At 31.1% G+C, this 144,179-nt stretch overlaps 14 protein-coding genes across 17 annotated transcripts in view; 7 read left to right on the forward strand and 7 right to left on the reverse strand.

The window, feature by feature from the left end:
• Window positions 1-252: 252 nt before the first annotated feature.
• LOC116769705 (transcription factor collier) lies at window positions 253-33,236 on the reverse strand. The gene is made up of 15 exons (XM_061522642.1): window positions 32,669-33,236; window positions 30,866-30,992; window positions 27,542-27,698; window positions 26,701-26,764; window positions 25,476-25,531; window positions 21,311-21,384; window positions 20,228-20,296; window positions 6,074-6,155; window positions 4,318-4,462; window positions 2,983-3,140; window positions 2,657-2,783; window positions 2,268-2,359; window positions 1,934-2,105; window positions 1,610-1,741; window positions 253-522 (listed from the first exon to the last, which is right to left on the reverse strand). Exons 2-15 carry the CDS (start codon window positions 30,982-30,984, stop codon window positions 278-280), a joined length of 1,692 nt encoding a protein of 563 aa, XP_061378626.1. The 5' UTR covers window positions 30,985-30,992; window positions 32,669-33,236; the 3' UTR covers window positions 253-277.
• A 9,649-nt stretch (window positions 33,237-42,885) lies between these two features.
• Window positions 42,886-45,445, reverse strand: LOC116769809 (trypsin-7-like). Its single transcript, XM_061522621.1, has 7 exons — window positions 45,263-45,445; window positions 45,093-45,194; window positions 44,675-44,784; window positions 44,146-44,317; window positions 43,646-43,768; window positions 43,367-43,501; window positions 42,886-43,116 (listed from the first exon to the last, which is right to left on the reverse strand). Exons 1-7 carry the CDS (start codon window positions 45,377-45,379, stop codon window positions 42,904-42,906), a joined length of 972 nt encoding a protein of 323 aa, XP_061378605.1. The 5' UTR covers window positions 45,380-45,445; the 3' UTR covers window positions 42,886-42,903.
• A 432-nt stretch (window positions 45,446-45,877) lies between these two features.
• Window positions 45,878-48,076, forward strand: LOC116769868 (transmembrane protease serine 9-like). Its single transcript, XM_061522617.1, has 6 exons — window positions 45,878-46,041; window positions 46,246-46,391; window positions 46,554-46,716; window positions 46,812-46,928; window positions 47,557-47,682; window positions 47,825-48,076. Exons 1-6 carry the CDS (start codon window positions 45,895-45,897, stop codon window positions 48,047-48,049), a joined length of 924 nt encoding a protein of 307 aa, XP_061378601.1. The 5' UTR covers window positions 45,878-45,894; the 3' UTR covers window positions 48,050-48,076.
• A 1,949-nt stretch (window positions 48,077-50,025) lies between these two features.
• LOC133319185 (trypsin-3-like) lies at window positions 50,026-51,769 on the forward strand. Its single transcript, XM_061522646.1, has 6 exons — window positions 50,026-50,172; window positions 50,480-50,625; window positions 50,754-50,916; window positions 50,986-51,102; window positions 51,258-51,383; window positions 51,542-51,769. Exons 1-6 carry the CDS (start codon window positions 50,026-50,028, stop codon window positions 51,767-51,769), a joined length of 927 nt encoding a protein of 308 aa, XP_061378630.1.
• Window positions 51,770-53,608: 1,839 nt separating this feature from the next.
• On the forward strand, window positions 53,609-55,453 carry LOC133319153 (trypsin I-P1-like). The gene is made up of 6 exons (XM_061522541.1): window positions 53,609-53,763; window positions 54,056-54,201; window positions 54,355-54,517; window positions 54,606-54,722; window positions 54,838-54,963; window positions 55,139-55,453. The coding sequence occupies exons 1-6, from the start codon at window positions 53,617-53,619 to the stop codon at window positions 55,361-55,363; spliced, it is 924 nt and encodes a 307-aa protein (XP_061378525.1). The 5' UTR covers window positions 53,609-53,616; the 3' UTR covers window positions 55,364-55,453.
• LOC116769867 (coagulation factor IX-like) lies at window positions 55,364-56,955 on the reverse strand. The gene is made up of 8 exons (XM_032661072.2): window positions 56,921-56,955; window positions 56,757-56,850; window positions 56,564-56,626; window positions 56,362-56,483; window positions 56,141-56,297; window positions 55,958-56,068; window positions 55,746-55,880; window positions 55,364-55,603 (listed from the first exon to the last, which is right to left on the reverse strand). The coding sequence occupies exons 1-8, from the start codon at window positions 56,953-56,955 to the stop codon at window positions 55,388-55,390; spliced, it is 933 nt and encodes a 310-aa protein (XP_032516963.2). The 3' UTR covers window positions 55,364-55,387.
• Window positions 56,956-57,068: 113 nt separating this feature from the next.
• Window positions 57,069-62,718, forward strand: LOC116769716 (mucin-2-like). 2 transcript variants are annotated; one of them, XM_032660901.2, is made up of 3 exons: window positions 57,069-57,209; window positions 61,142-62,047; window positions 62,299-62,718. In XM_032660901.2, the coding sequence occupies exons 1-3, from the start codon at window positions 57,176-57,178 to the stop codon at window positions 62,460-62,462; spliced, it is 1,104 nt and encodes a 367-aa protein (XP_032516792.2). In that variant the 5' UTR covers window positions 57,069-57,175; the 3' UTR covers window positions 62,463-62,718. The 2 variants fall into 2 exon arrangements, with proteins under 2 accessions (XP_032516792.2, XP_032516793.2); XM_032660902.2 differs by having other exon boundaries at window positions 62,302-62,718.
• A 734-nt stretch (window positions 62,719-63,452) lies between these two features.
• LOC116769681 (cyclin-dependent kinase 8) lies at window positions 63,453-68,629 on the reverse strand. Its single transcript, XM_032660842.2, has 8 exons — window positions 68,261-68,629; window positions 67,873-68,124; window positions 67,033-67,222; window positions 66,693-66,906; window positions 66,112-66,280; window positions 64,089-64,205; window positions 63,892-63,964; window positions 63,453-63,602 (listed from the first exon to the last, which is right to left on the reverse strand). Exons 1-8 carry the CDS (start codon window positions 68,507-68,509, stop codon window positions 63,481-63,483), a joined length of 1,386 nt encoding a protein of 461 aa, XP_032516733.1. The 5' UTR covers window positions 68,510-68,629; the 3' UTR covers window positions 63,453-63,480.
• Window positions 68,630-72,903: 4,274 nt separating this feature from the next.
• On the forward strand, window positions 72,904-84,018 carry LOC116769805 (uncharacterized). 2 transcript variants are annotated; one of them, XM_032660995.2, is made up of 8 exons: window positions 72,904-73,137; window positions 74,025-76,935; window positions 77,004-77,262; window positions 77,340-77,456; window positions 77,530-77,639; window positions 77,709-77,841; window positions 80,136-80,377; window positions 80,825-84,018. In XM_032660995.2, the coding sequence occupies exons 1-8, from the start codon at window positions 73,017-73,019 to the stop codon at window positions 80,898-80,900; spliced, it is 3,969 nt and encodes a 1,322-aa protein (XP_032516886.2). In that variant the 5' UTR covers window positions 72,904-73,016; the 3' UTR covers window positions 80,901-84,018. The 2 variants fall into 2 exon arrangements, with proteins under 2 accessions (XP_032516886.2, XP_061378451.1); XM_061522467.1 differs by lacking the exon at window positions 72,904-73,137 and adding an exon at window positions 73,384-73,555.
• A 4,894-nt stretch (window positions 84,019-88,912) lies between these two features.
• LOC133319195 (larval/pupal cuticle protein H1C-like) lies at window positions 88,913-90,390 on the forward strand. The gene is made up of 2 exons (XM_061522666.1): window positions 88,913-89,258; window positions 89,355-90,390. The coding sequence occupies exons 1-2, from the start codon at window positions 89,199-89,201 to the stop codon at window positions 90,315-90,317; spliced, it is 1,023 nt and encodes a 340-aa protein (XP_061378650.1). The 5' UTR covers window positions 88,913-89,198; the 3' UTR covers window positions 90,318-90,390.
• A 4,418-nt stretch (window positions 90,391-94,808) lies between these two features.
• On the forward strand, window positions 94,809-108,295 carry LOC116769802 (paternally-expressed gene 3 protein-like). Its single transcript, XM_061522647.1, has 7 exons — window positions 94,809-94,820; window positions 94,928-95,850; window positions 97,527-97,602; window positions 102,323-102,379; window positions 102,485-103,407; window positions 107,232-107,340; window positions 107,486-108,295. Exons 1-7 carry the CDS (start codon window positions 94,809-94,811, stop codon window positions 108,182-108,184), a joined length of 2,799 nt encoding a protein of 932 aa, XP_061378631.1. The 3' UTR covers window positions 108,185-108,295.
• Window positions 108,296-114,113: 5,818 nt separating this feature from the next.
• Window positions 114,114-118,668, reverse strand: LOC116769739 (cuticle protein 16.5-like). The gene is made up of 3 exons (XM_032660927.2): window positions 118,599-118,668; window positions 117,953-118,471; window positions 114,114-114,552 (listed from the first exon to the last, which is right to left on the reverse strand). Exons 1-3 carry the CDS (start codon window positions 118,608-118,610, stop codon window positions 114,208-114,210), a joined length of 876 nt encoding a protein of 291 aa, XP_032516818.2. The 5' UTR covers window positions 118,611-118,668; the 3' UTR covers window positions 114,114-114,207.
• Window positions 118,669-121,105: 2,437 nt separating this feature from the next.
• On the reverse strand, window positions 121,106-121,920 carry LOC116769738 (uncharacterized). The gene is made up of 2 exons (XM_032660926.2): window positions 121,629-121,920; window positions 121,106-121,550 (listed from the first exon to the last, which is right to left on the reverse strand). The coding sequence occupies exons 1-2, from the start codon at window positions 121,638-121,640 to the stop codon at window positions 121,230-121,232; spliced, it is 333 nt and encodes a 110-aa protein (XP_032516817.1). The 5' UTR covers window positions 121,641-121,920; the 3' UTR covers window positions 121,106-121,229.
• Window positions 121,921-135,675: 13,755 nt separating this feature from the next.
• The window catches only part of LOC116769657 (prominin-1-A), a 19,408-nt gene continuing 10,904 nt past the window's right edge, over window positions 135,676-144,179 (reverse strand). For both annotated transcript variants that reach the window (XM_032660807.2, XM_061522495.1), the window contains 13 exons: window positions 143,395-143,597; window positions 143,185-143,320; window positions 142,691-142,861; window positions 141,287-141,386; window positions 141,071-141,152; window positions 140,575-140,738; window positions 140,132-140,353; window positions 139,881-139,996; window positions 139,552-139,742; window positions 138,733-138,891; window positions 138,094-138,227; window positions 137,289-137,348; window positions 135,676-136,311 (listed from right to left, as the gene is read on the reverse strand). In XM_032660807.2, coding sequence (XP_032516698.2) covers window positions 136,278-136,311; window positions 137,289-137,348; window positions 138,094-138,227; window positions 138,733-138,891; window positions 139,552-139,742; window positions 139,881-139,996; window positions 140,132-140,353; window positions 140,575-140,738; window positions 141,071-141,152; window positions 141,287-141,386; window positions 142,691-142,861; window positions 143,185-143,320; window positions 143,395-143,597 — 1,772 coding nt within the window. In that variant the 3' untranslated portion in view covers window positions 135,676-136,277. The remainder of the gene's footprint in view (window positions 136,312-137,288; window positions 137,349-138,093; window positions 138,228-138,732; window positions 138,892-139,551; window positions 139,743-139,880; window positions 139,997-140,131; window positions 140,354-140,574; window positions 140,739-141,070; window positions 141,153-141,286; window positions 141,387-142,690; window positions 142,862-143,184; window positions 143,321-143,394; window positions 143,598-144,179) is intronic.

The raw sequence follows: 144,179 nt of genomic DNA on the forward strand, positions 1-144,179 counted from the left end.
CACTAAAAGGCGATGACACCAGACCGCCCATTCCTGCTGACAAACAAATGAATTTACTATTGAAAGTTATATAAAACGTACGTGAAGACATAATCATGATGAGCTCATCGTCAATACTCCCCATGACCTAGAGTATACAGTCGATATTACATTTGCGTTTTCACATTCTGGTATCAAATTGTATTACTGAATTTCATTACCATTCAAGTAGACGAGCAAAAAGCGCTAGCAATAAATAAAAGCGAACTGGAGCAAAACAAAAACAAATGAAAAACTACTAACACTGTACAGCGAGATGTTGCCAATTTTGCTGTTGGAAATTACGCGGTGGACTTTGTCTGACAACTGCGAACGCACTTCGGGACTTGTCTTTATGCGTTTTCGTGTCGATACATTTCGTATGAGTGTTTTGATAGATGGTTTTATTATCGTCATTTCTTTCCGTATAATGCTCGGTTTCTTTGTAAGCATTGTATTCTGTATGTCCGTTTACGTTGGCCGGGTGGTAGGGACCTAGAGACACTGCACGTATAAAGAACAGGGTTAACACAAAGCGACATAAACACATAGCGTGCGGAAGCTCAGCAAATGTGAAATTAAAATTAATTGTGTTCTCACAGTTGGGATAAGTTTGTGTTGTAGTTTATAAATTGCACTTATAAAATTTTATATAGTTGGTGTAATTTTACTTTGGTTATTAAATTAAACATTTTAACACAGGACACAAGGTCTGTTTAACGTTCAGCTTTTGTTGATTTTGATACTTTTATAACATTATATTGAATCATAAATATTTTTTTTATCATATAGCTGATTAAAGTGTATATCGTATTATCATCGTAACAGTTATGTTATTTTATGAGTTTTATTCACCACTAAAAAAACAAATATTTAAAGTAACTATAGAATAAATAAATACGTATTAACATTAAACGAACTATCCAGTCTTCCAAGAATAAACTGATTGACTTGGTGCTATAAATCCTTGCTTTATTGCAATTGATCAATGACGACTTAATATGAAACTTACTCACTAATAGTTTAGGTATTATAGAGATAGTTACAAGAAATTTTAATATGTCTGCAAAAATATAAAATGTTTGTGTTGTTTATATGTCCATACTTATATAAGATGACTGCATACCTACATCCAGAAAAAGCGGGGTAGGGTACTACAAATATGACACCGCTCTATAGATACTTACGAAAAACGGTGTTGAGAAGTGAGGTGGAGTGTGTAAGGTAGTGTATTTTACCACAAATATGATACCGCTTTATAGGTACTTACGCGAGGAGGTATTGAAGAGTGAGGTAGAAGCCGTGAGCGAGTATATATGGCCACCGTTATGACACCGCCATATACATAGATACTAACGCAAAATGGTATTGAGCAGTAAGGTGGGGTGTGTAAGGTAGTGTATTTTCCAAAAATATGATACCGATTCTTAGATACTTACGCGAGGAGGAATCGAAGACTGAGGTGAAGGAAGTGAGCAAGTATTTATTGCCACGATAATGACACTTACGCAAAATGGTATTGAGGAGTAAGGTGGGGTGTGTAAGGTAGTGTATTTTACCACAAATATGATACCGCTTTATAGATACTTACGCGAGGAGGTATTGAAGAGTGAGGTAGGTGGTGCAGGGTAGTGTTGCGGTGGGTAGGCGGCGGGCGCGTGCGGCGTAGACGCGGCAGAACAATACCGCGGCGATACCGAACCGCCGCTGCGTGCGTACTCTTCTAAAAGACAAAAAACATTTCAAAACACTCTTCGTTGTTACGGGTATATAGCAAATTGTGTTAAAACAATTTGGCATATCTATAATTTTTTTCCAAAATATTGACAAGTGAGAATTTTTTTTTCTAAACAAACTGTTATGAATAGAGTTATTATGGCTTTAGTTAGAGTCTAAATCTAAGTGTAAGTCTAACCTTCAGTCCACTGTGAGGCGGCAGTATCTTGGACGCTGACCGCCAACTGTCCGGTGTATGAGTTGAAGGGCATACTGGAGGGCGAGCGAGGAGCGGATAGACCCAGTTGGTTATTACGAGGCATTGAATACAAGGCCTCGGCGAGGTCTGCTGCTCGCTTTAGAATTATCTCCTGGGGATATAATTTTACTTGTATTTTATGAAACATTTTGTTAACTTAATATATTATTTTTTCTATAATCTAATTATACATGAATTTATTTGACGTTTATATACTACAATATAATCATTATTAATGAATGGGATGACATATTTAAATGTTATGTAATATCACCTTTGGTAGTTTCTCTGGATCACCAGGATGCCGCGGTATAAGTTTCTGTAGTCTCTGAAAGCCGTAATCTATTGTAGGCTCGTTGAGAGCTGCTATGCGGAAGAAAAACAGAATCAATCATTAGCCGCTCCACTAACGAATGAAAGCCTAATTGATGGATCGCTATCCAAAGAAATTGTGTAACGGGGATTACTTTTTGGGATGTTTTGTGTCCTAAATACGTTTGTTTATTAGAAAATGGATGGATCCTGGGTTTATGTAATGAATGTTTTGACTTTGTTTAATTGACTTACGCTAATTAAGATTATTTATTAGATTCACATTGTTATTCACAGATTCATGAAACTTTAGCAATTCTGATCGTACATATTAATATTTTCTTTACTCACAAACATATACGAATCTTCCAGGCGCTCCTTTGCAGAATTGCTTGCTCTTGTATGAAAGTGTGACTTCAACTACACCAGGTATGTGCCGCGGTGGAGTTTGAACTCTTATCGCATGTGATGTTATCAGCTGTTAACAAAATCGAGCAAAATATATTATACTGAAAATTATAGACAGTACTTATGACAATAATTTAATTCATTGCTTATAACATTATTAACGTTTTAGACGTTTAATATCTATTTAAAATTATCGATTATAAATTGACTAAAACAAAAGTTTTTAGTTCATTTTCTCATGAAATATCAACTGAAAGAAATAATCATACCTCGCTCCACACCAACATAGTTCCAAATACAACTTGAAGTCCATCGAAAAAGTTGTCCCCCACTATTATTACGGTAGAGCCCCCTGACGTCCAGCCTTCGCTGGGAGATATTGCTTTGATGCATGGCGTTGCTACGGGCAACGGTGGGTATAGCCCCGCTGTTGACAAAACAAACCACTCTAATCTTTATTACACACACTGTAAGGTTGGAATCAATTCGCAGCTACTAAAGCCTAGTTATATGATAGTGAAATAACTCTAAAACTCTGAAATCATATAGCACTGAAGCCATAAAAGTAAAAATGAAAATTTTATGTACAACTTAAAATGTTGAACATAAGCCAAACAACTAAAACTATACTAACTAAATGAAATTTATCTACGAAATACAGAAAAAGGACAAACTTCAAGTCAATAGATATACGATTATTTTTGATAATTGAAAATGAATTTTAATTGCTCGCAATAGAGGTGGAGATCGCGTTTAATTGAATGGATGTTATAACATTATCGCGGCGTTAGAAGGCTGTGAGGGGGACACGCGTCGTGAGACAACAGGGAGAAACTGAAATCTTACGAACAAAACGACTCGGTAATAAAGACTAGAAGAGAAAGTGAATTTAAGGGGACGAAAGCAGATTACAACGGAGGTACTTTTTAATTTGAGTAATAAATATTTTTTTCCCTACCCCTGAGGGTGACTAGTAATTAATATTTCATATACTTTTACTCAGATTTTAATAGCAGGAGAGGAGGGAAAGAGTATTATAATATAATGCCAATTATATATGTATGTTTATTCGTTTTCAGCGTAAGGAGAATCATCAGATTATATCGAACATATTTGGTATTTGTCACAAGTTTAATATAAATTCTAATAAAATATCCACGAGTTCGTTTAGTCGCCTACCCATCGCCCCCGTTTAAGTTCTTTGCGAAATGTCTACTGTGATTCCTCGCATACAAACGACGTCATCAATTCTTGTATTACGACTTCACACTCGCCTTTACAGCGAATTGCCAACTATCAAATCATTCGAACTACTTGTAGTGATATATATTGAAATTACATCCATCGAAATGTCGTATTGTAAAAATTAAGGCGGAAGAATTTTAACCTGAGAGACTGCATAAAAAAATATATATTTTAACCTGAGAGACTGCATAAAAAAATATATATAATATTTCACTAACACATAATTTTTATATTAATTATAAATGTGATGACAAAAGTATAACAAAATTTATCACGATAAAAAAAAATCTTACAACTATAAACTCAAGGATATGTAAAAAAAAGTATAAAAATAAAATGAAAAAGAAACAAAAACGTACAATTAGAGTCGGGCGCGGCGTCAATACCTTCAGATGGGTCTAATCTCTTGGCACGTCTACCGTGCTTGCTGTTGTTGTGGACAAACATGTTGTCCGATATCGCTAGCAGAGGACCATCCACCATCACTTGCGTTGAGATTACCACCTGCCAGATAAGTAGGATTAATATGACTTACATAATAAAATATTCTTTCATATTATTCTAATATAAGTCCTTTTACACTATACATCAATATACGAATATAGAAAAACTGCAGCAAACAATATTTATAAATAGAACACATATAAACAATCTTCACTGATATATATCACACTTACAAAAATAACCCTCACATGTAAGGAATTGAAAGGGAGAGTCCCAGGGGAGGGGCGTCTGGAATGGACGTAGGTATGCAAGGAAGTGCATATGCAGATATAACAATGTCTACAAAAAGAAACCTAAACATGATTCGTGATTTAAACTGTTAGACGATCTACTATGTATTATCTTTTTCATTTAAAATACTTTATGATTTTTGAGTATATTTTAAAATAGATAACTGATACCAATTACCATTATTTATCAAGATTGACATTTATTAAGGCAAATATATTTTACACCTTTAGTATATTCTTGCCCTTGAATCATTGGGGGCGACACCACTGAATTATTCAATGTCACACAGAAAGCCAAATATAGACATAACTAGAGTCGGTAATCGCTTATGCATATTGATATCAACGCTATATGTGAGTAATATTAGTTCTATATTAGCTTAAAGTACCCCGAAGGCGCAAGACAAATATCGATACCAAGTCACGAAGTAAATTTGAACACATAAGTAGGCTGTGACTGCACCTATGAAGCCTTAACAAACTTTGTATAGAATATGATACTAATTAAACAAAATTTATTTGGCACAAATTTATATTATTAACATAAGATGTTACGTAAAATAAAAAATATTATTAAAATGTGTTCGCAAAATCTATTATGAAATACATCTCAGTATTATTATAATGAAAGTTCATTCGTGTTCAATTCTAGCTTGTGGACGGAAAAAATACCAAACTGATTTACATAAGCTTATATAAACATTCGGATAAATCTAGTGAGTAAGTAAAATGAAGGTTATTAAAAATCTAAAATGTTCCGTGATAATTTTTAAAATCATTTGCGAATACATACGTAACTTACAGCCATAATATGTGTAGACGAAAAAAATTTAAGCGAGCGATAAAAGGAACTGTTTCTAAGAAATCAAAGACGAAAAGATCGAGAGGATAAATAGATAAATTCACATAAATAAATTTAATTTCATTCCCTCCCTAAATTGGAGGTGCTTCAAATATTCAGCAGCAGTGAACGCAACCCTTCCTCTAGTAAGGGCGTTACGAGTTTGGTCTAAGGTAGAAGAGAATAACAATGGCACTGCGCTCAAGATTTTTACTATCAAAAATAAGTAATACTTATACGCTTAATAGTTATTCACGCAGCTTAATATATTTATATTCGATTAAGTACGTTCTGTTATTTATAATGTTTATTTTGATTTATTTATATATAATTTTGTAAGTCAGAACGCATAATCTTAACACATAGATATATTGTAATTCTGTCAAAGACGAGTGCACCTAACCATCTAGAATACGTGTCGACTTTAACTAGTTGGTAAAATAATCAATAAATACCTATCGGTACAAAATTTATTTTTACATTTAATTATTATTATTTCTTTTGTATATTATTAAAATATTACGTATTTACTCAACTTACCTGAAATCGTCTCATATCTCGCGGGTTGCCGGCATTTTTCAAACAATTCTGGTTGCATTTTAAGAAGAACTTTAAGAAAAATCTGCAACAAAAAATAAAGTGAGCATATTCCAGTTGTGTTCTTAATTTACCATTAATTTATATTAACTACAGTTAAAACACCATCTGCTTCCACTTCAGTGCAAGCAATACCGCCCCCATTATAGTAAAATTTGTTTCTCGTGTTCCCAAATTTGTATCTTCCGCTCTAAGTTTTTTTCTTGAAGCAATTAAAACATGTTCACAACTTTTTACATTGTTTTCGAAGATTCTTTTTCGTTTTACAAATAAGCGCTTCAATCAAATATTTTCTAAACGTCCGTTTGGACGCATAACTTTACAATATTTTAAATTGAGTTGAATTCATCTGAAATGATCTTTAGGTGTATGTAATACAGGTCATATAATCTGAATAGGTAAGGTATGTGAAGGGTAACGTAAAGCGCGATCAGCCAGATCACGATGAATGCTTTAGCAGAAATATTTTACATCGCCTCGGGCGTACAGACGCCGAATATCGCCGTGCCAACAGATGGGATTTAACAGAGTTCGTACAACACATAGAGGATATTTATTATAATGCAAGCAAATATATATAAAAATCAAGTTATTTTAGTGCTCCATATCCAAGAGACATAAATATCTCTTCAATATAATAACTAAATATAATCTGAAAGTTCTATGGGATAGTAAAGCGCAACATATATAATAAACCAATAGTAATAAATAATAAGCAATTTATCGGATACTATATATATGCTTTAAATTCTTAATGATCAGAACGTAAGAATTTATTTGAATATACTCTCAAATATGAGGGTAGCAACACAGCGATCTCCAACAAGATCGTGATACGAACAGAACGTATTTGTAGAGCCCGAGGCGACACATCTGTCCGCATTATTTATGTTAAACACCTTATGTCACAATATTGAGACTTGATTTCCGCAGTCATCTATTAATATTTTTTTTAAAACAGCAAAAAGTTTTCACTGTACAATAATAGCTGTACGTAACAAATTAGACAGATACAAAACTTTTTAAAGTTCGGACGATATTTTTTCTTTTTAGTTATTTCTGCAGCTTTAAAGTGTTACAGTAAATAGCAGACGGTTGTTTAAAAAATTCAAATTGAGCATTTAAATCCTAAGAGGTGGTCATTAATATGAAAGCAAGGGTCAAGTGACACGAAATGTATCCGTCCCCATAAGTCTTGCGGTCGACCCTAAGCCACGGATGGAACAGCCTAAATAGAATCTATGAGGATATTACGATACAGTTCACGAGCTGTTCTTTGGATGGCTTTTATCACTGTTGAAAGAACCACATGCACTTTTTATACCAGCCATATATCACAATTCTAAAATAAAATATAAAAAAGCTTTATTTACTTTTAAATTTCATTCAAACATTCTTTTATCAGAAGTAGTTATAACTTCCAACGTTTCCGTTACTGAGACATACCTCTATTCACTACAGCGACAGGCGCTAATTTATACGAAGCGACCCGTTATTTACGACTCACGCCTTATGTGAATTACCTGTAATGAAACTTTGTTGCCTTGTTTATATTGCGTTGCTTTAAATGCAACATAAATACAATTTTTTTTTCATTTATATAAACAAAATAGAACTATCGAAATATATTAAATATTGATTTATATGAAATCGAAATGTAAATGAGAACTATTTTGAAAATAGAAATGCAATCGAACAGAAAACGGTTGCGTAAGAAAACAGGTTGCGACAAAATCAAACCGTCACCAATAAAAGCGGCTGCCTATATAAAAAATATTTACCTATAGCATCACGAACGCGAAGGTAAGTGTATATTTCGTCGTAAAAACTACCCCAACTTTCATCCCTCCGTATTATATACCTTATCCGTTAAAGCTTATCTTTAGATAGCAATACAGGAATACTTGAAAAATTGCGTCTCTCTAACCAAAGTATTGTTTTTTATCCGTTAAAAGATTTTTAGTTAATAAATAAAGTAGCTGTCAGAATGTTAGTAACAAACACAACATTTATATATAACATAACATTGTCCAATAAACTAATACACAAAAGAAGATCAAATAACTTTAATAAGTTCTAATAAGTAACAATACAAAGAAGTATTATTGAACATCGCGTTCAAGATTTTACAAAGAATAAAATACGTCACAGAAGTAACATCATAAAATATAATTTAAATAATGGAGACATTGTTAACGGTACAAAATATTGCTATTATAATGAAATTGGTTCATTATATCGTATGAAAAAGTCTTATAATTTTATTTTCACTAGCATATTCCACTATCTGCTGGAAAAAATCTACTACGGCATTAAGTCGCGGCGGTGGGGCGCTCCAAGGAACGCTTGAATGCCACCCGCCCCATCCTACCGACATTTGTGCGATATTTATTTGCATGGATGTTTCATTTGACGGATTTACATAGAAAAAAATTAAAACTTTAGAAATTACTCAGATTGAAACATTACTTCTATTTGAAACTTTTTTGACATTTTCACAAAAAAAAATAATCAAAATTTGAAGCCGATAATAAATTGTAAGATAATAATAAGAGAATTGATATTTGTAAAATCTATAGACTTCACTCATACGAATAGTATATCCGAAGAACTTACAGCGTACTGACAACAAGCGGTCTCTTATAACTTTTCCCTTTTAACCTTTCGCCCCCAACTCCCGCGGGAGGCGGTCCCCTGAGCCTGGCTCCCAACGCCCCTCGCCACTCAATACCGACACGCCATGCCGCAAAGAATATTTGGACAGATCGGTCACTGTGCTGTGACCTAATGTTATACTTACATACATACCATTTGATTCTTATGAATATCTGTACATCCATTCATGGGTATCAAATTTTCGCAACGACCTACAAACATTCGTAACGCAAAGCCTTTATTTTTAGCTGCAAAACCGACATTGAATCCTTTTTTAAAATACCTTCTTATTACTATTGTTATTTTAATACTCGTATACGATTTTATAAATACCTTTAATTTTAATCATGTCTCGTATAATATTAACATGACAGTAGTTAGTATATACTATTCAGAAATGCGAAATAATCTTTGGCATCGTGCGACGGGCCTATAACGGGCCCAGTTTTCGACTTTGTTTTTCCGCGTGCCTATAGCGAGCGTTAATATTTCAGTACGTACAGAATTCAAGGGTTAACTGGTCCCCATCTACGTCAATAGACAGCAATAACAACGTTCTATATAGACAGAAATAAATACATTGAATGATATAGTACTAAGAATTATAAAATATCTTCAAAGATCCGAATACGATAGTTTTTCGTTAAGGTCATGTCTTTAGTTTTATCTTAAACATTTTTGTATAGGCTGAGTACGATCAGATTTTGACCCAGATAAATTTGTATAGAGTGATCAAAATTCCAAGCTTTATTTAATAATAATATAGGTATATGTAAAAGCAACATTTGTCGAATATTAAATGAAATTATATTTAACGTACAAATAAACAAAAAAATATATCACTTTTAATAATAACAGATTTTATTAATATTTCTCCTTGTGTTTGTAAAAGAAACGTTTTAAATAACGGAACAAATTTGCTTTTTCATTTTACTGCTAATGAATGAAATCTTATTGTAATATAAATTTTTGACAAAATAACTAAAAATAATAAACTATTTATAAAATTCCATCTTTTTCATGCACTCATGAAAAAAAAAAACAAACCATTTTGAATCCTTAATATAAACATATAAAACGAAGTAGTTTTTCCGATCCGTCGAAGGGTATCGCGACACAGCATCCCGTTGCTATGACAACGAGATAAAGCCTCGCCTTTCATAGCCTCCAGTACACACAACATTATGAGATGAATTCTATTCTCAGAAAAAACTCTTTACTTCAATATAATTTCTATGAAAACTAAAAATGGAAATAATATGTATATAAAATTCAATATATTTGTATCCTAACACTAACACATTGATAAGAATTTATTGTGTTCTAAAAGTTATATTAAATTACGTAATATTTAATTCTTACCTAATATAAAAAAATATTTATAATACAATAGTATTATATTAAATTAAGTATGAAGTTTCCATATTTCTCGTAGAATTTCCAATTGACAATACCAATCCGCATCGTCCGAACGCTCCTACCTTGTAAGTATTTCCTTGCCATTCAGTTTTGATAAAACTATCTCATTTTGTACAACACCATAGGCACTTATTATAAAACTATTCAACAAAAGTATACCACTAAAGACAAGCTTTATGTATACTTTCAGATTCAGATAAGTTTTCTCTAAATTCCTTTATCCAAAACGTAACACAGTTAATAAAGCCAGTATCACTTCTAAAGCATTTAGGTTCCAGCGAACGTCGAATTCAGTTGAACCTTTCGGGCGCAATCAACATACAAAGACAATAGGCAACATTACGCGTCACTTCATTGTGGGCACCGCTCTAATTGTAACTACACTCTGGGGTACCATCATCCTCTCAACGTTCCGGATAGTAGGCGTGGACCACTAATCTTCGACCCCTACATACTAATACACAACCTAACATATTCAAACAGAATTAAACCCTACTACTATATCTCTAGGTCGCTATTCGATGGATATAGGTGACGGTATTTGTGAACGTAGTGAGGGTTAACGCACACTATCAACTCATTAAATTGCATCGCCTTTTTAATGAGTCTGAAAGTGAACAAAGGATATTGAACGCGATTACATTAAGTAGGTACTTGTAGCGAGGTAAGATAGTTTGTTTTCGTGGTGGTTTAAGATAAGCAAATTAAAATATTAATAAACTTGTTTTACTTAGCTAGTTTACATTCTGGCGTGAAATTGTTTTAACGAATAGTTAGAGTTAAATTTTGTACAGATTAATTTTATTTTATTTCATTTTATTATAACATCTTCTTTGGTGCTTATTATCTGTCTGACTGATACATGACATTTTCAGTATGAAATGTCCAATTCGTATCTGATCATTAAATTAGTGTAATTTTTTAAATGTTTCTAAGGCTATGAAGCATATATTTTTTTTAAATATTGAAAAAAAATTATTCATCAGTCAAAACTCAACCACAAAGAACTAAAGCTTAACATTTACAACAGCAATTTTTAAACGGATACCGCTTTATGTAAAGCGCATAGTATTTACGAAGCACGCTACCCTCTCATATTTACTCTGTGAATATGCTATAAAGTGATATCACGTGATCGTTTTCGGCCGGGTAATAGTTATAAATTACCCGGGTAGTTTATAAAAGCCGGTTAACCCGAGGTAAGCGGACAAGGCGTATAATTTATTATTGGTAAATTCGAACGCGTTATGTTCCCTATTTATCATATCACAATAGGTGTTCAGTATAAAGGACTTATTTTAAAGCAACGTCCGATTATTATTTTATCTTCTACCGGTGGCTTCTGTAATGTATTTCATGCTGACATTCCCCCACAAGCATATACTTCACTCATATAATATTTGAGACGAATGTAAATAAACACGAAACACAAAATTAAAATTCTTCGAACAGTTCCTCAATATGGTTGCATAGTGTATATCATTTTCGCAGAGGGTCTCGAGACATTATAAAAAGGATACAGTCACGTGCAAAAACACTTTAACTAAATAAATCATTTCTATAGCTACGTCGAGAAGAACCTTTTGAAAATGTTCTATTATTTTATTCGCAAAAAATTGTATTCTCGTTTTAATTACCAACAGAACACACATATTTAACGATCGTGTATATAAGTTTGTATAAGATTTTACAACCACGCAGAACACTCGCCTAAATTAAATTATTTTATGGACGTTGTATGTGAGTGTACAAATTTTATATTCGCTGGCCCGTGCCATATTTATCATAGGGATACTTTTAAGGTATAACCGTATTTGTAGTTCAATGCATTCTGTATTACATTTTTATTTAACAACTATATAAACTTTGATTGATACATCTATTCTAAATTATTTTCCACTTTTATATTCCTAAGACTTAAAAGATTTTTTTTCGTATATCAATGTCGAGTAAATTAGTTAAACAACGGAGAAAATTGTTTTATAAAAATATGTTTTTTAAGTAAGAAATTAAGGTACAACCGAAACCAAAACATAAACGTTATATCGGCGATCTAACAAAACAGCTCTATCAAAATATAACGACTGCGATAAAACGGTGGAAAGAAAGCAAACGCTACACTCGAATTTCCAAAGATCTTCGTTGCATCCCTCTCCCACACATGACTTATGTATTATTCTTCCTTATTCCATCTGAAATTCCATTTTATAGGCTAGCCGATAATATTTCGGCCGCTTCAGGAGATATGTGTTAAATATTATACGACTCTCTATTAAAAAAAATAGTTTTATTTGTAATCTTTAGTGTTTATATTCATTTGCATTTTCATATTACTTCGAAGGTTCAATGATCTCGTCTAGGCGTTTGACTTTAAATATTATATTTAAATATTTCGTCCATGCGATTTTTTTAAATAATATTATCAAACCTACCTTAGAATTATATTTTTAATACTATACTCTGTATACATAATTTGTCTTCTAATGTTGTATTTACTTAATTGTTACTTGGTTTTTGTCCGGATTGTCTCTTACAAACTGTCTTGACGTAATGTCATTAATCTTAGAAGGCTGGCATCGCAGCAAACGACCTCCTGTTAAGGCCCTCCATGGGTTCTGTACCCGTAATGTGCTTGTAAAATAGAAATGGTAGGTAAGTAAACCGAGGGACGCAAGCTAAAAGTAACCTTCTTCTAATTTGAATTAGATTCATTAACGCTTGTAGTAAGTTTTATCGTGGAATCTTTGTTAACGGACAAATAGAAAATAAGAAATCCAGGCGCGGAAAAAAGGTGAATTCTCAAGATGTATTTTTTTCGGTGGGGATCGTGTCGGTAGCATTGTTAAATATATCGTCCAATCAGTATCTCGGGGAAGGAGAAATTAGCGTTTGGAAGCGAATGGCAGACTGCCGTATCCTGGTCTACCCTTTTATGTAGCGCGGCGTAATAAAAAAAAGAAATCTTATTTGAATTTGGAAGACGAATTAAAAAGAAAATGAATTCTTCACTAATTTAAACAGAGAGAGTTTCTAGACGATTTTTGGGGATCGAGCTGGACCGCTTAATTAATGCATTAAAGTCAGAAGTCAGGAGCTTCGCGCTAATGTACATTCCGTTTATTAATACAGACATGCGATAGGACTAATGGATTGAATTAAATTTACTTACTAATGATGACAATTAATAAAATAATAAACTATTTCTGTATCAAAGAAGTTGTAATAATAAAATACTAATCCCATAGGAAATATATGACTATAACACAATCTTATCTTCGAGTTACCAGCATCTAAAAATCTAATCAATGATTTGTGCCGACCTCACGTCCTATCGGAGAGTCTTAAACGAATCGTATTTGTTGTAATGAAGGCTAATTCTTTCATTAAGTCTCCGTGACAATAGGAAAAAATTGTAAAGCAAACGAATACAAATGTCCACCGCTTTTGTGTAATACAAATTGACTTTGCCGAGATGCTTCTTAACGTGATTAACTGTCAGCTGTGTAGATTAAAATATTTTAATTAAAAAAGAATTATAAGATTTAAATAAGAATGATTTTTTGTAAAATTTTACTGTATTATTTTTTTTACCATTAAAAATAAAAAGAAAATATCTTTTTGTTTGAGAATGATATAATATTGTACCATAGTTTTTTCCGTTGTTCAAGGTTTGGTAACTGTAATAATGTATCAATGCATCTGAGCCCAATTCACTCCCGATGCGTTTTATCTCATTTATCAAAACATAAATCGAAATCCGATCTGACAAGGCGCTAATGGGCAGCTCAATGCAATTTAAGCGAACCCCAGCTTAATATAACTGAATTCCTTTTTATATCAGCAGGACTCTGTTACAGTGCACTTTTATTTTCAATTTGTGTTGCAGATATTTGCTATTGTTATCTGAACATTTTTTGAAACAATAATAGCGTTATATTTAAATTATATTATATTTTTGTTAGTAATAATATCAGAGTATTTTACACATATTATAATCTAACATTGATATTACTTCAAAATAAAATCTACCCAATTTAAGACTTCCTAACAAAGGGAAATGGAACATTTCTTTCATCTATAACTTACGAATTATATATCGGGGAGTCTATTACTGCATCACTCGACACTATAAAGCGAAAATTGGATTTACAGTGACAATCGAAAAGCTCCATCAAAGAACCCCGATATGTTTGCCCATACAATTTGAAGGTATCCTATTCTTAAAGCGACTACATTTTCAAAGCGGTCAAGATATTTTCAACAATTTGGTCACTTAGATATCACAAAAAAATACAGTGATATTCATTCTTAAGATTAATATATTATAAAGAACCAATAAATAGCCTTTTTTATTATAATCTTCTGTTTACATCGTAAGACACACTATTTAAATTCATGTATAGTAAACATAAATCAAAACATGAACACTAATAAAATTTACAGAGGCGGCAATTGAGAACCGCATTGTTATACAGTCGCCGTCAAAGAGCAAAGGAAGCTTACTCCTTAATAATTAATTGGTGCTTAAACGCGCTGACGTCTTGCTTGCTTCTCAAAGGGGACTAAGAGCTCACATGCATATGCTCTAAGTGCTTGCGCTTATTTTGACTCCTCACTATTCACGTCATATTGCGATTGATTTTATATAAATAAAGGCAACTTCCACTAAATTTGTGTTCAGTGTGTAAATATTTGAATATATGGAATCGATGATAAATACCGTTCATATTTTATAATGTTTGCTTTCAACATTTCTCTTCATAAATAGATTTATAATATTATATCATTGTAAGTGGAACAGAAAATACAAATCAAAATAATTATTTAATGGATATTAAAACAGTGATATAAGGAACAACAATCCTCAATTATAAGGTGGATTTGAAGAGACATTAATCAAATAAAAAGTCATGATTACATTTAAATCTTGATAACTAATTGAATGGCACTCCATTAAATTGAAATTAAATGTCCATTCTCTGCCTCTAACAGATTCGTATAGGGAACGTAAATTTAATAACAAATAATATCATGACTTACGATATAATCGAAATAATTTAATAAAATTACAATGCAGCTTTTATTGTTTTCTTTTAAATACAAAGGTATATTCAAGAGAATTTAGTAACAGTTTGATTAAATGTGTTTTTTTAATGTACAATCATGATATATTAGGAATTATTTTAAAAATAATATACTATAGGTCTCTATCATAAAACTCGATAAATACTATTACCCTATCCAAAACTCTTACTCCGGGAAGAAACAATTAGTCAGCTGACGCCAGCTCACGCGATGCCTTCATATAGGTAAAAATTAACAGTCGTTTGTTTTACTAACATGTCTTTTGTGATCCAAATATACATATTTAAAAACTATTAAATAGGAGCTCTATAGTAGGGTTGCCTTATATGTTTATCAAAATTAAACTATTTTGTGTGCGTTTTTACGAAACAAATTTTGTTTTCTTCTCTTTTTTTAATTTTTACTAACAAAATTATATTATTTTTAAACTTCATGACTTAGAATATATAAAAAAATATTGCAGCAAATTTATTCCCATAAAAACCAAAGAGAGTGGATGATAAAACCCCGACGCTAATTAAATGGACCGGACTCGTCTTCTTAATAGATTTGTCGCTAATATTTAATAATATCGAAATTGGAAGATTATTAAAAATATTATTCAGGAAACATTTTCTTTAAAAAAATTCAATTTCTTATTGCATTGCATATTAAATGTAATATTAAAAAACGTTCAAAAATTTCAATAATGAAATATAAATTCTGTTTACGGTTAAACGGAAGCAAATAAAGCAATTAGCGTGACCTAGAAAAGGTTGGAAGTGCAAAAACCACTATAGATTAGATACAACATGGTACATTCTAGTTGCAATTCATCATTATTATTCCAGACAATTTATCAAGCGGTTGGCTCGCCTCTCCCGACCGGATCGCACATTCTAACGAGATGCTGAATTTTCACCGAATAATTTCCGAACCGACGAATCACGTATTGGAATTCGAAATGAGGTCGAAATTGAGATAGAAGACTTGTACATGGTTTAGAACTAAAGAATATTTTTGGTTATAGAGCTATGCAAAAAAATTAAGTGTTACAAAACTTAAGCAGAAACTAAAGACTTATTTTACCGAGCAGAAAATTATTTACAAATTAGTTGGACATATTGAATGTCACTTGAGTGTGTATGAATCGAGGGTTGATATTATTAGGAGTTATTACATCTACTCTATCATATTTCAATTTACGATCGTCACCCGGTCTTATCGACTAGAAAAATCAGGGGTTACTGCGAATACTGATATAAATCATAAATTAGACGTCTCATTACTGTAACGCGATTTATTTTCTTGCATGATTTATATTGAGCTCATTAAATTATGATAAAAATATATAAGAGAAATATAACTTTATTTGAATAAAATTCGAAACTTTGACGGCATAATGTAGAAATTTTAAGTTGAACAGGCGTTAGATAAGTCCGAGGCAAGAAAATGCTTGGAGGAATAAGAAAGTGGTCCTAGTTGTTAAGTCTTGTACAGTTTCCACCGCTATCTCTTGGATAAGCAGCCTAATCACCAGTCGTCGGTTCTCTATCGGGCCGTCAGGCTAGCGCGGCCATCCCCAGGGTACGCTTTTGGAAGCGATTTACTTTTTGGTTTACATTACGGTGAAAGTGTGTCGGATTTTTTCGTTACGTCCCATTTTGTATGCTGATTTGACTCATTGTTAGATAACACTAGAAATTTTGTGTCAAGTTAAAGCTGAAAGATAAGTTTTAATAATTTTAAGATACGTTTCTCACTTGTAAAAGTAAGTAAAACCTATTAATAAAGACTTATGAAGCTATCGAAACTTTGGCGGCACAGCATACCTGTTCGGGTCGCGCACCAACAAACTTAGGTTTGCAAACTATTTGTAATATAAATTTATCGTTCCTGTTAACAAGTTACTGTAGAAGTTGGTGTTATAAATGCATACAATCTTATCCTTTTCTTAGTGGTAATATTAGTGCATAGGTTTTTGTCATAAGTTTATCTCCTTAATTGTATAAATGATGAACTAATATATAATAAAATGTCATATAACAACGTTTTTGAAGTTAAATCCATAGTTAAAGTTACCAGTATTAAAACGTAATAGAAGATTCAGCCGCTCAGAAACAAATTTATTTGGCGAAAAGAAAAGAGAGGCGCACGGCGCCGCGGCGTATCTAATGAGATAATATAATAGCCGTGATTCTCTCCTACCACTGTTCACAGGACCAAAAATTACCGGAAAACTGCACAGAAACCCTCGGTTTTAGAACGTTACATTTCCCTAATGTAAAATTAGAATTTTGGTTTTTCGAGTATATTTTTCTTTGCGGTCTTTTAAAAATACAGATACGGGACTTGCGATCAGTTGAATAGGAATCATTTTGATACGTCTGACGTATTTTGATTTAAAAATATTATCATTGTAAAAATTTGATTCGTTGTGGATAAAATTGTGATGGTTATTTTCGTAGTAACAAGCAAGAGGGTCATATCGAATTGGAAATCGATTTTGTCGCACCCGAAATAGGGTGTAAAGATCCCATTGTATATAGATGTCAGCCATATGTCGACTAAGCCGAAGTTTACTTTTTACTAGAAAAATCGTATACTTCATTACCGAGGAATCTTAATCTAAACAAAAACGATCCCAATGTCTGTTTGTAATCAATTAAAGGGCCCAATAACAAACATTATAATGTATCATCTAATCCGTTAATAAGTATTCCAGACACAATATGCTATCGACATAGCCGATTGCACCCCTCGGTCAGCGAACGTTTTAAATTCAAGCACGACAAAACATCTTAATCATTACGCTTCATAAAACCCTTAAGTGATTGCATAGAAGGGACAGCTTGCGTGGGTTCAAATTGATTTCGAAAGTCCATCTTTTAAAGTACCTACCTGCACCCTATCGATATTGTGATTGTAATTGTACCTTCATATATTGAATACAATTTTGAGGGTGTACTATCATAAATTGATTTAAAACTATACTCATTTTATTCCCTATGATATATAAAATAATATAAAATATATCAACATATGCAATCAATACATGCAAAAGCAACAATCATAATATTCATAATTAAAAATAAATAAATAAACTAAAAAATTTAAAATAAAAAATTTAAAGTCGTGTTCGAAAAAAGTGTTCATGTAAAAAAAAAATCATGGAATAACAGGAACGCATAAGTTAATAGTAGAATGGAGCGCGGGCAGAGATAATGAAATTGTGTACAGGAGCGCAACGAGCCGCGATCGTGTCTCGGGCAAAAATCCACTTAACAAATTGCTGCTGATTCGTAGGGTTCAGGTTTGTTGCCTGCTTTTACCGGAGCGTCAGTTATCGATACTCTAACCATCTAACGGTTTTCGCGTTTTCAACTGCCGTGTTTTAACATCAAGGCTATGTATATTAATTTAAAATGATCTAATATTACTTTGAGTTACAAAATTTCCATACTTTTTTTAAACATCTACACACTGCAGTCCGCATGTTAAACTTTTAATAAAAAATCAACGTGACTCTAAACTTATCACACTTTTCAAGATTTCTATTGCTGTGTTTCCGTAGTTATACGATAAATTAAATAGAAATTTAACTAATATTGCTTGGACATAGTTAAACTTTTGATTGTCTTTATATTTTAAAAGCCCCTTGTAAGAATTATCCTTATAATATGTTATGTGTCACAAAAGTTAATAAAAAAAATTAAGTTAATTAAAACTGTATAACATAAAAAAATAATTAAAACAAAGGGTGTCTTTAAAAACTTTGTACAAAAGCATGATAATGAATTCGGTGCCGTCGTTTCGCACGCAATTGCACAATTTCAATTATCGCATTAGTTTGCGAGTGTAGGTTTCATGGGCGAGGCTTCTGATGAATTAATATTCCATGTAACATACCTAATTTGTCATAGATTATAGACCAAAATATCCTGACAATCATATTGTAAAATGTATAAATAAATTGGTAGCGTATTGTTCTTAATTATTGATGAAGTACATAATAGGCAATGAATATTCATCTAAAGCTGTTTAAATTTTTCATGCTCCTTCATTATGAATAACTCGTATGGAGTTTAATTTAGACACATCAAACGGAGTATCGCAAGTATATTTTTGGTTGCAAAATTTCAGGATCAACTTCATGCCTCGTCGAAAAGCAAAGGAAAGTTTGCGCACAAAGGCTGTCATTGATTTTTTTTTGTTATCTAGGTACAAAAAAATTTTGAATCGAACGAATTACGAAACCGACAAACGAATTGTTAGGGCTGTCAGAGTGACATGTAAATATGGACTGATATAATTTCAATAAATGGATTATTTTTATAAATATTTATAAGACGTTTTCACTCTTTTATAATTTATTGCTCAATATTTTACCATTTTTATGATTTTTTAGTGCACAATAAATTTATTGGACTTCAAACAAGTAGGAATGTTCAAAGTGTAAAAAAAATATTGTCAACAGAAGTTCTGTAACCCAGATATCGGTGTATATTTCAAATTTCCAACCCTGTAGTGCGATATCGAACGATGTTCGGAACGGGAGACGCCTATCTCAATTGAATTCCCGAAAAAGGACACGAAATAAAAGCACCAGGCCCTACCCTCACCTTTGGATAGTGCTCAGTCCATTGAAATTTCGATATTTGTCAGCCTGATTAGCTCCACGTTCTATCGAATGAATGACTCAGCGTGAGATGTGAGGCAATTTGGGCGGTTTGAAAAAACAGTGGCTTAGCCAAACAATAACATCGTCCCATTGATTGCCGAAACGAAATGTTCATTAACGAAAATTAAAACGCTTTGTAAATATTATTATCGTACTCATTGGTATTATGACCATGATTTTTATGAGTAATGAATGAACTATTATACCGATGGAATTGATAAATCTTTGAGTATCAAAATAAAAGTTTAAGCCTTGGTCCTACGAAATATATGACTCACCGATCTATGATAACAGGATCTGACGGCGTTTCGTTTCTGTTGCCGCAACTTTTCTTATCACAGCAACGACTGCAAAACAAAATTTAATTAAATCCTCTGTAACAAATAAAATAGATTACCCTTTATCATCTCCACACAAACTTGCATGTATAATGTATACATTACAAAATAATTTTAGTTATAAAAATGTTTACAATAAAACAGAACCGTAACAGGGAAGCCTTATCTACATTAGTTGAACGATGTTCATTGCAAGCGCCCTACCGCGGCTCCTTGACGCAAAGGGCAAAGACATTGAAAGGACAGACTCCCTCGAGACTCCTCCCCTGAAGACGAAAGGTGGAAACAGGACGCACATATTAGACAACACGGGATGGAGATATTACGTCTAAGGTAGAATAAAATTTTAATTGCTCACACAGACAAGGTTTATTGTCACAACAATAACACACATGCGTGAAGCGGCGAGACGAGTCGCGACCGGAAAAATCACCCCCAACAAATGGCTAAATTAATAAAGACATTCACTTCTTGTTCGCAACGTTTGTTTCTAGACTTTTGTAATTACCGTCAGCGGGATTGAGTTTGAAATATTACGCCGCAAATGAAGCGCTTTGTTTACGGAACCTTCGTGTCACAGCCTTCGTATGTTGTGTGTTTAAAGTTAACGTTTAGTTTAATATATGGATTGTAAATTTTATTATACAGTAGTACTATTTATATTTACTTTAAATGTCGTTTCTCAGAAATGACGTAACCATTTGATATCATCAATTATTCTCGAACTGTTCTGTCAATATTCTAGGAATGACAAGCATAATTTTGCTAATATTTTTGAAAAATGATTATTTCTTAGGGCCATTGCTTTTATACTCATTCTCAGAATAATATTATGGGTGCATTCAGAATTATATTATATTTATGATATGGAATGTATCAAGATTGTGAAGCTATAATATACGTGCTATACGTGCCCGACAAAATGTATTGATTTGTTTTATTTTTGGTTCATGGTATTTGCATATATATTATAAATTAATAAACTCGATATAAATATTTGGTTATATTCGTATCTTTGCATACCTGCACATAACTTCATGCGTGAGAAGGACTCGGCACATTTCAGGATTCTTATCTTGACCTTCATATACGATGGGCTGAAAACAAAAACATTGTCAGACCAAAATCGACTTTATGATTGTAAGGAGAAATCCCACTTTTAAATTTAACTGAATAGTCCGAAGTCTGATTCATAGACACGAACAATACATGCGTTGAAAAATATATTTGCGTTCCACTTTTTTTTTGTTACAGTGACACCAACGCCATAACTCATAACACCCATAGTCTATTACGTTTATTAAATTAATTAAAAATCTGCTTGGAGATAAGATAATTTTTCGTCTTCATCAAGTTATTGCTTTTTGCTAATTTATGCACCCTTTCATACATAATCGGACTTTATTATCTACGCCAAATACATTTGCATAGATCCTAAATGAAGCTTTTATTCTGTTTTTATTTTTTACTATCAGTTTACACGCAACTGTTATAGTATATCGTAAAATATTTATGATATTAATAAATTTAAAAGGTTCATCACTTATGCATAAGAAAATGAAAGAGTAACGAGGGACTATAAAGTTGTGAAAAAAATCATCAACAATACAACAATTTCAATGCAATCAATTCCGCTTTTATAAATTACTGAGGTCGTTAATGCCAAAACTTTCTTATTATTAAGTTGTAATCAATTTCCTAACTATTCCTTGTAAATTCTGTTCCCTTGCCTAATGTACACGTGTTCGTTTATCTATTAATATCTAATTACTGATAGCCTGGGGCTGTGGATAATCCAGATATATGTTATTATATAGGGTAATTTAGAAACGGTTTTAAAATATAATTGCTACCAAGCAAATTTATGGAACAAATATATTTTAAAAACTATCTATTTCGGCACCTTGGTCCGATTCGTAACTAAAAACGCAATGTTCATATTAATTCATAGTAATTGTATTGAAATAGAAAAATATTTTTTTACTGGTAAACACTCTGTGTCTCAAAGGCAAATTCTAGTGTCTTTCAAAAAATTTGTTTCCAGAATCCCCACATCCTAAGATAGATTTTTCGTCCCTTACAAAAATATTTAATTGAATATGAAATAGCTGGGTATTATCATCTTTTGTGCAACGGATTTAGTGGGATTGTGTATGGAGGGTGTTTTGTAATAAGTATTTAAGGGTCATAGGAAAGTATTTAAGGACCAGCTAAATAGCTTGGGGATGAACAGCTTAAAGCGGAGTAGCATCAGGTGTGAGATGACACATTTAAGACCCTTAATGTATAATATCAAATATATTCATTCACATTTTGTTCGAAATCACAATGAAAAAGAAGAAAAAAAGATTATCTTTGAAACAATCAACGAAAGAATAGTCTTAAACCAATTTATTTGAAATAAAGTAAAATAGATACAGATTGCTTAGGAAATCGCATGACCAAGTATTAGTCATTAGCGATACTATCCCTGACTAGCATTTTTCAAGTTCAGGAAGCCATCCCGCGGGAATCCGTGTGGCCATCAGCGTCGCAAGGGATTCAATCTCATGGGAATTTCTTATATCAATAAAAAACTACTCTTGTATCATGACCAGATTCAATTTTTATACAAACATATTTTCCATCATATTTTCTATCATGTTCTATGAAGTAATATAAATGTATCAAAGTTTTTGAATTCATTATTTTAATTTATCTGGTGCCCAACAACCTCTTTCATACAAACTTATTTCAATAAAATAACAAAAACAACAGAAGTGCAAGAAAAATAAGGAAGCAGACACAATGAAGGCAAGAACTGTGATTTATACATTTGCGACAACGCTGGCTGTGATATTTTTGTTATTGTACTTGCCTCGCCAAATGTATGAAATATTTTATATTGCGTACTAAATTATGTCCAAAAATATATAGCGAAAGTTTTGAATTGAAGGCACTTTTTAAGTTTATATAACTATTCTTAAATTTAAATGAAAAATAATCAAGCCGAACATGAGTACAATGATTAAACCCGACTGGCGTCTAAAATGGCTTCCGAAAGTCATTTTCTCAACAAAAGTACCAAATTAATATGTTGTTTGAACATTGTTAAGTAAACACAATCATTTGGCCACGTGCGCGCGCACGCTTCTTTATTCAAACATGGTGATTTCTATGGCAGTTCTATGGGATTTGCCAGAATCTCATTTCGTATAGCACGAGTTAGTATCTTAAGAATATGTTCAAACAGAGGGTTACTTAGATTGATATTTTAGATATTGATATGATAGTGATTTAGTGTGTGAATACAAATAAAACTTTGTATAGCGGATCCAAAGTTAAATTATATGATAATTTACCATTACTATTATATTTTACTTAACATAACTGTATGCAGTATTTATATTCCAATTTAGCTAATACGTCATAAAAGTCCACCTGAAAGAGTAATCCGCCTCTGGTAGTCATTAACTTAATATTATAAAGAACTTATAACTAAAGTTACTGCGTTTTAACAGTATTCGATGATTTTTTTTGTACATTGCGTGTGTTGTTCGCATGGCATTAGTTGATTGGCAGTATGCCCTCAGCATAACGATTTAATACAATTAAATAAACCGCAACTATCAGACGCCATCTTCACTTACCGAATGACTATTTTGCGTGTACCATTTGATGATTGCGACTAAAATTAATATTAAATGAGATAAATTCATTACTATACAATAATATACTTTAAGAATTAAAAGATCATAACTTTGTTATCATAATATCAATATATTAATGTAATACGGCTCACATAACATGACAAGAAATATTGCACTAGTGTGTACAGTCATACGCACAATTCCTTTCTTAGTTAACGTTCGGCCTAAGTTAATTATGTTCACGGCATAAATCTTTCGTAATTGGCCTCCTGTTACACAACACTAAGAGCTCGGGACGTGTTGAAATTATATATGTGAGGTACACTGAAGTTTCATGATGGCTTTACGGTAAAATTGTTATTTATGTAATAAACGGGACGTGATAATTGTCTTCCGTATTCTCCTTTGTAGGCCTTTGTTACGATAGCATTGTTTATTTTGAATAATATCAATCATTTCACGTAATTATCTGTTGATTTTATAGGAATTTCCCGCGCGATTGTACTGTTTGCTTAAGGAATTTGATTATAACTCATATTTATAACATTTAAAATAATAAACCTCTGCATTTGAATCTAATTTAAGAGTATATTTATATCTCATGTTTCAACAATCAGATTTGGGGATTTGCAACCCTTCTTAATACTGTCAATCAAGTTTCAAATTTACTGTTTCAGCACCTAAAATATAATTCCTTACACCAATATAAATACACATACTATATAAATAATAAATGTTTAAAAAAAAATTATGTAACTTAAACTATATATATAAAAAATTATCTGTTGCCTTATTTATTTGATATCAATGCATCACTTTAATGCTAAAAAAATATTGTACACTGAATTGCTTTAATACCAAAAACGCGCTAAACTTCACAACTACAAATTATAAACAAGAATAATAATAACCAAAGTCTTAGCTGACACAAACATTTTCTCTTTGCATAATATATGAACGTTTTGTATGCTTAAAATGCATGAATCTTTCTCGACGGTACAACAGAATAAAATAAGCTATTCAGTGAATTAAATTTATATAACGTTAAAGTTTATATAAGTAACAATAATTTCAATATGATTGAAATATTTTATAATTTTATCAAATATTTTTTTACGAAAATTGGTGTCTAAAGCCTCTCAATGTGGAAGATGTGATTGAAAACATAGATTGTTATTTTCCCTAATATAGCAAATAGCATAGCATTACTATCCCATGAACATAAAATAGCAACAAAATGCGATATCAACTATAGTATAATTTCGTTGACCAAGGGGCGTGTGGATTAACGTAATCGGTTCGCGATGACAATCTGCCGCGTGGTCGCCGCATGCTCGCCGCGTGCCCGCCGCGTGCCCTACTGATTGAGGTGGGCTTGTGTGCGAACATGCCTTTAGAGCTCATTGCTTTTAATAAGCTTGCGTTTTGTTCCTGATGTTATGATTTGTATAAAATTTCAATAACATTATTTCTTGTGCAGATTGTTTATATAAAATATTTATGTTTTTTTCTACTAAAACCTGTTATTTAGATCTTAGAATAAGGAATAAAAATATTACCTGTTTCGTGACGGAATCTATCAATCGAACGAATATGTCTTGCTCCTGTCGAATACCTGGGGAAAAAAAATATATTATAATAATTATTTAACATAGTAAAAAGGGCGAATTTATAAAAAAATCGACAGCAAAATATTTTTAATACTTTCATAATAAAATATTATTCATAGACTGCTTCAAATAATATTTAATAAAACGAAGTAAACAAAATGAAGTATAATTTATATAAGTGTACAGATACAGCGTAAAGTTTAACAAGGAACTTCGAAAGGCATTCCCTAATTTGTTCCGTGTCGCGAATAACCTCTTCGTCCTACAAAATTAAAATAACACAGAGTGAAATAAAAAGCTAAATAATTAAATTAATTTCAGCTTATTAAATCCGTGCCGGTTAGGGATGAAAATGAAAATTTTGGGTACATTTTTGGTTAAATATCAAATGAGTCTTATGGGGGAAATTTTACGCGTGTTAAGTCTTAAGATTGATATTATATTTTCATTAAAATAAAGTTAACAAGAAATTACATAAATTTTTATAAACCACAGAAAATCTTCATAACAGATCTTTGAACATATTATCTCAGGGATTAACAACAGGAAGTTTATTTTCATTATGTTGCTTTATTAATGTATGATAAACCATTCAACAAATTTTACATAAAAAAAAACACGCTGTATTTCAAGTTCAATTTCCTATTCTTGAACTCACTAATAAACAAAGTGTTCAAAGAAAAATAGATCGAATATTCTATCTTCAAAAAAACTGTCGACTAAGTCTAGTTGACGTGGCGGGTGTACTTCATGATATTGGTCTATGTTATGTTTTATTCATCGTAAGCCTTAGAACCAGACACGGAATATTCATAGTGCAAGATGTTGTCGATTCTCAGCCAATTTTCCATTATATCTCCCTAATGGTCAAGACGGCAAATATTTACTATGCGTCCAATGTATGCATTGTCTCCTAGTTGAATACAAAATTATACAGCTCTTGTAGAGCCGTCAATGATTAAATCATAATAGTTATTATACTAAAGAGATAAATTACATAGGGAAAAAATTATCAAAACACAAAAGTGACAAATTATTTGAATAATAACAATATCTTCATTATATTTTTTAATAAACATACCAAAATTCTTTCTTGTAAGAAGTTTTATTTTGCCATATCATAGCTTCATTTATTTTGAAAGTGTAAATAATTTACCTTAATAATCCCACTTACCATTTGCGTAAAGTAACTGTAATCTGTACTGGATACCGTTGTTTGTCTTTTGGCCTTCCGCTTCCTAAAACAGAATACAATATTAAGAAAATATTTTGCAATTTCAATTAAATACTATGACATTCTAAATTTAAAGATCCAATCCACCAAACAAGATATCACTTAAAAGTATTTAAGTAACAACTTATATATATTAAGCGTTCAACATTTGGGATAAATATAGAAGGTGATAAAAACGGGGCTTCTAAAGGTTAAACAAAACGCCACGCCATAAATAATTAATAGCCACAAACAAGACCATCGCTCTACATGACGGCTAAACGCTTTCATAGTTTCACTGACAACTTTACGTAAAAAAAAGTTTACAACAAAAAAAAGGCTAAAAGTGTCACGCGATCTGTAACTCGTACATCATAATGTTGTACTGTTCTAATTAAAATTCTTTAAATGTCAGATATCAAATAAAAATATACTATATGTTACAAAAACTATATCACTTGAATATAAGACCTGTTTTTTCGTTACAATTGAATCTCAAAGCATACATCTGAGACAGAACAAACAACATTAATTTAACACACCACCGACGTGACTGAATTATGTAAATGGACACAATACAGCGTCAGACTATCCTGATTGATGGACTGATTCTGATCATATCAACATGGATTTAATGATAAATGCATCATTAAAACTCACATAGAAAGAAATCGGAATAATCTCATCGAGGATTGCCTTTGTGTTGTACTTGATTTGCATATTAAATTTGTTTATTATCTTCAATATCTTTTGCAGTATATAAGAAATTGTGTCGTTTTATTAGTGCTTAGTGTAATATTACCTGATCCTTTTCGATGAATCCTATGAAAGCTGTTCGTTCTATCTCTACGGGCTGTCCGGCTCGGTCGTATAAAGCAACTACGAAGTGGAAGAAGTTGCTCTTGCGCAGGTTGCTTGGCGGTTGTTTCTCGAAGTGAGCGCGGCCAACACCCACCGTACTGCGTCCAACGAGAAAAATATAACATCAAGTGCATAATGAAACGACAAAATCTCTTATAAAAAATATTATTTTTATAAAAATGTAGTATTACATCAATAAGGAATTATAACGCATAATATAATATAAAAAGTCTATACTAAAGTTTGATTGTGTTTTTATGAATAAATAAATAGATTTATTTATAAAGTATACATAATTAATTATTTAATAGAATTATCGATAAATGATATGGAGTACCGTGACTTTTATCATATTTAAAATCACAATTATAATAAAAAAAAATCATTTAAAATTTATATTAAATTGCGGCCAAAAAAATTTAAAGCCGTAAATAATATAGATATCATTCAAAGAAACCACAAACGTGCAAACCATCTTTCCATCTATTGAAAGATATACTTGGTCGTAAATTTAAAATTCCAACAGACTTGTCCTTATTTTCCCGCTATTTGTCAACAGACGGAGACGTTCTCAACGTTATTATTATGTCATAACGAAACAAAAGTCTGTAATCCTTTAGAAATTGAATAGACACAGTTATTGCAAGTAATTACGAATCCCTGTTCCGTTTGTACATTTACAGAAAAAATGTACCTTAAATATATTTATATTGATATTATATTATAAATATTTAAATTCATCTCATATGAACTCAGTAGAACAGATGTAGCGATATAATAAATCTTTATAGAGAAAAGTATCGACAAAGTGACGACGAGTATATGACGCCACACATATCGACATGTGGCGAGTCGATACAATCTTGATCTTAATTCCGACCTTATTGGGAAATACATAAAGGATAAATACGCATATTCGTTAAACAGGAACTACAAGTACGTGTAAATACTAGAGTTTCAAATATACGTATTTCATCAAATCTTCCTCGGAGTTACTCATTGTTGCATTGGACATTAGGGTAGTGATGTCCAGCCGCCACATTAAAGAAATTTATTTTTAATAATTGCAAATATTTTTCATTATTTTAGCATAATATTTGTGTAACAATTAAATGCAACAGGTTACTACTTAAAGACAAGACGTTTTGTGAATAAAAATTTTAAAGACTTCTTATTTTATTTTTATTTTCTATGGCCTCTTATCTGTAAAATTTTATCAATTCGTATTTTGTGATAGCATTTTATTTTAATGAAAATGATATAATATTAACAAAATAACAGTTAAATGTATATATCATTCAATTACATATAAACAAATCATCGATAGTGTACCATAGACAACACCAGCCCGTATTGCAATGGTCGCCATTCATCTCACAGCAGAATTTGCGTAAACAAATTGGTTTCGCGATTGCCATTTTATACTCCCGTACTCCATTGTTTTATTTATCACTACAGTTTCGGCAACGCGCCCGCGATTAGGTTGTAGCGCTTTTTTGCTTACAGATCGTTGTAGATTTGTCAATCTTTTTTTTTTTTATTGGATATAAAAACTTTTTGCGACAAAACTTTTAATCTATGTCACCAGTGTTTTAGTAGACAATGTCTTACAATATGTCTGTCCATTGATATACACGACCTCTTTTTAGATTTATTAGCTTTTATCTAACGACAATTATTTTTTTAATCTATTAATTTACAACATATTTCAATTAACGATGTTATAATATTTGACCATTTGCCATACAAATGACTCTGTCATCAACCCTAGACATTCATATTTTTCAAATTCACTGTTGATGACGAAGTACTATTAAGTTGATTAATTCGATTACGGCCTAAATTAATTTTATCATCCACAAAACGAAACGAATCACAGTATATAATTTAGTTAACGTTAACTACTATTGAATAGAAATGTAATGAAAAAAACCATATACATAGATTCAATTCATGTTATTTTTTTTATAAATACGTAGCCTCTATATATTATTAGATCTATAATTTAAATGTAGGGTTCTTGCTTATTAAATATTATATTATAAAGTACACACGAAACACTCAGTTAAAATAAATATAGCATCTAAAAGCCGACAGATGCGTACCCTCAGCAAACAATGCTGCTAATTCGAGTATCAATACATCATATTATGCGGAACCAAATGCTGGCACAACTTCATTACTGTAACACAAACATTGTAAACTGTTGGTGTTGTGCAAATTATTGTATATAGAGTATATATGGTTTTATTAGGAAGGAGTATTGAAACAAAAAATTGTTCTTATTGATTGAAAGTTGGAGAGGAAATTGAGTATGTTTATACTTATAAGTACACTACTGGCATAATAGTTATTTATATATACATGTATATAGTAAATAATTGATCAAAACCGTATTAACTCGCAACTATTCTGGTATAATGTTATATCTATATTGAAAATTTTAATTTATAGACCATTCATTATCGCATGCGAGTCCGCCCCGTGATGATTTATCACGCCCTTCGTTTATGAACACTTGGTTTCATTATCGCCTGTGCAAATTTCGAACCTGATTGGACCCCATATGCGGTTATTACGTTATTGTGTACCATGTTCCGTGGAAGTACTAATTTACACTGTTTAAGTTATATGAATGGCCCTACGATACCTACATATAATATACTTTACTAGTACTAAAAAGCGAAAAGAAATAAAATTATATTTTTTAATTTAATAAAATTAATATAATTACTGTCATTAAGCTAGTAAGTATAAATAAATCATAAATTTAATTTAATAAATATTCCTCTGTAAAGTATAAAAATTGTTATAAAATCGTCATAGTTAAGTCATATGATATTTAATTTTATTATTCTGTTACTAGCCGTTCTAACTGTTATCCGTTTAACTAGAACCACGATACAAAATAAATTCCACGTTAACACAAACACCCTAAGCCATTGGCATTAATAAGCCAGTTAGTGGCTGAAAAGAGCATTCTGATTATTTGAGGCAAATCGCGTTAGATCGGAAATGTAAAGCAAACAAGTGTATTGGATTAGGAGTGCATTAAGGGAACAGGCTCGCTTGTTTAAACTTGATATATCAGTATTTATTTTGAGATTTATTTCTTAATATATAATATACGTTCAATCATAATATGTAATAATATTTTATATTTATGTGAGGTCTATGTGAGGTTAAATAATACGTGAAATTTTATAAATCAATCAGATTTCTTGCATTACATTCAGAGAGTGATAATTATTAATCTTCTACGTACTTTGTATTGTCGACTAGTGAGGTTGGTGTCATCCAGGCCCTGGTGAGAGGTTCCTCCTTCAGCGAGGTGACAGGCCCTCGAGGCTGGGCGTGGACCCCCTCCTGATGGAGCCCGAACATAAGCCCCCCTGAATATTGTTTGTATTAATATAATGTCATACCTTATTAATCGTCTTTGGAATAGAAAGTTATATATATTTTGAGTGTATAGTATTTTAAGAACTTTTATAAATATTAAATAAACATTTTATTTAGGTTAAATTAATAATTTTATTTTTGAAAAGTTTTTTTTTATATGAATAAATTTATCTCACAACCCTTATAAAATTATAAAATCTGTCTATTTATTTTATATTTTTAATTTTTCAGTCTTTCTATTTTGATGTATTTGAAGATTATCTTTGTCAGTGATAAACTGTCAAACAATAATTAATTTGATCGTTTTTAATAAAAATCCGGATTTTTATGAATTGGATTTTATTGGAATAAAATTGGATTTTTATGAATAAATAGCTGTTAAAAATATGTATGTAATAAAATTCTATAATTATTCAGAATACACGAAACTTAAGTATTCATTCATTTCATATATATAGCATAGTATTATCTGATGCTAAATTAAAATTATAAGTAATAAATTAATGTTTCAATTATGTATATATATTTTTATACTTAATATTTTATTGAATTACCATACCTTAAATATTCTTGTGAACAAATGTCCCACAATAATTTCAAACATTTAAAATTGAATAAAAATAAATTTAAAGTTATATATAAGATATTTTTACCATATTAAATCACTCTACTTTTCAGAACTCTACATAAAAGCAAGTCAACAAATTATGTTATTGTATTTTGATAAAATTTCAAATATTTTTATTATTATTTGTTCACAAAAAATCATCGAATTAATTGTATATTACATTCCAAATATATTATTTGAATTTATTAAATATGAAATTAATAAATTCAAATAATATATTTGGAATTTAATTTTATGAAAAAAATAAGTTCAAACTGAATTATATGGTGTGAAATAAACTGATTGCATTATTTTAGAGAATTTACAATTTAAATTTATATTTAAATTTATTCGATTTTTTATACGTACATTGGTTTTTCAAGTTAGATTTATTATTAATATAAGAATAATTATTTTCGAGTAATTCAGCATTAAATAAATGAAAGTCTCTATTTAACCTTTTTTTTTTAAACTTAAAAATTATTTCAATAGAATGTCACACAAAATAAAAATAGTGAGAGACTTAAAAGATGTATTGATAACAAACGACAATAAATCATCTACATAGCTTAAGCTAAATTGCTTTTTATAATGTGAGTTGCATTATTATTATTGTTTTATAGAGCGTACAAATGAAATGGAAATATTTTCAATTATTTCAACACGTATTCATTTATAGCATAATAAATTTTATTTTATTCTCATATAAAAGTAAAGAAATTAAACAATTAGATTTTTTTTTCGAGACGCATACATTATTTTCAGATCCAGTAAGTCTGAAATTTATGTTCTATTTATTCACAGCTCAACATTAACTGGACTATTCACTGCGCTCTTCACTCGTAGCTCAACATAAATTGGTCGACAGATAGTTGTATTCATTTGTAGCTCAACATAAATTGGACGATACAAAGTTGTGTTCTTTCGTGGTTCAAGATAAATTGGACGAAATAATGTACTGTTTATACATAGTTCAAGATAAAATGGTCGAGACACTTATGTTTAGTATAGGTTAAGGTAAATTGGTGGGTTCTATGTTTGATATATGGTTATCAATACCTGATGACCTGGGGGCTCCAGTGGGGTAGAGTTTCCTTCCCCATCCGACCGGGTCGAGCTCCAGCGGCGGCCACGGCGAGCCGGTGTACCCGCCCGCCGCCGCGTTCAACTCGTCAGACCGAATCGCGACCGAACACGCGCGAGCCCCACAGGCTCGGCGACAATCACTAATACGATACTCCTATATATATACAGTCGAACTGTTTATATTATTATCCGCGCACTATGTTCATGTTAGTAATGTTACACAAAAAATCACACTGGTATTATATAAAAAAAATAATAAGAAAATAAAACACTTATATTAATAAAAATTTATAGAAATAAAATCGAAATAATATTGAAGTATTATATTAGGAGAATGTGTTTCGTGTTATCGTGATCGTCGTGGGGTGTCCCGGTAGTGCGGGCGATCCCGCTGTGGATTTGCGGAGCACTAACAAGCGTCGCGGGAACAGGCCGCGGAGTGCTCGAGCTTCGCGTGCCCCCGTCCCCGCGGACTGGGGGAGGCGCCCTGGGAACACGCCCTCGCCACTAAAGCGAGACAACGTCATTCACTCTCCATGGTGGCGCCACATACACGCGGAATAATTATTACATTATCACTATAAACATAAATAACAAACATCTGAAAAATGAAGGGTAATTTTTTTTTCAAAGGCAAAGATTTTACACATTCATCCAAGAAGGTTTTATATGTTAATGTAACATATTAAAGTCGTCCTCGGAGACACTTGTATGGTTGGTAAGGGATGGCGGGAGATGAGACGCAGAGCATCTCTCTGGACCAGCCAGCCTCCGCGGGACGTCCTACACGAGGTTACTTATTAAAGTTAGATTGACGATGATGAAATTAAACTGGGAATTGACTGACTGTTTCAGATGAGGTTACGTTACCGAATTAATAATGACGTTTGTTAACTTGTCAAAGCGTTAGCGGTTAACTGGCGACTTTAACTGTGATCACAATATTATATTAACTGAAGTTTATCTGCGGTAATATTGTTGTGTATATTATACAGTACATAGACAAACATCAAATTGTTTTTGCCAACATATTATGTATGTACCTACTGAATACTTTGATTTAAATGTTTCTTACAAATATTGCAACTGCGTAAATTTTTGTATAGTTAAATAGAAGTATGGAAATATTTATTTTGATATTTTTATCAAATTTTTTATAGAGTTGATATTTTTATATGGAGACTAAAAAACATCTACTAGATTTAATTTGTAGGAAAAATAATTTTAAGTATCTATATACACTATCGTAAAACTTACCTTTTTTATGGGCTTATAACTTATATATACCTCAAAAATCACATTTTAAATGAAGGAGTCATTTTTTTATAAATCAAAACGAAACGTGTATGTTTGTATATATGTATGTATGTATGAAACTATTGTAAAATACATATTTCTTACTATCTATTGTAACTTAAAACTTACTAATTACTTATTTACGACAGCGTTTTTTCTTCTTTGTTTATTTCTTTTAAGCAATTTAAACATCGTAGAGTCGCTATTAGTTACTTGTAGTTACTTCGTGTGTATGTAAAATACTACTTTTAATGTATTCGAATTATTAATTATGTATTTTTTTTATATTTTTATACAACCTAGCAACAGGTATATTATATAGCGTGTTCCGAATATAGAATTGTTTATATAGCGTGTTCCGAAAAAAAAAAAACATCGAACCTTCATCAAGGCTTCAACAAGTTGAACCTCTGGGCAGCTGGGAGGTCTCTGGGGCCGCCCTGGCCACGCCCACAGACACGCCCACCAGAGAATACTTGATATATTGAATGATCGATATTATTCCGGCAAGTCGGTAAAGACATCTTACACAAAGACTCTTTATATAAAGATAAGATATATACCTACTGACTCTATATAAGTAGCAGTATGAGTATTCTACTAATGATAATATATGAATTAAACCCAGCTGAGGCTGTTAGGTTAAAGGTTAAAAGTTCATTGGCACAAGTACGGAGAAACTGTTATTTGAAGGTCATATACATATGTAAAATTTTCTTCGTATTATCTGTTGAACAAATAAAAGTTTTAAATAGAAGAGCTTGTAATATAATAAGTACTTAGAATAACAAGTATTATAATTATATTAACAAGAAAAATAACAAAATAATTATTTAATGACAAGTGCTTAAGAAATTTAATATTTTTTTTTATTTCTAAACGTGATCGTTGTAAATGTATGTACTTGTTTTAATTTCTAAACGCAAAAAGACAAACGTCATAATGACATCTGATATAGAAAAAAAAATCACACATCCCGTTTGTTATTTCCTAGCTGTTGTTAATTTGCATACATAATGCGCTTCCTCCGTACCTTAGACAGAACAATGGATCTAGATGGAGGCATCACAATTAGGACACCATTGTGTTACTAAACTAGAATAATCTGTAGGGAAATGTGATTTAGAAAGCTGAATTGTAATTATATAGAACGTATACGATATATATTATATATATATAACAAGCAACGTTTTTTTAAACAACAAATTCACGGGTCATTGATACCAAAAAGATCCCAAGGTAAAGTTAATGCCTCTCCGATGCTACTTCATTTTAATTCGAAGCCTTAAGTCAGCTTTAAATTACGCTTTTTGCTTATAACACCCTCGACGGCTCTCCCGGTTTAGGGCACGGGATACTTTTTCTAGTGCGAAGTAACATTGTACCTTTAGGCGACCCCAGGGGGTGCTTCTGGACCCTTAACGTTTACGACTACCCGATTGCTTTTCTATGAAGGGCCTGGAAATGATCGCGACAAAAACAGCTGGTGATTCTGATAGTTCGGATCAGCTTCCCGAGTTATTGGTTTTATTACTTCCTGACCACTTGACTTCACATCTGACATCTAGTTTGATAGGTAATTTATTGGTCCACTTCAAAAGTGTGAAATTAATATATCCTTGTATTGAGTGTTGCCAGAAATTTGTTATTTTTTTTTTTTTGTTATTTTCTATGCACATATGTCAGCCAGGAAATAACCGATTTATTAGTTTTTAATCATTTGCCATATCATTTATACATAAGATAAAAAAATATTTACAAATATGTTTTTTTAATATACACAAGTATGCCGAATTATAACTAACTTAAAATTATAACTACATTTAATTTAACAAAAGTCAACTTTACGAGCGCATTTAAATATAAAATACTGTAATAAGCAAACAGCTAAATGTCGACTTAAAAAGAAAATCATAAAACCACAGATTAGTATATTAAATAAAACGAGTAGTAAATGAAAAAAAAGGCTCATGCTGTGACAATAAATTTGCCAAACATTTTGACATAAAAGAACATTTGTAGACAAGAAAAGGTCTTCAGTAGGCCTTTGGAGCTAACCGCAGTATGACAATGACACCGCCTCAAACACAGTAAGCACTTACCGTATTGTGATCATGTTTCTTGGATTTCATGACAAATAACTGTACTCGTATAAGGAAGCATGAGTTTGCGAAATGCGTATTGTTTTTGTAGGTACTGACTCTAAGAATTCAACACATTGAATATAAATTTCTAAAAGAAAGAACGTAATTTCTGTCCTTAGTGGTTTCATTGAAAGTTCATTACAAGTGATGTTAATATTAAACAGTATTATTTTTAGTTTAGTTTAGTTTTAAAATAATAAAATCCGCGTAGTATATCCGAAAATATATTAGTTTCATTTAAATTAATAAAACTCGCGAAAGTCTTAGATCTCAGTATTATTTTTAGTTGTTACAAAAAATTACGCTAACCTCTAAGAAAGTCGTTTGAAATAAGCTGTCTATTCTAACGTTACTTATTATCTAGAAAAAATACACGATACAGATTCAAACAGTTACTTTTTATATTAAGACAGAATTAATTAGACGGTATGTACACAATTGTAAAAATAGGTATGTACTTAAATTAATATATATATTTTTTTGTATTTTAAACAAAATATAACAAAGACAAAAATAATGTGAAAATAAACTTGAATTATATTATTTTAATTACTGATTTGTTATCCGACGTTTAAATTCGTTGCAGCACATGGAGACGAGATAAAATAATTGCATCCGAAACTTAGAGATAAATTAAAAAATATATATACATATTTATTAAAAATCCTTATTTACTTCACAATAATTTCGTTTAAGCAGTAAGCGTTATAACTTTTAGAAAATATAAAATTATATAAGTTTCGGTTGACAGCAGAAATGACACGTATTAAGAAAAACCAAATTCAGTGGCGTACTAAATAAATAATAAGCTTCAAAATCCATTTGCCGGAGTTTCAACATTTTTTCCGTTCCATTACAGCGGTGCGATGGCAATTTGAAAATATTGAATAAGTAATATAATGCTTCCCGAAATATGAACATAGATTATGAAAATAAATGCAGAATTTTCGTTATGAATTATACCTATTAAGACAGAATGTGGCACAAATTACGATCAAATGTAAACTGTCATTTCATATCTTATTGTTTTTATTTGGTATCATTAATTCGAAAATTATAATCTTTATTGTATTTAAATATTTTTTTGAATCATTGCTTAGTATTACAAAATCACAATTCGAAATCTATTGTTAATAAAGTATCTTATTATAAATTATAATATCTTTTATTGCCCTTTAATTTCTCCCTTCTACAAAGCCAGCTGTAATGCGACATGCGACACGTGGACGATAGAAATTTACGGTTATAATAGTTTCATTTCAAAGTGCTTTAAAATGTGCTTGAATGTGTCAGACTTATTTGATTAGTTTAAATGTCATATCTGCTTCAATTATTCTATGATCTCTACTGATATGGCAAGAGCTAAACGCATTATGAGGAGTTTTCTCTCGTTTATTATTGTACAGCTGTCAAAATTACTTTTCAAAGTGCGGTGAGTTTGATTTAAAATATGCATACTGTCGTTACGAATTTTGTCTTTCTATTCTCACTTTGCTAAGTGGTTAATGAGAATTTTAACCTTTTTTGTTATCTTCGCTACAAAATATTATACTTTAAAGGAATAAAACATTAAGATATTAGAAATAAAAAAACGAGTTATGCCACTAAATTTTCGTCTCAATAAAATCAAAACAATTATAAATAACTAAAATACAAAAATATTATAATTTTCATAATATTTTTTTTTTTTTTAAATAAACATCATTCGGTATTCCTTATTCTTTTTAAAAGAAATTAATCGATAGTTTCTTTTTTAAGTACTAACTATAGTCGAGTTATAGAAACTTTGTATATGTCTATAACATATCATTCACATCAGGGAGATGTTTAATTAAATAGGGATATATTTCGTTTTTATAACTATAGATCTTTATAATAAAGTCCTTAACTAAATACATAACTCAATTAGAAGCATAAATAAATACAACTTTATTCTTCGTTAACAATATTGAAGGTGTGTGACCCATCTGAACAACTGACAGACAACTATCAAACAACTGACAGAAATTACCAGTTTAAAATATGCTCAGCAAATATATATTAAGAAAGTTAATATCAGTGATAATTGTTAATTTATTATATATTTTTATTTTCCGCGCTATTTATTTATTTTTTCCTTTCATAACCTTCATATCATGTGACAATACAAAGAGAACGCATAACAAAATAATGAAATCTTTACATATATATATATATATATATATATATATATAAATAATGCTCGCTACTTCGTCCGTCCGGGCGAACTCTGTTCCGCCTTAGAAACCGTAACTGCCATTGGACATACTACTGTTACTAAAGATACAAACCGGTCAAGAACTTTGATTTGATAAGTTGCCTTTTTTTTTCAATTCGATCGTAGGACATTTGTATCGTGCGTTAAGAACAACTCGATTCAGTCATTAATTTAGACAAAATCAGTTGAATTGTTCCAAGTATCTGGATTAAACACGAACAATGAGCACATTCATTTAGTTTTCATTCGAATAAAAAGTTTACTCGTCTAACAATTATTTTTTTTTTTAAAAACATTGAAGATTATTTTTTCTATGCCACTTAATAAGTTTAAAGAATGTGTAAGAAAATAAAACTACCTAAATCTGTGTTTTCATTGATTTTCGCATATAGGACCATTTATTTTTCATGTATGCAGGTGTTTACATATGTAGGTATTAATTAATATAATTTGATTGTAAATGAGAAAATGTTCGATGCCTTTTTATGTGGGTTTTTTTTACGTTAAATCGAAGAAATCGATTCAAATTTATCTCTTGGGATCTATGAGAATTCTTATCACTTATGTTGCAAAATAAATAAATTAATTAATGCAATTAACTATTTCATCACGATGTTATGTTTTAAATTATAAATGTTTACGTTGGGTACATTGTATGGTCATTTACCTTATAAAAATATATTTTTTTTGCAATATTAAACTCCAAACTCATTTCTGACTTCATTAGCAAAATTCTTATTCGACCTCCTAACCGAGTCTTTAAAATTCGGCTTCATATTAAATTTTAGAGGGTTAAATTCATTTATTATAAAAGGTTATATTCTCATTTTCTATACTTTATAACTTCAAAAAAAAATTAAAAATCTATTAAGGGATAACTCAGAGACGACATGAATACGAGAAATGCAAACTAACAAGTTCCTAACAATAAACAAATCAAAATTTAAATGAGACTAGTAAGAATTCTTTGATCAATGATACAAGCTTTATTCTCGTGAAACATCTTGACAATCATATATATAGGTTTTCGTAAATTAAAATAATAAGAGACAATCGGTTATAAGTGAAAATATGTAACGACCTGTACCGTTATTAATATTACAATAGCGCAATTTAGAGCCATATAAAATCGTAGTAATATATCACAACGCCCCCTCAAACGGCAAAATAACAAACCTTGGGCGACAAGTGGCTCAAAATCGCCATATGACTACGGTGTCAGTGCGACCATTTATCATCTGAGATGTGACAACTGAATTTATTTATATAAAAAAACAAACAAAGCCACCCTGTCCCGTGGATAACAATTTTGTTCTACTAGTACTTTTATCACAGAGCAGTCAGATAAATTTTCAAGACGTTAAATATAGATTTTTCTTGAGTGTAATATTTACAACATACGGTATATAGTTTTATATTAATATACTTAGATAATAAAGGACAATTTATTTGAACATTGAGCACATAAAATGGGTAATAATTAAAGAACAAAAAAATATTTATTTTAAATAAATAATGTTGAAAACAAATAAAAATAAAACATCTTATTTGGCTCTATTATACCCTACTCTGTGCTCTATAGTCAAAATCTGAGGGGCAGCGCCATTATGGAGGGTGAGATACAATGAAAAGATAGCAATTTGATATTCAGGCCACATTTTTAATAAGCACCAGGTCCAGTAATGGCTGAGTTGCCCACTCTTTATCTTTGTTATTTTTATTAATAAATAAACATTACTGCCCTTTTATTAATTAGAGATCGATCTGCCTAAAATTATATAAACAAGATCAACTTTTCAATACATTCGCCTTTAAGCTAGAATCACGTCTTAAAACATGATTCTGTTACGTATCACTTGTCTCAATGAATGTATTACCAACATTTTAATCAGAACCAGTACTGAACAGTCTATGATAGAATGAACGTGAAACAGAATTATGTTTTCGTCTTTCCCTGCCGTATATGGCATTATGCATTGAAACTCGATTGTTACTTAACGAGGTATTGTAACACATCTGTTAGCAGTACACTGTAGTGGCTTTTTGTGTTTTTTGACGTTGACGGCCAACCCATCCCGTTTATAGACTAAGCAAGTGTTGCAAATGTTCCGGTTTCGTACATTAAGCACTTTTAATAAACTGCATTTTTTTTTTCTTATCTCTAACTTTATTTTAACCTACTGCTTCCTCCGGTGATTGATTGCTTGTTCTTCCTATCTAATAAGCAAACTTAAACAATACAACTTAGCTGAACTTAGACTAAGTAACTAGTATCGCTTAATTAGTATTTGGCTTCCACCCTGTTCAACTTGCTAGACCTAATTAGCAGTCTTGTACTGTTTCAAATAGTGGTCACGTGTGTAATGTATACATAATAATACATAACCATTTGCTTTAAACAAAGAAAAAAGTTTATATATGCTATCAATGAACCCACATTTTTTTCTTTGCCAATACTATATATATAATTAATTGCATTAAATTCAAGCATGACCTTAGAATTAGAGTATATATTTTTATTATATCTATGTCTAGAATTTTATATAATAGTTAAAGAAATAACCTTAAAACATAGAAAGTCTTTACTATCTATTTGATCCTGATGAAATCCGCTGTAAAAAGTTCTAAATATTGTCTTATTTTTTTCTTTCTTATCTTTCTTATATACCTATCTAAAAACTACTTGTCTTATTTTAAATCTTGAAAATATGCATAAAAAGTGGGCATTAATTGATCCTTGTAAAATTTACCAATATCTTTAGCAATGACCGATGATTCTACAGAGTATCCAAACAGCTTTTCTAGGTAAACTATTTTCTTTCTACTTAAGCTAGATGTAATTTAAAAAACGACGTCTTTAGATAGTTTTTTAATTTTGTTCCTCTTTACAGTAATGCTTGTTTAATAATATTTATCGTATATTATAGTTAGTTATTATCAATGCGTGTGTTAATATCCGGGTAGCCGCCAGTTAGAGGTCGTGCTAATTAAATACGAATCTCAAGACAATACGCTGAGATTTCAAAAGTGTTGCCACACTAGGTGCATTTTATTTAGTTTATAAAATATTTTCCAACGTGCATAATACGTAATACATTAGGAATATTAAAATTTGAGATAAAAAGTCTTGGATTTTAAACCCCTTTTTTTTTAATGAAATATAAAGTTATAATTATTATAAAACTGTTTAAGATAACTTAAGACAAAATGTATACCCAAATATTTAAGAGGAGGCCATTTTTAGAAACAAATTGATTTTTTATAATCTATAGTATACAACCGTATATTGTATACCCTGAGCTTAAAAAACCAGATGAACATATAACAAATATTTAAATGTGCATACAAAAGACGTACTGTGACTCGTCCATCTACTCTAAACTAGAGGAAGTTATAATTTATGAAGGGAGTTCCGGCCCTCGCCTTCGGGTTCGACTAGACGTAACACACCTCATATATAATGCAAAACGTCTGAGATCACCTTTACACTAACATCTACTTAACGAAGGAAATTACTTAGACTTTAAACCGATGCCTTTAAGTTATAGTTATTATCTGATTCAGCTCCTTGTCTCTATGTAATGTAGGATAATGATAATGAGATGTAAGACTTTCGAAAGTATTCATTTAAATGAAACTAATATTTTTCGGATTACTATCCGTATTTTATTATTTTAAATACTACATACTCCCGACGTTTAGGTTACTTTGCAGCAACCGTGATCACGGACAGACGAGATGTGAGTGTCTCTCGTATGTGATCTGATGTGAATGTCTTCAATGTTTTAGAAACACTTACCTCCTTTTTAAGATATTAAACCTTTAAGACGGAAACAAACATTTATGATAAATATTATTTTATAAAAAAAATATCTTACCCATGCATTTTATCCAGAAAACAATAATTTGTCGGTGAAGTCATTTCAAAGTTATAATAAAAACTCTATGGGGATGGCTTTTGAAGAACCTACTCCTTTATCAATGTAAAATATATACTTACCTACAATAATTAGACTGATCTGAACACAAACACTATCCGATGCTAAAAAAGTAAAAGTAATAGAAATCTCGATATCTTGTTTAAGTTTTTCTGTTATTTTAATTATTTTTTTTTTTTTTACATTTTCAATGGACCTAAAAGAAATACGGTAACCGTACATCTGCGCACTTGCACCTGTTCATTTATCTTTAATCCAAAAAAGTGTCCCTTAAATCCTGAAATTATAGGGGATTTTTTTGTTGAATAATATGTTTATTATAAAACTTAACTAGCGTGCTAATATTTGTAACTGAATTTTAAGAAGTTTTTCCTTTCACACTTGTTTACAGAGACATCTATCGATACCTATCAAGTAACTATGGGCCATTGCCTAAAGTCTTCTGTGTTAGTTTGTAGTAGACCGTCTAACTACTAGATGGCACTCTCAACAATTTTTTATTTAATAATAATTTTATTAAAATTTCCCTGATTGTCCGTAAACACATATAATAAAAAAAAATACTTATACTTTTATTAACATCATATCATTATATTATTTAATGTAAATATTAATACACAAAAAAATCATCAAAATTCCGATGCAGCTTTTAGTTCTCATTACGTTGTTTTTCGTAAAAGGCACGTCTTTACCGCCGGTGTATGCCGATATTTTAGTGTAAACTCCTGGTTGTACACCACACACTCCACCCCATGCTACTACACCCACTAGAACACCATAACACACCAATGGTCCACCTGAATCACCCTGTGGTTTCACATGCAATGTAATAACATTCTTATATGGTACGTATGTAAACAAAGTAAATTAAAATTATATCAAGACGAAAGTCATTTATACTTTCATTTAAAGAGAAATTAATGTATAAGAACACATCGTGATCTAAGTGGTAATGAGGCTTTGTATATATCACGAATTCTATAAAAACTATACGCTATGATAATGGTGTAACAATGTCGTAAAAAAACGGTTCTCATCGAACCAAGATAAGTCAAACCTGACAACTATCTTTCCCAGACGCACCAGCACATAGACTAGATGGGTGCAAATATTCTTCATAATAAAACATTTTACACGCATCCATAGTGACTATTGGTACGCACACCGCATTCAGTCTGAGAGAGGCTTTTGACTGTAATCAAAGAAAACTTTACATTTTTTAAAATTTTGATAGAAAATACTACGGAATTCTTTGTTTACACTAATAAAAGTCTTGGTTAAGAGTACGTTTATCGCAAAATAAGGACTTGTTTATACAATTGAAGTATAAAATTACATTTTCCTTGAGACCAAATCCGGACACAGAGCATTGTAAACCTTTCTCAATCTTTTTATCTCTTTTCAAATTATACAGTCGGATCGGCTTCACCGTGTCTGTTATCACAAAAGGACTAGCAACCTGGACAAAAAAAAACACATCGTAAATATGAATAGATAACCAAGAAAAACAATATTCATAATTGTTTTCGAAACAAAAAAATTAAGTTCTAAGACTACGTTATAAAATATAAATTAATTTTTATTGTAGTTGAATGCTGATTCGCTCTTGCCTTTTACGAAAAATATATCTGTTCATATCTATTTATTTTTCTGGTTAAAAAAAATATATATATACACTGTAGTTTCTAATATGATCTCCTTCATATAAGAATAAATATAATAAATGAAAAGTCTGACAAAACAGCCACTACAACTATGTGTGAATACAACATTTTAGGCCTAGTTATTCTGCTTTTTTTTCATCAAGCGACAATCATAGACACATCTCCGTATTACCTCTACAATAGCAAAATCGTGTTCGAATAATTTTTGATCATAAAACTTGTGCTTGTAAACATTTTTTATATTGCGCCACTGTTCGCCTTTTGTTGATTGAAACATCGTGGCCGTCGTCTTCATAGTACCGGCAACTACTTTTCGTATTGAAAGTTTTTTAAAGTGTCCTTGACTGTAAAATGTCGTTCTTAATTAAATATCGTATTAAAGATTTCCCACAATGAATTGCATAATTTAGTTTTGAGTACATATATATCTGTTTACTGTCTACTGAGTTTTTCGAATATTCCAAGCCGATGGTATATTTCAAAGACTTGCTGTACTATTTATTTAGTACTAGATTTCTTTGTCTACTGATGCCTATATTTTCAACGCTTTCTATACATAAGTCTTCGTACATATCGAATCGTCAATAATTTTTATATTCAATCCAAGATACAAGCTCGTCCAAAGGGTGTGGACACTTTGTTGTACACATAATTTTTCAAAAACAACGTGTGCAGTGTTTTATACAATACGACACACTAACCTATCAATAAAGCAGTGTGCTGCAGTAACCACATATGTCATTGTTATAAGAGAACCACCACAGAACGCTGACCAAATAAAGCCATATAAAATATGTTTTCGTATTGCAACCTGAAATTTAAACGAGCAGTAGAACGAGTTAACAAATTTAAACTGTTATTTTTGTCTTCCATCCATCCTATACCTCTAGTATATAGTTCGCCAAGTTATAGTTTTATATCTGTTAACTTTTTAAATGTATAAACAGTTTTAAGTGATGACAGAAAATCTAAGCGAACAAATAAATCAAAAACAACGTTGCACAATAACTAATAATTATCTACATTAAAATATAGAAACAAAACTAAACAGTAGTAAAAAGCATCACAGTCTGCCCACTCAGACTTTGACATATACGCTTATAAAATCATAAAACTTACTTGGTAAGGAGCTTGTGTTATATTTATTTCTTGGCCTCCTAAAACTTTAAGAGGGCATTTGTCCATGTAAGCTTCAACTCGACTATTTTCCTCTAAAATTAACTAAAATTGGAAAAAATTATAACATACTCTTTTGGGACTATTCTCTTAATCAACTGAAGCAAACTTACGCTGAAATTGAAAGTGTTTTCATCTTCTTCAAGAAAAGGTACAAATTGGCTGATAGTTTTTTTTGTTACGACTTCAAGACACATTATTAAGGTAAACAAATATTTTAAACATTTCATTAATAAAACTTTTAATCTGTCACGGTCTTAAATTTTGTCCTCCAAAGTTTTTTGACACTGACTCAAGAAAATATCTTTAGATTCTGTCACTGTAACTGAAATATTTGTGTGTAAGAGTTTAACATGACATTCACCTACTCTAAAAGCTTGCGACCTTTTAATGTATTTGAATAATCTCTTAGTAACAGATAACCAATTAAAGAATATTTTCTAAATTAATCTTCAAAGAATAAAATGTCCCATATTATTTTTAAAAGGACAAGTTACTAAACTCTGATGCAATTAAATTGTGCTGTATAAAAAAATTAGGATAATGGAAAGTAATTAAAAGAAAACCCCAAATTTTCCTACAAACATTGTCGATATATTTGCCAACGGTGCTATTTAAATTTCAATTATATATTTTAATAAAATATGAAATATCTTCCGTCCTTTTATCCTCTTTACTAAATAAAAAAAGAGCAGTTTGATGGACACTAGTTGTCATTTTCTATTTTTATTTCGTAATACAATCAATGTTTACAATAAATCATTTTTTATATTTTTTTATTTACATATCTTCAGCTTTTGCGTTTTCACCTAATGTCTCTGATGATGACGTAGAGTATGTTCCGCGTGTCGTGAATGGTTATCCCGCAAAACTAGGCGATGTACCCTATCAGGTATATCTGTATTTGTTGCTGTATTCACTTATAGCCCTCCCTTATTATTCAGAAATACAGGAATGAGTTGATTCATCTTGGATTTCAACTAGAAAATTATAAAAATTCACCAAATGTCCTCCAATTTAATTTATTATGCTCATTGTCAAATTTCTTACAATAACTTTATTTGTGAATAATGTATAAATGTGTGGCAACTTTTAGGTTGCCTTCAAAGCACTCATTCAACGACCCAGACTTTGCAAAACTTTTTGTGGGGGCGTCATCATGACACCGAAGACATTACTTTCTGCAGCTCACTGTTTTGTAAACAATGCAAATTTTTGTCAGAAAATATTGTGTAGCAGCGGGTAAATTTTCTGATTTATCAATAATCAATTTATCTAAAGTCATGTGGACTCCCGTGGACTTTACATGATGCAGAAGTTACAGACCTGATGTACTTTTATGTATCTTCAAACTCTTTGTATTTGCAAAATAATTTCATTTACCAAGATATATAAACTTTTCAGAAGCTTAAGGTCTCTGTCGGGCAAGTTTGCTGTAGCAGGTAATTTAAGAAATGTAGATTTCTACCCACTTGTAGAATCTGATACAACTGGCCAATGGAGAAAATTAAGAAAAATAGTTTATCCATGGACCTATACATTCCCTAGAGATGATATTGCTATTGTGGTAAAAGATTTCTACACTTAATTTTCATTAAAAGATCTTAAAAACCAACAATTATATGCTAAGAATTTTTCGAATATATTCTGTTTTGTTCATAGTTCCTACGTTCTCCATTTATCTACAACAGCTTTGTAAACTATGTACCTATTGCAAGTAAATCAGTTGACTACCAGGGAAAGTGCCTGGTGTCCGGATATGGGCGAATATCCCAGAAGGTCTGTAACAAATAATATTTCATTTTCTGAGACAAAACAAACGATCATCTGTTTATTCCAACCTCGTTAAAGGCTTTAGTTTGTAACTGATAAATTTAATGAAAAATTAACAAGACTGGCGCATTTGTTCTAGTGGTGCTATTAGATTAGATAATATCCCAAATATTAAAATCTAAAACCTTGGATACACGGAAAGAAGTAAAAGTCATATTTTTTTTTTATTTTCACGTAAAGTATACTATAGAATTTAGTATAGACATATGTTTTTGCAGATTATAAAATGATCTATAGTCGTGACGCTAAGACTTTTTCTCTTAACAAAAACATTGCTGACAAATAGCGATTTTATAAAATTTAATAATTTTTGTAGTTAATCAATTTAATGGTTTACATTTTTATTTTTAAATATAAATCAGAAATCATTAACCTTGAATAATTGTGGACCACTTGCAGGATTGATGCGGATTTTTTATATTATTTCTAGTGGTATTTACTTTTCGCAGATGCCTTCGGTATATAGATTATACATATATATGTATAGACTTGGCTATGTCAAAGATTTTGTATGTTTGCTTGACCATTACTTATAAATTAATATTTGATAAAGATTTCTATAAATAACTTGTAGGACTCGTCGGATAAACTTCTTTTAGCCCAATTAGATCTAATCCCAATGCGAGCGTGTAACAGAAAACACCGGCGGAATATGCGAAGATTCGTTTGCACGTCCAGTTTATTCACAGATGTTGGAAAGGTAGGAAAGTATTTACTCCCCCAACGGAATATCTTAATCTTTCGATGAATTTATGTTTCATTTAAAGAAATTAAAGTTTTTCAAATAATCAACTACTTGAAACTTACTGCAAAAATTATTCAAAAAAATATTATTTCTCCAGGGTGATTCTGGTGGACCGTTGGTGTGTTCAAACACTGGTGACCCAAATGAAGAGCCTGGGAAAGGAGTTCTTATCGGTGTAGTGAGTGGACATCGGTACGGAGCAGGCTCATTCTTTACCCGAGTCTCATCTTACTACAAATACGTTAAAAGGAACAAATCGAATAAATTACACTTCAAATACAGCGTTGTTATAATAATAGAAACAACGATTTTGCTATTTTGATTTCATTTTTATTAATTCCAGTGTTTTAAAAATACTACAGAAAGTAATACTAAAAATCTAAGACACTGCAGAAGCTTAATTAGGCCTATTTCTGACTATCTATGAACCATTGAGTAGCAGAGGCGGAATGTGTTAGGTAAAGAAGAACATCCCATGTCACTGAGTGACTCTACGCCGACTAAAACTCCCGAATTTATATATTTTTATGGATCTTAAATTTCACGACAATTCCGTCAACTTCTTTCAATTTGAACCTAGTTATGAATAAACCAAATAAAATCTTAATCAGTAAAGTATTTACATCAACCAGTGTATAGGACTTAAAATTGTATTTTCGTCGAATAGAACAAGTTTCATATCGTATTAAAATAATTAATAGACTTTTAATTAGTGTATGATGTTCTGAAACAGCTCGTGACTTCTGAGTGTTATAAACTCGATACTTCTTTTTATCACTTATGATAAAACATTTCTTAAATAAAGAGGACACAAATATTGAATATAGCATATTAAAGAAACAAATATTATTTAGGATAACTAGTGGATTTTCCGGAAAGTAAGTACAGATTTTTAATGAAATTGCAAAACAACAATTCATATTTGAAGATATTTATAAAAATACCTATGCCACATTCTGTTACTCATCCTTTTTGTATCTCTCTTGTTACCTTAATATTCTGTCCTTATATGACTTCTCAAATTTTCGGTAATAAAGTTAGATATTTTTTTTTTCTCGATCAGAGTTTTAATTTTTCTGTTAAGAGAATTTTTGCACTGATAAGAGTAGTTGAAAATTAGGGAGCTTAAGGTCTTAAGAGTATGGATGGAGCTATATAATATATGGCAGAAAAAATAAATGCCTTTTCGATTCGCTAATTTTGGACGTATTTGTTCGGTTGCCGTCTCTATCTTATTGGAAAAAAACTTTCCTGAATTTGTGGTCGTATCTCATAAAAAGCTTATAATATAATAGAAGACTCTCTTATGCATTGTCTAACTGGGCTTTCATGACCTTCAATATTGAAATCTCAAGTTTTAAAACAAAAAAACAACTTCCGCACCATTCTATCGACTTTAGCACTTTAGCCAGAAACTTATCTTGTTTGAAATTTTAAAGCCCTTTTTGCTGTTTTGGAAAATGTGAAACATTTAACACAGACACACAGACACAAACAGAAAAGTTAAGATATCTTTATTTTTGTGAGTATATGTAAAACTCATTTGTTTTCAATAAATCCAGTTTTAAAAGCTTTTTTAGTACCATATATCTAATAACGGCAAGAACTTTATAGATAATCTATTCATAGCAAATAAAATAATACATTGTTTAAACACATAGCCTTACCAATCTTACAATAAAGCAATTATCCCATATATTATAGTTATAAGATAACCACCTCAGAATACTGACCAAGTTTACCCATTCTTAGGTCTGATTTTTCTTCTTACTAAATATGACTACGATCTTGTAGATATTTCGTAACATATTCTTTGTATTTTTTTACTTAAACTTTGTAACTTACATATAGTGTTTTTTTTATCTTCTACAAAAGGAACGGAGTTTTAGCAATTTTTCATATTTCAAAACTCAGATTTATGGGAAATTAATTTATTAGTGTCAGACAAGACTATAGCCACGGGATGTTGACAGTTGGTCAAATATTTTATATCTACTGATTCTGTCACTGTAACTGTTGATATATTACACATATAGATCATAAATCATATGAAAAATTTATTTATTATATCACAAACCCAAAACAACAGCAAACATATTATAAAACACTGCTAAATTATACTACTCAACTTATTTATTGTATCAATATAGTCAAGGTGACATTACTTACCTTGGCTGATTTTTGACAAATTCCACAAAAATTATGAAAATTTCTGTGTTCTCTTTTTAAATAACATTTTTCACACTATTACGCTATGCCATCTTTAGTTTAAGTTTAAAGCAGCTGTCAGTTCTTACAATGTTCGCAAAAAATCATATATTCTATTTTTTCATAAACATATCCTTAGCTTTATCGTTTCAAACGAATACCTCCGATTATGACGACGATTACGTTCCTCGTGTCATCAACGGTTATCCTGCAAAACTAGGTGATGCACCCTATCAGGTATTTCAGTATTTTTTTCACATTTCATATGTCCATGAGTACTATGTTTTTAAAAAGAAACAATCTTTTTGGAATAAACTAGCGTAGACTCAGTAACACTTATCTTGATATTGCAAAATAGTTGAAACATAAGCTTACATACATACATATACGTATATACATACATAAGTATAAATCTATATTTCGATTATTTAAAATCGAATGTGTACTAATATAGATTTATTTAAATTTCCGAATGTTATCAAATATCTTCTTAAATACATGTAATAACATTTACTACAATCTTTGAATCTGACGTAACTTTTAGGTTGCCTTCAAATCACTGATAAGACGACCCAGACTTTACAATACTTTTTGTGGAGGCGTCATCATGACACCAACAAAATTGCTCTCCGCAGCTCACTGTTTTGTAACCAAGGGCAATTTTTGTCAGAGATTAATATATAAGGGGGGGTAAATTTTTTACTTATCAAAACATCAAATCTGTTAACTATTCAAGGCCTGTTACCTATCTGTTAACTCAATTTCAAACTCTTTATATTAAATAAGTAGATTTATCTATTAAGATAAATATTTTCCAGAATATTAATATCTATGAGGAATAAATATGCTGTAGCAGGTCATTTGAAAAATGTAGATTTTCGCCCCTTTATAGACTCGAACTCCAATGGACAGTGGAGAAGATTGAGAGGAGCTAGCTATCCATCGACTTATAAATTCCCCAGAGATGATATTGCTATTGTGGTAATAAAATATATTTTTAAGATGTCTATAGAACTCACAGTTATTTTTATATCTATATATTGTTTATAGTTCATACGTTCTCCATTTAATTTCAATAACTTCGTCAACAATATACCTATTGCAAGTACACTAGTTGACTACGAAGGTAAATGCCTGGCGTCCGGATTTGGACGAATATCCCAAAAGGTCTGTAAAAATGAATATATCCATATTTGATTCTATAAATTATATTAATTAAAAATTCTTACATTGTAAAAAGATTCACCAGGCACCTTAAAAATTAAGAGACGAATTCACTACCTATGTCTCAATGACGATTTCCGATGATTGTATTGTTGTAGAAATCATCGGATAAACTCCTTTTGGCGGAACTAGAACTAATACCTATGAAAGAGTGTGACAGAAGGCATCGACAAAATATGAGAAAATTCGTTTGCACGTCCAGTATAGTGTCGGATGTTGATAAGGTAATGGACGTTATTTCTCAAAGGATCACATTATTGAAATTAAATCTCATTTAAAGAAATAATAATTTATCAATTTATTACTTAGCTGAAAGACTTGCTCTAATCCATTTTTTATCGTTTGAAGTTCTGCAACGGATAATAGTTTCAACTTTCTTTAGGGTGATTCTGGTGGACCCTTGGTGTGTACAAACACTGGTGATCCAAACGAAGAGTTAGGGAAAGGAGTTCTTATCGGTATAGTGAGTGGACATCGGTACGGAGCTGGCACATTCTTTACCCGAGTCTCATCTTATTACAAATATATTATGGAAACCAACAAATCGAACAGATTGAACTCCAGAATTAGCATTGTTATATTAATACAAACAAAAATGTTCCTATTTTGATCTCGTTTTTTAATACCGTTAAAAAAAGGAACTCAAATATACGCTAAAACAATATAGGAACTTAATCTAGTAAATTTTTTTATTAATTCGTACTCAGTTATAATCAAGTCTGATTGTGTCTAATACTGAGATTACTTTGAATCATCTTATGAATCTCCCATTCCGTGAAAATCTAGCAATTTTACTCAATTACGTACAGAGGCAGTTCTCGTACTTACGGCATGTACGGTTGTCGAAATACGCGACGTAAGTCGAAACATGTTTTTTTTATATGTTTACGTATAAAAGTCGAGGTTCAGGACCCACGCGAACTGAAAATTGAAAAAAAAATGCATTTACAAAAAAGGATAATATCCTTCCCGTCGTAGAAGTATGTATGTATATAAATACATACTTTATTATCAAAACTAAGTTTTTAACATAATTATGTAATATATACTATAAAATCGCTAGTTACTTTAGTATTGGTGTGTAATTAATTTTAATAATATATAATGATTAAAAAAGGTCGTTGATCTCGGTACTAATGAATTCTCCTAGGCCGGAAATCGAAACAAATGACGTATGCATGAGGAATAGTGTCAAAGCATTGTTCGACGTACCTTGAAACGAGGTAAATCGAGACGTCGTAAGTGGAGGACTGTCTGTAATTACCTAATCACAAGTAATCAAAGTTGTAGACGTCCATAATCTACAGTGACCCCTTGCCATCAGGCGGGATGAACGAATCTTTTGGTCGAGTTTGAGAAAATGGTACATACCTATACAGCTGAATCGAGTCCAACGGAACCAACAAATTTTTGAAAGTGGTCTATTTATAGAAAAAAGCTTGGATATCTTTTATCTAAGTCGATTAGCATATTGGTCTCAATATGTTAATTTAAAAAAAATAGAATATAGTTAATATAACACCATACTTATTTTAGTAGTACAGTATTCATAACTTCGGAGTAACACTCCTTTGTTTGTAGTGACTCGGTCCACTGTCCTTTCTTGTTATCATTTCTCATTCGTGATTATTCTTTGTTTAAGGAAATCTGAAAAAACATTTTTCTACCATTATTAATAATAAAAATAAAGTAAAGCACTACTCTACAAAATGATACCTACCAACAATACAGAAGTTATAACATGCAGTTTTGACATAATATCTTAAAGACACAAGAGAACCACCACGATCACTGATATCATATTACCACTTAATATATTCGCCTTTAGAAACCTGCAATTTTAGATTTAAACTCATTAAACTATGAGAGATTTTGTTATAAATATGTATCATTAAAGTCTTTTTATATTTTTACTATAACTAGACGCAGACGATTAAACACAAAACAAATTTCTACTCTTTAAAGTTATCTAAAATTATGTTAGGTAGAATTTAACACAAAAATTTGTCAAAAATTGTATACTATGCATGTAACACTTTCGTTAAAATTTAAATATAAATTTTGCAACGGTTTCTCCATTTTTAATATAAGAAATCAGCACTAAGAGATGTTTATTAACTTTTTAACTTATTTAACTCTTTAATTAAACAAAATTTCCTGATTCATTTCCAAGCTCTTCCGGAGGTATTTTGACATTTATTAGTATCTTCTAATGCGTCCTCTGATTCTGTCATTGTAACTTATATTTTTTTGTATAAAGGTTTTATATGAAATTTCTTCGCAAAGCTTTTTTCCCGACAAATTATTTGGATAAACTTATTATCATGTTGTTGGGCTAATTACATTAAAATGTTGTATATGTTTAAGTTATAATTTTTTACAAAACAGTATCATTTATTATTGCTCTTTTATTATCTTTGATTTAATTTACACTAAACTGTCAATTGTATAAAATAAATGTTTACAATAATTCGTTTATTGCTTTTTATAATTTATATTTCCTCAACTTTATCGTTTCCACCTAACGTGTCTGATGATGACGTGGAGTACGTTCCGCGTGTCGTGAATGGTTATCCGGCAAAACTAGGCGATGTACCCTATCAGGTAATTTAGTACTAGTTTTATAGGATGAAATTTATTTGGGACCCTAATTCATTCACGAGTAACCTCCATTTAAATAAAACATAATTTTCGGATTTAACTTCTGATTCTGTGACACTTGCATCTAGTTTTCACACACACACAGTTTTATATATGTTCAACGTGGATCTTGACTCTATAATAATTACAATAAAACTCTATATTTCTTCAAAATGAATTTTATACCCTTTGCTATCGAATTCAGAGCTAATTCTATTAAATTTAATATATACTTTAAAATTATCATAAATTTCAGGTTGCTTTCAAATCAGTAGTTCAACGGCCCAGACTTTGTAAAACCTTTTGTGGAGGTGTCATTATGACACCAACGAAGTTGCTTTCTGCAGCTCATTGTTTTGTGGAGAAGGGCAATATTTGTCAGAGACTATTATATGGCACGGGGTAATTATTGTTATTAATGAAATAACTTAAACCAAACTGATTCTCGCACTTGCACTTACAGAAATCAGACTGATGAATAGTTAACTCCACTTGCTCACATAAATGACACGACTCGCATGAATAAATTTATTTACGCAAACATAAATTTTTCAGATCCTTAAGATCATTAATGGACAAGTACGCCGTAGCAGGTAATTTAAGAAATACAGATTTTCGCCCCCGTGCGGACTCGAATAATCAAGGACAATGGAGAAAATTAAAAAGAGTTGTTTACCCAAAAACCTATAAATTCCCCAAAGATGATATTGCTGTAGTGGTAATAAAAAAACTTTTGTAAGATCTTTTTAAAATATGTGACTAGAAAATTAAGAATATTTTTTATTGCTTTCTTAAATGTTTTACAGTTCCTACGTTCTCCGTTTATTTATAACAGTTATGTCAACTATGTACCTATTGCAAGGAAATTAGTCGACTACCACGGAGAGTGTCTGGTGTCCGGATTTGGACGCATTTCTCATAAGGTCGGTAACAAGTGCTATTTAAAACACGCAAACTATAAAACCTGCAAAATTATATATATTAATAAGATAAGAAACCACCGACTTTAGTTTCAATTATAAATTTATTAATAAATAGGCTTCATCGGATAAACTTCTATTGGCGAATTTAAAACTTATGCCAATGAAAGTGTGTAACAGAAGGCACCGACAGAATATGAGACGATTCGTTTGCACCTCTAGTCAAGTGACGGATGTTGGAAAGGTAATGGCTGTTTTTCCAAATAAAATATTCTTCTACTTCAATTTATTTATATACCATCCAAAGAGACAATTTCTCTTAAAATAATCAGTTGGATAATTTTGTGAATTGCATGTTTTTTACTGATGGAACTTTAACATTGGATACCAGTTTTAAATATGTACCTATACATTTATAGGGTGATTCTGGTGGACCGTTGGTGTGTGCAAACACTGGTGATCCGAATGAACAGCCTGGGAAAGGAATTCTTGTCGGTATAGTGAGTGGACATCGATACGGATCAGGCTCATTCTTTACCCGAGTCTCATCTTATTACAAATATATACAACTTAGCAAATCAAATAGATTACACTCTAGAATTAGCATTGTTATAATAATACAAACAATAATATTGCTGTTTTGATTTCGTTTTTTTTTTATATCAGTTTCAAAAAAATACTAGAATATAAGTTAAGACAACATAGGAGCTCAATTTGGCGTGTGTCTGATTATCCGTGACCCACTGATAGTACAGGCCAATCCTGTTATGTAAAGAAGGCAGTCCTATGTTAATGAGTGATGTTACACCAACTAAAACTCCCAAATGTGGGTCTTCTAATGGGTCTTCCGTTCCATGACAAACCAGTCCACCGCCTTCAGCTGCCTATAAATTATTTAATAATCGGTTTATTGACACTAAACAAATACCCAGTTGTAGGTGAGATCAAATCAATATCCTCATAGTATAAACAATATACAAATAAGGTTGTTGATTATAATGAAAAATTAAGAATAATATAACTTACTGTTGAAGTCAACTTCATAACATCGTACTTGGTGCAATAATACAGATCACAATTTCTTAATAATCTGTGCTCGCAACTAATTTTTTCGATAATTGTTAAGGAGACCTTATGTAGTGTCTTTGATTGCGACCAACTCTTAAGTAAATGAAACAAAAGATTATTATAACAGAAATTTCCTATAAACAAATGTTACGTTTCTAGAAATCATCTACCGTTGTAGATTTCAAGGCTATCCCTGTACAAAGCCCATCAAAATTTTGGTTCCATTTAGTGTACGGAATTTTATTGACAATATCATTCATTACCCAAGGCGTATCTACTTCCTGAAAGCAAAAAAAAATATATAAATTGCCCAAATACATTATTATGGTATTAAAATTAGTTCTACAACTTACAACTACAGCCAAGTTATACGCAGGGAATCTATAAAACCGCTGGGTATAAAGATGTCCGATAGATCTCCATTGCTGATTTCCATCTGATATCGGTTGCTTCGCGAAAGTAGTCAACAGACCAGCCGCTATTCTTAATTTATTGAAGTTACGTTTTCTTCTGTGACATAAATGATGGAGATCAAAAATTGTCCATTAATATTTCATTGAAATATCGTTCCTACCTTTTTCTGTTTGTAAGAAAACAGTGTGTAGATGTAAGCACCCTTCTTTCAGTAATAATACTTCCTGAGCAGAAGGCTTTATATATTAACTTCCATTTATTGTGAAGATAACAAATAAATACCTAAGGAACAAAAAAAAAGATTTAAATAAATTTGAAAATCTGCAATAATATTTGTGTAAATAAATAAAAAAAATTGTAACATGATGTTTGATTTCGCCCAAATCCACTTCCCTGGATCCATGTCCCGATTGTCGTCTTACATACTGGAACAAATAGCATGGAATTTAAACGGCTCATGGCTCCCTTTAATGTAAATTACATCAAACAAATGTGATAATACTAAACGCAATAATTTCTTATATGAAGAATATATATATGTTAAAATTATAATACCTCTAAGGAATTATTTGGTACGACCAAACCTTCAGCTATATATAAAAAACAAAAGGTTACTATTAAGTAAATAATCGTTTTTAAAAACGTTTTACTTTAAGGGAATAAATATTTCTGCAGAATTATACAAATTTCCAATTCTTTGTTCACATAAAATTCAATACATTTGACAGTGTGATGTCAGATTGTTTCTTAACATCACTCTACAATACATGACATGTTTTATCTGTTTCCGTTTATTAAAAAAAAAAGATTGGCCACTCTAAATATGAAGAATTTATGATCAAAGTTAGTCTTATATCCAGTTTCTATTCATTGATAAATCGTGCAGCTAAAGTTGAATGTGTCGTTTGAGACTGCTACTTGTATTACTGTACTGGTTTTTACTCAGTACCACAGACTGCCTGTGACCGGCCGGTATGGAGGACGCGTTCGCGCTCATCGTTATAACACGTGAGTTTTTATTATAATTAACAATGTGCCTTATTATGTTTGTCATAGAGTTAGTAATATTTTGTTTAAATTGTTAGTATACCGTTGCAACATTATTCATTGAACCGTTTTATGTGCCATTTGTACTTAACAGTGTCTATGAACGATTGTGTAACTTTCACCCGTTGTATTTTATTGTTATAAGTAAACAAAAACTATAACTTGCTCCACATCTCCTTTGGAGTCTTATAGTTTGACGTAAATATTGTATGCATACGAGAGGTATGTATCGTTATAAATTTACTTTGGAAGTAAGTATAAGATAACTGTTAGTGTACCAGATAGTACTATAGAAATTTCTTTTGTTCAGCTTAGGAAAACATAGAGTAAATTTTTGCTAGGCATGATATTTTGACCATAAGTATACCCTAAAATAAAGTTAAAACACAACTGCTTCAATTCTTTTTAACTAATAATTTAATTAATTGTATTTTTATTTCGTTTCGTAATTGTTGTCTTTTGCAGTAAATGCTCTCAACCAAGTAATATATTTGTTTGTCTGTGATATTTCATTATTTCCAGCTACATAGCACTTTATATCTCTGTGTCTGTCTATGTAAGTTAATCTCTGAAACGAGTAAGTAAACACCCTTTCCGATTGTGTGTGTCCAGGAGTCTGCTTGGAAAACTTCATCGATAGGGAACCTTGATAAACTTATCATGTATGCCATACAGTATCTTTTTCTTTAAATAGTATTAGGCAAAGAAATTTTAGAAAAAGCGCTGTTTATAAGCGCCGCCTATTACCTAGGTCCATAAAGATTTTTATTTGAAAGAAGAAAATTATTTTATTAAATACAAAGCAACATTTAATAAGCCTTGTTGCAAGTACACGAAATCTCGTTATACAGCAAACTAGTAATATCTTGTGTTTGTTAGACTTCTTGATACATTTTTTATTCAACACACCCACGCCCACAACCACATACATATTTTAATAAATTAACGTAATAATGCATAAACAATGCATAAACATTACGTAGTTTTTCATATATTTTTCACATTGTAATGTGTGAAAAAAAAAGGCGACACAAAAAACTTGACTTTCTAGAAACAGCTAACATTTAAAATATTTACAAAGTAAGTCATATCAAAAGAAAATTCCATGATCTAAGATATATTATTATTTAATAATTGCCATAATATACTACTCCAGCTTGTTATAGTTCTTGTTTTTAATGTTCATAATAGAAAACTGTATTTTTCTGTTATCATATCCTCTTTCCCTTGGTTTCGATAATTACCAACAATGAACACCAGCAAGAGCCGGTTTATCGTAATAACGATTTCCTAACCAAATAAAACCGTTTTTTTTGTACTGAAAGTTGTGTAAAATATAACACTGAATAAAATTTATCGCTATTCATATAATTAAATATTATTTTTGGTGTAATTCACGAATTCATATCTTGATTAGACAAGATAACGTTTGTGCTAAATAAGAAACACTCTAAATGTATAATTCATTTTATAAGTTATATGGTACTGAGTTATGACTGGTTGTTGATACTGTAAATGTATAGATATATACTTATAAATACCTTGAAAGTTGAATTATATATTTTATTTATTTAAATAAATATTGTTTTCCGGGACTCTCTTGCATTTTATCATATTACGTATAACGAGTTTATTATAAAGATATATGTAAGAGTATTTTGGTAAAGTTTTTGTGTAACGTCTAAAAGATGAATTCTTAGCTTTAATTGGATTTTTTTTAAAGTAAAAGTTAAAGTACTAAAGTTTTGTGTAAATAATTTGTGAACATTATTTAACTAGTCAATTTCATTATTGGAACGAGTGGAATAAAAAAATACTTACAGACACATGCGAGGTGTTAAACATTTTGAGATATAAAAATAACATACTTTTATTATTTCTTCTTCTGTGACGAATATTATATGGGAAAAAATGCTTTACTCTAAGTATCGTATTTAACCAAATCAATAAGTAGATATTAAATATATAATGAAATACATATCGTGTTGTAAACGAACGTTTGAAAGACGCTCTGGTATCGTTATTTCCGCACTGATTGGGAACTTGCAATAATTATTTAGCGTTATTGAATCAGGTTATCACAATGTGAAAATGGATGTAGGCCTCAAAACTTGTATATCGAGACCTAACCTAACAATTATTACAAAGAAAACATTTCAAATATATTATCACGGATCTCTTAATTGAATTCAATAATCGCTATTAGTTAAAAATGATGTTAGTTCCTTTTTTTTTTACTTTAATATGCGAAATACATTAATATTGTAATTTACCCGATAACTTACGAGTCTCATATTGACTCTTAAGCTATGGTTAACTCCATTCTCCAATATAAAATGAAAACGTTCATACTGTTACCTACCTCAATTCCATTATTTAACAGCATTTCTAGAAATGAAATAGGAAAACAGTCAGGCAATGGGAAAGAACTAGAAAGAATAAGTATTTTTGTAAATTATGGAGGAAACTATTTTTCTATAATAAATTAAATACAATTTCAAGAGCGACCTATATTTTTATGGCCACACATATCAGTAATATTATAAGCTAAACGGTGATTATAGAAAATTACTTTAATAATAATAGTATAATATATTGCAATGGATATTAATCAACAAAATTAATATTAACTTGAAGCTTGCATGTGGTCTTCGAAGAAATATATTTTTATGTTTTCGATATTTATTCTAGATTGCCTCTACCAGATGTTTCTTAGAATAAAGGTTTTGACGGATCAACAAAGAGACAAGTTTAATACCAAACTGAACGTTACTTTAAAATTTTTGATCCCTAAATTATACTGCGCATACCCGTTTAATTTTAATTTAAAAGGACCCTACTTGTTTTATAAGTAATTATTGGTTTATCGTTTTATTAGCTCCCAGTGCGGAAAGTTTTTTAACAGTAGGTACCTAGGTACGACCTAAACGGAAATCAGCGCAATACATTTCATTTGAGAAACTCTTAAAGAATACTATGATTTTCTAATCTATGATATCGGGTTTTCTTGACTAACTAAGCTTATTTAACTAAAATTATTAAAAGTTCAAAAAAATTTTTAAAAATACGGCCAAATTGATAACCTCATCTTTTTGAAGTGGGTTGATAAAAATATACGCGCTTATGTAAGTATCACTGATCTCGATATATAACCAACCTACCTACGGAACATTTATGTAGGTTGTATATATCCTTATAAGCGAACAGTTAGCTTACTTACCGAGTATAAGTAGTACTCAAGAGACTTAGCAAGCTATTCCTAGGTAAACACAGCATTTACATATTTATTGCGACAAGAATGGAACTCATTTTAATGAATTTTAATATCTGTGTGTAAAAAAAATATCAATAGGAATTTAAAATATTACTACAGCAGTAAAATATTTATTTGCTCACATTAGCTATAATGATAAGTTCTTCATCAAACAATACTATAACGTAAATTTTGTGAACATCAATGAACAACAATACACTGTCAACGAGGGATTTGACCTTAGGGAGACTGATCACAAAAAGCAAGCCTTGAAAACCAGTTCCGCTGCGAAGCGAAGATCAACAAATTCACCAACATCACTTTGTTAAGGAACACAATGTTATACGTGACTTCTAAAACAATTACAATGACTAGCTTAGAAAAAGTAACTTTTAATCTGAGCTTAATTTTGAATTGGCTAATAGTGAGTAATGTTTTCATGGTGATTTTCGTTTCTAATTACATAATTAACATTTTTAATTGTTTTACTAATATATTGCAACAAAATTTTTATTTTATTTTTTCAATATAATAGAAGTTAAGCATACTAAACGACATAAATCATTCATTTCTAAATGGGACGGAATTACGATGCCTGAAATATATAAATTTAAGATTATTTTTTTTTGTATCTTTTCAGTGTTACAATTATGTCGAGCTGAGACTTCGAAGCCGCTACCAGAGTGGTATGCGGCAAATCTTGTAAATGACGCAAATTATACGCCGAAACCCCTAACTGAGATATTCACAACAGACCTAAGCTTCACACCAAAGGATCAGTTCCCACAAACTACTCCTTTCACGACTACCACTAACCCAACGACAACTCCAACGATAATCACTACAACGTCTACGAGCGAATCTACGACTGTTGAAAATGAAGATGAAGGGCAAATAATCCAGCAAAATATCCCGTTCGAAATTATACAACTGTCAAAACCGCAGCAACCGATAATATTCTCGCAGACAGGCAACAGGCCATCTAACACTGATCCGAAGTTATTCATAATACTAAATCCAGGACGGGAATCCACTCAGAAGCCAAGTACTACAGAAAAGAATGTAGTAGCAACTACTCAATCTCCGACTCAAATAGCTGAGACTGGTCAAAAAACAAACGTTTCTCCAAATCCGTCTCCAAAACAAGCAGCACCAATCAATCTTCCAATGGCGTTTATGAATCCAATACCAATTACTTATTCGGCTGGTATTTCAAACTTTTTTGAACCTCTTGTACAGAGTACAACTTTGCCACCTATTAAAATTCCCAGTCTGAATCCAGTAATAAGTGTGCGTATGAAATCTCCAAGAGGAACCATAACTAACATTCACATAAACCCAACCAGTACCCAAAAACCGTCAACAACACGGCATCGAAAACCAAATCAAAGGAGGAATAACTACGATACGTGTACAAACTCATGCAGTAATAAGCGAGCACCTATTTGCGCGACTCCCACAGGTGTGACACCTATAAATCCCGACAAACTAAAAGGTTTTCCATCGCTCTGTCACATGGCCTGTCATAACTCATTCAGAAATAATGGTAAGTATTGTGCTCAAGTATTCTATACACGGCTAGTTAGATATCCAATATAAACACGCAACATTCTATTTAAGGTAAACATTAATAAGGTTAAGATACAACTAGTTGCACACCTACTCTCCGCGTATTACGACGTAGTTAACTTTCTAGACTTCTTAATGTTTTAATACTATTATTTGTTGCTCATTTTAATCAATATGTGTAATCCTTGTTCTTAATACCATCACTGGTTAAAATAATCATGTTTTCAGAAGTTTACGACAAAGTAAGCGATGGAAGATGTGGAAGACTGCGTACGCGCATAAGACCTATGGATAAAGACAAACTTAACAGGGAGGAGTTAAACAAAACTCAGTACACAATACTCCATAACGGTTCGGAGACTGTCATGGAATTCTCACCCCTAACGCCTTGAAGTAAGACACATTTAAGTGTAAAACAATTACGTTAGTCATAACATCACATAACTAGTCGTGTTTATAAAGACGCAGGTGTTTTATAACACAATGTCCTACACCGATGATGAAAATAATAAAATGTTTGAGAAACAATATTTTTACGTAAATCTTCAAGTCTTCCTGTTATTAAAACAATTCCGTCCATATAATAAGACTTGCTACTTTTTTTGTTACTTAAGGATAGTAAATTAAATGATTTTATAATACTTAAAATATATTTTTTTTTTTTTTTTTTTACGTAGCATGGAATAGAATAGTCATATTTACACAGTAAACCAATAGTTCAGTCTAATTTTACAGGTAAAGTTAAAGTGATTTGTCAAACATGATTCAATCTATTGTTACTGGGGTAATTTTAATAATTTATACGTCATACAATAAAAGCTTAGTAATTAATGAATATTGAAAATTACTGAAATCATAATTAGAACAAATTTATATCTATTATCTTCTTGTTTCATAGCATAAACTTTATTAATTATCAAAAAACACATACAATACACCTTTATATTGATTTTTATTATAACTATTTGACATATGATAATTTTAATGTTTAATGAATAGAAATTTTCTACGTTTGTTTCGAGTACAATACAAATTCTTTATTTTTATTCATAATTTTATTCCTACCCTACATCCTTACCTCAGGAACTGAGTCCTTATCCATATCTTTGTATCCCATACTCTAGTTCTGACTTAGCGCAAATTCAATTCTTATAAAACAAAGAATTCATGTAAAATCACTGAAATAAAATACCAGTCAGTTACATTTACATGACAGTCTGATAAATCTAATGTAAGCTTTTCTTACAGATTATAAATCATATTGGGCTGGATGAATAACAGACAGCGATTTTAACTAAACTATAAAAATATACATCCTTTATTAAACGCTGACCCTCACAAAAAGTCAAGTCGATTAATTGTTTGGTCATGTAACCTTAAACTAAGTTTCCTTAAAAGACTATTTACAAATCAAAATCTTTGTTGGAAATTCTGTTGTTGCTGTCCCCCACCCTGTTGTCCGAACATCATTTGTTGTTGTTGATGGAATTCCTGTTGTTGGTTTCCCGTAGCGTTATTGCCTTGATTTGGACCTTAAATGGAAATATATATGATAGGTTTCTTTTAGATTGACCCCATTATGTCAAAATACATATAAATATAGTTTGCAATTGGTAATATTTTGATAAGTAGTTAATTATAAAGGCTTCATAAAAGTCGAAATTTTGAAAGAATTTTACACTCATGATAGACATATGCATAGGTATATGTAATTAGTATAATAGTTATTTACACTGGAATACTTCTATTCCAATTCATATATATATTTATATACATAATACAATTTCAAAACAAACTCTTTAGTTTTCTTAGAAATTTTACCTGACATTCTCATTCTTTTAGCATTATTTGCCCCATGGTCGTGACTATTTGCTTGAACTTGGTTTTGCTGAGTCTGAAACAGAATATTATAATTGAAAAAAATCATATCACTGGTGTAAGATTTTTAATTCTATTGACAAAATATTTTCTTCTTGATTTTGTATGAGATTAATATGTGTTATAAATTTTATTGTTACATTTGTTTGTTGTTGTTGTTGGTTCTGTCTCGCCTTTGAGTCACTTTTATCTTCTTGGTCATCGTCTGTTAAGAACTCCCTCTTTGGATACGGTATTGGACACCCAGCGAAAACATCCTGTGAGAACAATGAACATAAATATATATGGCCTATATATATAGGTATGTATATTTTTACAGTATTAATATACATGTACGTCATAAATTTAAAAAATACATAATATATTTATATATATGGTGGGAGGCAACAGGGTTGCTGGGCTCAGTAACGTCTTTGTCTTTGTCACGGTTAGTGCAAAGGAACCAAAACATGCATGTGCCGGGTCCATCGCGTTGCAGAAAAAGGAGCTTCAACAGTGTCTGGGACTTGATACCAAGGTGTAGGTTTAGGGGCCCCTATTTAACGCGAGTTAAACGCTCACCTCCGCAAACGTAAAACGCAAATAAAAACGGGTAGTATCCGAGAAGCTTAGTTTCATTTAAACATCTTTATTTCATGAGTACGAAGTAATCACAAATAATAACACAGGAATATTGTTGTAGCAATCTAATAATTTCACAAAAGTTGTCAATCACATCATATAACTTCATAGTAATTATACTATATCTTGAGTAGCAAATAAACTGATAGGGGTTCCTTGTAAATATGTGTAAGTTCGTCACACCCATTTTATATGCCGGATCATGTCAACTGCGAGTCACATGATCTCCGCATGGCTATTGAAAACTTATATTTTTATTTACATAAACTAATCTACATAGTCTTAATAATTAGTGTAATGACAAAGCTCAGGAATTCACTAATCTGAAATTAAAATAATCCATGGTTCCCCGACTCGACCAAATAAGGTAGGATCAGCCATCGTAGAGACATCACTTAACCAGAGACCTCATTTAACTAGCAAATTTCACGTGCTTGCAAGTCATCCACTTTCTGTTGTCCGACACTACGTTACGTTACGTTACGTTACGTTACGTTACACTAATGCGATATTGCCGCCAATAAACTCCTTTTATAAATATAACAATCAGTAAGGTGTTATTCTGTAGGGTGACAAGAATAACGACGCCGTTCAGGCAATACTTCTCGACCAATCAAAATATCGTTCAACAAAGAGGTAGGGATAAGACATGAAATAGAATATCAATTATCGTCGTTGAGTTTAACCCTCGTCCTATTTTGGAACGTCCTGTAGATGATAATTCGTCCAATACCTGTCATATTGGTTGGTCTCGGAATTCGTTTTCTCAAAAATTTTATGGAAATCGATTCTTTGATAAGAACACTCGGCTCCGGAATCAAACTACATGAAAACAGATCATCTGAGTGTTTTAGGGTTCACAGAGGTGATTTAACTACGTAGATTTCTACACGACATTCCGCTGTGTCGTTCGTTAAAAAACAGCGTTTGTCTTTCCGTCTTGGTTGCTGGCTAAAAAATATCTTGATGTGTAGTAAACAAATCCTCCAAAATAAGTTAAGTCTACACCAAGGGGCAATAAATAAGTAGTAAGCTTGTACCTTGACATAGATTTTTTTTTGGCTACACCCAAACATATGCTGGCCTAACTATCCACAATAGCCATCTGTAACTGTGCTGTTGTCGCTATATCATTAATATTGTATCGAAAAATGTATCACCAAGGTTAATACACGTACGAACTCTTTTCTTTGTGCCTTCTGTCATACTAAATATTCTACATATACGGAAATGTTTTGACACAAGTTTCAAGCATCTCAGTAACTTTTATGTTATATTACAATTAAATAAATTGTATTCGGTATATGTATGTATTTGTGTACAGTCTAATAAATGTACATGAGCTATTATTGTAGCAATTCTTCTACTCACTTCAAGTGTTTTGCATTAACATGCATGCTAAAGATGAAATGAGACTTCTCGTTAACTATTTGAAATAACCTTTAATGTGATTAAAAAATGTTCTTTATAATTTTAATAAAAAAAATAATATATATATACTTATTTAAATTTAGATTATATTCATACAATAATTCAACTTACTTGTGTAGGCAGAGGATCTTCAGAGAAGTATGGATCTTGCATGGCCTGTTCGGATGTTATTCGTCTATTGGGATCCATGAGAAGAAGCCTTTGTAACAGACTGAAAGCCTTACTGTCTGGCTTGATTTTATGTCTATCCATATATTTACTCAGCGAACAATTCTGGTAACTGGAATTAAAGATGCTCTATTAACATAATATGTCTGTAATAAATAATTAAGAATTATATTTTATATGAAAACATATAGTTAATAAGCTTAAACAAATTAATATGCATATTACTGGAGTGATGTACTGAGACATTACTTATAGGCTTGTTATGTCAATATCAATATCAATAATAATGTCAATATCAATAATTAAAAACTGAAATGCAATATATATAACAATAAAATAGCGACATTATTGGAACTAACAGCACCTATCTTGTAACAGAAAGACAGATAGGCAGACTGTTAGAAGCAAATGTGAATAAATGCATGGCAAATATTTTAGATAATATTAGGATTCCAATAGAGAATTACTACTATGATAATATTCTATACAAATTAACATTTAATGCCTACTTCATACATACTTACTTAGACCTCTTGAAGTCTTTAACTAGTGTGGCGTGTTCAGGCATTTTCCTGATATCCTCCCAATCTTTCTCTTGGGGGAATCCCATTACATTAAATATTCTGTCCAATTGATCGTGATGGTAAGGATTGCTAGTTTTGATATCTTCTTGACGGCAGTGAAATATAGGCTCAGATGTTAGCAATTCAGCAAATATGCAACCAATGGCCCAGATATCTGAAGCATTAACATTTCATGTTAAGGTAAAACAACAAATCTAGGAAATTTATGTTTTAATTAATATAAAAATTTCTAATAATATTCTCCTATCAACAAATTTGTTTAATAAAAGTGCTTTCCTACCAATAGCTTTAGTATAATGTCGAGCACCAAGCAGCAACTCGGGAGCTCTGTACCAGAATGTAACCACTACAGGATCAAGATCAGCCAAAGGTTTCAATGGTGCATTAAAAAGTCTTGCAAATCCCATGTCGGCTATCTTAACCCTCCCTCTCTCTGGACCCTCCCCCATAACTAGGATATTCGCTGGTTTCTGAAATAAAATTATAACATCAAATTAGAAAATTTCATAAATAGTATAAATATTAAGAACAATTTAAACCCGAGATATATCGATATCAAAACAATCAATACTGTGGCCTTACAATTATAGTTTTCGTGTCTTTATGTCTCGAGAATAAGCTACTTATAAGATAGATACAACAAAAACAGATTCATTTGCATCTATCAACAAGTGAAATTTGAGAAAATTCATTAAACATTACATTACTATTCAATATTTACAGATTAGCTGTTTCGTTTTCTTTATATTATATTTTTGATTTAAATTAAAATACATCTAAATTTCTAATAAAATTCAAGTTACAGATGTTACAACTTCATAGATGTTATATAAAACATAGTTATTGAGAACACCTGAAACCTGTTTGTGTTGTAATAAATTATTTCTTAAATTATTTGAAATGTATACAAATGATATATTGTTTTAATTTCCATGTTTGAAGTTCATTTAAAAGATATTAACTAATTACATGTTTCAGTAACAACTGTTGTGTCTTGTAATTGGTTTTAATTGGTATCTTTTTGTGTTAGTTCTATAAAATAAAAAGAGCAAACAAATGTCTTAAATTAGTAACTTATAAAGGAAAAATATTAATTATATTATAGATTATCAAAACATACCAAGTCTCTATGCAAAACCCAGTTTGAATGTAGGTAGTGAATACCGTCTAATATTTGATACAACAAGCTTTTGACCATTCCTTTTGGGACCATGACAGATTTTTTATTCGCTTTAGCTGCTCTGTGAAACTTGATTATGTGCCACAGGTCATGCTCTGCATAGTCAAACAATAACCAAACTTTACGATCAGTATGTGATAAAAATACTCTGATCAAATTTATAACATTTGGATGCTTCAGTTCTCTGAGTAGCTGTTGAAAGATGGATTATATTAATGATTCATCTTTATAGTTAAAAACTCAAATAAACTGCAAAACAGAATAACTATAAATATACAGTAAAACTCTTATTTCGCTGTTGTTCGTAAAATATAATATATATGATTACCGCAATTTCACGACACGCTGACATAGAAAGACCGGTACCTTCTATTTGTTTTAAAGCATAGTCTTTCGTATCAGAGCCGTCTTTTCTTCTGGCTTTGTAAACATGACCATAAGTTCCTCGGCCTACTTTACATCCTTCGTAATCAAACAAATCCTCAACTTTGGACCGCTCATTTTGAGTTTTAATTTTAAATTCATAGTCCATCATAACAGGCGCCATAGTTTTATTGTTTTGAAAATTATCTCCCATTTTATGATCTTGCAATGTCACAATGCTGAAGCTTTTTTATTCGAATTTTCAACTAAATGTTTAAAATTTAAATACACAAACGTCACTCTCAAGTCTTAACTAGCCTCTTGACAAGTTTCTAGCTGTCAGCTTAACAGTTACAGGGGTGCACCGAGTTGACATTTGTTTTTTTTTACATAGCACTCTTAATCATTTTATAGTCTAGTGAATGTCAAAACGGAAAAAAAAACCTGTTATATTCCATTTTGTAATGAAAAAAAAAAATTTTAAAGTGAAAAAGTTTTGTTATATAATTTTAAATACGTCCTCAATTAATTTGGATATTTTTTAGCAACTTGGATTACGCTCATGAACGGTTTTCATTCAAACTCTCCTGGTAACACTGAAAATTAAATAATGAATTGGAATTTGGAAATAAATGAAATAAAGAAACCCAAGCCCAATCACACTAATGACTCTTAATTTTTTGTATAAAAGAACTAATATACCATTTTAACAAAAGTTTTTCATAGATATGGATAAATAACGGTTAAGAATAAACTTCTTTATACTTTTCACAGTCGGTAATAAGTAATATAAACCAGCAATATGTTGTATTAGTAGTAACTAAACTAATTTCAATGTTTGAGTGATTATTTTTATGTACAACGCATTCATAGATTTGTATAAAAGTGTACACCTTTGAAATGTTAAGTAATTTTATTTAGATAAGCATGGACTTAATTATACATCACCTTTTGTACAAAATCTTCAAGCATTAAATAGCACTTTAAATTAAGCACTATAAATTATGTATACTTATTGATAAATGTGATGTAGATAATACCTCACAAAGTATCCTAAAACCCAAATTTTATTTGAGCAGTTTACCAGTTCCAATAATAATAGTTAATAATTTAATATTGTCTTAAAAAGTTCATTTTAAACTTCTTATGATTTGTCTGTTTGTGAAGAATTTTTCAACTCTCTATTGGAATCCTTATTTCCAAGAGTCTATAATAAGTATCCTGAAATATTTTCTCCATGAAAAACTCGCAATGTGCACATTTTCTGAATTGCTGAACCCTTGCAAAGTATCACTAATTATCCCAACTTGTTGGACAACGATGCAGGATAGTGCTTTGACAGTTTTATTTTCAATACGTCTGCCCTTGGTCACGGTTGCTGCAAAGGAATCGAAATTTCGGGAGTATATAGTTTTAAAATAATAAAAAAGCGTATAGTAGTATATCCGAAAAATCTTAGTTTTATTTGAAATAAAACCCGCGAAAATCTTAAATATCATAAAACCGGCATTATTTGACGTTATTGTCAGCTTAATAAATATGGCGGATACAAACACTGATTAAAGAAGAAAATCCCGGAAATTGTTATTTATATTATGGTTAAACGGTAGGAGATGGGGAAATGAGCCTTCTTTGAGAATAATGATGCGTCAACAAATTAATAAATATCGCAGACTGTATAAGATAATACTATGTGGCTCGATTATATAAACCTACCGCTGATTGTGTTAGTCATGTTCCAACTCGAATAGTTGTCGAAAATATATTAGTTAAAAATCGTGTCTTAATTGATAATCTTGTTTTCAATTTCATTACTTTTTTATTTTAAAATGGTTCTCATTAATTGTGTTAATTTACTATGTATCTAAAAATAAATAAAAAAAGCTTAATTAAATATATTAAACATTGTTTTACATCATTTAGATGGCATTATGACCTAGAATTGAAGCTAGTTCATTAAACTAGGAGATGCACCTTCGTATAATTTTCTCGCTTTGCTCGAAAAAAACCTCTTAGTGCAAGTCGAATGAAACGTCCTCAGCGTTTCAGTACGGAACCATTTTTTTTTGGCCATAGGGTCCGTTTTCTGGCCCTAAAATTAGAACTGGTGCTCGGATCTTAATTTTTTTTTTGATAAAAGTCATCCCAGTTAACTGGGCTTTCGAATAAAAGAACCATCGACTTTATCGACCATTTGGCTTAAATCGTCTTCGAGGATGAATGATCTGAATCGCGAGTATAGTGTTCCGCTAGCTTCACTGCATCAGGATGAAATTTAATTACCTACCACAAAAGTCACATGAACCGTAATGAAATTTAACCATTACAATTAATATTGTATCTAACTACTACAAATTATTTTGAGACGAAAAGTATTCATCCGATTTCAGAATAATATAATGGACTTAGTTGGAACTGAAAGGCACTAAACTAGGGATACACTCTACATGTAAATACGAGTCTGTCTGAAAATTGCTTAGCGAACCCTTAGTTTCTCAATTACAAATCTTAGCACATTATTGTATCAACGTAGGTTTATGAAATGAGAAACAGGAAATCCTTTCAATGTAGTCTGACGTTGCAAACTTTTGCTAAACATATTAGTAAGTAAGTATAGGTATATCTCGTGAGACCCGGCCTTCGGTATTTGGTGGGGAGTACTTTTGTTAATGAAAGTGGTTTAAAACATAGTTATCCTAATAAAAACTTTTAAATTATAGCCCTTGAGTTGTCTTGTGATCTCAAGTTTTTCTAATTAATTAGGTAAACTAGTATGAACCTAATTTCTGTTTTTAGTAAAGATAATTCTAAAAGTTACAGATTTTATAGAGTAGAAGTACTAACAAACGCGTCAATAAACATTTGTACGCAAAACAGAATCTCTACTTTTTTAAATATAGCCTATTGTATTATTGACTCTGTTATAGGGAATATTATTAAACTTCCTGCATGCAAAGCAGGATGGCATTGCGCGTGCGTGAAATCGGATTCACTTTTTTATTTCTACATCACACATACACAGAGCACACTGTTGCGATTAAAAGTTATTAAGGCATATTCACAAGCAGAGAAAATTATGTATTGACAAAACATTCACCTTTAATAAAATAAAATTTTCTGGAAATGTAATCATAATTCAATTGTTGATCAGTAACATCTATGAATCGGAGTTAAATTTATTGTATTTAAATATCTATAAAGCAAAAAAAGCTATACCTTATTGAGACACTTCTACAAATAAAAAAAAAATAGACTGAAGTAAAAAGGTTTTTATCATCAATTAGGAAAAATATAAGTACATAATTGTTTTTTGAAAATACAAACTATTTAATTAACTACCTATTGTATTTCACGATGAATAAGAAATTAAGTAATAAAATACTTACAAATTATGCATTAGCAATCCGAGTTGATATGGTCCGAGTTAAATTAAAGCTTGTCCACATAGCCATAAAAGGTTGTGTGGTAAAACCTTTAATGGATGTGTGGGATAGCCTAAAAAATAAAAAAAGGCAGAAAGAGGATTTAGTAGGGTGTCTCTCTATTTCATAACTATTTAATCACTGATCAGAATATCTCGTGCAATAATTGATTAGTCTTATTGATTGATGGGTTTCAAATTTTGATCATTGATTTTAAGCTCTAAATGGTGAAACCAGTCATCATAGTCTGTTCGTAAATCGTATCGTCAAACAACATATTATGAAGCTTTGGCGGTTTTTATTTCAACAATCTGCTTCAATACTAGTGTTGAAAATGTATGAATGAAAAAAATTTATTGCACCGTATGTAGCGTGATGACGTCCATTTGGACTAAACAGACGGAAAATTTGTGACGTCTCATTTTTATTATCCCTAACAAATAAATAATAACTTGGTCTTAAATATAGGTTACTTTTATTTTTAAGTTATGTAAATTTTATTAAAATGTAAGTATGAATATGATACTTAATTTTCCTATGATTTTGTATCGGCGGCATCCCTTACCTACATAGCCTATTTATATACCTCTTGTTATCATACGAAATGTACCTAAATATTTATTCCTAATTACATAACCAGCGTTTAATAGATTATTAGTAATTCATACTAGGGACATTTTATACTAATTAAAAAATATATATTTTTAATTTATTTTATAGGTAGTTACGATTATGTTATATGTACAAAAATATTTTTAAAGTTGTTTTTTTATATTACTACTTAAAAAAATATACAATATTCTCCTTTTTTACTGAGACCTAATTGTTAGTGTTTTTATAAAATGGTTATTACACAACATATATAGATACGAGTTTAATTAGTATGGGGATTCCCAGTGTAATGTAAAAAAACACTTTGGCAAAAAATGGTATTGCTGTAAAAAAATTGAAAATGGTAATTTTAAAAATGTTATGTATATTTTTGTCAAAATATGTGTATAACTATTTAAAAAAATAAGTCGTTCATGTTTAAATACTTTATAAGTATATTAAGTATTCCGAAGTTGGGCCATGAGACAAATGCAGCATTATATGTTAAATCTTCACAACAACATTTAAGATGGCAACACCTTTTTTATCATTATATAAAGTATAAAAGAAACACTAGTATTCTAATGTCAAATCATTGAGGAGTTTGTTTTGAACACGTTAAAGACGTAATGACTAAGAAAGTAAAAAAACCTATTCGTAAATTAAATTTTTCTTCTAGAAATTACTAGTGAAAACCGATTGTTTAAAATGGAAGAAAAAGATAAAGAAACCGATTACAATAATGTTGTCGATAAACTATTGGAAACGTTCGGAGAGATTCTCAGTAGAGATGTGATGTTAGCTATCGTGGAAAGCTACGAAGGAGACCGTAAGTACAATTTTATATAATAAATGTAATCTTACTCGTCCTGTTGCTCGAGTGCAAGGCTAAAATCAATATCATAGATACAACAACATATTGTATAGAACAGTTATTGCGCGCCATTATTTCCTAGATAACTATCATACAAGATATACGTTTATAGAAAGAGAAAGCAGGATATTTCTAGCTCTGTTGTAAAGATGTAATGGGCCCAGTATCATTGCAGTAGAGATCATATTCCTTTAATGGCATAATATTTTGCCCGGGACTTGCAGCCTGCATTGATTGATATGGACAGTGCACAGTATTGATTAAAAGCTCGCAGAGTACAGTTGTTTGTTTTGATAAGTAGCATCATTGGATGTTTACCACAGTTCAGTCTGATTCTTTTAAATATGTAGTTTTGTGTGATAATTGCTGGCAAGTGAGTACTTGTAATTCATTACTTATAAAGAATTTAAGAAATTCTACATAATAAGTACTAATTTAGCAAACATCCAAAAAGCTCCAAATTTCCTTTGTTCCCTGTGCAATTTTAATAGAATTCGCGTTTTTGTTGTTTTTAATTGTATTTTGTTTGTAACTTTTATTCAATCCCTGAAATAGAAAAACGAATTAAGTTTTGAAATTTATTATTATTAAAATGAAAATAACAATTTTGTTTGAAATTATCATATTCATAGACAATTAGTTGATAACTTATTTCATATATTAGGTAAAAACCAATAAGATAACTAAGCTGTTTATGTATAAAATTACATAATAATGATTAGGTGTGGTCGCTAGCTGTTGTGAATTGCATTGTAGTTGACTTGCATTTATGTTAAAATTCATTATTAGAAAAAAATAATGCAATCATATTTATTTTAAAGTAATTTCTTTTTATTCAATAGTTAATGAATCGGCGAATGCTGTTATGAACATCTCTGTGGATGGGAATTGTATGAATCCTTCAAATAGTGGAAATGTTCTAAGGCCAAACAACATGTATTCATTCCGTCCCAAGAACCCCTATGCCAACCATCCTGGTATAAGGCAGCCACATATGAGCCATTTTTACCCTCCAAATGGTTTGTTTGCACAAATTGGAAATCCACATAATGTTCCTCAGCGGCCAATGTCATATGCTGCTGCTTATCATCAAATGTCTCATCAAATGATTAACCAGCCAGTGAGACCTGCAAGTAAATCTGACAATAAAAAGCAAAGCATTAAACCTGTTCCCAAATCTGATCAACAGAATAATTTTACGAAAAACACTTCAAGTCTTGACCTTCAAAATATCTATAAACACCACGAGAATGGTCATCGTACTTTAATAATTTTGCGAGGTGCACCTGGTAGTGGAAAAACATATCTGGCGCATAAAATTATTGATACGCTTTATAATAAACGTAATAATAATTACTATATGCACATTTTTAGTACTGATCAATATTTTACAAGGAAGGGTGTTTATGAATATTGCAGAAATAGACTATCTGAAGCCCATGAGTGGAATCAGAAACGTGCATATGGTGCTATGAAGCAAGGTGTAAGCCCTGTAATCATAGACAACACAAACACTGAAATATGGGAAATGAAACCATATGTAGACAGTGGAGTGAAGTTTGGATATATTATAGAAGTTCTTGAACCTGACACACCTTGGGCTAGAAAAGCTCAAACACTGTGCAAGAAAAATTCGCACAATGTTCCCTTTGCAAATATTAAACGCATGCTGGAAAACCTGGAACATAATCCAACAGGGCCATCCTTGCTACATCACTATTCTTTGCAATATGAACCAACTATGACACCGCCTATCTTGCGGTCACTACCGCCGTTTAATGAAAGATCGCCAGAAGAATTGGGTTCCACTAATAATAGGCCAAAATATGTTGCAAATGAAAACATTAAAAACGTCCGTACAAACAATTATAACCACCAAATAAAACAGCAATCACCGAATGCTAGCTCGTCACAGCAAAGTATTTCTGCCTCAGTAAATAATACAAAAACAAACAAATCTGCAGAAAATCCATTTTTAAAAGCTTTAGATGTGAACAATCCAGTAAACGATGTTAAAGAAAATGCTTCTCCATCTGCAATACATTTAGATGACCCAACAAAAGAAGATATGCTGGAAAATCCAACAACTACATCAATTTTAATCTGCCAAGAGGAGAAGGAAAAACAAGAAGATAATGCTGAACTAGCTTCATTTCCAAATGAATCAAGAGAACAATTAGATAATGCTTCGAAAATTACATCTTTGGTAAATGATGTAGGAGGAGACGAAAATCAGGAAATTATTTTTTCAAGAACATCCTCAGACAGTGACTCATTAAAGGGAGGTCTCTTATTTGACGTGGAAGCCGATGTTTCAAATCGATTTGAAAAAGAAAAGAATCATTCAGGTGAAGAAGCTAAAAAAACAAAGAATACAGATGATGTACAAAAAATCTTAGAAACATTTGAAAAAGTGGAGATTGAATGGGAAAGTGGTGAGCAATGGGAAGCAGAGTCAGCAAGAAGGGAAGAGAATTTAGAATGTCAGGGTGCAAAAGCATTAGATGTAAAACCGCAGAGAAAACATAAAGCAGTGAACATCGAAAATACCGATAATGCACTAAAAGGCAATTTGACAAATTGTCAAGATTGGACAAAAATAGGAATGTTCTTACCACCATGGTCTGATGAAAATGAAAACAAAAACGTACAAGATGTAGAGTCCTCGATCCCGCTCGTAGAAAAAAGATCCAACTTTACCTGCTTCGAAATCGGGGATACAAATATCAGTCATGCAAAAAATCTATATAAAATTATCTCTGCTAAGCCACGAGACATCAATGAATTTCATCTCCCGATAACAAGCAATAAAATTCCTGATCAATGGATGTTAGATAAAAGTACTTCAACGCATGACAATCAGATGTTGTCACCAATAAAACGTTGTAAGAACGAGGAGGAACATTTTAAGTTGTTCTCGAGATTATTTAAAAACGTGGATGTTGATATATTGAGGGATATTTTCGACAAATGTTGTGGGGATATAAACTGGGCGGTAGATATCGTACTTGATGACATGGCTAGCGAAAACGTCAATAATATAATGGCCAACATAAACACACCAATTCATGACATAGATATGCCTGAACTTGATTGCGACTGTCTCTCCGCCTATAACATAATACCAGAACGACTTGAGGCAATCTTACCAGAAAACCAAATGCCTAACCAGACGGATACCCAGTATACAGTAAATTTCAAAAAGAATAAAAAAGAATGCACTGTCTCAGAGGCTTCTATCGAGTTGAAAAAACAAATAGAAGGAAATTTTGTCATACCTGACAATCATTACTCTGAACGTTGCTTAAAAATAAGAAAACTTCGTCGTGGTGAAGTTGATACTCAAGAAACTTTAGATTCTGAAGACAATACTAACAACGAGCCTTCAACATCGGCTGAAACTTCAAGAACTACTGATCAAAATTCAGCATATTTTGACAATAATTTACCAAGCACATCTAAAACGGATAGTGTTGTACCAGAAATAAGTGACTCAGCTTCTTGTGTAAGCTCTGATGAGGATGAAGAAAAGACTGTAAACATATGTTTAGGAAGAGAATTTGTGACGAAATTAGATGAAATCTATGGAGGTCAAACAGCTGAATGTCTCAGTTTCATAAATCCGACAGTCAACATCCCAATGTCACTTTTAAGTATAATAAACGCTCTATGGATTGAATCATTAACCGATCAGTTGCAAGAAGATTCTAAACAATCTCAAATAATGATGGAGCAAGACGCGGAACTCGCGCGGTAAGTCATTACTCATTGGATACATGTGTAGGAAATATAACCGTATCTTATGATCCAACATATTTCAGACTCTTAGCAGCTAAAGAGGAGGAGTTGACTCGTTTGGGACAAGAACCAGAAGTACCAGATTTCAAGGAAATCATGGACATGGATTACGCCTTGTCTATATATCAGAGGGATGTATTGGAATGGCGTAATAATTTACCAGATGATCTCGCAGCAAAACTTTCAAGAGAAAAGTTGTATAATTTATTCCCATCGGTATCACCGGACGTGCTATCAGAACTTCTGGCGGCCCATGACAATAATTTCCATCTAACCGTCGAGGTTATTTTCATAATTTTTTTATCTAAATAACATTTAATTGATTTTATACATTTTACAATCCATTGGTTACTTTAAAGGTGCTCTTGACCTCTACCGGACAAACTGATATTCTGCAAGCGAAGAATGGCGTTAATAAATTTATTGTGCAAAAAGAAATGGAGCGGCATGAGAAACTGCTCCAAGAAGAGAGAAAAGTATATATTACTGTTTTTAATATTCCGGACATAAAATTAATGATGCTCAAATTATTTACTTCATATTTTGCAGGCGCTGTCTGAAGTTGAGTGGCCATTGTTGCCGAAAAATGAGAAAGTGGATATGTCCACTGTACAACATTTTCGCAACTGCGCCGACAAGCACCTCAGAATTAGAAACGAGTAAGTATTATTTAGAACATACTGAGATGTACGTATTAACACAATTTTGATTGATGTCTTCCATTATAGTAATTACAACAAGGCGAGTGAATACTTCAGGCGTGGTATGACTCAAGTGTCGACTTATTATTTAGAACTGGCGAATTTTCATAAGACAAGATTCGAACATTCCAATTCCATGGCAGTAGCTTCCTTGATACAAGTAAGTACCCCTCTAACATTCACATTATGTATATTAGGTATTAAGAATATCTAAGGATATTATATGTGTGACCAAGGTGCAACTATACCAAATATAATACTATGAGAAGCGATAAAAGTGACAAGAATGAATCTTTGAATTTGACTGTTCCTTCAAACGAATTCATTTATAAGAGGGTAGAGGAGAAAATCAGTTTTTTTGGAACATCACTTGCATTGAAATAGATTATGTTATGATAAATAAAAACAATTTAATATAATATCCTAATATATTTAAGTAATATAAACTCTTGTTTTATTAATGGAAATTTAATTTTATTTAATTTATAAAAAAAATGAAACATTTGTCCAATTTATAAAAATTAATTTTGAAGTTAAAAAAAAATATTATTCCATAATAATAAAATAACTGTACATTTAATTTAATTTAAATTTTTTGGGTATATTAAAAACAAAACATATATAGATAAACAACAATAAAATTATATAACAAAAAGATTTAGTTCTTAATTAGGCATCGAAAATACTATCAAGTACTTATTCGAGAGTATATAATATAAAAGGCCAATTCTGTTTTAATTCCAGTTCTTTTGATGAATAACTCATTTAACAAAAGTCAAAGTTTTTTTATGTATTTTTTTTTTAAAGAATCTATATGATCGTTTTGGGACTTATAAAATGCGCCATCTTGTAGCTGATGTTAGAAATTTTCAGGTTAAATATAAACTAAAAGATGGCGTTAGAAGTAAAAGAAAAAATGAGTTAAAACAAACTAATTCGAGACTTCTTAATTTTATATATATCTGCAAAAAGGATGTGCTGGTTTAAAATAATACGGTTTTGTCTGACGCGCGTTACGATTTTTGGCCTGCACTGGCATTTTAAGCAGACATTACGACCTTCCACGTCATACACGTTCACCATATTTTTTGCGTAATTCATATCGAGTATTATTCAAGTATGAATTGCAGAAAGTAGTTGCATATAATTATCATTGTCTAGATGTGAGTCACTAAATGATGTTTCAAATATCTCTGTCTGAGTTTATTTCTAAATTTAAATTAAGTGGAGCTTTAAATTATTTCTTTAAATTTTTTACAAATGTTGTTAAAATCCCTTTTTGAACACAAAAAGAGCTCATTTGATTAACTTGTTCTTGCGCAAGCATACATTTTATGGTGCAATAATATGTTGTAGTAACCTACAGAAAAGATTAAAACGATATTTATAAGGCGTCAAAACCCGAAATCCGGATCCCTATAGCTGTCAGCTCTAGTTTTTTTTACTCTGCCCTAGGATGAAATCGTATGAAGAATTTTATTAGCAATATTTGTGTAGTCATTATCAAGTTTGTAACTTTGTAGGACCCATATAATGATTAAACTCCTGTAATTAAAATAAAAATCTAATTTCGTGCGGCTCTGCCTTTTGGAGATTAGACATAACATTGTAGGCCCATATTTGTTAAGTACCTTTCTAGACTATGCTATGTAAATCTTTTAATCTCTTGGAAATCCGTTTATGTGGGGCTCATTAATTTTAGAATAATAGTTATTACGTAATCCTTTGATTTTTCCGTTTAGTACGATTTTCCTCATAAGAACTCCTTGATTATCTTCCATGTGAATTGTCTCAGGAAGACATTGCGAAAAGTGACCCAAGACCCAGTGAAAAGTTAAAAGTTAGTTAAAAGCTTGAAGTATTTTACTTCCTGCAAAATTAGAGAAAGTTGTTTTGGTTATTTTTGGCATTTTGGCATGGGAAATTTCGGGTCTTTCGTTTTTATTTAAGTACTGTTACGTCCGTTGCGATCCTTTTTTAACTTTGAATTTGTTTAGTCTTGATTTGTGTTACCCAATAGTTATAAGAATTACTTTTAGTGATGGACCAGAGAAAAGTTGTTGCTCTGTTTTTGTACAAAGCACGACTATGATACGAGTCTTTAATTGTTTGTGAGAAGATCATTCGTTTAACTTTTAATTTTAAATCACTTTAAAGAAGAGTTATATTAAATTAATCTGTTTGCCATCGGACGAAGTGCGAGCATTTGCCCCTCAATCAGTGTTTATAATTTATGACGAATGATATTTACTTATTATATTTTTTATTATATTTACGTAGTTCTATTGTATCGGAAGTAATTTTCTCTTGTAACTTTGGTAATAAAGAAGATTTTGATCATTATCAAAAAGATGTTCCGTTGCTTATATAAATAAGCTTTTGCTACTGCGATATCGTTACATTAGTTTATTTTTTTGTTCGGATATGATTTTTTTTTGTTTTTCTTTATTCCAGGTACACGCAGCCAACTCCTCCAATAACGCTACTCTAGACCTCCATTATCTGAGGGTCCGTGAGGCTAAGGAGGCATTAGACCTCTTCCTAGATACACATATACAAAAATTGAAAGAATTGCAAACCAGATCCAGTGTGAGATGTCACGATCTGTTCTTTATAACCGGCAGAGGAGCCCACAGCCAGGGCGAGCCTAAACTAAAACCAGCTGTTAAAAAGAGGCTATTGGAACGCGGATTGAAGTGTGTATCATTGAAATGTGCTTAAATAACGCTTTATTGGGACTAGATTTTTTTTACGGATTTACTTTTATATTATTGTAATATTTCCTTTCAACAAGCTATAAAAGCTTAATTATATTTTGTTCTTGTGTTTTTTTTTACATATATTTTTAGCATCAATGAGATAAAGTTTATTGTCTTGCTAACTTTTAATAATGCTTAGCAAGGAATAATGGCAATATTACTTCTCGTGGTAGGTTTAAATACAATTTATTGTAATCTTGGAAGTTCGAATTCAAGGTTGTCCCAAAAAATCTTCCACTTGAACACAGACACTTTTTTAGTACTTAAATACAACACAGCTATAAAATCGGGTAAATCCGTAAAAAAAAATAATTAAATAATTGCTTTAATATTCTAAATTATTTTATTTCAATGCTTTCTAATGCTATATTTTTTTTTTTGCAGATGTAGCGAACGCAATCCCGGCGTTTTAACTGCTAAGGTTTGCGCTGATAACAAATTGACGTATGAGATAGCTTAGTATTCGTCAAAATGCCCCCCTCGGGAGCCATTTTGACAATTAAAGAAAAGATACGGCTTTTATCTAATGTCGTATTGTTACACAGACTATATATATCACAGATTTTGCAAAATGATCATTTTCATAGACGTATACAGATTGGACTTAGTGCACCTATAGTGTAGTGATGGACCATAAACTGTGGAAGTGTTAGTTATAGATAAATGTAGCATTTACAAATAATTAGAGTATTACAAGTGTATGACGAGGTAGTTTTAACGGGTTTTTTTCTTTTCATATAGATAAGCGTAGTTGTAAGTTAGAAAAGAATGAGGTGCTTTCACCGATGTTAAGGGATAAAATTAACAAACAAAATGTTACTGTAAAAGTTTAAAGTTTACACAAAAATGCGCTTTAGTGGAGCTTAAAAGCTTTTTTACAAAAAATCCGGAGAGACAAGGTGAAAGTATAGACTGATCGATTTTAAATATTGCGACTTTGGACGAGAAAATATTGTAAGCATAATTTTAATTAAGACTCCGAAGGTACAACTTGTATTTATACAACCTAATGTTGTCCGACTCTCATAGAGGGCGCTGTTCTGTAAATATTGTAACATACAACAATACTACAATAACAATAAATAATTCTAAGTTAGGAATAATTTTTTCGACAGTATGTTCCGTCTATATAATATTAATTAGACTTATTTGCCTTGGCACCCCAAAGATTTCTTCAAGTTACAGTAATATCAATAAAGACATTACTTAGTACAAATATAAATAGCACAGTCTTCATTAGGCCTATAAATTCAAGTTTTAAATACAACAAAACAGGGTTTAGTTTTTAACTTCGAATTTTATAGAATGGGTGTCTACCTCAAGTTGTGCTCAATTTATTTTACATTTATTATATTTACATAATAATTAATTACCTTTTTTTTTACTGAATATTCATAATATCACTTTAAATCAACTATATTGTTGAAGTTTACTTGAAATAATAAAATTTCTTCATTGATTAAAAAAGTAGTGTCTCATGCTGAGTAATATTGGTTACCTTCGAACCCAAGATAATTTTTGTTATTTGTTTTGTATTATTTTATCTTGATTGTAAATAACTTGTTTACATAAGATTTATTTTGTAAATAACTTTAGATTATCGTAGACTTATTATAAAAATCGTATTATAAAAATGCCTTGCATATAAAACGGATAAAATGAATCCTTCAATTGATGAAAACACGGCAACGACTTAATCCAATCTTCAAATAAATTTTGGATTGATGAAAAAATTACCATGATGATTTCTATCTATGAGATTGCATTCACTTTGTGGGTGTGTGCTTGACAAGACGAATCAATACGACCTTGACACTATTGTGTTTATAAAGGGAAATACAATTCCGTTACTCTGTCAACAGATGGCGCTGTTGATATATTCTATATAAAATCTATCATGACTAGATTAACTCTTACTCGGATTTGAGATAAAAATTACATGTTGTTTGTGTCAGTGACTGACCATTCCATAGGTATTCTATGATACTTTACGAGTTTATAGATGTAAATGTGGATTTCTTGGAAGGAAAGCTACAAAGTTGGATGTGGTTGGTTGTGGGTGGGTCATATTGATTGATAACATTAAAAAAATACTTTAAACGAATACAATAATTGAAATTGATGAAGGGTAAATTTTTTAACTGTTATCAGTTGATGTTTTAATAAAATAACATTAGTATATAATTATGTAATAATTCAATGTCTTCGGTGTCCTTTTATTAATGTGATGTGTCGTGATAAATGTGATTTAGTACTAAGTATATTATACTGTTCAGCTAAAGTCCTTTTCACTCTAAATGCATGGCAATGTGAGAAAAGTTTTAAAGGAAATGATCTTTTTGAATATGGAACAAAAATAAAATTATTTTTTTAATTAAGGCTGAAAATGCTATTATTTAGTTGAAGGTCCAAAAATATTGATAATTTTTTAACTGTTTGTAATAGCGGCTTATTTGGCCGATAACTTTTAAGATTGTATACATCAGATACTTTTAAATATCCCTTTTTATTGAAAATAAACAGGGTAAGTGTTTAGCACCTTTGTAATACTGCTGTGAACGGAGAACGGAGAAAAAACAAAGATGGCCAACCGTTATTTTCTATTGATGTTAAGTTTTGCCGCAGTATTACAGAACCTTCGTTAATAATTATATTTTGTATTTAATACGTTTATAATTATAATGCCGAAAAAATAAATTTGGGGATTATTTTTATTATATTTTTTTATTGGTGGGAAGTTATTGCGATTTTCGTGGGTCGCTCAGGTCGCATCTAATGAGGCACGATTCATGAAATTCATTGTCAATTATAGCTATCCATTGTAATTGTCAATTAAATTTCGTAAGCAATGGGTATGACGTCATCGCTTTGTAAACGATTGAAGAACGTGACTGATGGAAAATTTGAATGATTGATCCGAAGTGTTTGGAAGTGAACTGTTTGCATTTGTACATATCTTTCTATATCTTTATACATGTACCCATATTTGCCCACCGCTTTATTGATGTTCTATATATAGTTATAATATAATTTGGTGACGTTGATATTTATTGGCATAAAATGAATAGTAAAATTGTTTAAAACAATTTGATTGTTAATTAAATTAAACTTGATTATGTAGCATCGTAATTTTTTGATGCTGTGCCAAAAAGTATGAACAAATCCTTAGTTAAGTAAATGTTTGTAGTTGTCATAACGATGTTCTGATCTAATTTGAATGATTTTAAAATTTATAATGTTTGTATTATTTTCTGTACATTAATTTCTTATTTAAAATCAAAAACATGAGGGTTTTTTCTTTCTGTTCGTCAGAAGATATTTGAATTTGAATTCACATTTTTTTGATGTTAAAATGTTTCGGTTAATTTTATGATTATTTGTTGTTGTTAGTTTTATTTGACAGCAAAATTAATGTCGTAACAGAAAAGTTAATATATTGATTTTTTTTTCATTGTTATCAGTACTTGTCTCCAATATATCAAACTTACTTACGGTACAAATTGTCCCAGAATACGATGTTTGTAAGTCTGTGTTTTCTGTTGTTGTTCAAACGCAACATAAACGTATTAAAGTTAAAACGGTTGCTTTATTTGAACACCACTATCAATATGTTTCTCTCTTATTTAAAAAATACTATACAAAAAACGGCTTTTCCATATACAGTTCGTGGTACACCACAAAAGAAATAAAAAAAAGAAAAGTACAAGAGCTAAGCTTTTAGGCAAAGGACATATAGAGGGTGAAAGTTCGTCAAAGTGTATTAAGAATAAAAACTAATATCAAAATAATAATCCTGCCAGAAATATTGCTGCAAGAAAAATAATTTTTTTTTATTGTATATTCAGTAATATAAAATCATTAAAATAAATTTAGCTTATTCGTGTTCGGTTTCCAGTCGCTGCAATTCAAACGTTGAGGCCAGTTATCAATAGCAGCATGCACTCTTTCTATGTGAAAATTATTAATTGCAAATCGTAAGGATTTTAGGGGTTCCAAATTGACAAGGCATTTAGAGCAAGCCTTCCTCTTTAAAACTGATAACAAATTCTAATCCAGTAGATAAAGATCTGGAAAGTACTTTTCTAACTACGTTTGTGGGAACGAGCTTTATGATCCCACGCCGAGTCATGCTGGAAGGACTATTCTTGGTCATTGGACATAGTTTTGTTATAGCGTTTAATTAACTTCTTAAGAATGTTAACTTGATAAACTTGGGCTGATATTTTTCCATAATAAAATGGCAAAGTCAATTCTTGGTAATCAACTTTACACTGAACTTTGGCTTAAGTCTAATAATAACCTCGTTTTAATTTGACTGTACTGTTGACGAGTTGGGAAGCTTCTTCAAAGCTTTCGACATAAATACGGTGATTTTTATTATTAAAATATTGCTAATTTCTAAATATATTTCCTTCGTAAATAATGTTTTGTCCGTGACCACTCCATGTGTACCTCTTACATAATAGTTTTGATTTTATTACCTTATTCGTTTTTAAATTGTAAGCAAAGAAGTGACTAGTGTCTTGAATTGAATTGCAAGTATTTAGTTATTCTTTACATTACGTAAAACGATGTAGATGCTTTCTTCATCTCCTGGGATCAAAGCTTTTGCTTTCTCCAGGAAAGGATATCTTATAATTGATTGCCCTACTGCTTATTTATCATTTTTCGCACGAAAAATGCGTGAAAAGCCAGATCTTTTGGCACAAACATTTGACTTATATCACATGTGTAGAGGATATTAGAAATTCTGTTACCTGTTTCCATACCTACTTCATACAACGCAAACGCAGCTTTTGGATTATTATTATTAGGGTTGAAATGAACTGGAATTTAATATCAGACAAAATTTATTATTTACTGGTGCAAATTTTTAACAAAGAAACCCATGTTCATAATTCAATCGTATGTATAAATGCGTACAATTATATTGGAAACATGCTAGAGACGTTTGAGTGAACTGTTTAGCAACATATTTTCTTTCAATAATGAGTTATAATTAAGGTATCTAGATGGAATAAATCGTTGAATTATATTAAGAGGTAGTGAAATCTTTATTTTTTATTAAACTGGCTTTGCAATTCAGTTAATAAAAATTAATTTAAACATTTTAAAAATATTTTTAGCCTTTTCATTATACTTTGAATGAAATTTTATTTATTGTTTGAGTTATTTTAGGAAAATATTAATAATGACAGCTAAATAAATAATTAAAATGTTAATATCCTTGTAATTAAAGTTAAGAATTACTTAACTTTAATACAAGTTATAAATAGTTAAGGTCTCTCAATTTTTTTTTTCAGATAGTTTTATTTTGTGGCGGGTACCGCTACTATGGTCGTATATTATTAAAATAATTACTGAAAAAATCAAATGTATTATTAAGTTTAAAGAAATATAAATGGTCAAGATATTATCTAATAATGTCTCATTGTTGGAATAAATAAATATATAAAGAACAACAAAACTAATAACCTACCCATGTTGAAGGTACCTCGTAATATATTAGTACAATAGCGTAGTTCCGTGTTTTCATTTAAAACCTTTGGCGATAAAATTATTTACGCCAGACGAGTTTAACGACTGGATATCTAAACTCATATTCTAGCTTAATTTATGAGTAAGTCAGTACCTCTGACACGTGGATATCTAAACTCACATTCAAGCTCAATTTATGAGTAAGTCAGTATCTCTGACACGTCTCTAGAAACGCAATGTTATAAAATTTTATATATCCTAAAATCGTTATTAAAATGTATGTTGCTGACCGGATCCATATTTAATTTTATGCCCTACCGTTGGTATGTTGCTCAATGTATTTTCAAAATATATTAAGTAATAAAATAAAATAATTTTATATGACACACAAAATATTTTTAGGGCTAACGATATCAATCTGACGATATATGGAGCAATACTTTCGAACGCGTTAATTGATGTTATGCAATGCATTATTTATTAATGTAGCGAAGCGGTTTAAACCTTATTATGAAGATATCCGTACAAAGTTTCTTAATATGTGATGATTATATTTATAAATAAATTGTTTTTTCGTTTCTAATTCCTTAATAATTTATCTTGAAATTGTATTGAGATGTACGCCTCAAGCTTTTTTTTGCTATAGCTTGTCTTGTTATATTAGATTTGCTTTAAATATAGCTATCAAAATACAATAGAATTAAGCCATATTAAATAGTTCTTAGCTGTAGAATTTCCATATATTATTATTAATTCCTAGAAACATAGAAAATATATATAATTTTGTAATCTATATTTATATTTCAGGTTTACAAATATCCTCGGTAATGTAAAGAATGTCGTTTATAAAGGAATAGAAGAATTGCAACAAAAAATATTTAGAAAATTAATTGTACCGAAAGTTACATACGGTAAACAATCTCGAAACTGTTATTTAATTTGTCCAGATATGATCAATTTAAGGGCAGTCACAGTCGTGAGATATGATAGTAATATTTTTTATAATCTGATATGTAATCGGTACTGACTAAACCTATTAAATAAGTACTCACATAAAACCCAAATGATATTTCACTAACCGGTTCTCTCAACTTTTAAGGCCTCCTTTTGACATTAAGTAACAACAGCAAGTTGTGGGACCTAATTAAAAATCTTTAAAATTTGCAACGATATTTTTGAAAAAATAAAAGTTTTGTTACACATTCGACCTGCAATACTCCCAAACTGGTTTGATTGACGAACCTTTCATTTTATCGTAGTTTTAAGATATTAAACTAAAAGCTATATTGGAATATTGTTTTTTTTTGGCTATTTATTGAAAGTAGTTTCAATAGCTACGATTAATTAGTTATTTTGTATCACGATGGCAACTTAATGTCCAGCAATGCATTTGCAATACAAAGTGTTTTGGAAGCCATCAGCAATTTGAAGTCTATTATCGATCAGTGAATATCACTTTAATAATTACAGATATTTTTGTAGCTTTATTTCACTATTATATCAATTTAAAACTGTATTCAACCTAGTTTTACGCTTATTACGTAGACTGGCTTCAATACTTTTTAATAAAGTTTTTATGTTCTGAGGCGTATTTAATAATTATTATCTGATGAAGTTAACATAATATATACCCTCTCAAATTTAGGCTGGTAGGTACCTACGCAATCATGGAGCACAATTTATTTTGTTGTTCATTTTTATTCTACTGAAAGAATAATAAGAGGAATAAATTCAAATCTGTATAAATAAGGTTCCGTACCGAAATCAAACCAAACTTTCATTTTCAACCACCATTTTGTGTGTCGGTCCATCCGTTTGTCTGCCGTTCCATTTAAACTCTTTCTCACGAAGGACTAGAGATCTCAAATTAATACAAATATAAAAAACTCGGGTCTTCTATCACTAGGAACAATACAGAAATTAAAATTTCTATGCTAACAACGTTCAAGATACTTTTATGCTTCGTTTCATTTTCATATTGTGAACCTCGGATGCAAATCTAAATCTATAGGAGATTTCTGTTTGACCTGGAATTTCGCATACACATATATAAAGAAACAACGAAAATTTACAAATTGTGTAATAAATATTAAACGAATTTTCTTTGGTAAGAACTTTACATAAGCCTACAGTGAATATTAAGTATTAATATTGCAATAAAAGTAATGCATTTATTTTAATACGGACTGCGTATATTCTATAATCATATTATTAAGTGAGTCATTGACCTTAGGAACATAAGCGTCCTGTATGAGTCCGACCGGTTCTTTCATAATAATTATAACAGTGATTGTTGTGGAAAATGGCGTAAGGTCATTTTACTTTACGCGGAAATAGACATGTGTTTATCGTTAAATAAATAATGTCTATAACCTTCCGTACGAAGAAGTTGTTTAAAAATACACAAATTAAACATAGTCTTTGAAAACCTGCGGAAAAGTAGCGATCTATAAGTACTAGTAAATATCTATTTTAATATACTTAGCTTATAGTAGCTTAACAAGAAGTGTAACATTAAATGTCAAGGATTAATTTGATAGCTTTCGTGAGTTAATTTCAATAAAATGTTAAGGCTTACATTAGATGACATTGTACTTAGACGTCGTAAGTAGGCACTACACTACACCTTTGAAAATGTAACGTTTTGTTAGAAAACCGTAGATACCTATATCCGATTAATGTAACAGAAAAAAAAATGACAATGAGCAAGAAATTTTAAACATGTTTTAATATGAAACAGGATGTATTTTAAGTATCCATAAATCAGAGTAAGGAGTGAAAAATATGTATTTTTAAACTATATTAAAGCATTACATTTATTGTTCATGAATTTAAGCAAAGTTTCTGTATATTTTTTGACTGTGAACATTTATATATTTGAGTATTATAATTTTTGTTCATTAGAAATAAATGAATGAATATAGGAATATCAAACCTATATATATATTACATGTATACTAACAATTTGTTAAACATGATTCCTCTTAATATTCTGGACGATTAATCGAAACATACATCACAAAAAGTAACGTTTCAAAATCTTTTAAAAACTTGTGAGAGAAATGTCTTGTTATGGATGTAGTCATAAGTTATTATGTGTTCCGTTTTTACAATAGGGCCTTTAACTATAAGTATTCAAGGTCCAATATCCTGTGTTAAAGCTGTATATGAAAATGAAAGTCTATCACTGAGTCAGGGAGTTAGCTTACTATAGTTTACTTGCTTACCTTGGCAATGAAAGAGAATTGGACAATATGAACGAATCACTATATATAAACCGATGCATTGCTATGGAGATCATTCAATTACCAGAATTAACTCAATAAACATGTACGCTAAGGTGTGTATATAACAAAATATATTTGCTTTAATATTTTTTATATAACGTGGTCTCATTTTTGGACCGATAATAATAAATCATATTTTTAATTTATAGTTGATCATCGCTCTTTGCGCCATTGGTGTTGCTCACGGCAGTGGACTTCTCGCCGCCGCCCCGGTAGCATACAGCAGCCATGCTGTCGCACCCGCCGTCTCCTCAGTATCTTACTCGACCCACACGGCGCACTCTGCTCCAGCAGTAGCTGTACACGCTGCCCCAGCTGTAGCAGTCCATGCCGCACCAGCTGTAGCCGTATCTCGGACTATTGCCCCAGCAGCGACTTCTTACTCTTCTTACTCTAGCCACACTGCTCACGCCGCTCCTGTCGCCGCCTACGCCGCCGCTCCTGCAGTAGCCGTACACGCCGCCCCCGCTGTAGCCGTATCTCGGACGATTGCCCCAGCAGCGACCTCTTACTCCTCTTACTCAAGCCACACCGCTCATGGTTCTCCTGTTGCTGCCTACGCTGCTGCTCCCGCTGTCGCCACTTACGCCGCTGCCGCGCCCGCCGTAGCCGTACACGCCGCCCCTGCCGTCGCTGTATCTAGGACTATTGCTCCTGCTGCGACCTCATACTCCTCTTACTCCAGCCAAACTTCCCACGGAGCACCCGCAGTAGCTGCCTACGCTGCCGCTCCAGCTGTTTCCTACGCGCGGTCTTACGCTGCTCCCGCTATCTCGGCCTATGCTGCTCCCGCCGTAGCCTCTTACTCCCGGTCCTACGCCGTTCCCGCCGTAGCCTCTTACTCCCGGTCCTACGCCGTCCCCGCCGTAGCCTCTTACTCCCGGTCCTACGCCGTTCCCGCCGTAGCCTCTTACTCCCGGACCTACGCCGCCCCTGCTGTAGCGTCTTACTCCCGGATTCAAGCTGCTCCTGCTGTTGCGGCATACGCTGCTCCTGCATACTCCACTTACGCAGCTGCCGCCCCCGTCCTTCGTTCCGCCATCTCTTACTCCTCGGCCCCCGCTGTATCTCACATCTCTTACAACGCCCACGGTGCTAACTACGCCTGGTAATTGAATCGATAAGCGTACATGTATAATTGTAAATAGACATGTGATAAATAAAATACCTATAAAACGAATTAAAAATTTCTATTATTTAAAATTTAGATGCTCAAGTTTTGTTTTGTGGAAAGGTTGATTATAATACATTTCGTTAGTTATCTTTATAATGTATATCACACAGATCAATTCCGAAATCTATAGTTGCAAATACGTTTCACAATTTGGTGTATTTACCCGTAGATTTTAATGTAATCTTCTTCGATTGTCGAAGATGAAGAGATTTGTGTAACACTTCTTAAAAGTAAAATGATACTGTTAATTTTTGTTAATTATTAAACACTGAGAAACCGTATTTTAAAGATTTAATAGTGTCTAAATAATCGATTTTCTGAAAGCATTCATAAATCTGCTTTATTTTATATGGTCTTCCTTATGATCTGAAAACTAGATCATGAGTATTTTAGAATCAACGAATTGTGTGTGCAAGTAATTATTGTTTGATTATGTATATTAACGACACTTTCGTTAATTAAAAAGAAATTATTGTCAATAGCTGGCTATGGAATTATTGCATTTATTTGCTGAATACACTTCTCTAATTGTTTTATTAATAAAAACATTCCTAATCCAAAGATGATATAAATCTTAAAAACTAGGTGTTTTATTAATGGTAAATAACCGAAAAGTATTGTTCATTTAACTTTTGACAACATTGGCTTATACCTTTCTTTTAATATATTATGGAGTAAGAGGCAGTTACAGCTATGAGGCCAGGGTAGAAGCCTTAAAAATTAATAAAAAAGTGAAAAATATTACAGTAGAATAGAACCCATTAGAAAAGGAGGGGAATATTATAAAAATTAAAGGAAAAATAATTTACGGGCGATCTGAGGTCGGGAAGGGTACGGGGGTGGGAATTTTAGAGTAAAAAATGGGTTTTCTCGATTTCCGGCAAAACTAAAAGTCCTACTGAAAAATGTTATATAGCAAAGTTGCAGGTAATAAAAAGATCTAAAACTTTTGTACTTACATTTTTTTCACATAACCTCAAAATGTATGTGAAAAATTTAAAAAAACAAATTTTTGGTTTTTTTATTGTTATCTTTTACAATAAAAAATATTTTGTCACGAAATTTGGTGAAAACTTACCTTTTTATGTCCCAAATACACTGTAATTTATTTGATTGGGATACTTATTTTTTCAGCTTATTTTGAATTAATAACGAAAAAGCACCCTAATTTTCAATCTAAAAATCACCCATCAGCTTTTATTCATCGAAGTTGTCAAAGTCAATATAATGATGATACTGAAATAGCTACATTTTGCAGTTCAAGACAAAAAAAAGCAAAGGAAGGAAAAGAAGTAATTAAAGATGCTCTTGGCTTTAATTTTGAATCTCATTGCTTTCTCTGCGGTGGATTTTTCGGTAATACTTCGAAAGAAAAAAATTCATCTGTTCAAAGCAACGATACAAGAGATAATATATTACAGTATACTCAAAAACAAAACACATTAACATCAACGTGGAATTATGCCCTTTACACAAAAGGAATTGATTCCGGAAATATTGCTCAAAACTATTTGCTGTAGCTGTGAAACTGCATGTAACAGTTTAAAATGTGGTTTCCGAAAACATGGTTTGAAATGCAAAAACTTATGTTCAAATTGTCATGGTATTGCTCCAATATTGAAGAAGAATCCTACGAGGAAGTAAATGATTTGAGAATTGAAGAAATTGTGGATGAAGAACGCACGCAGTCTGGAAATAATATTGTAGAGGAAGTAGGTGATAGGACTATCACTATCAAAATTTGGAGAGGTTTGGCAAATCTAACGTTGAAGAAATGCCATCAAAAAGACAAAAAATAATGGATAAGTGAATAGAATGGAAGATAAAGTATGTGTGAATTATTATTAAATTATAATATTATTAGATTAATGTGTTTAAAAATATTGTAATGAATTACGTAATCAGAATTTAATAGTACGATTTATATTTATTTATAATGAGATTACTATGACATAAATATAATAACCATTTTAATAAATAATTTTTTTAATTAAAGTAAAATTGTAATCACATTTTTTAGATGAAATTAAACATTTAAAAATAAATTTTCGAATTCGAGTTTTTTCGATTTTTTGCATTTTCTGAGAAGATTTACTATTGTTACATATATATATATATATTCACCATCGGAAAGTAGAGATTTCAACGAACAGAAAACATACCAACCTTTTGAAAAAAGCTGATATTTTGACTGGTGATTTTTCGATTGAAAATGAGGGTGTTTTTCGATATTAATTCAAAATAAGCTGAAAAAATTAGTATTTGTAATCAAATAAATTACAGTGTATTTGGGACATGAAAAGGTAAGTTTTCACCAAATTTCGTGACAAAATTTTTTTTTTTTTGTAAAAGACAACAATAAAAAACCAAAACCTTGGTTTTTTGAATTTTTCACATAAATTTTGAGGTTATGTGAAAAAAATGTAAATACAAAAGTTTTAGATCTTTTTATTACCTGCAACTACGCTATATAATATTTTTCAGTAAAACTTTTAATTTTGTCGGAAATCGAGAAAACCCATTTTTTACCCTAAAATACCCACCCCCATACCCTTGCCGACCTCAGATCGCCCGTAAATTATTTTTACTTTAATTTTTATAATATTTCCCTCCTTTTCTAATGGGTTTCATCCTACTATAATTTTTTCTTGTTACAAAAGTTATCAAGATTGGTCTATATATCTATAATAAAGATTGCTTAAATATTCCTTGGTGTTTTTTTTTCTATTTAGATATATACACTTTTGTAATTTGGTTATTCGAATTGTTTTCACACATTGGTTTGGTTTCTTTTTTTGGATTACATTTTATGTCATTCATCAAATTATCATCCCAGATTTATGAAAACGATCTTCTTGAATACACCCGCATATACAATAATTCTTAAAAAAATATTATGCCTCAGAATAATAAAATGCACTTATTTATTTCTGGATTTTCTAGTTCTCCGTTCGGCTGATATGTATTTTATATAGAAGCTATTGCATTCAGCAGCAGTTTTAATTATCAGATTTTTTAGATCCGTATATCCGTACCTCACAAATTTTCGCATTTATGATAGATTTTAATAAACAAGAACTCTACCTGATAGTGGGTTATTGAAGTCAGAAGGTACCGAGTAAGCGTTTAAGTTTTTCATCGACCGACACAAAAAAATCAAAATAATAAAATAAGTAGAAATAGAAAATTTATGGACTATAATAAAATTATTGAAGTAGTGAGTTTTCAGTCTCTGATAGGTATTTATTTATAGAAAAAAAATATTTTTAAAGATTTCAGTCTTACTCAGTGAGACTTCGATAAAATTATATTTTCATTTACCTACTTGCTAATGAGTTCAGAGATAAATTAATTTGTATTATTTTAATATAATTCTAAGTTTTATAAAGCTACTTTCATCAATTTGTAAGTTTTTATTTATTTAATCCCACTGTACTACAGACTACAGTGATCTTAGAAGTTGAGAAGATTTGGTGTTTCAGATGCGAAATTCAATAGATTATACATTTTTCAATCCTGATCAGATCTATCAATAGACTTTTTCATTATATAAAGCTTTATTATTATTTTACATTCTGAGGAAACTATTTTTTTGACCTCATATCGATTTCTTGACTTTCAAAACGGAAAAAGGTCGTAATACTTTGCCAATAAGGTAAAGTCCTTGAATTGACTATTCTTTTTTAATTTGTTGAGAACGTAAATGTATTTTATGAATATATTTTTATTCACATGCATCAAATGTTTTATTAATCCAAGGGCAAAGAAATTAAGGTCAAATTTAATGTTATTATAAATATATTATAAATATATATATGTATGTTTAGAAATAACAAAACTTCATTGCACCTCCCTTTAAGTTTTAAAAAACTTCATTCAACAAAGATATATTAAAAATTTTATTATCTTAAAATATCTTTTACAAAGTAAGTAAGCATTTAAAGGGTAAAACAAATTTCTATGAATAATTATTATGTAAGGAGAGAGATTCGAAGTAACTAACAAGTACCTAATTTTAAAATGTAATATCTACTTAAGCTGATGAAAAATGATACATATTTTATCATAGCTATATTTAACTTACCTTACTAAGCTGACATTTTTTAAGTTCTTGTTATTTACCCATGCTTTATCAATAGCTCTAAAAACATTACGAAATGTATATTGTTTGAAATTTAACTTAGAATGTGTTTAAATTAAAATATGTATATGTATCTTAATTTTATGTAAGGCAACGTACACATTATTCGAAACATGATTAGAATAGAAAAGGAGAATACAACTGCAACCAAGTCATATGTAATGCACCCGACAAAAGTTGTTTACCTTGGCAATGAAAGTGGTTTGTACGAAAAATCGACGGTTTTTTTTGTATAAAAACCAGAACACTAGCTATTAAAATTATTCAAGAATCATTACTCGCATAAACATGTACGCTAAGGTGGGTTGAATAAATTCATTATATATTAATATAATTTAAACGTATTGCAATTAATATTTAACATAGTCAAGTGAACACAAACTAAATTTGATTTTTATTTTATCTAGTTGATCATCGCTCTTTGCGCCATTGGTGTCGCTCATGGCAGTGGACTTCTGGCTCCCGCCCCGGTAGCATACAGTAGCCATGCTATCGCTCCCGCCGTCTCCTCAGTCTCTTACTCCACCCACACGGCGCACTCTGCTCCAGCAGTAGCTGTACACGCTGCCCCAGCTGTAGCAGTCCATGCCGCACCAGCTGTAGCCGTATCTCGGACTATTGCCCCAGCAGCGACTTCTTACTCTTCATACTCTAGCCACACTGCTCATGCCGCTCCTGTCGCCGCCTACGCCGCCGCTCCTGCAGTAGCTGTGCACGCCGCCCCCGCTGTAGCCGTATCTCGGACTATTGCCCCAGCAGCGACCTCTTACTCCTCTTACTCTAGCCACACCGCCCATGGTTCTCCTGTAGCTGCCTATGCTGCTGCTCCCGCTATCGCAACTTACGCCGCCGCCGCGCCTGCCGTAGCCGTACACGCTGCCCCCGCCGTCGCTGTATCTAGGACTATTGCTCCTGCTGCGACCTCATACTCCTCTTACTCCAGCCAAACTTCCCACGGAGCACCCGCAGTAGCTGCCTACGCTGCAGCTCCAGCTGTTTCCTACGCGCGGTCATACGCTGCTCCCGCTATCTCGGCCTATGCTGCTCCCGCTGTAGCCTCTTACTCCCGGTCCTACGCGGTCCCCGCCGTAGCCTCTTACTCCCGGTCCTACGCCGTCCCCGCCGTAGCCTCTTACTCCCGGACCTACGCTGCCCCTGCTATAGCGTCTTACTCCCGGATTCAAGCTGCTCCTGCTGTTGCGGCATACGCTGCTCCTGCATACTCCACTTACGCAGCTGCCGCCCCCGTCCTTCGTTCCGCCATCTCTTACTCCTCGGCTCCTGCTGTATCTCACATCTCTTACAACGCCCACGGTGCTAACTACGCCTGGTAATTGAATTGATTAGCGTACATGTATAATTGTAAATAGACATGTGATAAATAAATGACCTAAAACCACTCTAAAAAATTGTTTTAGTAAGGATTGCGGTACTAGATCTTGTTTAGTTATAGAAACCATTAATTTTAAGAATTTATAGTTTCAAGTTATTGTAGGTCACATATCACATTGATCAATTGTGAAATATAATAATAGTGGCCAATGTTTGCTTCATATATTTTTTGTGGTTTTCCTAAATAAATTCTAACATAAAAATCTTCGCCGTTTGGAAGCTGGGGTATCGGTGCATAACTTTCTGAAAGTTAGAAGTAGTTGTGTGTGTTTATTATTAACAAATATAACATTGACCGCAACTGAGAAACAATCTTCTGAGTTGTAACATTGTACACACAACATCTTATGGAAATCGAATTGCGGTGAATGTATTTTCCTTCTATCAAATAAGTAAATTTAGCAGAAACGTTTCTTTATACATATGCACTTCCTTAATTTTTTTTTATTTATAGAAACTGCTTGTAGAGAAGTTGAATTACTTTAAATAAAGATAAAGTTCAAGTAATTCATAAAAATTCAATTTATTCAAAACTATGATAAGATTATCAGTGGATAAATAACGTTTGTCTTAAAACATGAGATATTTAATGAGTAGTTAATAAACCAAACGTATGTATACTTTATCAAACTTCACCTCCCTTTGAGGAAAATATATTATAGTATGGTTGTATGTGAGACTCTATTCAAGTTAAGTAAATAATAATTAACATAGATTAGTTTTTATTAATTTTGTGATTCGTTTTATTCTCTATTTTCAAATTCTTTTTGGTATAGAAATCAAAGTTGCCCATAATATATAAGTCTATATTTAGGATTTGTTTCCTACTTTTTAGACGGTAGAGCCTAGCTGAAGTCAGTTACTACAGCTCAGACATGGGCTGGCTCGACCGGGGAAGTACCACCCTCCCACAGAAGATCAGCGTGAAGTAGTCTTTAATGGCTGCGTTTCGTCCGATGAGTGAGAGAGCCGGTTGCTCTTTCCCTATTCCCATCCTTCCAAACATTTTCTTATTCTCACTCAACAAGCTACTTCTTCAAAAACCATGGTTGGCACCGGGTCTATGGTCTATGGGCGACGATCACTACTTTTTTTTTACGGTCACTACTGTTATTTAATATCTAGTCATTTAATATCTAAAACATAATAGAAATACTTCTCTTTATATAACGGTCTTTTAAATATATTTAATTACAATTAATTATCATGTTGTAAATTATCAATTAATTAATATATAATGAGATCTCAGACTTTCGAAAGTACTCATTTAAATAAACTTACAACCTTTGGCCTCGACTCCGTCCGCGTGAACATCAAAGTTGTACTCAGCTACCTGCAATAGTGTTTGCGTAAATGCGAAAATTGTATGGAAAGAACGACAATGACGAACATAATAAGAAGTTCCAATTTTCTATTTAATTTTAGAGTTCAAGCAAATGTAAAAGTATCATTCAGTAAAAAAATATCGTTACGGCCACTGAATCTGAACTACACTTTATGGTTCCGTGTACTTTTGTACCCGTGTATTTTGGGATAGGGTCGGGATCGTGATCGTGTTCAGTATTGGGATCGTGATGAAATATTTTATAAGCTAATTATTTGAATTATTGGTAGGTATCACGATACAAAAATGTGGTGCCAATTCAACCGGCGTAATTTCAATATGGCGATTCGGGATCTCGATAAAAAGGTAATCTACGTCTTTCTTCAGAGTTCCATCTCTCTACACAAAAATTTCATCAAAATCCGTTCAGTGGTTTAGGTGTGGAAAAGTAACAGACAGACAGAGTTACTTATTTGCATTTACAATATTATAAGTAGGGACATACAAAGCAACTAATTGATAACAGTCAAATGAAGTCAGTAGGCGCAGAGTAAGCCTTTTTAAGATTTTTACTGAGCGACAAAGAAGAAACAAGAATAAAATGTTCTTTAGTGAATAGAATATTTGTGAAATTTAAAGATTATTAAACATTAATGAGTATTAAATAAAATTTTATTTATAGAAGTAAACAACAACAACATTGCCTATTTTAAGACACTTGAATAAAACTAGTATTTTTCGGATTTACTACGCGGATTTTTATTATTTAAAAACTACATAATCCCGACGTTTCGGTTACTTTGCAGCAACCGTGATCACGGGCAGACGAGGTGTGGATGTCTGTCAGTTGGTCCTTGTTATTTATCATCTACCGCCATCGATTTCTTAATTTTCTGGCGTACCGCTCTGGATGCCGGCAGAATGCGCTCACGGTGTCTTGAGGTCCTGCGGTGTGGTTCCGGACATGGGATTTTATATTTTTAAGAACGGGGTCCCAGGTGTTTGATAGATTCCAGCCATCTTCTCTATTGAAATTAGGATGTTTTTTAATTTCAATAGCCTCGCGAATTAATCTCGGTATATATTTGTCTTCCCGAGCGAGGATTTGAGGTTTATCAAAACGAATGTAGTGGCCTGGTTTGTCCATTGTGTGTTCACACACTGCTGACTTCGACGCGCGCCTGTTTTTGATGTCTGAGATGTGTTCTTTAACCCTAGTACCGATGCTCCTCTTCGTCTGTCCAATGTATGACAAGCCACAGTCACAATCGAGTTTGTATACACCCGCTTGTTGTAAAGGAATGTTACTCTTGATTGGTCTCAAGAATTGGCTCACTTTCTTATGTGGTTTGTAAATAGTTTTAATGGAAACCTTTTTCAAGATGTTGCCTATTCTGTCAGTAACTCCCTTCACGTATGGTAGTATCGCAGGTTGTCGTTCAACTGTGGGTGGCTTCAGGTGGTTCTTGCGATGCTGGCGAGGCACGGGCAGGTTGTTGCTGGTGAGAGCATGTTTTACATGCTGCAGCTCGGCCTCTAGGTGGTCAGCATCACAAAGATGTTGGGCTCTCTGTAACAAAGATTTGCCAACGGTAGCTAACTGGATAGGGTGGTGGTGTGAGTAACCATTGAGGTACCTGTCCGTATGTGTGGGTTTCCTATAAACAGTATGTCCCAAAGTATTGTCAGGATTCCTAACGACAAGTATATCAAGGAAAGCTAAAGAATTATTTGCCTCTAATTCTATAGTAAACTGAATCTTACTATTGATAGAATTAAGATGATTCAGAAAAGCAGATGTTTTATTTTTATTTAATATTGTGAAGGTGTCATCTACATACCGTTTATATATTAAAGGTGTTATAGGAGGAGAGCAAAGGGCTCGCGCTTCGAAGTCCTCCATGAATATGTCAGCGACAACGGGGGAAACCGGCGAACCCATTGCAACTCCATCTACTTGTATGTAGAAATCATCCTTCCACATTAGGTAGCCAGATGTTAGGCAATGCTTTAATAACTCTGCATATTCTATAGGCATATTGTTATCCTTTAACTTACCTCTTACAATCTCAATGCAGTCAAGAACAGGTATACTAGTAAATAATGACTGTACATCGAAACTGACCATACTGTCATTGTCGCTCAATTTTAGGTGTTTTAAATCTTTGACAAACTGGTAGGAATCCTTAACAAATGACTTTGTGTGGCCCCGGAGAGGTGATAATATCTTTGAAAGAAATTTAGCCAGTTTATAAGTGGGTGAGTCAATCTGGCTTACTATTGGGCGTAATGGAACATCCTGTTTATGGATTTTAGGTAACCCATACAATTTTGGAGGTTTTGCACACGATGGTACGAGTGATTTGATATCTAGATTGAGTTTTGGACTGTATTTAATAAATAAATATATATATAATAATATTATTTATAATAAATATTTAATAAATAAATACAGTCCAAAACTCAATCTAGATATCAAATCACTCGTACCATCGTGTGCAAAACCTCCAAAATTGTATGGGTTACCTAAAATCCATAAACAGGATGTTCCATTACGCCCAATAGTAAGCCAGATTGACTCACCCACTTATAAACTGGCTAAATTTCTTTCAAAGATATTATCACCTCTCCGGGGCCACACAAAGTCATTTGTTAAGGATTCCTACCAGTTTGTCAAAGATTTAAAACACCTAAAATTGAGCGACAATGACAGTATGGTCAGTTTCGATGTACAGTCATTATTTACTAGTATACCTGTTCTTGACTGCATTGAGATTGTAAGAGGTAAGTTAAAGGATAACAATATGCCTATAGAATATGCAGAGTTATTAAAGCATTGCCTAACATCTGGCTACCTAATGTGGAAGGATGATTTCTACATACAAGTAGATGGAGTTGCAATGGGTTCGCCGGTTTCCCCCGTTGTCGCTGACATATTCATGGAGGACTTCGAAGCGCGAGCCCTTTGCTCTCCTCCTATAACACCTTTAATATATAAACGGTATGTAGATGACACCTTCACAATATTAAATAAAAATAAAACATCTGCTTTTCTGAATCATCTTAATTCTATCAATAGTAAGATTCAGTTTACTATAGAATTAGAGGCAAATAATTCTTTAGCTTTCCTTGATATACTTGTCGTTAGGAATCCTGACAATACTTTGGGACATACTGTTTATAGGAAACCCACACATACGGACAGGTACCTCAATGGTTACTCACACCACCACCCTATCCAGTTAGCTACCGTTGGCAAATCTTTGTTACAGAGAGCCCAACATCTTTGTGATGCTGACCACCTAGAGGCCGAGCTGCAGCATGTAAAACATGCTCTCACCAGCAACAACCTGCCCGTGCCTCGCCAGCATCGCAAGAACCACCTGCAGCCACCCACAGTTGAACGACAACCTGCGATACTACCATACGTGAAGGGAGTTACTGACAGAATAGGCAACATCTTGAAAAAGGTTTCCATTAAAACTATTTACAAACCACATAAGAAAGTGAGCCAATTCTTGAGACCAATCAAGAGTAACATTCCTTTACAACAAGCGGGTGTATACAAACTCGATTGTGACTGTGGCTTGTCATACATTGGACAGACGAAGAGGAGCATCGGTACTAGGGTTAAAGAACACATCTCAGACATCAAAAACAGGCGCGCGTCGAAGTCAGCAGTGTGTGAACACACAATGGACAAACCAGGCCACTACATTCGTTTTGATAAACCTCAAATCCTCGCTCGGGAAGACAAATATATACCGAGATTAATTCGCGAGGCTATTGAAATTAAAAAACATCCTAATTTCAATAGAGAAGATGGCTGGAATCTATCAAACACCTGGGACCCCGTTCTTAAAAATATAAAATCCCATGTCCGGAACCACACCGCAGGACCTCAAGACACCGTGAGCGCATTCTGCCGGCATCCAGAGCGGTACGCCAGAAAATTAAGAAATCGATGGCGGTAGATGATAAATAACAAGGACCAACTGACAGACATCCACACCTCGTCTGCCCGTGATCACGGTTGCTGCAAAGTAACCGAAACGTCGGGATTATGTAGTTTTTTAAATAATAAAAATCCGCGTAGTAAATCCGAAAAATACTAGTTTTATTTAAATGAATACTCGCGAAAATCTTAGATCTCATTAAGACACTTGAGTTTTACATAGTGAAAGTTTAATATGAACTAGTTATATAAAATTTTTATAAGGCTAAAAATATCTTATTCAAAGTGTAATTTAAGTATATGAAGATATCGTGTTATTTTTTTGCTAACCCAACTAGTATACTTTGTTTCGTTTTTTAAAAAATTTCGAAGATCTACATCTAATTGCAAAAAGTGGTGGTGGCATGGAGGTTAAAAGGCCCGCCTCTCATACGTGGGGGCGCGGGTTCGAAACCTGGCAAGAACCAATGTGATCTTTTCTGAGTCATATGTACTTTCTAAGAGTATTTAGACACCACTAGCTGGAACAGGCTACAGCAAGCCCTGGGGTCTAAATAGCCCCAAAAAAGAGCTGGTGCAGAAGGCAAGGGGAAACCACTGCAACTATCTTCCCATGAAAGTCATCATGTATACGGATCACTGATACGTGTTGACCACGACGAGTCTGCAGAGACTCTTGCGACGATGAAAAACGCCTAATTGCAGAAGTAATATAATTCTGTAATATTTCGGTTATTAAAACATAAAAAATAAATATATATGAATCAATCTTTGAGTATTGCTAAGTTCTATCCTGAATATTAGACTGGACAAACGATAAAAGACACCAACGGAGATGAAAAATTAATTGTACCATTCAATATATTTTTTCGTTTTAGGTGTGGTATTCTTAGAGATTATAAATTTTAAATCAGAGCTTTATATCTTAGTTTGTTGAGGTTTTGTATTTCTCGACCTTATATTTATATAATCTTTATTTATATAACTTATAATTTATAAGGAGAAAATAAAAGGATAACGTTCAATACAAGTTACATTTGATCATATGTAATGTAACCAATAAATGTTGTTCACCATCACAATGAAAGTGGTTTGTACGAAAAATCGACGGATCTTTTGTATAAAAACCAGATCACTAGCTATAAAAATTATTCAAGAATCATAACTCGCACAAACATGTACGCTAAGGTGGGTTGAATAATTCATTATATTTTAATATAATTTAAATGTATTGCAATTAATATTAACATAGTCAAGTGAACACAAACTAAATACGATTTTTATTTTATCTAGTTGATCATCGCTCTTTGCGCCATTGGTGTCGCTCATGGCAGTGGACTTCTCGCTGCCGCCCCGGTAGCATACAGCAGCCATGCTATCGCTCCCGCCGTCTCCTCAGTCTCTTACTCCACCCACACGGCGCACTCTGCTCCAGCAGTAGCTGTACACGCTGCCCCAGCTGTAGCAGTCCATGCCGCACCAGCTGTAGCCGTATCTCGGACTATTGCCCCAGCAGCGACTTCTTACTCTTCATACTCTAGCCACACTGCTCATGCCGCTCCTGTCGCCGCCTACGCCGCCGCTCCTGCAGTAGCTGTGCACGCCGCCCCCGCTGTAGCCGTATCTCGGACTATTGCCCCAGCAGCGACCTCTTACTCCTCTTACTCAAGCCACACCGCTCATGGTTCTCCTGTTGCTGCCTATGCTGCTGCTCCCGCTATCGCCACTTACGCCGCCGCTGCGCCTGCCGTAGCCGTACACGCTGCCCCTGCCGTTGCTGTATCTAGGACTATTGCTCCTGCTGCGACCTCATACTCCTCTTACTCCAGCCAAACTTCCCACGGAGCACCCGCAGTAGCTGCCTACGCTGCAGCTCCAGCTGTTTCCTACGCGCGGTCATACGCTGCTCCCGCTATCTCGGCCTATGCTGCTCCCGCCGTAGCCTCTTACTCCCGGTCCTACGCCGTCCCCGCCGTAGCCTCTTACTCCCGGTCCTACGCCGTTCCCGCCGTAGCCTCTTACTCCCGGACCTACGCCGCCCCTGCTGTAGCGTCTTACTCCCGGATTCAAGCTGCTCCTGCTGTTGCGGCATACGCTGCTCCTGCATACTCCACTTACGCAGCTGCCGCCCCCGTCCTTCGTTCCGCCATCTCTTACTCCTCGGCTCCCGCTGTATCTCACATCTCTTACAACGCCCACGGTGCTAACTACGCATGGTAATTGAATCGATAAGCGTACATGTATAATTGTAAATAGACATGTGCTAAATAAATGAAATATTTATAAGTATTGTAATTTTGAATTCAATCATTTATTATGGATAGCCTGACAATTCCATTAATTAGAAATAAAAACATAAAAAAATTGGGAATTTAATGTTGTCTATGCGTGATCGTTTTGCTCAATCCTATCAAAAACTAATTAGGCGATTTGTATAAAAAATTGATATGATAAAGCATATAAGGAACACCTGAAAATAGAAAGAATACTTTCACTTCAATTATTATTACCCATAATAATAAAGCGGACTTTGCATTGATTTTAAATAGTCTATCACATGGTTGTATCCATTATATATGGCTTGCAAGTTATAAATATTGTTGCAATTCCATTTAAACTATAAAATTATTCATCATCAAGTAATAATTAAAGGACTCGGTAGCCTGTTTTTTTTATGCCAAATTATTAAATGATAGGTAAATTTTTACTGGTATGTTACGTACGCGCAACATAAAATCAATGAATAATTTCGGGGATGTATGGATTCCGTTGTATGGATAAAATAACATATTACGAGTGACGTTGCTGACTCTGCGGAACGGACACCAAGCCGTGTGAACCAGAAGACTTCTGATATCACAAAGCAATGGAATGGTATTGCTATCCTAACATCGGGGCAATCATGTAGTCTTAGGTGTAGGTAACAAGTTTTAATATGTAATTCTTATTATAATATACATACAAGTAAGTTTCGTAGTTTTCCTGGAACCTCTGGTTGCCACCCCATATAATTATTATGTTATAAAAAATAATGCACTCATAACATTTGGCATACATTCATAACCACATTCACTTTTTTTTAGATAGTCTATAGAACTAGGAAGTTGCCGAAAAAAAACTGACTAATGCTCGTCAAGTAGGACGTCTGCTCGTTTGCCAACTTTAACATAAAAAAATAAAAAATAAAAAGGAGTTACGTCACAAGTCTTCGCATATCAGCCAACGCCATAAGGATAGCAGTGAATGTAACGATATAAAATTCCATCACATCAAGATTATTAAATTATTACCTTCTATATCAATAATTAAAATTACTTGAAAAATATTTCAGAAGCGGACATAGAAGTAAAACGAAAAAACTATTTGATTTATAAAACAGGGTTTAAGGTTATGGTGACAAAAGGACAAATTCCTGCATTTATTATTCTAATTGCATCTTAACTTATTTGGTGATTTAGTTATTTTAATTCCAATAAATGATCTGTTACTTTGTAAATTTAAAATAACAAGTATATACATATAATACAAAATAAACATTTATTTGAAAAGTGTCAATGAAATTCCAAAATGGCTTTAATATTTTATATACAAGTAATGAGTTGACAAAGGTCAAAGCACCTGAGAGCTTTAAATATTACACAATGCTTTTTTTCGCCCGACTTTTAGATCAAAAGTGTAATAAAATTTATTATAATTCCTTTTACAAACAAATTTAGTGTCATTACCTTTTCGTGTCCATGTGTATAATATACAGAATTTTATAGAAAGTGCTTACAGGAATCTGGTCAAGATCGCTAGCAAACTTTTTAACCATCCAAATTTTAGTATTGTTATAAATAATTCTAATTACAATTCAATATTAATCAAGCAAACAAAAATGATTTATTTAGTATGTAACTGATACAACTCATATAATCCAAGTACCAACTTGTTAAAATTTTGATGAGAAACAGATAAAATTTATAAAGATTTTGTTTCTGTATATTTTGCAGACGGATTTACAGAGATGTATTAAAGTTAGAAGGACTTCGCTTTATTGATCTGTGTGAACAAATATTTTCCAGCGTAATGTAAGTTAAGATTTTTGCATGGATTATCAGACTTGTCTATTTTTAGTATTGAAGGTCGATACCATGCAATTACATTTAAAAGTTTGAAAAACTTTAGTATTAATTCTGATAATAAATGACAATGGATGAAGGAATTTATGTAATGCTAGTTTCAAAGTGACATTTGTCTCGTTTATAAATATTCCAAATTGTCAAATTACTCAAACAAAAAAGCTTTAGTATTTAATGGACATAACAAATTGGACAGAGCGGAAATTATAAAGATATTTCACGGTATACAAATATTTAATGAAAGAAAACCTAAAGAATTTAAGTTTTTCTTATTATTTATTAATTCGACAAAAAATAAATTAAATGTGATGTGTAAGAGCATTTTATAATAAAAACAAAATTGCTTTTATGACAATAATTTGTTAAATAAACTTGGCTTATTTGATTTCAAAACACGATATTACTTGCAACGCATTACACTAATGACATGTTATGGGACCTAGTAAGGTGTGAAGTTAAATAAGTTGTACTTTATAGTATTTAAAATTTTAAAATGTAACGAAACGAATCATAAAAATCAGACATCAGAAAAGTTTCTGAGATCTGTTTAATATTTTAAATCTCTTTTATATTTTCTAAGACTGCTGTACGGTATCCTATTTGAATTTTATGGGTACATTTTAATAGGCAGTAAACATAGTTTACGATCCTTTAACCATAAATATTTTTCCAAAGTAACATTGCTTTTAGGAAATTTTGTCTTTTCTAACTTAACTTTATAGAATTCATATTAAAAGAATATTTTATTAGTAACTAATACAAGAGTTTTTTATTTAGTTAACAACATTACTTAATGAAAATTTCTTCTAAAGAATATTTCTTCTAAAGTAATATAAATTAAAAGAATCATATAGGTGTATTAATGTATTTCATAGGTGGTAGAGTCTAGCTGTGGTCAAATTACTACAGCTCGAACATGGGATGATCGACCGGGGAAGTACCACCCTCTCACAGAAGATCGACGTGAAGTTGCATAGGTGGCTGCGTTTCGTCCGATGAGTGAGACAGCCGACTGCTCTTTCCCCGTTCCCGTGCTTTCCTTATTCCCACCCCTCCCTTTTCCTCAACAATCAAGGTTGGAGACGCATCCATGGATGACGGTCACTACTGCCCATCAAGTAGGCCGTTTGCTCGTTTGCCACCTTTCAAATAAAAAAGTATATTTAACGAACGAAATATGTGATTATAGATAAAGCTATATATCTAAATGTAAATTGTTAACTTTATTTAATGATTCCATACATGTAGTAGCATGCGTTCAGCCATAATGTCAGTTAGTCTATGCATTATGTATCGTTTGATATTATTACTGTTTCGGTGGCGCAATTCCGATTTAAAAGTTTATATTAACTGGGACACAGTACTATAGGTTTTAGAGTCTCCATACGTGAATTATTGCTACTAAATTATCCACTCTTTGTATTCTATTCTTTTTTTAAAATTTGTGTATATTCATTTTAATTTTATTAATGTATGTCTGGTCATATTAACACTTTTCACCAAAACTATTCACCAAATAATCCCGATCCATAATCTCAAGTATATTATGAAATGTCGTCGTTAAATAAATTCATATAAATTTAACACCATAACTATTGTAACAATTAAAAAAACATTTTTAAAAAACGCTTAAGAAAGATGAGAAAAGAAAAGGTAACTATTTCTTATAACGCGAATTCAGCAATAACTACTGAGAAAAAGACAAAGTAATATCCACATACATGTTTAGATATCAATAAAGTTGGTAAATCCATAAGTCGCTCTACAAGTTTACATTTACAGGTACTGCGTTTTGCCCTGACATTGTTACAAATAGATAGGGTATTAGTTTGTTACTCCGTTGAAATGCTTACCCAAAGTAATCTTTGTTGCAATTCCTAAAAATGTATTTTGCAATATCAGCCTCGTATTGCATTAAGCTCCTGCAAGAATTGGTTACCAGTTCCTTCAGTGTGGTATAAAAGAGAACGTATGTGTATTTGGAGCCAAGTTGAAAATAGAAACAACAACAGTAACATGTATTCTAAGGTAGGTTTTTTATTTAACAAAAATATTTTTTTCATCAAGCTTTTCATATTTTTCCTTACAATACTTATTGATTCTAATAACAAAAGTAATACAACATAAAAAAGATAAAATGAATAGTAAACAGAATTTCTTTTACTACTTTCAGGTCATCATCTTTCTCTGTGCTGCGGGGATTGCATCCGCAGGCAATCTCCTGCATGCATCCATCGCTGCTCCCGTGGCTTATAGTTCGCCTTCTGTGTCTTACACCACGCAAACTAAGACTGTTGCTCCATTGGCAACATACGCTGCTGCCCCCGTAGCTACATATGCATCTGCTCCAGTAGCAACATATTCTGCGGCTCCCGTGGCTACATATGCTGCAGCACCAGTTGCCACATATTCTGCGGCTCCCGTGGCTACATATGCTGCAGCTCCTGTTGCCACATACGCTAAGGCAATTGCTGCACCTGCGGTTGCATCTTCGTACCAGTCCGTAACCACTCAAATTAATCCAGTGGCATACGCCGCAGCTGCCCCAGTAGTCGCAAAGTCATACGCCGCTCCTATCCTTACGAGAACCTATTCCGCCCCCGTACTTACACGAACATATGCTGCTGCCGCTCCGGTTATATCTAAAACCTATAGTGTTCCTGCCATCGCTAGTTATGCTGCACCTTCAGTATCTTACGCATCAATTTCATCTCACTCAGCCCCAGTAGCGTATGCCGCCGCTCCATCAATCTCATATGCAGCGTCACCAGCTATTTCGTACGCTGCTCCCTCTATTTCGTACGCTGCTCCCTCCATTTCGTACGCTGCAGCCCCTTCTATCTCATACGGTTTGGGAGGACACGGATGGTAAACCTGCATACATAAGACTTTTTAATATTGATAAATATTAATTAAATCTGTTGATTATTTTTATCATAAAATATGGACTTTTAAAAAGAAATAAAATAAATTTAGACAAATATCTGATTTTTTTATTATCAAACTTCTCTCAAAACGTTAATGTGAACCATAGTATTTTGAAATATTGGTAAGATATCATACATATATATATATATTTCTATCAAGAATATTTCTATCAAGAATTTCACAAAATATGTATTGGAACTTTTATATTAACACTTTTAATGTAATGTATTATAATAGCTATAAATGAATAAATACCTCTTAAATACATATAATCAGTTAGATATAATAAATCATGTGATAGAAGCGCTATTTTGCAAAACCTGTTTTTGTAAAATACTGTGCTTTTGTTGTATATTTTTTTATCAGCAAACAAAGGCTGAAATCGATCTTAATCTGGAAGCTAACAACGGCTTAGTAAAATATAGCAAAATTATATGATTTGTAACTAGAGAACATAGTATTTATTAATTATTGAAATTAGTATTAGAAATGGTAGAATAAGAAGAAAGGCAATACTTACAGAAAGATTGTATGGTAGCCTTCTCATCAAACCTTTTCAATACAAGAACATTTCTTATTTTCTTCAGGGTTTAAGGGAAAGTTGTTTTAAAATTTTAGAATATTGTTCCTATTACAACATATTGTTTTCGTATTAAGAACATGGTATGTGATAAGTGAAGCCGTTTCTGGAGGTTTATGTAGGTTTTTTAAGTTATTATAAATTAATAAATGAATTGAAATTTCACTGAAACTAATTAGAGACTAACTAACCTCTCTAACTAGTATAACATGGTTAGAGAGATTTCTCTTTTTAAAATCAATATTAATTTCGTGCTTTTAGTATTTATACTTGTATGAATATATTTATTGTGTATGTCATGATTGCATGACAAAAAATAATTTCGACGAAGCCTTTGTTGTTTACAGATTATTATATATAACAAGAGAAAATATTTTTGTAACCCTTATATTGTTGGTGAATCCAGGAATAACAGCATTGTACTTATCGATCTTCTATCATAATTAAGAAAGGATTGTAACAAACTTATATGATAAGAGAATGTTCTGGAGAAAATATGTGTTTTTTAATATTGATATAATTTTATTATTATATTTATTTGGCTTATAAATTTAATTGAAAGATCTCTTACTAATTATAAAGGTTAATAGAATACATTTTTAGACTTGTTAGTTGTTGTTGGTTTCCTGATAGTCCTAAGGCGGAAGTGGTTTAAGATACTAACTACTGGTTTCAGGAATGAAGATAATAATCTAAATAAATTGTGCGTACAATTCTGAGTACGAAGTAAAAGTAAATATTATTTTCTAAAACATGTTCGGAGCAACATGTCATAATGAGTACTGGGTTTCTTTGACAACTGATTCAAAGAATAGGTGTTGGATACTTAATACAATTTACTGAATATTTATAAATTCATTTTCTGATTGTATTTACATTGGAAATCGTTGTTGTTTTTGATTCAAATTTTTATATTTTCAATAATTTTAATGTGTTTCGCTCGGTCACTTATACTTAAAAGAGAAAAAATGTTAATACATTTTTACGGTATGTGTCATACTCGTAAGTTAACGTCAACGATATGTTCGCTAACAGTTTACTAAAAAGTACAATTTTTGAAAAGGAAATGAGGCAAATCTTAATCATATATCATACTTTTGAGAGTGCACTTTCAAAAATATATATTGCTTAGAATTACTTCGTTTACTTTATCATTCTAAATTTTAGGGGACGGTTCGATTAGTCCGTAAGTTAGTCTTGTTTTTTCTCATCTATCATCAATGATTTCCGGATTTTCTTGCGTATCGCCCTGAAGATAGTGTGGTCACGGATATCATTTTATAATTTTGATGCAAAAATTGCAGATTTTAGTTGATTGTCAGCCACCTCCTCTAATGAATTAAGGATGTTTCTTAATTCTAGTGGTCAAGCGGGTTACTGTTGGTAAATAATTCTTCACTAGCGATGATTCTGTGGTGGCTTAGTTTATCCACGATACATTCCTTACACTGAGACTTCTACATATGCATTTTTAATGTCTGCGATATGTTTTTAACCCTTGTACAAAAGGCCACATGATATTTGTACAGGAATGATATTCTTAATTCTGGAAAATTGCCTCACTTCTTTATGTGATTTAATTGGATCTTCGTGTTAATAGATATAAGGTGATTAAAAGAAGCACATGTTTCATTCTTAAGTAATATCATAGACGTACGACCTATATACTCTTTCACCATCATCAACATTAGCCTATCGGAGCCCACTGCTGAGCAAGGCCTCTTCTCACATGGAAAAGGTTAGCATTAAACACCACGCTTGCTCAAGACGGGTTGGCGATTTCAATCTTATAATTTGAAATTATAAGACCAGGTTTTCTTACGATGTTTTCCTTCACCCTCCGTCAGTGGTGTCTAAAAACTCTTAGAAAGTACATGACTCGGAAGAGAACACATTGGTACTTGCCAGGTTTCGAACCCGCGCCCTCACGTATGAGAGGCAGGCCTTTAACCTCCAGGCCACCACGACTTTACCCTTATATTTATATAATACACAGGATTTGTCGGTGTAAACAAAAGAGTTCGCCTATGAAGACTTCCATCTAAAGGTATGGTAATGTAGGTGGAAACGAGTGACAGAATAATTGAAAAGTCTGATAAAATGTAGAACTATAAAATAAATATGCAATTTAAATTGCATAAAATATTTTTTTGGACATTTGGGACGTTTGAAATTTTTACCGATGCATACTAATACTAAGGCTGTGTTTAAATTTAAAAGTTATATATTTTTGTTGCTTTTAAAAGCTAAAACCGTTGTTTCTTATCTACTTTTACATTCCCTGATTGAAACATTTAAAAACTAGATATAAAATATTTTTAAATATGTTTATATGAAATTATAGACATTTTTAATGCCTTTATTTTCCTTGACAAAGACGAGTTATGCTTAAAGTTCAGAATAAATTTATAAATGAAAGATTACGTTATTTAATACATGTATTTATATACAAAACTACGATTAAGTAATAAATTCACAAAGAGTGGATAATGAATTCTTAAATATCTAGAATAACAGAAACATTAACTATATATTTTTTGTTATTATTTGTAAAGGTTAAAGATATTTTTTTATATTTATATATTTTATTGATTCCATTTGCCCCAGCTATAGTAAACTAAAGTAGGGGTAAAACCGCTATACACCAAATTTACATGAGAGATTATGAGTATGTGACAGCTGATTTTAGCAAAGAAATTATCAGTTTATTTCGAGAGAGGAACGGAATATAGGCAGAAGTGTACACGGGCGCAAGTCTGTTCTTAGTTACAACGAAAACTGTACTATACATAAAAGGACACTGTTGCAGACTGCAGAATATGTTGCCACTGGCGTAATATTTTCAAATTAAATTGGAGTTGCAACGTATGAAACGGTTCTACATGATTTACATAACAGTAAGACAGATTTGATGCTAAAGAAGGGTAGTTAACTGGAGCGCTGCGAGCCATCTGAAAGGATAGTACTGGACAGATATTTACGAATGGTACAAAGTGAAGGACGTTGCCAGTAGATGATAACCTGATGAAAATAGAATTAAACTTTTTCCTTACTTGTCTTATAAGTACAATCCCAGAGGATATTTGTGCGTCGTCTTCTAGACCACACATATTTATGTATTCGCGAATTTTAAAGCGCGTTGTGATAATAGAGCTTACGGTTCCTTGGGAAGCCAACATCCTCATAGACCATGCCATTAAGGTCAATAAACATTACGAGCTCACTAACGAACTCACTCGAAATAGGTTCGTCGTGGTTTTGTACACGGCAGAAGTGGGAATGGGAGGAATAATGGTAAAATCTCTCTACAACCTACTAAAAGACTTGGGCCTGTCCAGAACTAATATCAATTCATTCTTGGAAAGTATTTCGAAGGCAGCCCTAATAGGTTCTTTTCAAATTTGGTTAGGTAGAGAGAGGTGCTTGGACGGTGGCGGTGAGCGTTTAATGCGCTTAAGATCGGGGCCCCTTAAACCTACACCTGGGTTGCAAGTTCCAGGCACTGTTGAAGCTCCTCTCCCTCCAACGCTATGGACCCGGCACCCGCACGGTGAATCCATTGAATGATTAGAGGTTTCGTCTTACCATTCGAAGAAATTATAAAAATAATTGTTATAAATAATTTATTAGTACACGATTAACAAAATTTTATAATAACTTAGAAAACATGTTTCTTAGATTGGTTATACAGTCGGATTTTTATATATTGCAGATTTATGTATATGGTTTTAGAGAGTAGTATTGATATTTACACTGCTAGAATATACTAGTTTTGTTGTACTATTTGTTTTTTTATCAACGTCAAGGTGATATAATTGCCCAACGGCTATGCTTTAGTAAAGACATCGGAAACTGACATTCTATTGTTTTAATAATGGCATTGTTTGAATTTTTTTTTATTTTACATATTATTTATTAGATATTCTGTATTGAATAATACTTGTACAACTTTTAATCCTTATCAAATTTTAAGAGTAACTTTAGTTAAATTATTTTAGTATACGTTTAAAGTGTATTTATTTATGTAACAAAATTGAAGATCAAATGTACAAGATAATTATGAAGAATAATTAATTATGAATTTTTTACTCATAATCATTTGATTGAATAACCAACTAAAGACTGTAATATGTTTTTTTTTTAATGTGAAACAAATCTTTTAGGTAAAGTCAAAAAAATTGATATAACTACTACGTTTGAACAGACAACTTTTCTAATTACGTTACATTTTGACTATGTAGAATTCTTAGCATTATTGAATGATATAGAATTCTTGGCATGCCAAGAATTCTACGTAGTATGTACATACGAATAGTCCGTAGTATGTACATAATATTTGACATTTATGATATGTATAAAATCTTTGAGTATCTGTATTTATATAATTAAAAAAAAAATCATAATAAAATTTCATAAATTGTTTTCAAGAGAATTAGTATAATGGTGTATATCTTTTAAAATATGAGGACGACAAAGAATCAGATGATATCCAAGAACGTGCATAATGTGCATAGAATACTTAGGAAGTTTGATGAAGGCATGTATTTTAATAAGAAAAGATGAGGACTTATATCTTCTTGATCCAAAAATTAAGGTGTATTAATAACTATTCCTGTTATAAATAATATGTGAGAAAGAAGTTCAAATTCAGCTGTATTAGCAATTATATGTGCTGCAGTTTATTGACTCTATTAAAGCGTTCGAAATCCTGCTCCACTTAAAAAAGCCAATTCCCCTTTTTACTTTCACAATCATAACAGCCGAACAATGGTTTATGTCAATGAGACATTTTAGAGTATTCTGTTTTTTTACTGTTAAAAGCCTTCAGAACCTTCTGATTTCTCAGGTCTTTTTGTATAAAAACGATAATTAATACATTATCAATGTTAGATTTTTTTCTACTAACCCCAGTAGAAGTGGACAAATTAATTATTATTAGCCTTCATATTGTTTTTTCATATAGCGAGAAAAGTTCGCGGTTAAATATTTTACGTTATAAAATCTTAATTTTCATTCCTTAAATAGTTGTGTGATTAAAAACTGAATTAACAAATATTTATGAGTCTTTCATCACTTATGTAGGCATATATTGGTTTTTACATTTTCACTTAGGAATAAAATAAGCTATCCATGTATTGTCCTTTTTTAAAAATTTTGTTACGTGACTTTCAAGTTCTCGTAATCAAAAATCAAAATAGTATACTGATCGCAGTTATTTTATTAATAGGTACTGTCTGTTGGATTGGATTTTTCTAGAATTGGTTTGTTTTAAAAATTATAAACATAAAAAGAATCAAGGTACTTTGTGTTATTTATTTATTGAATAAATTAACTCCACGTAGAAAAGATAAATAAACATTTCTATACTTTTTTGTGTGTCTGATTGTTTACCATCCATAGCTAGCTCCTAAACCGGTGTACGAAACATGTGAAACGGCCGGTGCAGCAGAGTAAGTTATAGCAGACTTGAGCACAGGAGCAGCGGCGTAATGTGTGACTGCAGGAGCAGAGTAAGTTTTGGCAATAATGGGGCTAGAAGCATATCCTAGATGTGCACCGTGACCGATTGATGAATAAGCTACGGCTGGAGCGATAGCCTTTGTATACACAGGTCCAGCAGCGTAGGTAATTGGACCAGCGTGACTGGATACTGAAGAATATGACACAGCTGGTGCGATGGACTTGGTCAGTATTGGCGCAGCAGCGGCATATGTCACAGCAGGAGCAATAGCCTTAGTCACGACGGGTAAGGAAGAGTATGCAGTGACAGCTGGAACAATACTCTTCGAGACGATGGGACCAGCAGCATAAGCTATTGGGGCTGCGTGGCTAGTGCTGTGTGATGAGTAAGATACTGCGGAGATCGGGGCACTGTATGCAAGAGGAGCAGCGTGCAACAAGTTGCCTGCTGATGCAATACCAGCAGCACACAAAAAGATGATTACCTGTTGTTAAAAACCAATATAACCTTTAGAATTATAACATGTAAAATTATATTAAGATCTATTAACAAACTGAATTATTTATTTTGTTGGTATTCAACAATTAAAAAATTATGTCCTATATAAAAAAAATTGAAACAATTCCTACCTTTGAATACATGTTTGCTTATTGAGTTGTTGGGTTGGGAATGAATTTTGAATCAGTTGCAGATGCTTTTATATGATTGTAATAACTGGTATTGACATTTGCATTGCTTGGTTCATCGCCGCAAGCGCTTATTGTTTCAGTGTCACGGTCGATTACTCGTTGTAGGAGCATATGTTACGACTAACTTATATTTTGATCGATACACATCTCCTTTAATGTCCTTATCATTTCATAAGTAAAACTAGTAAAACTGTACTCAATGTTGCAATAAACATTGTGGAACTAAAGATGTGTTTTATAATTAAAAAAATAATTGTTGGCTTCCTATCTCTTGGTATATTCCCTGCAGTTGTATTAGGAACTGTTGATACTTAGTTAACAAGCATCGTTAATAACTAATAATAATAAAATGTTATTAAAAAGTATGTAATAAATAACAAAATACATTTTTAAGTTTTCGTATCGAGTTATAAAAGATACCATATTAATGTCACAGGATCAATATTTGTTGTTGTAAGAAAAATATGTACTTATATTTCTTGGGTAACTGCTAGAAAATTAAATTAATTAGTTTTTTTGAATGTTAATTTTTCGTGTAAATAAAATAGCATTATAAATACGATATAACAGTATAATATAATATCAGGTGAACAAAAATCGAAAGTGTTTTAAAAAGATAGTTCAGGCATATTTATGAAAGAGAATGATGAAGATGAGTTCAAGAGTTTGAAATTGATAATTATAAGCGTCTAAAGTGAAAAACTTAAGATAGACTTCCTCAAATGCGCAGTCATATGAATAGAATTTATTATAGTAAATTTTTTTGATTCTCTTAAATTTTTTTTCTTTTATTAATTTTGTTTTAGAGAATCCCAGTATCAAAACCTGATTTGGTAACCATAAGACCACCTGGGGGATGCAATATTTCTGATAAAAAAAGAATTTCTTAAATCGATTCAGGTATTAGAGAAATCGGTTGACATATACATATATAAAGAAAAAAGTTTCCGACTACGAATTGAGAACCTCCTCCTCATTGAAGTCGGTTAATAACAAGATAACAAATTCTATCTTCCGACAATTAACGTCAATTATAATACTCCTAAAGTAATGCCATTACTTAATGTGAATTATGTATGCCTACACATTTTAAGGATTTTCCTCAATTTTCTCAGGATTTCATAATCAGATCTTCTTGTAATCATCAAGGGACCATCTATGAAGTCTATCTATCTATACTTTAAAAATATATAAATCAAAATCGATTGCCGTTGAAGAAATCTAAATCTAGATTAAACTATACTTATTGTCATATAACTTGATAAAAATCTTCATTGATTCTATTAACTAAGAAATATTATTTCCTATTTTTTTAAAGTAACACTAAAAAGCAAGAAAAAAATATTTTTGTGTAAAAAACCCGCTTTAAAAATATTTTTTTTTACATAAAAATATTTAACTTCTTGCTTTTTAGTGTATTTATAAAAAAGGTTCTTAGGATAGAGAAGCTGTTTCAACATGAGGGGACCTTCCATACGTGCATCTCATATAAGGAGTCGAGCTCAGGAGTCGGAGATTATCAAAAATGGGAATCTAAAGCGTAATAAAGAAAGAAATATAGCACGACGACTTCAAGAGTCATCCAAAACATGTGAAGACACACTTTCTCAAAAGCGCATTTATATGAAAAGAATTGATTTCCTTCAATTTATTATTATTTCCTTAAATTTTTAGAGGATCCCCTTATAAAAACCTGATTTGGTAACCAGAAGACTGTTTGGAGGAGACAACCTTATAGATAAAAAAAATATTCCTAGATCGGTCCGGTAATATTCGAGAAATCAGGGAACATACATAAAAAAGGGATTCGACGAATTGAGAACGTCTTCCTCTATTGAGGCCAGTTAATAATAAGATTACGAGATCTGTCTTCGAACAATGCAGGTTACACATAATATACCTTGAGAAGTAACATTATTTAATGTGTATTATGAATGTCTACACATTTTAAGAATTTTTCTCATTTTCCCAAGGATTTCAAAATAAGGTATTGTTATAATCATCACGGGACCATCTTGGAAGTCCTCCCTTAACGTTAAATGAATCGAAATCAGTTGGTGTTGAAGTTACTTGTTCCTTTGTCACACACATACTTAATGCTTATTTTGGACTTATACGGTTTTCTCATGGTTGTCACGATTAGACCTGGACCCAATTGAAATGGGACCAAACGGCAACCATCAGTCATCAAATAAATCATTAAAATCGCTTCACTCAGTGGGAAGCTATAAGGTAACAAACATTAAAAAAAAAGCAAACGAATTGATTGAGAACCTCCTCCTATTTTGAAGTCGGATGAAAGTAGCTTTATCCAGTTTAAAAATACAAAAAAGAATTAATTATAAATTGAAGTTGCTGTAACACATTAAAATGATTTTCTTTTAAAATGTTTTACCTGTACCTTCTAGTTCTTTTTAATTCTGGGTTTGAAACAAAATTTAGTCGTTGTTACTAATTGTTGTCGTAAGAAAATAATGGATCTATAAATAAATAAAAATAACTAGCATAATTAATAGAAGACACTATTTGGCGATTCTATCTTAAATTAAATAGTTGTCCCTGAGTGAAGCGTTTTTTCCCATAACAGTTAATCTTTGTTTCTATATGAAAAGTAATTCCTATAGGGATAATAAAATAAATTTTTGGATATTACTTAGTATTAAGGATCGTAAAAGTTATGGTCGAGACACATTTATCTGCTACTATTTATTATTACCTATTGGTTTTTTTTAATAAAAAAAATTTAATGAAGTCTGATTAATGACTTATTACTAATTCCTTAATATAGAGGCATAGAAAAACAATTAAAAATATTTTAAATATATTTTATTCGCGTTGTATCACAATAAATATATACAAAACATAAAACTAGAAAATATGTACAGAAATTTAAGGTGATCACCAACCGTAGTGACCGGAGAGTCCACCGTAGTGTCCTGAGAGGCTTCCGTATGAGAGCGCTGGACCTGCAGAGTATGTTACAGATTTGATAAGAGGAGTGGATGCATAAGAAATGGGGGCAGCGTATGATACTGATGGAGCAGAGTATGCTTGGTAGGCCGGGGCTGCGTAACTCTTAATCACAGGAGACGCGGCATAAGAAGAAATAGCGGGTGCTGCGTAAGATATTGCTGGTGCAGCGTAACTCTTAATGACGGGAGCAGCAGCATAAGATACTGCGGGTGCGGCCTGGATGGCTACAGGAGCAATAGCTTTAGCTACCACTGGTGTACCATGTGCCGTGTGAGTTGAGTAAGATGAGATAGTCGAAACAGCTGGAGCGACCGCTTTGACCAATGGAGCTGAGTAAGATACTGCTGGAGTAGAGTATGCTTGTATGGCTGGGGCTGCATAGGTCTTGTAGACAGCTGGGGCAGCAGCATAGGTAGCGATAGGAGCTGCTGCATATGACGCTACAGGTGCAGCATATGTCGCTCCATATGATGCTCCATACAACCCACCAGCACGAGCGGTGGCGATAGCGCAGAGGAAGACGATGAACTAGAACAAAATCAAAATCTTTTACTACTGTTATTTTAAAAAAAACTGTTATTTTATTAAAATTAAATTTTTTATGTTCAAATTTGTTTTTGGAAAAATAAAGTAAAGTTTAATACAATGTGTTTACCTTAGCTGCCATTTTATTATGTTAAATACACTACGGCAAGTGATACAGTTAGTGTGTAGGCGCGTACTTTTATACCATTCTCGTTAGATACCCCCATCTGTCGGTACCATTAGAGTTTCGTTCTAGGTCTCATATTAGACACTTGCTGATTTTAGTGATTTATCCGAAACATCTATATACATTTTCACTAAATTCTAATGTTATTATCCAATCCTAAATATATATTTGTAATTTTTTCATTACAGTTTTTTAAAGATAAAAAACGCTTTTTGAAACATTTTCTAAAGATAATTTGATAAATGTTATGTTATATGGTGTTTACATAAATCATTGTATTTAATTATGTGAGAGTGTGTGTTAGATCGTAATATTAATTTAAATTTTTCATACACACGCTTAGCCGTTTAGGCATAATTATAATTATTTAGGCATATTTATTTAGTATGCTTCCGAATAATTCAAAATTAATGACTAGTTCATAAATCTTTACGCATATTTATCTTACATAAGCGAACCGGAAAAGGTCTTTAGTTATTTTTAATGCATTGAACATTTTTAAAATTAATTTATTACCTTATTTAAAAATACCCGTCAAACTATGTAATAGTATAAAAGTACTTTTTGTAGTCAACAAGATAAATGAAACAGCACTAAAATTATTAGTTAAAAGAAGTATTTTATAAACAATAATTAAATTAATTCCTAAGTACTATTCCGATACTTTGTTTTTCACATTATTGTCTTGTGTAAATTTTGATTACCATACGACTATATCTACATATAAATTTAATTTTATGCTCAAAATTTTATGGTATAAAATAATAAAAAAATATTTTTGTTATTTGTTGATTTATAGGACGAGTGTTTGTATTTTAATATCTTTTTAAAATACCTTCATCGTGTAGCAATTCATGTGCTTAGCTTTCGCAAGAAATAGTGGATCAAGCCCGCAGTTATAGTTCTCAAATATCTTATAAAACTAGTGATAGATAAAACAATATTTTTCCTTTGTCCTGAATAAAGTATTTCAATTTTGACAAATAACTATAGGTTAAAGTCAGGCTTTATATATATATAATTATTATTATTAGTAATTACTTTTTTGTTATTGTTTCAACAAAGGTTGTTATAACAGAGTGTCATGGCTTTATTCTTTTTATTGTTGTGTTACTTCCTTCATTAATGAATCAGATACTATTTTTATTATCTTTTAATAGCGTTAATGATGTATAGTTATATTGTTCTTTATATTGGTTTGTGTATATTCTGTTTCATTAAAACAAGTTAAACATCATCGTTTAAACAAAATGAAGAATTCCGTTATGTATTCTACATTATTTTCTCCAGTAACCCTTTTAACAAAATAGGCTTATCATACAATTAAAAAAGTTTGTTCTTAAGCTAAAAATACTTTTTATAGCAGCAAAAACGAGGTGAGATAAAAAAATCGTTGTCTTAAATTCTATCCAAAAATTTAAATTTTGGAAATTTTTGTAAGTTTTCTAATGATTTGTTGTTTTTTGTGTTGTTTAATTTCATTCAAATATTGATGACCTTTGTAAGACAACACTTAAAAATACTTGTAAGCCCAAGTGATAGAAAGAATCGTTAGAATGTCCTTAATGAGGAATCCTAAAGTCAAAGTTATTCATATAATATATACGTTCCGAGGCCATTGCAAATATGTGTGGATTTTAAATTATATCAGAGTGAATGTGCCGGATATGCTGCAATTAATGCCAGTTTAAAAATAATTTTATATTTGTGACAATAAGGATGTACTACTAATATTATAAATTTGTGATTGTTTGTGTGTTGCTATCAATATAAAAAAAGAAATTAAACCGATTAGAATTTAGAATGATATTTCGTATTAAGGTTACCGATGAGACGTAAAGATCTGTTAAATTTATTGTTAACTCAAAAATTTGGAAATAGAGCAGCTCGATAGCAAAATCCGGACCGGTGAGATAAGTCGCGGGTAAATAGGTGTTTATTATGTTCGAAATAGACTTTTACGGGTGTCTTTATAATGAAAGGGAAAGGTGCAGTAATACTCTTATTACATCAGAGTTTACCCGAATAGGTACAATGTTTTAACCATATGTACGTTTTGCAATACACTTGGACAGGTCAATCGTGCAGCCTCGCCCTCTTAAACGATATTATTACACTAACCATAACTAGATCAGTTGCATACAGACCACTATGTTTTCTTTCCTTTGTTTGACATATAAAGTTTGACAATACAGCGATTCGTTTTGTATACGGTATGTTAGTGAAATTTAATTCACATTATCTTTACCCAAGGTCTCCTTTTCATTGGTATGAATTTGTTACGTTTATCAGACAATACTCAAAGGTGTACGTGAGACAGTTTTTAAATATTTCATTAAAATGACATATAGTTTTACTTACATAAACTGTAAACACTTTATTACCTTAATGATATCAATTATTACATAAAATTGTAGCAAAAAGGTAACATTCATGAAGGAAGGTATGAAATTAAAATAATATGACTCGTTAATGATATATTATGAAATAATTAGACATAAGTAAGAAATAAAATAAATTAACTTAATTATAATGTCAGTCGCGCATACCATAAGAGCTAAGAATGATTATATTTTACCATGTATAGGTAGACCCTAGACTGGTGAATGTCACATGAGAAACTAAAGGGGCCATCGAATATGTAATTCCTGTTTTTGCTTGATTGTGTACCGCTGGAGTCGAATATGGTGCTTGAGCCAAATTATATGCAGGAGAGGCATATGATTTGTGAATATTGTTATGAGGTTTGAACAATACTTGATGGCCTAGAAATCCTTCATTTTGGGCTTCGTATATTGGAGCTGGTTCTCTGGTTTGCACCGTGAACAAATGTGGATACTGTTGTTGAGCGATGACCGTTATATTAAAAAAGGCCATAATTAAAATAACGGGAATCTGTAATAAAATTATACTGAATGTTAAACACAAATTTTAAGCATATACACATTTATGTTTCACTATCATATTATTTACCATTGTCCCCATCTTAATAATTATTTGAATTCGGTATCCTTTATATGAGTGATGTAAATTTTTAAGTGTCAACCTTTTTATAGAATAAATTGTATCTTGTTTTTGTTAACACCATTTTAAGGAAAGCAGTAAGCCCTGTCTTAAGTCAGATTAATCCTTGACCTTAGAGTTTTTTTGCTTAACATCAACAACTACATGGGAACTCGGTTTTTATTAACATCAAATTGGAGTGTTAAAAGATGACAATAAAATTTGTGTAAAATAAAGAAAATATTCGGTGACGATTTAGTAATTGAATTATTTTAACTTCATTTGATTTTTTTTTTACGGATTTTGAACTATTTCATCTGTCATAAAACGACTGAGGTTTTAAGTAAACATTTCAAATGATGTTGTGTATTTCGACTGATATAATTTCGTCTTAACTAAGTAAAATATTGTGGTATATTTTTATATACACTTAAAAAAGGAGGACAGGAGTCCAAGAGGTATTATAAACCTGGTGTTAGTCGTACCAGGTGGCCGGATGTGTATGCAGTGTCTCATAATCTCTTTAACGTGACCTATAAAGTCAGCGAAACGTTGTAGTTTAAAATCAAAGTTATATTTTTATACGAAGTTTTTGACTATGAGAAGTTGTAGATATGTAGAGCCGCAAAATATGTCAATTTGCCATTTCAAATATTTTTTTCTTTAGAATTCTATTATTTTCCAAAGTGTTACCAGTTATAATATCTGTAATATAATAATTATAGTACGTATTTCTTCCCTTATCTGTTTTTAAATGTACTCATAAAGTTATTATAAAATCGACAGGTTTGTTGTATAGAAAGTTAATAATCTAAAATTAATAAAATTCTGTCAGTCATTCATAAACAATGCAAAAAAATTTGGTACGGGAATTTAAAAATAATAGTGTTACTTCCTATACCTATTGTGTAAAAGGAAAAATTTTGTTAACATCGAGAATTCGATTTTATTTTGCACAATGCCTTTTCATATTTTAACTGAAAGTCTTTTTTCGTTCATACATTATGCAGATTGTTAGAAACAGTTATGATTTATTCATGAACGTTTGTAAGGTATTAACAATAGGACTTTTTATGATGTATACTAAAGACGGCAACTAGTCTGAAAGGAAAGCATTAAGATCGAACCACGGTAGTTATTGCGTAACGATTAGTGTCTGATATCGACTATTACATTTGCAATATACGTTTGAACTGTGTTGTATTAGCATCCGTTAGCATATTAGGCGTGTGGGAGTAACCTAAATTGTGAATTTGTTGTAACATGATTCCGACAAATGAATCACATTCTATATTAGTTACACATTTCCCAATAGCTGTCCTGTTCCTTCTAGATCGAATTAAACTGACTGAAATGTTTATATTGTACTTTGTTTAAAAGGCCTCATACAAAATACTTTATAGCAATGAAAGTATAATGACTCGTCTTTAACACATCAATAAAACATGAAATGGTGAGTGCTAGACCGTGTTGAACCACAAATAGGTTTTTTGTAAAAATAAAAATCTTATCATGCCGTGTTATTTTATTTGGAATAAGTTGTAACAATGTTCAATTTAAATACAAAAAAAAGTTTATAAAATGTTAGTATAGCCAAATAATATTATTTACGAATATGACTTATGGATAAAATAAGATAATAAAATAAATCAATCTCATTAAAAAAAAAAAATTACAGGTGTAAATTAAGTCTGATGTGTAATATAACTTCCGAAGTAAAATCATTATATGAGATTATTGCGCTTGTGCGAATTAAATTTGGAATAGACAAAGAATTATTTTCATGGTCTATATAAAGTGTAATTACGAACCTTGAATTAATGTAACATTTTTCACCTCTGAGATCGCAAATACAGATAGTGTGTAAATATATATTTCGCACTTTAATGAAACGCTAGTAAATAAGATAATATTTATTTTTAAAATCATTTAATAATTATTTATTATTTTTCTTATATAATTTATTAAATTAAGGAAGTTTCTTTTGTTTCTCAACTGTCGCAATCTGTACAAAATAGTGAAGTATTGTTAAAAATATAGTTGATAATAAAATTTTCAAATGCAATCAAAATTATATTAAATTTACTTCAATTCGGATCTTTTTTAAACTGTTTTTTTTAACTGTTATAAATCAGTTCTATTTAATTGAGTCTTGTGTAATTTCTAACAAATCTTAATATTTGAAATTCTCGTAACCATATTTTGATTACGATATTATATATATATTACCATAAGTAACATAAAGAAGGAAAAAACATTAATTGAACTAATATGTATTTTTTTCTATTATTGAAAATTTATTAATTGAATTGAAAAGAACGTGAGACGTGTGAATTTGCTATTAATTCTTCTTATACATACAACTAAAACCTTTTTTTTTAATTTGTATTCATCTTCCAAATATTTTTAATTTGTAGATAGGTAGGATATATAGTGGTCCACTCAGACATTTTGTTGAGGGACTTAAAATTGGTGGGTGGCTGTATGCGTAAGATTTAATGACTAAATAATCTTAAGAAAAGAAAAATCCACAATACATAAAAATAACGTCTAAGAGTATAATAACAAAGTCAAAGACATCTTTATGCTTAGAACAAGTTACAATGTTGACACTATTAATACATTCGATGGGTTTCACGTTTTTCAATCAATATTTAATATTAGAAGATTTATGACTGAAAACCTTTAACACTCCATATTTAATGTGTCAAAGCAAACTTGGGGTAAACATAACGAACTTAAGAAAAATAGATTTTTAATTATTGTTAATTATGAGGAAGTTGTCTTAAGAATTAGCTGTTGGCATTAAATATTACAACATAACTTAGAGATAACGCAAGTAATACAATAAAATATTACAACATAGAGAAGTCATTATATCCGTACGTTATATTCTTTTTAAAGAGGCGGTGATTTTATGACAAATACATTAATGTAATATTTAAGTATTAACAAAACAAAAAGTAACTAAACATTACATGTTAAAATAAGATAATAATGCTTTTTCAAAACAAACATGACCGACGATCTCCTTAATAATAATGTAGCTAATAATATTGAAATGGACCGTGTTTTTTCTTATATTATTTATGATCTATTACAGTAAAATATCTTAAGCATCATTCAAGCAACTTTTAGACTAACAGTCATTTATTCTCGCAAAGCAGTTATTTTCTGTGACTTAAAAAACTTCGTACATCAATTAATCCATTACGCCAGTGCGTATAGGCGTATTCACAACTGTTCAGCTTCTCGTCGTAAAGGTTTCATTGACATTTGCAAAGTCTTCGTTTATGTGGGTCAATGCGACACGTTTCTTTTTAACTTTGAGCAAAATTTTGTTCTACATGAAGGACGACCGGTTAAATAAGTATCCAATTATATGCTTTAATTTCGCTAAATCGATGCCAAAAGATAATAGTGAATAAAAATGATTACAGTTTTGTTATGAAATTTTCTTCTCAGAATTGCAATATGCACTGAGGTCAAAATTGAATTAATGGCACCATGATCATAGATGTTCAATTATTATTTAATGATGTGTGTATATGCAACATATAATTGTATGGTAGTACTTAATTTGAGGACACTTCTTGTGCAAATAGTCTATTATAGTTAATAAATAATATGTTTCGTTGTATCGAAAGTGGCTCTTTGCAAGAATACCGCTCGCATATTTTTAGGAGATACTCACATGGACGAGAGTTATCTTTCAGGTATTCACATTCTTCACATCGTACGTTATTGTTGTTTACAACAATAAATGTCTGTAAGGACATATCTGTTACATAATAAATTCGAGTCTCTGTTATTTATTGATTATAAAATTTCTAGATCTAACAAATCTCGTCTATTAAATGATATGTTTAAAATGATTTAACTTATGAATAAACAATAAAGATTCATCAAGTGTGAATTTTTACTACATTGAAGTAAAAATAGTGAAGAAAGGCAAGTTAATATTCGTTCGAAACACAATGACCTTCCAAATTTATTTGATTGTTATATGAAATGTCGGCTAGTTTATTCTCTTTCATTGTATATATATATATATAAAGAAGTATTGAAATACTATAGGTTTATAATTCTTATTATTATTCATAGTGAATTGAATGTCTAATTGTAACCTATATAGTGATACAGTTTATTCACACTCACTTAATTTTTAATACGTTGTCGCTTCTACAATGCTTCACCTTGAACTACATTTTCGTAAAGCTGCTGTCGTGAAGAGAAATTTTCATATTCAAGGGGTTCTGTATTATTAATACGTATTAATATTATAGTATATTTTTTATAGAAATGTGTACATTAAAAAAATAAACGAAACGCTTTTATAAATTGCTATCTTATATATAATTTTATGTGTATCTATAGATATAATAAAAAGAGATTATGCGGTGACTTGTATCGAATTATATAAAAATTATTCTTATGTTAGCTTAGTCTCCTATTAATATATCTTACGTTAAAGTCAGCAAGTTTTGTAAAATACTTTAAGTAACCTAAATATTTAATGTAATTAATGTATAATGTATATGTTGAACCCTAAGGACGCGTCTTGACATCTAAATTAATAGCGATGTTGGTCTTAATGCTGTTATAAAAGGCTTTATAATAATTAGTTTCATACTTGTAAGGATTAAAATATAATTTAAACATTGCCTTTACTGTGAATACTGACTTTGGATGGACTTATAGATTGGAATTTTTAAGAAAATTAAGTTTTTTTAAGAAATTGGTAATCTCACGTCTTTGTCATAGTATTAAAACATCTATTTTTGGTTTACAAATACACCATCTTCACCAGAGTGAAAAACAATTGTTAGACTTTTTCATGTTTTTTTATTTTAAACGATTTCTTTATTGTGTGGTCTCTACTAAAGTGTTAAATAATGAAATATATTATTTCAATTTGTTTTTACTTGCTCTTATCATTATAAATTTTTTAAAGCAAAAAATTATAGTATGTTATGGGCTAGCTTATATTATTTTTAAATGGGTTATTTCTGTGTAAAATAATAAATATTCAGTTTAGCACATTTTATCTTAAAGATTAACGTCCCTAAAACCTAAACGTTTAGGATATGCCAAGAAAATTTATAGTAATATATTCACCATATCTGGAATAATTTTTTTTAAATTATAATAGAGATATTAATAGTCAAATACTTGTAAGAACAATAAGATTAAATAAGAATAATCATATATAGGATTAAGTATAAAATATTTACGACGTAATTCCAATATACACACGAAGTTTTGTTGAAGAACGTAAGTCAGGATAAATAAAAGTAATTTCGAACTCATAATTTAAACAAAGACTGGAATTAACCTGGAGTAAAACAAATCAGTTCTTCGTTAAAACTTTTGCACGATTGAAATGTCAACATTAAATACTTTATCCGTCAGTTTATATTGGAATGGAGATAAGTTCTTACATAAAAATGTGTTTAATAAATTTACTTTACACAAATGTAAATGTAACAAATTTATTCATTTCCTGTAACCAGAGGGTTATAATTACATTATTGCTGCTGGTCCCAAAAGGTTATGTTTGAACATTTAAATGTACCTATATTTAAAAGTCGTCTTGTTAAGTACCCTGCCCACTACCTACCATTCGTGACCATGATAAACCATGAGTGTGTGGTGCAAGTAACATTTGAAAAATTAAATTTTATTATAATAAACTAATTTCAGTAGTCCCTATCGTCGCTGAAATAATTTGTAATTTGATGAGGGGCTTTTCTGAGGACTTAAACTTTTTTGGCACTTTTAATTTTACTCGGTCATGGAGCGGCAAATCTTTTGAGATCATCTTTCGTCGGTTGCATAATTTATTGACCTTTCCCTTTTAAAGTATACTTAAAGTATCACAACGTGATAATTTAATAAATTCTATCCATGTATCAAAATTCCATGTCCACTTCTGTTATAGTGCTTTGCATACTGCGTAATTTTTTTATTCATATTTGAGAAACAATATTCACAATTTGTTCTTTATTGTTTTAACTATAAGTCTTCTTATTTTGTTTTAATCTAATGTTGTAATAAATTATGTCACTCAAGCCAAATCTCTAAATTGTAATTTAAGTTGGAAGACTGCTTATGTATGTAAATTTCGGTTCTTGAATATCAACTCTAAGGCCGCTGAGAACAACTTGGGAACAAACAGGTCATGTCGCAATGTGGGACACGTCCTTCTCTAGGATTCTATATAGCAGTTATACCATTGCATTACATTGATCTGGGCGTCGCTTCTTGATTTTATTTACTCAAGTATAACATATTGCTTCTTTTCCTTTCAATACTTTCCAGATAAAATTTGTTGTAAGGTAACGGAAGTCTTGTTAGAACGAATAATAAAACCAGAAAAGGAATTTACTGATTATTTTTCTATTTTTTTTTAACTTAGTATATAAAATTTTAAATAGACACTACCTTGTCTCTTCTTTGAATTTTTGATTTGAATGAAATCTTATTCTGTGTGTGTATTTTTTATATTAGTTTGTTTCCTTACTATGTAGCTGTTTTGATAAATACGCGTAGGAATCCGAAAATATTAGTTTAACTTAAATGAGTACTCGCGAAAGTCTTAATCTCATCTTTCAAAAAGATTTTGTTGATTCATGATTCTAAATTTGGTTTTAGTTAGTAGAATTGTTCCAATCTACGTTATGATATGTTTTTTTATTCTTTTTTTCTACACCATTTCTAATGTTGTTAATTAAAAGAAACATATACTCGTTCGAATTTAAACTTAATTTATCGGTTAGATTGTTCCTTATTAATTTCAGAGTTATTGGTTATATAATGAAATTAATTTCAATTCTTATGTCGCAATGTTCATAGCCCCTTTGTTTTATTTTTCTATGAAAAGGTATTTTCATCTTTAATCCATTTTTGTATGAATATTTTGTCAAAGAATTCTTAATTATTTTTTAAATGAATAAAAAGGGGCAACTAATATATATAAATATTCTATCATATTGTTCACAGATTTAAATTGTTATCAGGTGATTAATATTTTCTTTCCTTTTTTGACAAAAATTGTTTTAAATATTTTGTTACTTAAAAGTGTGATCAAAAAATTAATTTAAACACAACACAGAAATAAAATATATATTCTATGACAATCAGAAAATTAAATTTCATATCTTTTTTCTATGTCTTTGTTCCTGGGGATTTCAAAATTGGACTTGGAGAAAAATGTATCGTGTGTTAAAAAAAAGAGCAGCAAACATCCACGCATCTATGAATTCCTGCATCCATGCAACCAAGCAACCAAGCAACCAAGCATGCATGCATCCATGCATCCATGTGCCCTTGCATTTATGCATCTATGCAACGACGTATCTAAGCTTCCGTGCATTCATGTATCCGTGCATACATACATCTAGGCACCCTTGCATCCGTTTAACCCTCAATCTTTACAAATTTTCCCTTACGAGCATTTATTTACCAGTAGGATTTTTTGTTTGATCATATTTAATTTTAAAAGAATCTATGTTAAGGTTTTATTGAGAGGTTTTTTGAATATGTACTTGTTTTCTTCAAGTAGTTTAAAAAAAATATTCATCTTGTAAAGAATAGAACCTTATTATTGACTTACATTAATTTATGTTCATTCAGAATTTTTACTTTTGGTGGTATTATCTTAGAATTCAATGAGTAAATCTTTATTCACAAAATGAATATTCATTTATTATTTATTGATAAAGACATTTTGAAGTACAGCAATAGAGAGTAACAATTTCAACAAAGAAGTTTACCGAAGCAGTATAAATTACGTAATATAAATATATATATATATATATATATTTATATTATAAATATTAAACTATATATTTCTCAGAGATATTACTATTACTTTGTAGTATAATGTATATGGTTACACGTTATTAAAATTAAAAGCAAACCGACTTGTGACATTTGCGTTTGTTTACACAACTTCATACCGCGCTCCAGTTTATAAAATTTCTTTGAAATTACAAGATTGAATGAAAGTGTCTGAATGATGCTTCGTTTGTAGACGTAACTAACGCAACATATAACAAGCATAACGTTTGTAATTATTTTAATGAGAACATTTTCAATTAATAATGATAATTTTGATTTAATTAAATTAATGTTTTTACTTTTAATTTATTTTTGAAAAGTTAATCAATTATCGATACAAAGGGTATAATTATCACAAGCTCCATTTAAGTAAATAATTTAGAAAACGTTGACTATTTTTTTATTTTGTTTGACAGGATTTATAGTTATTACTCTATATTATTAATTGTTCACGAGAATACATAATTACTTTTAAGCGCTATTCGTAAAAGTAAATGGCTGTGATTTATAAATGTATGTGCATATTATCAAAACATGACATAAACAGCCAGTTTGACAGTTTGCTCTAAATTTGCAGGATATGGGACTATGAATCAATCAAAATTGGTATAGTGTCGAAAACGTCATTCTGAGCTACAAACTTGACCGGATATGATGAAATTTCGTCGGATTTAAATTTATGGAACTATTGTTGTTATTGTAGAAAGTATGATTAGAAAAAACAAGTGAACAGCTTTGTGTCTTGCATATGTAAGTAAAAAATATTTAACAGATTACATAGTAATAATTATCTTATAAATATTTTAAGTTATTGAAATAATCATTGTTATATTATTTATTTGATCTATAAATAATATGTTGAGTTGTTTTGCAATTTATCCAGCTGTATGATGCGATTTCGGTCCATTATCGAGCAAAATTATTATTGTATTGTGGTAAAATCTTTAAATGTAATTTATTATTTTTTTATGCTTGGTAAAATTATTACATCAACCAAATGGGAATAGTCGATAAAAGGTGTGCACATTTTTATAAATTTTAGATTCTGTTATTATAAAATAAGATAAGGATATATTCATCTTACATAATCAGCCGAAAGTATCGTAATGCAGATTAAAAATGTCCTTTACAATACTAATTGCAACGTTACAACACTGTTCCTACCGACAAAGCTAGACAATTTCGTCACATTTATTTATCATCCGGGCTTCACTAAACTACTTTCGCAACAACATGGGCATGGCCGCACAGACACACGTTTATCTCAATCTAGATATACTTTTGTAAAAGGTCAATAAACTTGATTGCCTCTTTAAATCTTTGAACGCGATTCAATATAAGATTTGAACACTTGCGACATTCAATTAGAGCTTGAATTTAATAGTTTTTTTAATGACGTACTATCATTTGTTATACGTATGTAAATAAAATATCTTAACCTTCATTCATGAATAACTAAAATATTTTTCAATAAGAACCAACCAAATTGCATGAACACAATGACTAAGAACTTTGTTTATAAAGTAAAACAATTTCTATAAGAGTAATATTTTTTCAATTCGTACTTTTATAATTCATTTAAATGTTTTATTACGATATTATTTACGATCTATTTGATAAACTTGTATGCACGTCTGCCTTGTTCTTTGAAGATGAATCGACTTGTAAATATATTTCACTTTGTTATACATTATATCACAAGACTTAAGTTCAAGGTAACGTTTACTCATCATTGGAGGAATAAATTTGGCAAGCGTTCATTCATCGATTTCTGTTATGATAGTTAGAATGCGTCTAACAAAAATACAGAATGTTCGCTAGCGTCGAGTCTACAATTATTTTTTCTAATAAATGTTTCCTTGATAGCTATCTAGAGTTCCAAAATAGTCTTTGAACTGAGCAATATTTATTTTTATCTATTTATGGAAAACAGACATTGCCTTAAAATGTCTATATCTCACTCTTATTTCTAAAGATCTAACCATTAGTAAGAGAGCTTTTGATATAGGGTACATAAAAATTAATACGAATTAAATTTATGTATCTTTATAGATAAAACATATTAAAAGCCACAAATAAGGATGGCTTACCATATCAAATATAGAGTTATTTTTGCTCATAAAACTATTAATAAAACATCAGGTATATATTTCAACTTATGTTTTCTAATATTTTGCTTATTTTTTTCTGTAATTATAGTTGACACACTTGAGCAATGTCCTTTGGGGATCATAAATATTAATTATAATATGATTTTTTTAAATAAGGCGCTTTTATTTAGTTTAATAAATTATATTTTAGCATTTTTTTTGCGTTACGTAATATAAAAAAAATACAATACCCTTATTTGTGATTTGTACATTTCTTGAAATGTTTGTATATGTTTTACATTACTTATAGGTATTTTTCGCATTAAATATTATCCTACATATTTTGCTAGCTGTTATTCCAACTCGTAAAAGGGTACCAAGCTCGACATGCATCGTTAGGTTCGTGTTTGTGCCGAAAGTTTCAATGGGAAAATCAAATATCAAAAAAAGAGCTTGAGTTTTAGGAGCAAAAAAGAAATTATTTTTTTCTATGAAAATCATAAAGCATAATCTCAAAAGGGAACTTAAAGGACATTTCAAATGTACAGTATACATACATGAGTACATACATATATGGGTATATTGAAACTTTTATGGCTTAATGCCAATTTTTGTCCTCATTAAATGTATATAAAGCGGAAGTAAAAGTTAAATAACAAAACAAAAAGTTAAAATTAAAAACTGAGCAGCTAGTCTCGTAATCATTTATGATGTGTAAATACATGAGAGAAAAAGCAATACATTATTAAATCCTATATTGGCAAATACTTTTAATCTCACTTACTCCCTCGCACACAAATGGATTATGCTATCGGCTTGTTTTTTATACAAGTCAGTTTTAAACAAATATTTTTATTAATTTCTCGATTATACCATCTAGAAAATCAGATTTTATACGTGAATATTAATTGATTGTATTGATTATACCTTTGCTTCTAAGGCATTGTATATATTTTGAGCCAAGTTTGGTATGTTTATTAATGTGGAGTGTTCGCTGTCATATTTTACACCATATTTGATACTCGTATAATGTAATAAAAAACTATTAGACGAAGTTTTTTTTATTTAGATATCCTAATAACTTGGAACTTTTTTAAAATGTACATTGTACATATAGGCACCCGGTCGTGTAATAAAATAAACATTACAGTTTTTTATTTCGTCAGTCACTAAAATAATTTAATAATGAACGAAATTTAATAATTATATTTTTTATTTTAGTAAAGTGGATACAATTTTTATTAATAATTCAATACATTTTTTAAGGAAACTTTAAGTTTTATATTAAAAAAAAGGCTTAAATTCATACCATAAAATTTCAAATAATGGAAGTCACAAATGTCAATAATAGAATTATCGTTTTGAAAACTTTATGTCACTCAAATTTATTTTTCAACCTTCTATGAAAACTGTTTCATAAAAAACAACTGAGTTTAAAAAGATTTTTTATCCGTAATTTTACATTTGAGTTGTAAGAAATTAGAAATCTTTACAGCTCATTAATAAAAAATATGTAAAACCGTTATAGACTTATGATATTTTAGTAAGAAACGGAATAAATTATATATAATTCAACATAAACAATAACGAATGTGAGCAAGTCATTTCTTTTAAAACACGCACTTTCTTTGAAAAAACCATTTTCAGAACAATTATGTTGGAAAGAATGTGACTTAAGGTTGAAAGGAACGACTCAAGTACAATTAATCATTTTGAAATTTAGTAATATATGAAAAAAAAATAAAAATTAAAAGGCCTTTAGGTACAAATATATAAATATATTCTTGATTTTAACGAATCCACACTACAGCCTACCATCAGGGAGTCCAAGGAAATGTTATTTTCGTAGACTTTTATCAAAAAACGTAATATATTACATTGTTAATGACAATAGCGGTATGTTGCAAGCTACTGAGGCCGCGCCAAATGTTAACCGGTCGACTCATGACGGATAATTACAAATGTAGTTACATCATGGACATATTTGCTTTATAATACAACAATTTATTCTAATGATTCGTTGAGTTTAATATATTTCGGTGTGATGTTTTTGTTTAACCCTGCTCTAATAAAATGGAGTGGCCGTCAATTTGCAACCACATATTTACGTGCAAATAATGTTTGATAATAATTTTAGTCTTCATATTTGTATTTTATAAAGGTTGGCTAAGTGTATAAATTTTCTACATTAGGTCTAGCTGTAGTTATCGGGCTGCAGTTCCTATAGAGGCTGGAACGATAAATATAGAATCAACTTCTCCCGGAAGACTGCCCTAAACTAGCTATAACAAGTGCTCTTAGTGTCAAGCAGTCACTTATAATCAATCAGTCAGTCGTGTCATAAACAGTTCAATCCTACACTTCCCTCTTATTTTCGTAAAACGTCCACTGTATCAACTTCAGATTTACATGACAGAGACAACCAATTATCGTTATGAGTACCGTCAGCTCATGTTTTCACCTTTAAATACTAGAATGTTTTAAATTTTTTATAGATATTAAATTTTCCATTAATTTGAATTCCTATTAATACATTATTACATTTACTCCAAATTCTGACCATAACATATTATATGTTACATGACAGTTAATGCGGTAGTTAAAGCTTACATATACATTAGGGTGGGTTTCACGATGTTAATGTCCAACAGTGAAGTATCAACTACTAGTGATGTTCAGTATTTACTATTTTGGTAGACTTTTTGTAAAAATACTCCGAAGATTATATGTATGTAGCATTCTCTCATAATATAATATAATCCACACCGAGATTAGAAAAGCACTTTTAAATATTGAGATAAAATTTACATCTACATTTTTGGATTTTCTCTGTAGGAATAAATACAGAATAAAAAAATCTAAAACTCTTTCCATCTCACGCACCACATCCGATCCAAAATCCGACCGAATTTGGACCAATGCCAAAACTTAAATGTCAGACGTTGCGAAGGGCGATTTTACGGCTTCCGCATCCGTTTAGACTTCTTGTTTTGATATCAGGTAAATGAAATATCATATAAGTTTATTGTTTTTATAGATTTTTCATATATAGTATTTTATTTGGATTACCAATCCGAATAAAGCCGAACTTTATAATGTTGTCAGAGAGTACAGAATAAATTCTCAAAGGATTAATAATGTTTTGCAGCATTACAGATAATATATAATTATAATTTATTGCTAAGTTGCGATCTATAATGATATATTTTTGTTCTTTCTTATAGTATTTTTTATAATGCTGTTACTGGGCTTGTGAGAATAGCGTTAATATAATGACTTAAGTCAAGGCTGCCATAAAAAAATATTGTATTTGCCCCGGCATTGAAACAAATGTCTTTAACAATAGGCTGTTTTATAATTTGAGTAGCAAACAGACAACAAAAATAAACTTTAATAATAAAAACAAATATTTGTTCCAGATATTTATCTTAAACGGAAAAGTTACATCCAAATACAGTACTTTGAGAAATACATTGTCACATAGTTTGTAATTTTTATCTTGCATATAAGGTGCATATCATTTTTTACGATTAATGTGCATTTAGTGCATGTGGGTCACATGTGTTAGTAACTATTATAAATATTTTAATTCAAAGGACACCCACTTTCTAAAAGCATGCGCTTGTGCATACTGCATGCTGCTACTGTTTAAGTTGCATTTGAAACAGAAAAATTACATATTTATCTAAGAAGAACACCAAATTTTTTTCATTATCCCAAAAATCAAATACATCACTTTTATAGTCCCATAGAATAACTTTACCTATAAATATTATTCAATGAATATTTTTGTTATTATAAAGAAATTTTTGAGTGAAATGAAGTTAAAAACATAAATAAATTTTTTAGCAATGCAACCTATTCAATCAACAATATTGTTTCTCACTTTCTTTCAAACAACTGTTTTGCTCTTTTATTTTGTTAAGGCGTTGAATGCTAAATATATTTCAATAACTTTGAGGTTTCATCTACCGTAATAAAACAAGACTATTCATTTTCATTATTGTTTAAGTTAAAATATAAATGTATATTTATTGTGAGTAATAAAATGAGGAATACAATTTTAATGAAAAATTAAACAACAATTAATTTTTACTAATTTAATTCAAATAAAACGAATTAATAATGAACGCCTTTAATATTTATTCTTTGCTCGTTCGCAAAATAAAAATCAAGAATTAACAACAAATAAAAACAAGTATGAAAAACTATATAAAAGTTAACAATACCGATAAATAAGAACACGGTTAACATTAAAACTTTCATTACAACTTATAAAAACAATAGCTAACAATACTTGAATCAAAAGCAGAGTATAAAAGATTATAATAAGTTATTCAATAAGAGTCAACATAGAATTAATTTACAAGTTAATTTGCTTGTTTTTCTGACGGCTTAATATTAAGACTAGCCTTAGTATATTAGTAAGCATTGTTTAAATTGATAAATGTCATTTAAACTTAAATATGTTGTATACAATTTTTAATCTGAGATTATGGTTCATAGTTAAAATTTTTCTTATGGGATATTTTAATTTCACACGCCAAATACTTCTAGCTTCTAAATTCAACCTATCAAAATCCATCAATCGTAATCCTCGTCATAAAATTTTGTGCTACCATTAGCTTTATTCATTTTGTATCTTTCAAAGGAATCCATGCTAAAAGCACTGTCTACGTCTGTGATATCACCAACTATCGTTTCTTGGTGGTGGTGGAGGCCTGGAATAAAGTTAAGGATTTATTTGTAACGTTATACATATTTGTGACAAAATTCAAATTTTAAATATCAATTCAACCCAGGACATAAACCATTTAACGCAAAAGGAAACAAAAATAATCTCTTCTGGTTTGTGGGTACGAATTTCATGCTACATATTCTTCATAGCAACTCTGACAAAATATGGAAGCATAAAATAATATTTTTAAACAAATATATCACAAAATTTTTATACATTGTTATAAAATATTTAAACGACATTTACTGTGAAACAAGGGATGGGTAATAAGAATCTTAAATTTTAGTGCAAATTACCCGTTACACTCAATGACTCCAAATATTCTTCATAATTACCATGGAACGTTAAAAAGTTAATTATAATAGCCGAACTTAATAACAAAAATCAAGCAACAATATTAAGTTGAGAACAGAATTTAAAATGAAAAGAAATACTGGTTGTTATAATATTATTCTTACTTAAAAGTTAAAAAAATAATTTGAACTTGAGACTTTATTCTTTTGTAATAAAATAGTTACAAACCTTAGCCACGTGAAAGAAATTATTTTGAAATAAAAAAAATATTGTTACTATTTTATATCGAAATTTTCCACGACGTTAGCTCTTTTATATTAAAATTTGTATGTTTTGTTAAGATATTTGTTAAGGGTTATTTAAATTCAAGTAGCTCTTAATTTCAAAAAGTATTAGAAGATTTACTTAATCAAAATTTAAGTTGAAAACAGTCTTCTTTATGTGATTGTTTTCATAGTACTAACGCAAGTATATTCCAAACCATAAAAATTAACAGAGTGACTAATTTTGAAGAAATAATAAAGCTAAAATGTTAAATAAAACAAATATCAATGTCATTTCTGTTAATATGTAACAAATTTTCTTCAACGTAGAGGGTATCCTTTATTGAAATTGAATGGGTAATTAATTATAATTTGATTTTTAAATGTAATTGCATATAAATACCCGGGGGTGTTCCAGCCACTGTCGTCGCAGGGGGCTGTCGCTGGTGTACCAGGTTCCTGTCTGTTTGAATTATCATGTTAATAATAAATACATAGTCTTTAATGACCTATATCAAATCATGAGAAACATTCACTCATACACAAAAATCAAGATCATCTCATCTCATCCGAGCGTGATCATGTTTTCTGAAAAATAATCTAGAAGTTGTTTAAAGCGGAAATCACGCCAAATATATTAATCTGTAACAAGTAATTTATAGACAAACTATATTGAAAACGAAACGTTGGCTATATGTTCAGGTTGAAAAGACAATTTAATTTATTTTTATTATTGTAAGTGTCGCGGTCGATGGTGATGAGTTTCATTATTAATTCAATATTTTTGCTCAACCGCGAGTTTGTGGATATACTCGTACTATATAAAAAAGAATAAAATCGGGACCCTTTTTTTGAAGTCGCTTAATAAAGTATAAGCAATTTCCTTATTCGGATCAAAGGATTTATTTTGTAACTACAAAAAGAAAATCTAAGTTAATCTTCATGGTTTAAGGTATTTCAATAGAAGTAATTTTTATGGTATTCAGACAAAAGTATTACATTTTATTCGTTAAATATCTATTTGCAATATTTATTGCGAATTATCTGTTATTTCGATGAATGAATATCATTCCTTGACTATAGGTTTTGCTGTTTGTTACGTCGGGGAGCAATAAGCAACAAGTGCACTATGAAGCTTTCATTGTAAATTTTAAAAGCTGCCTTATTAAATGATTTTAAAATACCTATAGTATTTCTACCATACTTACCCTAAATGTGTTAAGGTCAATGTGTCCAGAGCTCTTAATTTTTTAGTGTATGTTCTCCATAGTTTAACGCAAAGCGGTGTCAACACTGCACACCAGATAAATCCCAACAAAAAGCCACAGAACCACCAGCCATGCTGAAATCCGTGCATATTTTCAAACAAATTAATCATTAATAATATTGGATCATGAAATAAAAAAAAGTGTTGAAGATATTACACTTTGGTTAATTAATTCAATTTATTTATTTGATTCATCGACTGCCATTACTTGAAAAATATAATATAATATATTCGTGCACTTTGAACAGATTCAGTTTTTTATTCATTTTGAATACTAGAGTTTTTTAATTGTAAATTTTAAAATAATATTTTATACACCCAGGTGAAAGTATTATTACAGACAAACTTTTATTTAAGACTTTTAATATAATCTCTTATTTAAGATAAGCTTAAGAACTATTTCAATATAGTATAGTAAGTTTTAAGAAAATAAAACGGATAAAAAAATATCAGTTACATTATTTATGTTAAACACATTTATGTGTACGGTTCCTTGTTTATTTTTACATTTTTCTTAATCTCTCAGATAGCTATATAATTTCTTGTTTTTGTATAAAATAAGTGAAATTTAAAATAATACCAATGAAGAAACATATCTGGTGCACACGAGCGATCTGACTGCCGCGAACACATCATAGAGCGGTCGACAGCGACCGGCGTGTTGTCCCGCTGCGTCTAACACGTGCGTTCGCCAACCGGCCGTGTGTGATAAAAGACGGGTAATGAACGTTGACAGTTTCTATAATCGTGTGTTGAATTTAGATCGTGTTATAGAGTAAAGAAAACTTTTGTGTTGGAAAAATTCTTATAAAACACCACGACATTCACGTACAAAAATAAACACATGCTTTCAAGAAACTTTTTCGAAAATGGTAAAAAGTAATAGGTATAAATTTAGGAAATGATTTATGTTGGTAAAAATAGGAATTTCTTAAAAAGCTTACAATGTAGATAATATTTGGTGAAACCTTTTGGTTTGACATAAATATACACCATGCGTTTTTAATGAAAACGGTATAACAAAGATTATTTTAATAAGTTAAAAAACTAATTAAAAAAAAATTTTTTTTGTTTATTAATGCTTTCCTTTGCTCTTATTTTGATAGCATTAATTATAGCAAGAATTAAAATTCGCAGTGTGAAATAATTAATATCCAGCACGTAACACACTAATTGCTTTTTGTGTGTATTTGTGACTCGGACGTGTCTGAATACAGTGCCAAAGAGCTTAATTTTTCTTGTAAACAACTTTAATTAATAGAGTTAATATGATAAAGTAACAATAACTATTCCTATTCATTTAATGATGCAAAAATATCTGCATAATTGTCAAAAATCCTCGAAATATTCAAGACAAAAAAGGGTTGTACTTTTTTGCACACAAAAAGTCAATAACTACCTTTTGAGCAATGACGTCTCCTTGATTATCAATATAAAACTGCGCTGTGTGGATATGACTTAATGAGATGTTTAATTTCCGCCTAAAAGGCATCATTTGCAATTCAAGTTCGGTCAGTTTGAACACTAGTTCTGTTCGCAGATGTTCTAGTGGCTTTATGTTCGATAAATGAAGTCTTTGAGTCCTCGTCGCTGGAAAACATAGAAAAAACTTTAGATTTTTTTTTTGTAAGATCTATTCTGCATATAAATGAATATAAAAGCGTATTCTTTTGTATAATATAGTACATATAATTGTAGGTACGAGGAAAAATAAACTACATCCAGTACCTAGAGTCTCTAATCTTCCAGCTGTATTTAAATCTGTTACTTGAATCGCAACGTTTTCCAGTTGATCTACAAAGGAAGGCAAATCCTTTCCTACCACGGGTCCGTTATATTCCATTCTGAAATAGGAATTTTTACTCTCATAATATTCTTGTAAAGATTTTTGAAATAATAAGAGATGCGAATGAATAAAATATATAAAAAAAGGTTAATAAGTTTAACAAATACTAACTATCTATATATTAAAACATTACCTATATTTCGTCAAATTGACGTCTGATATAACGAGAATCCTATTGAGTAACTTATTGAAGTTATCTGATATCGTCTTCAAGAAACCAACATCTATAGAAGCGGATAATCTTTTCAAGTCATCTTGTAGTTCGTCCCACTCAAAGTAAGACGTCTCCTTATTCACGTCTAGTATTTTTTCTAACTGGAACACAACGTAGGCGGGTTCATTCTTTTCACATTCTCTGGAATTGTAACAATTTTTTGGTAAATGGAGGCTACTTATCAATTTAAAAATTTCTATAAAAATTGAGGTACATATATTGATAAATAAAATATTAGCAATTTATATTAAAAAAATATTGCTATCAGTTATGTAAAGGCAATTAATATTAAAATTACTTGCGTGTAAGCGGTATATTGATATATATCAATTTTTGTTTCAAACATTCATATGAAGACAAACCTCAGAACGTCTTTGACTGACACTTCTATAGTAACATTGTCAAGATCTTGAAACAAAGCATCAAAGATACCCATATTATCTGTTAGAAGAGGCGATGGCCTATTTAGTAATGATGACAACGTATTGTATTGTGGAGAATCCCAGAGAATTTGACAGGCAAACACCTAAAATGTAACAGATGCAATACGAAAGCCAAATGTTTGTACCATAGAGACGTTGCATATGTTTAGATAAGAAGTAATTAAACCACATAGCGTAGGTACACTATTTAATAAGGTTGGTATTCAGTAAAATATCTATATTCAAAGTAATATGAATAGTACTTAATACGTTTTACCACACAATTATTGTACTTTTTGTGATTTACGAATTAGCCTGTTGTAAGTTTCAATATACAGAAAAAAAAATTACATAGAAATTAAAGTATAGAGTTATTTTTTACTTACGACATTGCTATTATGTTTTAAAAGTTTAAATTTAAATGGAAGAAATATACCTCAGCGTGGCCTGATATCAGGAATACAGCTGAAACCATACTCCATAGGATGATGGAAACAAAGCAAATGCAAAAGGAAGACCTGCAAAAATGTATGAAGTACATTTTAGTACTAATCTACTAATTATAATTCATTTCTTATATTTGTGGCAGATTATTATTAAGAGGCTAGGAAAATAAAAAAATAAATAAAAAAAGGTATTTTATTGTACTCACACTTGTAATGTTCTTTTTGCGTGGATTTTTGCATTTCCGCATCCACAAAATATTGCCAGTAGAATGAGTAACATCACAAAACCGAATGCAATATTGCATGCTGCGGAAAAATAATTCTTTTACTAGTAATAAACTTTTTTTTGGGTACGAACAGTTTTTCTTTTAAATATCGCATTTTTGGAAGGTTTAAATAAATTCTTAATCAAATTTAAGTTCTTAATTTAACCTTAAAACACAACATTACAAAGAAATAACATGTTGAAACACATGTTTTTAATTGATTGCCTTCAAAAGATTTATTTTGAGATTAAACAAAGGAAAAGATTTCTTGGTCTGAAAGGAAGACATTATTTCCCAGTTACAAAGCGCCTGTTTGTTTAAAATACTTTTCGTGACAATATATCATTCAATAAGAATCATTGACAATTCACTGATATACATTGATACATAACAATATTATGTTATACCCATTTACAGAAAAGTTCGTGTGGTATTACCAACATCTCATGAGGCATTTTTATAATACAATATATTATATGTAATACTAAAGCAAGTTGTCCTTAAGAATGTAGTACAAAAAAAGGTCCGCAGATTGAAGGTGTATGAGCTAACCAAACTGCGATCTGCTTTCAACCTAAAAGTTTAGAAGATTATACGCCAAATATTTAGCCGTAGAACAAAAAATGTCAACTAAGGAAATCTCAGGATATTATACATATATATGTATGTACATTTTATACATATTTATCTGTATATTTAAAAATGTATAACACAAATTAAATATGTAATTAAAAATATAGCAACCATTCGTCAATCTGGCGTAAAATATCAGTAATTTTACGAGAGCTTTATAAAACCTTTCAAGCAAAGCAAATCACGAAACCAGAAATATTCAATTTTAACGGTTTGTTGTGACTTCATGCATCCCTGGAATAGCTTTAAATTATCTTACATTTAATTCGCTTCATTTGGAAGACAACTATGATGTTTTTAATAGCTGATATTTTCCAGTACATTAAGTGAAACTTAATAAAAAAAAAACTTGTTATGGCTATGACAACCGATTTATCTCGTATCGAGTTATTTGTCTTAAACTTTTTAGCATAATTGATATAAATCTGATCATGATTGCTTGTCATCCTAACTATAGATGTTTTTTAATTAATGAAATGTCAAAATTTAAACTGTTGAGACCAAGAAATCTTTTTAAACTAAACAAGGCAATAAAATTCGAGATGACAATACTTAAATATCTCACCACTGTGACCAACATAAACTGCTGATACTTAAAATATAGATTTTCCAATACATAACATCGCTTTTATCAAAGACATTCATTTTAAATAAGTCTTTATAGATAATTGTAAGCAAAGAACCGATTGATCATGTATTCCTTATACTTACTAAGCATTATAACCCATCTCCATAATTCGTATTTGTTAAGTCTGTCCAGTCCTATATCCAAGTGTCTTGCAAGACTATGAAGTCCCGATGTCAGGTGGCGAACGATATCGTTAAGAATTCTAGCTGAATTATGTACTATCTGCCTACGATTTTCGATGTCTCGTAGAATATCTGATATAAATTATATTAATAATTACTCACGAACATTTTATATTAAATATATATTCATATATATGTAACATCCTTGGGTCAAAGTATAAACAGGATGTGAATAAAAAACCAAATATGGGAAGACTATAATCTCTTGTCATCTGACCTTCGAGAACAGTTGGTAAACCAGTTATTAAATAATACCACGATTAAATGGACATAAAAACTGAGATATAAAAATTATATTAAAGTAAAGTTCTCTGGCTCTTTTTTTTCACGTCATTAATGTATTTTTTTTGCTATCTGGGAGCTAAACTAAAATATAATTCTGAAGTAAAAAATACCTGCTCTCACACGCTCCGTTTGAGTGGAAATAGCTGAAGGTAGTGTACGAAAATCTTTTCTCGCAACCGATATAGCTTGAGTTAAATTTATAACTCCTAAACTTTTTAGTTCCAGAAGTTGTTGTTCTTGTACGATCTAGAAATTTTTCAACAAATAAATTTTCTTACTTGCAAGTATATTGTACTCAAGTCGCATTTATTTACTCTTACAGAATCCAACTTCATAGTTATATGTAAAGAATTTGTATTTAAAGTGTCACAGAGGGGAGCGTCTTTTTCAATACAATGTTTCTTAAGATTATCCAACTGTTGTATTAAATCCATTATCCTCTCTGATGCTGAATTTGCAAGAAGACCAGCTTTAACGCAAATGTCTCGAAGTGCTGACACTTTGGTTGATAAATCTTCACTTTCTGTAATGTTTTAATAGTTTTTATTAAGCAATTGATCACTATATCGGTTAAAAAGTTAAGATTATATTTCTTAAATATTCTGTATATTTGCGTAAAAATTAAGCCGTAAAAAATTAATATCCATGATCATATTATGCCAATAACAAATAACTACAAGAAGTAAATTCTTTACAAATAAATCATTTTCTAAATGTCATTGGATACTAAATGAAAGTATGTCTAGTGTAGTGGCTATAAAATCTTTTCTTCACCTTATTTACTAGCTAGTTGAAGACCGTTATGTTGAAAGTAATGGAAAATCTTGAACAAAGAAAAATTGTTCCATTACTCGATAAATGTATGGGAGTGATACAATGAAAAGCACCTTACAAAACGATTGGAACTTTTATATTTTATGATTAGTTAATTTCCTTGTCCAAATCTTGCTTCTTTTTGTACTTAATTATTACTCTACGTATAACAAATCTTTTGTTTTTATAGAACTAAATAAATTTCTAATATTACAATATAATTTTAATAAATAAATAGTCATAAAAATACAATTTAATAAATACATAGCTTTTTTTATGTCCTGTAACATCC

This window comes from Danaus plexippus, chromosome 14 (genome assembly GCF_018135715.1).
Source record: "Danaus plexippus chromosome 14, MEX_DaPlex, whole genome shotgun sequence".
Lineage (NCBI taxonomy): Eukaryota > Metazoa > Arthropoda > Insecta > Lepidoptera > Nymphalidae > Danaus > Danaus plexippus.

Coding starts and splice junctions, on each gene's coding strand:
- LOC116769802 (XM_061522647.1), top strand. Junction 103,408..107,231: donor CACGGTGCTAACTACGCATG/GTAATTGAATCG, acceptor TATTGCATTAAG/CTCCTGCAAGAATTGGTTAC. Junction 107,341..107,485: donor ACAGTAACATGTATTCTAAG/GTAGGTTTTTTA, acceptor TACTACTTTCAG/GTCATCATCTTTCTCTGTGC.
- LOC116769809 (XM_061522621.1), bottom strand. CDS start 45,379: ATGAAATGTTTAAAATATTTGTTTACCTTAATAATGTGTCTTGAAGTC. Junction 45,195..45,262: donor AAAACACTTTCAATTTCAGC/GTAAGTTTGCTT, acceptor TTCCAATTTTAG/TTAATTTTAGAGGAAAATAG. Junction 43,502..43,645: donor GATTTGGTCTCAAGGAAAAT/GTAATTTTATAC, acceptor CTTTGATTACAG/TCAAAAGCCTCTCTCAGACT.
- LOC116769805 (XM_032660995.2), top strand. CDS start 73,017: ATGGAAGAAAAAGATAAAGAAACCGATTACAATAATGTTGTCGATAAA. Junction 76,936..77,003: donor CAAGACGCGGAACTCGCGCG/GTAAGTCATTAC, acceptor AACATATTTCAG/ACTCTTAGCAGCTAAAGAGG. Junction 77,842..80,135: donor CAGTAGCTTCCTTGATACAA/GTAAGTACCCCT, acceptor TCTTTATTCCAG/GTACACGCAGCCAACTCCTC.
- LOC116769739 (XM_032660927.2), bottom strand. Junction 114,553..117,952: donor CCACTCCTCTTATCAAATCT/GTAACATACTCT, acceptor GTCGTGACTAAG/GCTATTGCTCCTGCTGTGAC.
- LOC116769867 (XM_032661072.2), bottom strand. CDS start 56,955: ATGTTAAGAAACAATCTGACATCACACTGTCAAAT. Junction 56,069..56,140: donor CGTATAACTTGGCTGTAGTT/GTAAGTTGTAGA, acceptor TTTTGCTTTCAG/GAAGTAGATACGCCTTGGGT. Junction 55,604..55,745: donor TTATGAAGTTGACTTCAACA/GTAAGTTATATT, acceptor AATAATTTATAG/GCAGCTGAAGGCGGTGGACT.
- LOC116769868 (XM_061522617.1), top strand. CDS start 45,895: ATGTTTACAATAAATCATTTTTTATATTTTTTTATTTACATATCTTCA. Junction 46,929..47,556: donor ATGGGCGAATATCCCAGAAG/GTCTGTAACAAA, acceptor AATAACTTGTAG/GACTCGTCGGATAAACTTCT. Junction 47,683..47,824: donor TATTCACAGATGTTGGAAAG/GTAGGAAAGTAT, acceptor TTATTTCTCCAG/GGTGATTCTGGTGGACCGTT.
- LOC116769716 (XM_032660901.2), top strand. CDS start 57,176: ATGGAGGACGCGTTCGCGCTCATCGTTATAACAC. Junction 57,210..61,141: donor CGCGCTCATCGTTATAACAC/GTGAGTTTTTAT, acceptor GTATCTTTTCAG/TGTTACAATTATGTCGAGCT. Junction 62,048..62,298: donor TAACTCATTCAGAAATAATG/GTAAGTATTGTG, acceptor TCATGTTTTCAG/AAGTTTACGACAAAGTAAGC.
- LOC133319185 (XM_061522646.1), top strand. CDS start 50,026: ATGTTCGCAAAAAATCATATATTCTATTTTTTCATAAACATATCCTTA. Junction 50,173..50,479: donor TAGGTGATGCACCCTATCAG/GTATTTCAGTAT, acceptor CGTAACTTTTAG/GTTGCCTTCAAATCACTGAT. Junction 50,626..50,753: donor AGATTAATATATAAGGGGGG/GTAAATTTTTTA, acceptor AATATTTTCCAG/AATATTAATATCTATGAGGA.
- LOC133319195 (XM_061522666.1), top strand. CDS start 89,199: ATGCATTGCTATGGAGATCATTCAATTACCAGAATTAACTCAATAAAC. Junction 89,259..89,354: donor CAATAAACATGTACGCTAAG/GTGTGTATATAA, acceptor TTTAATTTATAG/TTGATCATCGCTCTTTGCGC.
- LOC133319153 (XM_061522541.1), top strand. CDS start 53,617: ATGTTTACAATAATTCGTTTATTGCTTTTTATAATTTATATTTCCTCA. Junction 54,518..54,605: donor AAGATGATATTGCTGTAGTG/GTAATAAAAAAA, acceptor AATGTTTTACAG/TTCCTACGTTCTCCGTTTAT. Junction 54,964..55,138: donor AAGTGACGGATGTTGGAAAG/GTAATGGCTGTT, acceptor ATACATTTATAG/GGTGATTCTGGTGGACCGTT.
- LOC116769705 (XM_061522642.1), bottom strand. CDS start 30,984: ATGTTCGGGCTCCATCAGGAGGGGGTCCACGCCCAGCCTCGAGGGCCT. Junction 21,385..25,475: donor TAGATTCCGTCACGAAACAG/GTAATATTTTTA, acceptor TTTTGTTTTCAG/CCCATCGTATATGAAGGTCA. Junction 2,784..2,982: donor CTATGTTGGTGTGGAGCGAG/GTATGATTATTT, acceptor TTTTGTTAACAG/CTGATAACATCACATGCGAT.
- LOC116769681 (XM_032660842.2), bottom strand. CDS start 68,509: ATGGGAGATAATTTTCAAAACAATAAAACTATGGCGCCTGTTATGATG. Junction 66,907..67,032: donor ACATTATACTAAAGCTATTG/GTAGGAAAGCAC, acceptor TTAATGCTTCAG/ATATCTGGGCCATTGGTTGC. Junction 64,206..66,111: donor AAGATCCTCTGCCTACACAA/GTAAGTTGAATT, acceptor TTGTTCTCACAG/GATGTTTTCGCTGGGTGTCC.